Below are 138,651 nucleotides of genomic sequence, written 5' to 3' on the forward strand. Positions count from 1 at the left end.
TACATGATGCTGTCATGTTGCTGCAGTTTAGATTTTAGAATTTGGACTGCTCACAGTTTCTCCTATGAGAAAACAGGCTTTTGGTCAGAAGCAGTGTTTGAATCGTTAGTTAAGAATGTGACGTAAGAGTGCAGTGTCATAGCTGCACGGAGGTGGTGTGTGTGTGTGTGTGTGTGTGTGTGTGTGTGTGTGTGAGCATCCATACGTATTTGCATGTGTGAAACAAGCAGAGAGAGCATAAGCCTCTGGGTATTGGATTGGACTAAAGCCAAGCTTACAGGAAATGCCAGCAAAGCACCAAGAGACGTTCAAACAACATGCACACATACACACACACACACACACTCAGCAAAAGTAATGCACGGACACCCACACACGCACACACAAATCTACAGACTTCAGTAAACAAACAGCCACCTAATCTTTGCTCCAGTGTGATCAAAAGAAAATATTACAAATCAGCCACCAGCACTAGCTCAGAGTGTGTGTGTGTGTGTGTGTGTGTGTGTGTGTGTGTGTGTGTGTGTGTGTGTGTGTGTGTGTGTGTGCGTGCGTGCGTGCGTATTTTGTTATAAATTGTAATAGCAATACTGTTTTTTTTCTCATCATGTGTGTACAATGATGAATGGTGGAGAAAAACTGAAAACCACAAAGGAAAGATTAGATTTAAGGCTATAAAACTAATAAAAACCATCTAACAGCTGAATTGAACAGCAAGATAGAGTCAAATTCCCCCTAAGTTTCCAAAAGTAGAGAGATCATAACATTTTTTTTCCCACTGATGTGACGAGATTTGTGTGCGGACATGATTTATCTGAGGACAAGGTCAAGAGACTTTATATTTGCAGAGCAGATGAAAACATCTGTGTCAGAGTTTTTGCACATCTGAGATGTTGTCAGTCTGTGAAAAACATGTACCTCATTAGGCTGTCTAGTCCATGTCACGTCAAACTCTTCAACAGTTGTCCAGACGGGTAACTTTATGGCTGCTCGGCGTTCCAAAGAAAGAATAAACTCATTTTAATCTGCATGCATTTTATTTTAATCAGTCTTTTGAGCACATACATACATCATTTTGTAAACTGGCCACGTTGGCTCAAGCGCCCTGCGACCCCGCACAGGATGAAGCCGTACGGAAGATGGATGGAAATCGCCACATTGCTTCACTCCCACTCTTGACTCGGTTGTGAATTTTCTCCAGGAAGTCTCTCTCAGTCAGATTGCAAACTAACTCATTAAAAATGTACCAAAATAAATGAACAGATAAATGCTACTGGAGAGTTTGTTTTTTTCACAAGGGAAAAATATCCCACGACGTGTCAAAAAAAGAGAGAATCCAGAATTAAACTGGTTTGTTGTCCAGAAGAGCTCAGTTATAAAAGACGAGTTTGTGTCAGAGTGAATAATTGTCTGGCGAACTGTTGATGGAGTTAATATCGCGTAAAAACCAAACACACGGCAGAAAGGGGCTGTTGACCCTCTGAGACTTCCTCCCAAACTGTTAAAGGTAATGGAGCCATTTATTTACAGCTCATAAAGAGAATGAAATATCCATTAGATTTATGGTTGTTCATAGGAATTTAAAAGATAATGCGCAAAAAGGAAAGGTGAATCGATACCAAATTCAAATCATTTATTTCTCCTAAACTTCAAGTTTTGGAGAAATAAATAAATGAAATGAAAAAAAATTGTTGGATGAAAGTTCTGTCATTTTCTTTCACTGACTGACTTCCATATATCATGGAAAAATTTCAGAAATTATGTCAATTTCCTCTTCTGATAAAAACTGAACAATAAGACTGATACTGATTAACATGATTCTTTTCTCTATGGTGCTTAAAGGCCTATTCTATGTGGTCATTGTTGCCAAAGGATAATATAGAGGAGTTTTATATTTCAAATGAGTCTGTGAATCTAGAAAATGGCTGAATGCATGAACACTGTCGGACTGAGTGGATCCTCATCGGACAAAAAAAAAATCCCATTGAGGGCAAACTTGAAGTCCCCTCCTCACCGAGCTTCGGGACTCTGAAGGACATCTGGAGGGCTGTGAGTGCTTAAAAGCTTCGCGGACTTCTGTCGCAACCGAGCTGCGTTTCGATGAACATCAATAAGACAAATGGCGCACAAGAGACACTTTTCCGACACAGATCAGAATTTATAAGAGGAGATTCGCTGTCAAAGGGCTGATATCGTCACTGGCAGCTGTGGTTGAAGGAAGATTAAGGAGTATCGATGTGCCGTATAAGTGCAGCAATGTAACGATTCTCCTTTATAAATCAATGAGCAGTATATAAAACCCTGCTGGAAGACAAAGTACGGGAATGTCCATTCATCCGTCTTCTCCACCGCTTCATCCAACTCAGGATTGCAGAGCAATGTCAGACGATGTGAGCAGGGTTCCCAACCCGTGTTTTCACTGTGAGTACCTGGTTTGGAACACACTGGAGACAAAAAAATGTTGCTCATAGGTGGCCCCTGAGGGAGGCAGAGGGCTCACACTGTGTTTATTCAGATCAGATAGCGCTCTGCCCTTTCCGGTCTCTACTTTGTCATAGAAGTTCCCAGCTCTCGGACCACCTCTTATCACAGGCGAACAGAAAACACTCGCCAGACAGCTCCTCTCACACAGCAACTGTTTCCCCCCCCCTCAGGAAGCCGGCCCGGGCTGGCCCATTATTTAAGCTTGCCCTAATGTCACCCGCTGATAAAGTATTCCTCACACAGGTACAGACCGTGCACTCATCCCGCGCCGCTCGGTGCCAGGAGTGTGTGTGTGTGTCTGTGCTTCTGGCCACCAAATCGGTTGGTCACACCCGCACGTGCTTCCACCGTGAAGCTGCGTTCGCACTCACTTTAGCAGAAGTTGTGCCCGGGATGTTGTTCAGTGATTCAGTTTTAACCTGTGTGTGTGTGTGTGTGTGTGTGTCTGTGTGTGTGTGTGTGTAGGAGTTTGCCACGCTGACGAAGGAGCTGAACATATGCCGGGAGCAGCTGCTGGAGAAAGAGGAAGAAATATCTGAGCTGAAAGCTGAAAGGAACAACACCCGGGTATGTGTGTGTGTGTGCATGACTCTGTGTGTGTGTGTGTGTGTGTGTGTGTGTGTGTGTGTGTGTGGAGGTCCCCATTAAGGAAATCAATACACTTTGATGTTAAGACCTGTTTTAGGCTAAAGATCCAACTATGGCTTATTTTGATTAATCTTAAGAATTTACATCATCTTAATGTCACCCCCTCATGCGCGTGTGTGTGTATGTGTGTGTGCTGTGCACTGTAGTTGCTGCTGGAGCACCTGGAGTGCCTGGTGTCTCGTCACGAACGCAGTCTGAGGATGACAGTTGTGAAGAGACAGGCGCCGCCGCCATCTGGAGTCTCCAGCGAGGTGGAGGTCCTCAAAGCTCTGAAGTCGCTGTTTGAACACCACAAAGCTCTGGATGAAAAGGTGGACTCACACACACACACACACGCAGAGAAACACACACACACACCCACACTTGCATTAGCTGATTTTCTAACTCCGTGGAATTTTGAATTTAATATTTGCAGAATGTTTCTATAACCAGGCAAATCTCACATTAGTTAGACGGATCTAAAGCGATGTGCTGGGTACAGAACAGCTGACAGGCCACCGCGGTTGACCCTGAGTGGCGGCCGCGCACCGCGGCAGCTCACCTGTGTGTCCGGTGGCTCATTTTGACGCCTGAAGGCCTCGTGCCACTGCAAACAAGTACTTACCGCTTGCTGTGTTTATCAGGTGCGTGAGAGGCTCCGAGTGGCTCTGGAGAGAGTGGCCACCCTGGAGGGACAACTATCCTCCACCACACAAGAGGTGAGGTGTGTGTGAGTGTGTATGCATGCGCCGTTAAGCGAAATGTCTGGCTGTGTCTCCAGCAGACATCAGCGGAGGCCGACAGGTTTGATCTGATATTCATTACGTGCGTCACGCTGGGTGGGAGGCTCCGGCTCCTCACGTCGCTCCTCAAAATGTCATCAAAGACTCGGGTCTAAAGTTATTTTTGTGTGAAATATTTGAAGCAGGTTGAGTCAAAGCGGCAGGTGATATAATCTGTGAATCAAAGTTTAAGAAGCAGCGATCAGAGAGGAGTTTTGACTTCCGCTGGAGCGCACCGCCGCTGCTCTCTCCATCCTGACGAGAACTCGTATTCGCAGATATGTAAAATATGACAGACTTGTTGTGTGAAGCGTGCTGGCAGCCTCAGAGCCCTGCTTCCCTTTAGGAGGCGGCATTTTGTTCTCGTATTGACTGAAGGAGGCGAAACAGAAGCAGACGTGTGAGATGTTGTTTTCTTTTTTAATCTGCATTGCAGTTGAACATGGTGAGACAGAGGAAGGACGGTGACTCACTGGAGCGAACAGATGGATCCAAGCCTACATGGAAGGTCTTCCTGACTGTGTGATTGTTTTTCTGCTCTGTGTTTTGTTTTATGTCGCCATCGTATTGTCTCTGTTTGGCTTCTGGCTTACTTCCGTATCTTTCCTCCATCTTTATCCTGAACATCATCGACTCACCTCCCCCCAAAACATACACAGATAACATGAATGGAGCATGAATCCTCCGATAGTGGAAAAGCATTAGTGCCGCTCTGTTGGACGGCTGTTCTGTGTGGTTTGAGGCCAGCCGTGAAACAAACACACGTGGAGCGTGTGACCGCTTCCAGAATACCAAAACCTCCGAGCCCGGGCCCGGGGCCGGGATTCAGCAGCGTGCGACACACGGGAGCGTCTCAACGCCGTCAGGAACACGCGGCATTACTGAAGAGATGCCCGATTTTGGAGGCTGAAGCTATTTTGGAAAAAAGGGGAGCAGAAGCACTCACTGTGCATTTTTTTGACAACTACAGCTATAAAATCAAAAATAAATCCGATCAGCCTCGTCACATATAACAGCGGAGTCTGCCGAGGAGAGCTGCCAAGAAACAGAGCAAAATCCTTTTGTTGTTGCACCTATTTCTGTGGCGGTAGAGGTGGCGAAACAAAACAATGTTATTGTTTCTCTCTATGAAAGCGACACCTTAACTTTAAAAATCAATAACTCACTTTGAAAAGGCGATGAAAGGGGAATTGAACTTCGGAGGGAGCTGCTGCAAGTCACTGCTTCCAAATCAGATAACTCCATTCCCAGGTTACTTTAAAACAATACAGTATGATGAACAGAAGCATGGTGTTCGTCAGAGCCTCCTCACAATAATAATAATAATAATTCCCAACATTTAACCTTAACATTTAACCTTGAGTCTCCGCGTTTCGCCAACTTATTCATTTGCTCAGGTCCTCCCTCAAGGCTTCCTGCGAGGTTTTGCTGTCCAGTGTGTTGCCTGTCTGTATACGCGTCCCTGCAGGTTTGCTTAATTAAGGCCTTGAATTTAGCTGCACTTTGAGCTGCGAAGAGAAACAACATCAAAACAAAAACATGGCAGCCTGACCTCCCACGAACCCATCCCCCACATGCATAAAAATCAACACTTTTACAACTAGGTCACCCAACAACTTCCTCTGTTTCACAACTTCCCATACCCTCCACCAAAAGGCTCTGCATTTACGACTCCTCCAAAGACACATTTCATGTGAGATTATCTACATGTGAATATATATCTGTTAATTCTGTATTTCCATTATACAGAGATTACCGAACGGCTCAATAGACGCCCATGACGACAGTGGCCGGGTGTCTGAGCTTCAGGAGCTGCTGGATCGGACCAATAAGGAGCTGGCTCAGAATCGCGAGCACTCCGCCACTCTTAACGCCCGCGTGGCAGAGCTCGAGGCCGAGCTGGCGAACGCACGCCGAGAACTGAGCCGCAGCGAGGAGCTGTCAATCAAACAACAGAGGGAGCAGAGAGAGGTGACAGCAAAAAAAAAAAAAAAAAAAAAAAGATGAGGCCCAAATAGATGTGCTCTGCTTCTGGGAGCAAGCATAGAGAGCTGCTGTCAGCAGCCTTTCCAAAAATGAAAACAGTAAAATCTGACGGACGTATAGGTGATTTTAACCTGTAGACACACAAAACAATCGAAAAAGCATTTGACTTTTCAAAACACTGTTTGGAAATTTTTTGAATTTATTGCATAAAAACTGCATAAAAACTGTTTGGATTATTGTCATTTTATAATAAGATCCAGAGTTGTTTTTCATCATGCTGCATTCAAATACAGTAGATGTGAAAACAGCCGGTGACACGATGTGTTTGTGCGCCCGCAGAGGGAGGATATGGAGGAGAGGATAACAACATTAGAGAAGCGCTACCTGGCGGCTCAGCGGGAGACCACTCACATCCACGACCTCAATGATAAACTGGAGAACGAGCTGGCCACCAAGGACTCCTTGCACCGACAGGTAAAACAAATCAGCGCCTCAGCCCCGCGCAGCTACAGCGATAACACTGCGCGAGAGTAAAATTATCATTCAAAGTGATGAAGTCCATCACAGGTCTGTCAGAGTCACTGGTGATGGTTGAAGTATGGTGAATATGGTTTTGTTAATGATACCCAAGATTACATTAAACTCCTCTGCATTTGTCTGCAGAGTCTAGAAAACAACACATTAACAACTTAATGAACATCTGTGTCTTTACTCAAGCACTAAACCAATATTACTTATTTGTGCTTTCACTACTCGCCAATGTTCAGGCCTTCCTCAATGTGTTAAAGCACTAATGTGTAATTTGTGTCAGTGCAGTGAGACTTACATGTTGTTGCAGATTCATGATTATGTGCGCTCCTGTATCGGTTTCCCCTCCTGGAACATTTTAATATTTGATGCCTCAGCCATGTGCAACATGTATTTAAGGTATGAAAGACGTTTCGCGCTGAGCGACGGGGTGAGTGAGCGATGTAGGCCTCTTGTTCAGGAGGTTCATGTGCAGTTCAGGGTGAGTCTGAGTTCAGCTCCACCAGGGAAACACCAGAGACATTCTCCATGCAGACCCACGTGTCGCGTCCGCGCCGCTCGCCGGCTGCACTACGCCGATTACACCTCTCCTGTGATTGCAGTGATGTCCCTCCTCTTCATTTGAATGCGTGTGTGCGTGCGTGTGTGACAGAGCGAGGAGAAGGTGCGCCAGCTGCAGGAGATGCTGGAGATGGCAGAGCAGAGGCTGGCTCAGACCATGAGGAAGGCCGAGACGCTGCCGGAGGTGGAGGCCGAGCTGGCGCAGAGAGTGGCGGCGCTCTCCAAGGTAGCGCTCCGAGCGGCGCTGCACACGCGTCACATCCACAAACATTAATATAAAGCTCTCAGTTTCACATGTATGAATAAAGAGAGAAATAAAGATGAGACTTCAGCCTTTATTAAAGTTGTACTTATATGTGTGTGTCGCCCCCTGCAGGCCGAGGAGCGTCACGGCAACGTGGAGGAAAGACTCAGACAGCTGGAGTCACAACTGGAGGAGAAGAACCAAGAACTAGGAAGGGTGTGTGTGTGTGTATGCATGTGTGTGTGCGTGCGTGCACACACCACCCCTGCAGGGTTCCTCTGACCTCTCACTGTGCTGTGTGTGTGCGGAGGCTGATGCTCCGCATTAGCCAGACGCCTCGGCTCCTGGTTCTGTGCTCGCTCATGCATACGCGCGCATACACAAACACACATTCACGAGGAGTTCTTCATTTTCCAAGTGCATTGTTGCATGAATTCAAGCCAAATCCACATGTCTTGCTGCAACACATCTCCCCCCCCCTCCCCCTGTACGACTGATTGGCTGCTATCTTTAGACTCTGAATAATTCACGCAAGACTAATTTCTCCCTCTGTCTGTGCAATCGCATGACTATATTTAGTAGAAAGAGTCTGAGGATGCGGATGTGTGTTTGTGTGTGTCTGTGTTAATTTACTTTAATGAAATTACCGCAGAACACATATTAAGCACATTGATTCCCTTTTAAGAAAATCCATTTAACCCTTTTCGATCATCATGTCAATGACTGTAATTAAGCCGTTCTAACTGCGAGTTCCATTGTTGGACCAAAAAAAAAAAAGAAAAAAGAGACACATCTTGCAGCTGGTGACGGAGGGCTAAATGCACACTTCAGGCTTTAATCCATGTAGAGATGCTTGATTAGCAGCATCAATACACCCGCGTGGCGTCGCGATCAAAGGCAGAACTGGAGGATGTCATTCGGCTCTTGTCTCCTCATCAGGCTCGTCAAAGGGAGAAGATGAACGAGGAACACAACAAGCGTTTATCCGACACGGTGGATCGTCTGCTCACCGAGTCCAACGAAAGACTGCAGCTCCATCTGAAAGAGCGCATGGCTGCCCTGGAGGACAAGGCGAGGCCCGGACACACACTCCAGCTCAAAACACTCTTCACACCAGACAGATATACACAGAAAGGTGTTTCAGCTGGAGCTCAAACTTGTTTTAACACGAATTCATCATTTTATTTTCTGTAGAACTCCCTCATTCAGGACCTTGAGAACTGCCAGAAACAGCTTGAAGAATTCCACCACACCAGGGTCAGTGTGACTGGTTACACCGATTCAGTTCTACTCAATTACAAGCAAAAGTGCTTTTCTTTACAAAATATATAGGATTGAAATATGAAGATTAAAGTGTATAAATTGCACTCTGGGGATTTCATTTGTAAATAAATGTCTGTATAAGTCAGGGACTTTCTCTGTCAGGAGACCAAACTTCCCCAAAAAGAAAAGGATCTCAAGGTTTTAATGATTGAAGTTGTGGGTGTCATGTCTTCAGTGGCCACTCGTGATTTAAGTGGTTGTAATGAAGTAAATGATATGGTGTGAATTGTACTTGAATGATACCCCAACAACGAATACACTACAGTGAGTCCCAAAAATACAACTTGATTCTAAATTTCTATTGTTGGAAGCAATGACATTTTAACTTCTAATCTATTTAATCTTTGTTTGTCTCTGTTTGGAGCTGTTACATGAACTTCCCCCTGGGACCGATGGAGTATTTCTGTTCTGTTCTATTCTATTGACCCCTGGTTACAGTATTTAAATAACATGCTACTTAAAGCTACTTTTTAATGCATTAAACTTAAAAATATGTACATCGATCAGCTCAAATTAGAAACCACTTACACAGCTAAAGCTGCCAGTCATGGTTTTAATATTTTGTTCTACTTTTACTTACTATTTGTTGTAAAGTTATGCGTCAAGCATCGTTCCTCCATTGTTGCTCATGCTGCTCTGTTCTCCCAGGAACGACTCATTGGCGAGATTGATAAATTGAGAAATGAGATTGATCACCTGAAGCGCCGCAGCGGGGCCTTCGGCGATGGAACTCACCCTCGGTACACACACACGTCCACACACCGTCTCACACTGACGTTCGGCATCACTTCTGAGGGTAACCTGCTCTCTCTCCGTGACCCCAGGTCTCACCTGGGCAGTGCCAGCGACCTCCGCTTCTCGGTGGTGGAGGGCCAAGATGGCCACTACAGCACGACTGTGATCAGGCGGGCGCAGAAGGGCCGGATGTCGGCGCTACGGGACGACCCCAACAAGGTGCCGACGGAGTTCAAGATCCACTCCACAGTTCCCGCCTTGTAAACACACACAGAGTTAAATACGCAAACGTACAGAATCATTTATAAGATCCCACTTCGACTACTCCTCTAACCTAACATGCAGCTTCTTCTCAATGCTGGATCCAGGGTCATGTTTGCTTTGCTGTGACAGCCTTCACGCCTAACTTCCCATTCTCTACTAACTTCTCTGTCTCTCTCACCTGCTGCCATGGACATGCTGTGTGATGTAAGTTTCCTGTTCATCCATTTCTTTTCATTGCTGCTCCAATGCGTCCACAAGTGTCTTGTTTTTTTTCCGTGTGCATTCAGCCGGGACTCATCCGAGCGCGGCGTTCTTTAGGTGTATGATTTAGGCATGAAGAAAGTGTGAAATGTATATAAACTGTTGTGTGTGTGTGTAGGTGTGTGCGGTGTTTGAGCAGGACTACCCGTCACTGCGCGGGAGCGTCAGCCACCTCCTCGGCAGCGACATCGAGGCGGAGTCGGACCTGGACGACGACGTCAGCTCGGCCCTGCTCTCCCCCAGCGGCCAGTCGGACGCTCAGACTCTCGCGCTCATGCTGCAAGAGCAGCTTGACGCGATCAACGAAGAGATAAGGTGGCGTATCAGACTCACATTACGTTATGATCGCTGGAGAGTTTCATAAGATGAGGAGGACATGAAGACATCTTTGAGCTTTTACACCACTGCACCAACAAACAGCGTTCAGCATTCTGCAGACTTGTAAAGATCTATTTTTTAGTCTTTTTCAATGTCAAGAAGCTGAAAAATATTTCCCTTCCTTCCTTTTTAGTAATCTAATATAATTCACTGCATTTTTCAATATTTAAAATGAGGCACAGCACCAGAGCCATTTTTCTGTCTAAAGTATTCAAACCAAAGAAGCTCATTATTTACGCCTTCATTCAAACTCGTGGTTCTTAAATTTGTCAAAGACGTTGAATACCACAATTTGATCTTGATGACTTGATTCAGTGGTAAAGATCTGAATAACGATCAAATATGTAAGAAATGTTTATATCTAAATATCAGCCTGATATTATCATATATCAGAATGTTCACCAATAAGAAAAATGAAATAAGCCAAATTGAAATAATCCGGCGTTATATGCTATGGGAGACACAGCAGGTGGACAGATGTAATATATACTATATTTAAAGGCTGGTATTTTAAGAGATGAAATTAAATCCAGGGTTTTTTTCTTTTTTTTACTGAGTTCATAATATATATAAGGCCATTCGCTCCTCAGTTCAGTTTCCTGCTGGAAGAGGACGCTGTTTATTGCAGTTTACAGTAAACAAGGTCTTCTTGTGACACCTCAGAATATGGTTCTGGAAGAGATATGCATAACAGCTGATCATACTGCAGAGGAGCCAGACTCCCTCATAGCAATGCTTTATCTGTAATACAAATTATTCTTTCCTGTCCAGTTTTCAAGGGCTCTTATTTGATTTGTTTGTGAAATTGGAATTTTATGACGGTGTGTGCAGGATGATCCAGGTAGAGCGAGAGTCCGCAGACCTGCGCTCGGACGAGATCGAGTCCCGCGTGAACAGCGGCAGCATGGACGGTCTCAACGTGACGCTCCGACCGCGCGCGCTCCCCACGTCCGCCACCGCACAGTCCCTGGCGTCCTCCTCCTCCCCGCCCACCAGCGGCCACTCCACACCCAAACATCACGGACGCAACGCCAGCCACCATCTGGGCATCATGACTCTGGTCAGAGAGTTTGTCCAAACGCACCCACCGGCCGCCGCGTGTTGATCCTCCCCTGATGTGTGTGTCTCATTTAACACGTGGCGGCTTGTTTTGTTTTGGCAGCCAAGCGACCTGAGAAAGCACAGAAGAAAAGTAGCAGTAAGTTTGAGACATATGTAAACTTGTGCTGATGTTTTAATTTCACATTTGTTTTGTCAGTGAGCTAAATGTCACTGTTGTGTTTTTGTTTTGTTTTTTTCAGTCTCCGGTGGAAGTGGACAAAGCCACCATCAAGTGTGAAACGTCTCCCCCCTCCTCCCCCCGCAGTTTACGGCTGGAAACCAACTTCGCCCAGTTCACAGGCAGTCTGGAGGACGGGCGAGGGTACACACATGCACATACACACACACACACACAGTGCAACACAGTCTGATTGCCATAGTGCAATTTGTATCAAAGTCATCACTCCAGGCTCAGTGTTCAGCTTTGTTTTCTTTGATCGTGACATTTTTCACACTGATATGGAACAGACTGACATTTTAGCAAGAGAACTAGATGCCATATTTGTGTAACGATAATAGAGACCAGTGAGCCTCAGTGTAAGACTGCGTTACTGCATCTGATTACAGGAAGCAAAAGAAAGGCATCAAGTCCTCCATCGGCCGACTGTTTGGGAAGAAGGAGAAGGGCCGGATGGAGCAGACTGTCGGCAGGGACGGCCAGTCTCTACCTGCCTTAACAGGTGCTCTGTAGCCCGCTCTTTACATCCTGCTCTGGGGGGTTTGCAGTGTTTTTGTCTCTTGCTAAGACACATCTGTTGTGTTTCAGACTTTGAGATGGGCATCGGTGACACTATGACTCTGGGAAAACTGGGCACACAGGCTGAAAGGGACCGCAGGATGAAGAAAAAGTAAACAAAACAAATCCACTTTTGAAATGTTTTCTTGATTCCTGGTATTATTTTAATCTCAGACTCTTTTCTTTAATTGTTCCCTTTTTCACTTCCTTTTCAGACACGAGCTTCTGGAAGATGCCAGGAAAAGAGGCCTGCCGTTTGCTCAGTGGGACGGCCCCACGGTGGTCTCCTGGCTGGAGGTATTCCTCTTATCTAACAGGCAGAAACTCAATGAAATCCACAGTCATGACCGACAGGAGGCTGACCGTGCAGTCTGGTCGTCTCCTTCTATCTTACCATTTATGGCGACGTTGGCGGTGACGTTGAATGTTGTGATGGCTCTCGCCAGCTGTGGGTGGGCATGCCGGCCTGGTATGTGGCGGCCTGTCGCGCCAACGTGAAGAGTGGAGCCATCATGTCGGCTCTGTCGGACACGGAGATCCAGAGGGAGATTGGCATCAGCAACCCTCTGCACCGCCTCAAACTGCGCCTGGCCATCCAGGAGATGGTCTCCCTCACCAGCCCGTCGGCGCCGCTCACCTCCAGAACGGTAAATGAATACAACCGAGAGGCCTCCGTGCACACATGTATGTGTATGCTTTATTTTTTAGCCTTTTTTTTTGTTGTTGTTTTGCAAAGACAGGTGTTTAAAAAATATGCACATGAACCCAGTGAAAGAAGTTGACATGAACACATTACCCCACACTTTCAAAACAATGGTTCGGTTGCGTTGAGACGCCTCCTACTCGGACGAATGAGAAAATGCAGACGTGACCCGACACTGTAAAACCTGCTCCACCACCTGACTTAACCTTCACTCTGCACCCGTAGGTGTTGCCTACTCACAGTTTATGGCCTTGTTTCATTCTCCTGTTCAGACAGCGGCAGAGGCCGAGTTCACGCCTTCCACCAGGCGAACTCGTCCCTTTCAGCTGCCAGAAATGCATGACTTACCGCGGGAAAACAACACAGCGCCACATTTAGCTACAAGCTACCTGCCTGAAATACACTCCCTCCCTTGGCATCACTCAACACAATGTTTGTGTGTGCGTGTGTGTGTGTGCGTGTGCGTGTGTGTCCGTCCGAATGGGGGGTCGGTACGTTTGGAAAATCTACACGAGCGCATCCTCGGGTGTGTTTCTGTGCGTCCGTGTGTGCATGCTTTGTTTATGTTTGTGTGTGTGTGTGTGTGTGTGTGTGTGTGTGTGTGTGTGTGTTTGGTTGTGTTCTCGTCCTCTGAGCAGTCCTCCGGAAATGTGTGGGTGACTCATGAAGAGATGGAGAACCTGGCTTCCTCCACTAAAGCGGTCAGTACCATCTGGGTGCTCCCCTCCCCGTTACTCCCGCCCGACACTCTCTCTCACGCTCTCACTGTCCCCACCGCGACACACATATGTCCTCCCCCGGGAGACCCCTCTAAATACCCACGACTAACGCACCTCGTTCCACCGCCGACGCATTCTGTGTGCCTCTCCTAGCATTTTGTGTGTGCTGGCGGGATGCAACTGATGTCACCTGTGGTCATGTCATCTAACTCTCCATGCAAAGTTGAGCTGACTAAATGAGTGTAGAAGGTTCACAGCGGGGCAAAGAAAAGCGAAACGTGTGTGTGTGTGTGTCATGTTTGCACTGGGTGAGCCCTGTTTTCCCTAACGGTGTGTGTTATCTCTAACATGCTGCCACTCAGGAGAATGAGGAGGGCAGCTGGGCTCAGGTGAGGCTGCCGAACTGACAACACCTGTCTGACCACAGAGAAAACTCGATTTCCTGTTGATCAGTGACGGTTGTTTCAAGATTAAACTAATTATTACTGCTTGATTAATCAAAGCTTTGTTTGACGAGTCGTTGCAGGAGAGGTACAGGTGTTGCTAATTCCATTAAAATCAGCTTTTTTTTTCCTATTCGAATGTCCCAGAGTGCCGGTGAGCCAGGAAAGTGATACAAAGTGAAAATTAGCCAGTGTGCCTCAGGATCTTGAATCTGTTATATCGACATGGAATCAAGCCACTGCTGTTGTTCTTCCAAGCTTTAATTTTCCTGCTATAGCGTGATACCATGCTTACTGTGACAAAAATATAGAATTCAACACATTTATTTAAACCCGGCAGCATATTGACGGCCAAGCACTCAAATCTATTATCATTAATGACCATGTAATCCTTAAACAGGAAGTCCTTTGTGTTCTTCTGCCAGTGAAACCGTCCTTTTCTCCCTGTAGACTTTGGCATATGGAGACATGAATCATGAGTGGATCGGAAACGAGTGGCTGCCCAGCCTCGGCCTGCCTCAGTACCGCTCCTACTTCATGGAGTGTCTGGTCGACGCTCGCATGCTGGACCATCTGACCAAGAAGGACCTGAGGAGCCACCTGAAAATGGTGGACAGCTTCCACAGGTCCGCCGCCGTGTCCAACAGCTCAGCCGCTTTTTGATCTGCCTGCTCTTTCATCTGCTAACTGGAAGCATTAGCATTGGAGATGAGAAAGCTAAGGATGCAAATGTGTGTGTGTATGTGTGTGTGTGTGTGTGTGTGTGTGTGTGTGTGTGTGTGTGTGTGTGTGTGTGTGTGTGTGTGTGTGTGTGTGTGTGTGTGTGTGTGTGTGGGTGGGTTTGTAACCAGGGCTAGTCTGCAGTACGGGATTATGTGCTTGAAGAGACTTAATTACGACAGAAAAGACCTGGAGCGTCGGAGGGAGGACAGCCAACATGACATGAAAGGTACATTTTACCCATATATAGAGTCAAAAAAAAAAAAAAAGAGCAGCATCAACACACAGATACATACATTGTGGCCTCATCAGGCCAGGCTGCCCCCTAGTGGTTTCATTTATGTTGTCGGTTTGGAGTGAGCAGTGAAACAGCTGCTCCTTAAACTGTCAAAAAGTCAACCAATGCAGGCCTTCAATCCAATGATCTGAAGCTCCACTTGCCAAGAGCCCCTCACCACACACACACACACGCACACACACACTGACACACACACATAAACACACTTGGATCTGGCCAGCCTGCTCGCCCTTTTGACCTTGAGTTCAGCACATGAACTTGACTCAGCTGTCGTGTCAAATCAGATTCCTGCCCGTTTACACACACACACACACACACACACACACACACACACACACACACACACACACACACACACACACACATATACACACCCACACGCATACACACACACACACGCTCCGCCTGTTCCAAGTTGGAAAGCAGGCTGACAGCTGTGTTTTAAATGAACAAAGGGAGTGTATCAGCGGGTTGACACTATGTACATTACCTCTTTATCCCATTCCCTTTCTCTGTTTCTCTGCCTAAACGATGCTTCCTCTGGGTGGGACGTACGCTGACAGCCTGCGCACCTTGGAAACAGAAATCTAAGTTGCTCTCTCCTGTTTTCAGATGTTTTGGTGTGGACCAACGAGCAGGTGATCCACTGGGTGCAGTCCATCGGCCTGAGGGAGTATAGCGGGAACCTGCTGGAGAGCGGCGTTCACGGAGCGCTGGTCTCTCTGGACGAGACCTTTGACTACAGCAGCCTGGCGCTCATCCTGCAGATCCCCATGCAGAACACACAGGTGGAAACCGCCTTCTGAACTCGAGTGAACCGAGTGAATTCAAGTGGAGATGGGTCGATTTAGGTTTCCTGGCATTCTGGTGAATTCTGTGTAAAGTGAGCTTTTAGAGATCTGTGCTCACGTCTCAGATAATGGCCCCTGCCAAATATGAGCCTCCAATTAATGACACATTTGGCGCCCAGCAGTAGGACGGCGGGGGCGTTATGACTCACTGTCCCTTCTGATGAAAGTTAGTAAAACTACCCGCTGCTAAATGAGCACTGCAGAGGCGGGTACAGCTGGTCAACGTCAGCTCTCCATCAGCGCAGCTCTTCACTAAATTAATTAAGTGCAATAAATAACTCTGACGATATTAAAAACAAAGGAATCAAGCTGTTCTGCTGACCCTGACGTCAGGGGACGATCCATTTATGGACAGCCAGCTCCTAGTTAGTAAACTTTTGTCCACTGTAAGTGGAGCACCTCACTGGAAACCTAACGTGAACTATGAGTGCTTCCTGACTGCCCTCTGGTTCCCTGTTCAGCGACGTTAAGTTAGATCACAGAGCACAGCATAAATGACTGCACAGAAAGTAGACGAGTGAGAAGATCACCAGTCACCTGGACCTCACAGAGCAGGGAGGGGTCGACAGGAGACCTTTTTTTATCAGAGCTGATGTTCAACAGCGAAATCCTCCAAACAGCTGTTCCGAATGTATTAAATGACACCAATACCAGCGAACTTCCGCTCGCTAACACTAATGACGTGGGTGTTTTGGTTTTTTTTCTATTGTTGCACTTGCAAGACAAATATATAATGAATAAGTGTTAATTAAAACAGCAAAACCTGCATTAATGTAGAAACTCAGTAACCTATGAGTCGCAGGCATAATGATATTCAGTACAACAGCCGCCCCTCCTGTCTGAGGGGTCAGGGGAAATCCTCTTCTATGCAAGATTTTTTTTTTCTTATTTGTTTGACGAGAAATATTGGGAAAAATCTACTGGTGGACAAAGCTATAAATAGTTTGATAAACTGACATTTTTCCTCCTGGAATTGTTATAGATTATAAAATACGCCTCAAAACTCATTAGTGTAACAATAGTAACAAACTAGAATGACTAATATAATTCATAAATAACAATATTTGTCGTTAAAAGTGGCAGTTCATCTTCTCACCTTCACTGTAATATCATGGCAGTGATAAGCTGTTCTTGATTTGATTTGACTAATGCTAGCTTTTCTCTCAGTCGTTTTTTTTTTTTTAAATTTCATCAGTGATTTTTTTTTTTTTTTCGTTTTGTTTTGTTTTTTGGCAAGTACAAATAAAAAGATTTCCATTACCTGTTTCAAGAATGGCAGGAAAACAAATGTAAAAAAAAAATTTAGAAAAAAGATTGAGCTAAGCTAAGCTAGCTAAATGTACTACTATTAAACGGTTTCAGTACTAATTTGGAAATACCTAGAATGTGTTTTCCTTGCCATAGATTCACTAAATGTTACTTACTTTTGTAAGCTTTGAGAAATATAATGCTCATTAATTATGCAATGCAGTGCACATGCTGCATGGTTTTATGTTGTTACTATCTAGTGCAGTGAAGGTGTGGACTTTCTGGCATTTCCTTCGCAGTCCGTCCTCCAACAGTTTGTTGCTGTTATGTCTCTATTTGTTTTTATGAGCGCTGCTGATTTACTTTTTAGTGACGCGGTGTGTGAAGTCAGCATTTACCGCTGTCGCCTGCCAACATTTCATTCGGCCTCAGTTTCTGAAGCGGTTGCTCTCAGATCAAAAGTGCTCTGATTTCCTCATGCGGCCAGGACGCACTTTAAATAACTCCCTGATCACAGATTCCGTCCCTGCAGTTTCACATTTGCAGGTGATTGTTTCTGGAAGACGAACAACAAAAAACAGGTTTAAGAGAGGGTGTTTTTTTCTTTTGATTAACAGATATTAGGGTTAGCATCAGCTCTTGTTGATTTATTTCCACCACTTTCAGCTCACAGGCTGTTTGTTTTACAGGCCCGGCAGGTTCTGGAGAGGGAGTTCAACAATCTGCTGGCCTTGGGGACGGACCGCCGATTAGAGGAGGTAACTACTGAAGCTGCTACTTTGTGCCTTTCTCATTACCAGAAATTTGATCAAACAAACAAACCTGTGTGCCTTTGCACTTCTTTGTTTCCGCAGAGTGGAGATGATAAGTCGTTTCGACGCTCTCCGTCGTGGCGTAAGAGGTTTCGAGCTCGCGAAGGGGGGGCGGGCTTGGGCATGATGGCGGGCTCCATGGAAACGCTGCCCGCCGGCTTCCGCATGCCGTCCATGTCCATGCCGCCCTCTATGAATCTGGCATCCAGGAAACAGCTTCAGCCTGAAGGTGTGTTTCTGTCTGAGTCCAGCTACTTAAGCTTGTGTCATTTTCTGTGTGTTTCTCTGACTAACAGCATGTTGTGTTCTCTCCGTGCCTAAAAACCCACTGCGCCGCCTCCTCCTCAGTTCCTCCCCCAGCGCCTCCGAGACTTGACCCCTCGGCCGTGCGGACGTACTCATGCTAACTACACTCAGCTTACTAACAGGAGCGCTAATGCTAACAGGTGAGTTTTACTAGACGACCTGCAAGAGTACCACATCACACCATCAGGCCCAGGCGCCATTGTTTTACATGGGCCAGAGACTATTTACACCGGACAAGGGAGTAGTGGGCCTCAGTGCTGTTCTATCAGTTAAAGTTCACCATGAGCAAAAAAGATGGCCGCCAACCACGTTGGAGGTATCAAGCAGAGCACTCTGCACTGCTGTCACCAGATGAGCCATTTTTTTGTTTTGTTTCAATAAATTGAGATGAGAAAAACACACTTCCATGATATAATATCACTGAACTGTGAACTTTTTGCATTTCTAATGAAAATTCAGCTTTTTGTCAGAGTGTATTCCTTCGTGAAGCATCCCCAGTCTCACTGATTCAAACCTTCTGCCGAAGTGCTGCGAGGCGATGGTGCTAATCACTGCACCACTGTGACGCAGCACAGTTTTTACTAACAAAACACTGATTCAATAAATGATTATGAATGGGTGGATTGTTGCATTATTCTCAACTGAAGTTTCTAATAGCCATTCCCGGCCGGATCAGCCTGCACCTTGTCCAGGTTCTTCTGGTTGGTCTTTTCTCTCTTTACTGTACCCTAAACTTCAAACTTCAAACTTTATTTATTTGTATAGCACTTTTCATGATAATAAAAACAACGCAAAGTGCTTAACAGTAAAAAAAAAAAAAAAAAAAAAAAAAGAATAAAAGCCGCACCATCAATAAGTGTACACCACACGCACACGCACACACATACACAAAAACACACACACACATGCACGCACACACACACATACACCCAATTTATGCCCATAGCAAGGCAGAGGAGACATGGCATGGCACTAAGCATCATGGGAAAACACTACCAGTGGGGCCGTTCACACCAGGAGAAGGCGAAGGTCATTAGTACTGGGGCACCAGCGCTCAACCCCCGACCCCGTCAGACCAACGGGATCCCGCACACCAAGGTGTGGAGACCCCCAGGCCAGCCAGGACCAGAGGACTCGAGCGCAGCAACCCCAGCAGAGGACCGGGACCAACTCCCGGTGTGAAGGACCCCCCTGAGGAAACACTGGAGTTAAACAGATGTTAAAAAGACATGATACAAAGCTAATAATAAAAAAAAAAAATTAAAAAGTAAGATAAGATTATAAAATAGAAAATAAAATAAATTAAAAGTACATAGTAAAAATAGAATGAATAAATAGGATAAGTATATTAAAAATTAAAATGACCAAAAATAAAAATGATGGAGATAAGAAGTATAAAAGGTCAATTAAAAGCCAGATTAAAAAGGTGTGTTTTCACCACTAGTTTTCTAAACATGGAATGAATTTTGGGTGAAATCTTGAACTTCTTAATGGTTTTTTTACATTTTTTTTATCAGATATAGTAGGATTTTTTTTTATTATTATTATTTTGTTTGGGTTTTTGTTCTTTGGCACAGTCCTGACGTTTGTCTCTTCCTGTCTTTTTCAGTGCATTCTCATTACCTGTATGGACATATGCTTGCGGCCTTTTGAGAGTGATATGCCAAATCTGGAGAGGGGGACCTGGGTGCCTCGGGGGTGGGGGGCGCTTCACCCTCCCCCCCGCTGCCCGGCCTTTCCTCCCACTCTTCACCTCTCACACCTCTCCTACGGACACGTGCAATACAGAGGCCAACTCTGACCTTTGAACTCTCGAGGGTGCTCATTGTCTGCGCTCGCTGCTGTAAAGGAGGCTCTTCCTGGTCTCTCCCGGTTTACCCCAGTGCTCCCAGTAGCCTTGTTGTTGTGGTGTTGTGCTCCTGCTCCCCTGGTCTCAGCTGTGGGTTCTTGTACTGGTTCTAATGGTCTCGACATGGCCAAGTTCAAACCAATCTCCCTGTGTCATCACGTCCTCGGTGACGATGCAGCGGAGGATTGATGATGACGATGATGATGATGATGATGATGATGATGATGATGATGATGATGATGACCAGCCATTGGTTTTTACTTGGGAATGATGAATACTTGTATAAAAGGCAGATCCCTCCGCACATTACCCCTCTACCGGTTATGCAAGGTATTTATCGTCTCTGTACATAAAATGAATGACTTATGTTTTTTATAGAAATATTATATATATAAATATATATATATATATATATATTGGAAATATATATGGAAAACAATATAACATCATTACTGTATGAAACCCAATGCCCTGTATTCAATAGTGACTGTTCTTTCTCTCTCTCTTTCTCTTTCTTTCTCTTGCTCTCTGCGTCGGACCTTCGTGTGTCTTTTGCTGTATGCTGTCAGTGTGTGAACTGTTGGTGGGAGAGACCTGCTAGGGGAAGTGAGTGTTTCTACAAGGACTCTTTACAGGTTCATGGGTCCAATTTCAGACTTCTCTCTTTGCCTCTTCTCCCGTTCTTTCCTCCTCCTTCCTCCTTCCTCCTTCCTCCTCCTCCTCTTTTGACACGATGTAGCTGTTACCTCTCCTCTCTCCACCTCTCTCGCCTTCTGTATGACACTATGTAGCCTAGAATAGAGAGAATCCTTTGTTACGGCGTGTGCGCGCGTGCGTGCGTGTGAATGATCGGAGCGGTCTGAAGTGCTGGAGACTCGTGGAGAAGCTGTGTGTGAGTGCCAGAGGCCGACCCCAGCCATGTGACCATGACGTTTTCTCTGTGAATGATCGTGTGAACACCGTAGCTCCTTTCTGTTGACTCCTTAACTTCTCTCTCGAATCAAACTGTAAACTGCTGCTCAACATCAGCCGATGATACCCGCGACGGAACTGCTCTCGGTGACAGACTCGGCTGATCTCGTCCCGTCGCCTCCCGTTGAGTTGCCATGGAGACGTGCTATCGAGCAGTCAGTACTCTTGGCTGAGAAACTCCTCGTGTAAATGAGAACACAGCATATGAACCAGTGAAGTGCTGGAATGGGTGTACAATCTTTCTTTTTTTATTTGACAGTTTTTCCAAGGTGTCTAAAAGGTGTAACGTGCTATGTGGCAGCTATGAGTACTGTGTCTTTATTCCAGGTGTGAAACAATGCTGACAAATCAAGATTTTATTATTTGGCTATTTAAAAAAAAAAAAAAAGTGTACTGTATTTATGACACTATATAGACATGAGTAAAGCTGTTTTTTAAAGATTTCGACTGCTGTGTTTTTCTTATAATCTGAAGTTTAGTACGAACCCCGTGTGGATTTTCTGAGTCAATAATTATTCACTGTTGTTTCTGTCATGAATATTCACGCCGAATGCAAATAACATGAGTTCAGTGTGTTCAGCAAAGTGGAGATCACACTGTAGTAGTGCATGACAGACATGTTGATTGTGTTTCTACAGTCTGAAAAATATCTTAAACTGTCCCGTGGACACCATAAAATATGTCCAGATCATTGTCACGGTTTATATAACGCGGATAAACTGTCACCATCACCAGCATAATTAGGTTCACGGTCAAGCATCTTGCTTTTTCTGATTAATTCTAACATGCCCACAGTGTGAAAGTCTATATTGTTAATCGCAGAAAAGACAGTGTATTGAAAATCATCTTTAATTAAGGAAATTAAACAGAAAATATCACTTTTCTAAAAATACACAACAATCTTAGTTATAAAAGTCAAAAATAAATTAGCAAAAAAATAAAAAATAACAATGGCAAAACCACTCTGTAAAAAAAGGGAACGTATTTACATCACTAGCATTCAGTAACCAGTTTAAATTAAGCAGATCTTGGTCAAAACTGCCATGGTACATATTGGCCCCACAAATAAACTCGTTTTTTTTAAGCAATAAAAACTCACACGAAAAGAATGAAAGATCAGGGAAAGGTTTTCAAAAGAGGAAAACTTAACTTAAGAAAAAAACAGGTTTGATCATTCCTCTGTGGATCTGTGAGCGTGGAGTTGAGCCTAACGGAGATCCACTCTAATAACTAAGTGTTGGGATCATGCAGTAAATCTCTACTTTGACGGAGCTTCTACGGCTCTGAAACACACCTCTGGACCGCAGGATAAGGCAGGATGTGAAGGGAATAAGGCCTTATTGTGAACGTGAGGAATTTGATGTGGTATGCAGACCCTTAGATGAGCAGAGTTACAATAACGATCACCTTTACAAATTTCAAAATTTAGCATGAGACGAATAACATTCAGATCAGTAGATGCACAAAATTATGAATATTTTAGAAATGGTTCCCGGTCTCCAATGCAAATCGTCACTTCATTTTGTGTTTGTACGTGGCTCTCTGTGCACCTACGGGTCCGCCGGTTGGAGAGTCTATTTGGGAATGTCCACAGGAAAGGCCACGGGCCCGTCGGCTGCAGTGATGCCGTCCACGATGGAGGTCAGGGCGCGCATGTTCCCCTGGTCCGGAGAGTCAGCGGCACTCAGCAGATCTGCAAACAGACCCAGTCACACTCTTAGTATCTGTGTGTATGTGTGTGTGTGTGTGTGTGTGTGTGTGTGTGTGTGTGAGTGTGTGTGTGTGTGCTCACCCTCGCTGCTGTAGCTCTGCGTGCACTGCTCTGGGGTGCTGCTCCACTCCGGGCTGCTGCAGCAGGTGCTGCCCGAACTGGGCTCGCTTGATGACGACACCTGTTACCATAGAGATGCACACACAGAAGTCGCTGTCAGTCACCCTGGGGTGATACGGCACGCCACCCAGACCTCTCCCAGAAACACGGCACACACTGTGGCACCGTTTCACACCGCACACTCGCATACCAGCAGCGCATGCTGCGGCATCGGAGGACAACCTGACGAGATTTCCCTCAGAAAATACATGTGGAGAAACAAAGCTGTAGATTTCATGTAGAGTTTCATCTGACATGTTTTAGTTTTAGAGATACAAACAGATCAGTGTCTCAATAGTGAAAACTTCTGACAGAACAGCAATTGAACTTTTTTCATGTCAAACAGGACCACTGGTTTATTTCCCTAAAAAGACCTCAGCACTTATCCTCAATGATCAAATTTAAAGCAGGTTTAAGAGTTTATCAGTTCATCAAAGTTACACATTTCTTAAAAAAATGTCCTTACATCTTAATTTGAAGTTCGCACCTGTACTTTTCTACTCCTGTCAGCATTTCTACTCCTGTTTTCTTTGCCTTTTGGCTCTTCTCTTGCTGCCTTCACCTCTCCTCTACCCCCCCATCCTCGCTCTCTGTCTCACTCACTCTTGGCTGGCCGGTGCTGGGTCGGTAGTGCAGTCCCTGCTGTCCGGTCTCGCTGTCCTGCTGGTTGAGGGAAGACACCAGGGCCTGCAGTCTCTCGATGTACTGGATGGCACTCCGCAAGATCTCCACCTTGGGCAGCCTTTGATTGGGGTTCATCAGGGTGCTCCTCTTCAGCGCGTCGAAGGCCTCGTTCACCTTCTTCAGACGCCTCTTCTCCCTCAGCGTGGCCGCTCGCCGGCGGTCCATGGTCACCGTCTTCCTCTTGCACAGCTTGCAGGCCCAGGGCAGGCACTGGCCCGGGCAGTGGGGCTCGGCGTGAGGCGACAGGCTGGACGGAGAGGCTTTGTCCTCCGCGCCCGTCACTCCGACCCCGACGGCCCCCGACAGATTCCCGCACAAGCCCATCATGGAGTTCCTGTCCTGGTAGCCGGGTTGGTCGTACGCCCCGGGCAGACGAGAGGGGAAGTAGGTGTCTCCTCCTTCGTAGAAGCGCTGGTCGGGGAAGAAGTACGGGTTGGTCTCGAAAAGCTCCATGCTGGACGATGCCGCGGTCTGAATGTCAAAAGGGGGCCAAAGATTCCCGTTTCCTCCGGAGCTGCTCGCCGGTGAGCGTGTCTTCGGTCCTTGCGTCTGGAGCGTGTGCTGGAGTGTTACGTGTGTGAGCTTGTCTTCTAACCCGGCCTGAGTTTGTGATGAGTGGAAGACGTGTGGAGAACAACTGGTGTGGAGCAACTGTAGGCTGGCATTTAAACCCCTCTGCCTGCTGCAGGATCACAGGGTTAAAATTAGCACGAGCCCCCAGAAACCTGACACGACGTTTAGCTGTTGCTGCACATCTACACTTCACATCTCTGTTGGGCTCTGCTCTCTAGGGCTTTAAGGCCCATTTGTGTGTGCGCGTGTGTGCCCTTCTGCGGGCTTTGGAGCTCATGTGCATCTTAAGAGGCCAGGATATGATCGAGTTGCTGTGGAAATGGGAGAGATAACCTCACATCAAAGATGTTCATCTTAATGAACTAATCCCCGACTCGCGTCCCCCTCCGTGACACCGAGCATGAGGGGCGGAGGGGACGGTTTGGAGGCAGCTGTCACTTCCACCGGGAGCCGGAGACAGAAACTCGCTCCGCTTTAAGTTCCGACGGGACCGGAGATTGATGTTTACTCACTTTAGATTAGGACGAAGTTAAATCAGTGTATGCTGATGCGATATCATACATCAATACACTGCATGTAGAAAAAATGAAGAGACATGAAACCCTGTGGCACTGACCACATTCACAGCTCCTGACTTCACCCATAAGACGATTGCACAGCATGACGCAAGTGACGCTCTGAGCTATAACGTGCTCAGAAGCAGGCAAGTCCGTACAGCATCCCCGGGCTGACACTGGCTCGCGTTACTCTTCCAAGTTGAGGGACAACAACGCATCCCGACCTCTTCCGGCCGGTCGCGGTGTTAGGGCTCGCCGCCGGGTGCAAATCCTTCCAGGACATGTCTCACCTCATAGCTCACCGGCTAATTCAAAGCGGCTTCCGCCAGCGTGGACGGAGAGCCAAAACACACACCCAACAACACACCGTCAGAGGAGAGCCGGCCTGGAATGGTCAGCATGGCGTGAGATGTGTTACATTTCTGTGTATCCTGTGTCGCTAACATGGGTTCATCGCAGACTGATTCACGGGAGAAATTACAGCTGAAGAAAGGAGAAATGGTTGGTTTTGTGACCACAGTTGATAAAACGCTGCCATTTTTGCCATCATTTGTTCTCAAGCAAGTTCCTGGTAAAATAAAGGTCAAATGAAACATTAAAATCGGAGTGGGACGGAGTGGCTGATGGCACCAATAACACTAACATCCAGTCTAGCACATACCGCAATCTGACCTTTTTTGAATGTGTTTCTATTCTTTTTGCACTTTCCATCAAGACACAGTGAAATGATATCAATAATATGACCATTTTTCACACATTATGACACGGCGGGTACACATTCATCTAATTTTCTGTTACGATAGCAGATATTCTGCACTGGTTGGTAAGTGAGAAATTTCAGACATCCAAGTGAGCTCAACACATCATGTATACATGATCTCTGATCAATACACAGAAGTTCCCACTGAGCAGAAGGGTTCAGGGTGTGTCCTGCTGTCACCCTCGGTAGGCTGGGATCGGCTCCCGCTCAGCAATGAGCAGAACTTCTAAAATTTGTGTTTATCATACCGAGTTTCTATACTTCAGTTTAATCTGAGGTCATCTACTGTTAAAATACGCTGTTTCAAAGTGGAAATAGAATATTTTTGCTCCATTGTTATCGTGCTAATGGAAAAAGCTGGATTCTTCATTGAATCAATGTTCCTTTTCCAGGTATTTCATGTGTTTTAAGACACCAGCCACAAGGCTACAGTTACACTGCAGTTTTAAAAAGTGAAGTTTTAAAATATTTCAAATAATTGACCTTGTTGAACAATGAAGTGACGATGGAGCTTGAGATTCGGCGCTAAATGCTTGACGGTGGCGCGGCAGGCCTGGCTGCAGGGCTGCGGCCCTCTCCTGGGCTTTGGGCTTAGGTCTGGGGTTGAGACGGGGTGCGCAGTGGTCGCTTGGCACGGGGCTTCGGTGGGCTGTCAGGTTAGTCTGTGATGGATAGTCACTGATGGCCGAGTGAGGACAAAGACGCCTGTGTTGGACCGAGGGGCGCAGCGGGGAGGGGGGCCTGCAGTGTGTCAGAGTCACTCATAGCCTTCTGTCATCTTAACCTATTGTCAGCAGAAGCAGAGAGCAGTGCGTGCGTGCGTGTGTGCATTTCTGAAGTGAAAGTTTCGAATGAAATACACAGGAAGTGACAGTGTTTACTTGCAGACAAACTGCACAAAACATTATCTTTCATCCTGAATTCAGTCGAGTCATTTAATGTAAACAAGAGCGGTGAGTTGAGTCCTGCAGAAGCGACAGTCAGTGTTTGTGTTTTTGATGTTCCATCATCCAGTAGTTCATACATTTTCTTGATTATGTGTTTAATTAGACCTCTGCAGTTTGTATGAGAGAGAGACTGAATGTGTTTTTACACTCCACTCCCAGAAAGAAGACAATGTTTAGGCGTTTGTTAACATTGTGGTTGATGAGAATACAGAGACCCCCGGGAATGGGAAGGGATTAATCCTGGTGTCGATAAAGTCACTGAACATTTTTAAGACAAACTTTTTAATTCAATGATTAATCAGTTTCTAATATATTTGATGCCATAATGACAGTAAGACCTCTTTACTGTATTTCCATATTTACTGTTTATACACAAAGTTAACAATTTTGTTGTGATTTATTGAAATAAGAAATCACATTTAGATGTTTAGGGAAAAAAAACAAAAGAAAATGATGTTTTCTTATAAAATGATGTGTCAACTTGAAAGTATGCATGGTTCCCCACGTGTGCATGTTTGTGTGCGTGCGTTGCAGGGATCGTCCCATCACTGGCAGCACTGTTCCACTTCTCCTCAGTGACAAGCAGCAGCACATTGCGGGACAGCTGAGCGCGGGGGGAGGAGGGGCGGGATCAGTCCTCCTCACCCCAGGTTAGCCTCAAGATCATCGCTGACCTGGAGAACTGTCATCTGAGAGCAGCCGGGAAATCTCTGATATGTAAGAGGAGTAAAAGATAAACAACAATGAAGGAACGCCGATTAAAGGCGGATAAACTTCCTTCCAGTCAGATATATTGTAACATATATAATACAGCAACAGATCGTTCAAGCGAATGTCTTCTGAGGACATGATTTTGTTAATGTTTGATTCAGGTGTAGGGGTTAAAACTCATACGTGTGTGTGTGTGTGTGTGTGTGTGTGTGTGTGTGTGTGTGTGTGTGTGTGCGCGCATGTATTTTCCAAGGATTCTGTTTTCCTCCCACAGTTCAAAACATATGTTGGAGGTGAACTGGTGACTCTAAATTGCCTGTAGGTGTTAACATGAGTGTGTGTGTGTGTGTGTGTGTGTGTGTGTGTGTGTGTGTGTGTGTGTGTGTGTGTGTGTGTGGCCTGTCCTGGGTGGACCTCGCCTTCGGCCTGAGTCAGCTGGGATGCGTTCCAGCTCCCCACGGCCCAGAATGGGATTGAGTGTGACAAAGGTATGAAACATGGAAGATTTTGAGGAAAATCAAAGATTTACAGGCGGAGGTGGAGTCATTTCTGCTCACTATCTACGAGGTGGAGTTTGCATTTTCTTGCTTGAGCATCATGCACTGTTTTTCTCTTCATAGTTCAATAACATGGTTGTTAAATGGTCACTGGTTGTAGAAGTGTTGGCGTGTCCCTCTGTGTCAGCTTTGCGTTAAGCTGCCGACCTGTCCGGTGTGTAACCTGGAGCTGTCAGTCAGCTCTAATCCTAATCTGCGTGAAGCAGGGATGAAAGATTAATTGATGAATATTTTATTGAAGATGTGAATTTGATTTGCTCAGCACATATATAACCAGGGTGTGATGGAATAATAATTCATCAGGATTAATAATTCTGATGAATTATTAATCATTTCTCCGACAGGGGGGCCAAAAAAATTAATTTGCTTCTTCAGTGATGAACATTTCAGATAAAATAAATGAGACTGGTCACTTAAACATCTTTTCAAACCTAGACAGGAACACCACTTGCCTCACACAGAGAATAATTTGATTGAAGGCCTTTTTCCTGTTTTCAAAATAGAATATATCGATGTCAAGACCGAATCCATAAATCTTTTACACCACTGTGTCACACAGCCAGTCCCAGAGGACCATGGGTAAAGGCTGGAGACACTCTGGACAGGTCCAGAGTGAATCATAGGGTAAAGCACAAAACCACATCAACATTCATTCACACCAACACCCACTGAGCTGTGGGTGGAGACCTAGGTATCCAGACAGGGAGAACATGCAAACACTGGAGGAACGCCGTCAGAAGAGTCGGGACGTCAACCACAGGAGAGAAAACCACTGTTGACAAAAACAAGAAAAAACATTCACCCATCCACCTTCATCCTGTTCAGGGCTGCAGGAGATCTGGAGCCAATCCCAGCCAGCAGCGGCTGAAGGCAGAGATACACACCAGAAAGGTCAGCGGTCCATCACAGGCGGAGCGACTCAACCTCACACAAACACATTCACACCTACCGACCATTTAAGGTCATCAGTTCACCTGACATGCATGTTTTAGGGCTGTGGGAAGAAACCAGAAGATACTTGGTGAGAAGGGCTAAGTATAGAATACCGTATGTTTGAAAGTGAAGGCAAGAGTACCTCTCTGCGACTGGTGCACAAATAGTTTTTAATGTATTATTACTTTTCTTCAAAACAGTGCACATTTCACACATCTAAAGATACTCTGTTGTCAATGCAATGCAGAGAAGAAATTCTTCACTTTAGTTTTGTGTGCAGACTGAATGCCATAGTTTGGGTGCTGCCGCTTGGGCGGGTGTGTAATGCAATGAATGTACATCTCAGATTCTTGTCGCATTTCAAAATAACATTCATAAAACAACACAAAGGAAAAAGATAAATGAAATGAAAATGTATGAGGCCTCATGAGTTGGCCTCAGTTGTTTGCTTCTGTGGTTGATGTGGAAAGAAATGTAGGATCTCTGGTCATATTGCGATATTGTGTACGAATTAAGTGCTTTTAGTGGAGAGCATGGTTACCATAGCGATAGCAACAGATGCCCAGGTCCGCTGTCTTGGAGGCCGCTTCCTTTCTGTCGCCATGATAACGGCATGTCCATTACTGACTCCTTTGACAGCAGATCGTGATCTTGCTCTCCGAATTACACCGATTGTTTACGGACCGTACAACATGAACAGTGAAACGTGATCATCTATATTTCCCTGTCTCATCTGGCACATGCAAAGCAATCGAGCTTTCTAAAGTAAAAGTGGCTCCTGAGCACTGTCCTGCTGTGGCTCGCCCTTCCTGTTGAGTAACGGACCTTACATAAGCCGCAGAGCTGCGCCATTTGACTGATTTCTGAAGGTGATGCGACGCTACTACAGCCCGGCTAATCGCCAGGAGAATACTCCCATTCATTCCTGCTCAGAATGAAGTGCCCCACCTGTGTTTTCACAGGGCTCCAGAGGCCTGGAGAAAGCTTTCCAAGTCCGAGGGGGGAAACAGTAGTTGTGTAGCCGGGCCGTGCCGCTGCTCACTGGGGCTTTTATCACAGAGTAATCCCCTACAACAAACAGAATGGCCGGCATGTGCATATGCAGCTGTCGCAGTCTTAGTGCAAGTGGTGTCATGTTAAATCACAGGAATGGACTGAGCCCCTGAGCCATCCGCTGCCCTTCCCTTCCCTGGCATCCCACTCACTGCAAGGCTCCAGCGCACGCAGACAAACACACACATACATACATACCCACATACATAACCCACTTCCCACTAAGCATGCTGCGCAGCACATGGTATCCCCAAAGTTATTCACTGCAAATAACCTGTGTTCCACTGATACAAACAGCCAGATTACTTACCCGATATTTATCCCAGCTAATGCCAGAGGCTGCATCTAAACTCAAATTAGACATCTTGAGGGGGATGGTTTACTTTTGTTTACCAGAGAGGTATTCACCAGCGCAGCGCTAAAATATCTGCACTTTAATTGGAAAGCAATTTACACCTTGACCGTTAAGAAGTGCAAACCACAACCAGCATAGCATGTCTATTAAAACAAATCTTAATACCCTCTGATGGCTATACTGTGAGCGGTTTGCCGGATGCTCTTTGGAGTCTTCTGAATAAAGGCCGAATGGAAACTGTGTCCTGATCGCTGTCAGTCCCACTTTCCTGTATCCTCTCTTCTAAATCTGGTTTTCTGTTGGAGGCATAATAAAAGATGAGCTCTGGAGAGTTTCAACAATAACTTAAATCTGTCGGTCTCAATTTCCTTTTCAGATTTACATTTATTTCAAACTCTCTGCCTCCGTGCCTCCTTCCATCTTCTTGTCATTGTTTTTCCTCTGGCTCCAATGACCTTCTCCCATGTCAGCGCTGGGACAAATTTAGCGACCTGGTTTCTGCAGCGACCAAATAGTCAGACACAACAGAGGGAATGTGTGTGTGTGTGTGTGTGTGTGTGTGTGTGTGTGTGTGTGTGTGTGTGTGTGTGTGTGTGTGTGTGTGTGTGTCAGCTCGGAGGTGAGGTGAGAAAGGAAAGGTCCTGGCCACACAGATACAGTTTCAGATATTTAGACTCGCAACCAAAAGAAAGCCACTGAGGGTAAACAGGCTGAGGCTTGCAGAGATACGAAGATGAAGGACACACAAAAAAGAAGAGCAGGACGAAAATATATTCTACATATCAATAACTCATCGTCACATTTACAAGATCCAAAAAAGAAATTAAGTTTAGCAGCAGTGGGAGCTGTAAGCTAATAAAACGCTCACTGGAATGGGGGCAATAACTATTTTCCCTCTAGGAAGTATTGCATACGCCATCCAGGATAAAGAGAGAATGTGTTATGTTATTCTGGGATGTTGGGATGGAGGTTCGGTCGCCATGGAAACATGCAGATCCCCCACCACTCCCTGGACCGTGCCGATCTGGAGCTGCCAGGCTGTGGGTGCCATGTCACTGGAGGTGTGGTGGCGTTCTCCGTCTCCACGCTCCTGTGACGCACCCGACGCCGCGGGCAAAGCAATATGCTGCTCTGGGATCAGTTTCAGAGCCAGAGGAGGCTTTTCACCGTGGTGCCACAAGCATGTAACGCTGTGATTCACAAACACAGGCAGGACGGCAACACCTCCAGTCCCCTGCAGCGTGTCTCTCTCTGGACCACATGGGGGGGTGAAGCGGTGAAGAAGATGAACAGAATTTCTGATGAGCAACATGTGGATCATGTGATTTATTGAACAGACCTGCTTCTGAAATCGCATGAAATCATTTATCAGATCTCAAGTTGACACTTTTTTTTTCATGTAAACAAACCTGTGATGCTAAGCTGGAAACTTAACACCATCATCTTCACACTGCAGACACCTCATGGCAGTTTATCCAGTATTGACTGATGCTTGTGTCCTTCATCGTACATTATTGAAATATTTCATAGAGCAGCGAGTATTTGCTTCCATTTTATTTTAGTTTTGGATTTTTCAAACAAAATCATTACAAAAAAATAAATAAGTGGAGAGCAAATCTATCATTCACACAGAAATGGTGAACTACCATGCAACATGCTCCATTTGGGAACAATGCTCTCCTGCTCAAGGACACTTTGTCAGAGGGACAGATGGGGGCTCAAACCAGCAGCCTTCTGACTGAGAGATGACCCGCTCTACCAACTGAGCCATAGTTAGTAATTATACCGTAATATAGCTGAGAAGAACTCAAATTAAACTAAATATATTTAAAATAATTTAGATTTGCATGAGAAGAAACACTCTTTCATCTTCTGGATCCCAGCTCAGCATGAGAGGAAATCCGCCTATTTATTTGTTTGAATAAGTCTGGGAAAGGGCTGCAGGGTTGTTTTTGTCAGAACTCATCAGCTCTTAACCCAATTTGAACACTAAAAAAATGACATTGGTAAATGATTAATAGTTTTATATGTGAACTCTACTGTTTAATTGCCATTTTTAAACGTGAATTGCTCCTGCCTCACTGAAGCCGTATGCCATTTCACATGGACCCCAGCCAAGCGGGACTTTCCACACGGGGAATATACACTACCGAGCAATCAGGATGCGAATAGCTCCCTGGTGGTAAAGTGGCTGCAGTATCAATGAGATAGCAGCAGCGCGGAGTGTGGAGGGGCGGCGGGCCTGTCCCACTTCTGGGGAGTGAGCGGGACAAAAATAAGGCGGACGCAAGTCAGCAGTGAGTAAGCAGAGCGGAGTCGCAGGTGCTGGAGCCCAGTCAAGAAGGAGAGGACACACGACAGCTGGCCTGTCGCACAATGACTTATTCTTCAGCCAGACACACACACACACATACACACACACGACAGTATTTCAACTTTTTCTGCTGGTTAATAAATGAATGAAAGCAAACAGTTAACTCCAAACTCTTTATTGCATAACAAAAAAACAAAAGAAAAAAACTTTATATACTTCATGAGTTTAAGAAACAAAATAAGTACAATAGCTGTACCACGTACGAGCTCATAGAAACCCTAATCTCAATTAATCTGTTAATTTGGACCAGCGTCTCTGGTGTCATGTGGACTAATTCAATTGTTTCCCTTGACTCTCAACGAAGTAAATAAATACAACAGGTTACATTAATCTTGGATAGCTTCTAGAATATAGCTCGCACAGCAGCTCGGGGATGGCTCTAGTCACGACGAGAGGCATGCTTCATAGATAGTATACAGACATTACATGTTACTGCTACTGTACAATTACTCTGTGGGCAACTTACAAGGCTGCAGCTGCTCTCCACCTGCTGGCAGGAAAATTAAGCGCAAGTCAAAGGCAACTTTCAAACTAAGCCGAGAATCAAAAGCCTCCATTCATTACATACATTGAGAATTACATAGATAGAGCATATTGTGTTTATTTCTGGAGAGCTTATATACTCACTGAAATTAGTAATACAATCAGACAATGCAGAACCATCAAAATAAAATCTGAAATATACAAATTTAGGTTCAAAGTCATCACATGGCAGTGTAACGCTCAACTCAAACCGCTGCACTCCTCGTAAGTACTGCAGTCATTTTTCACGCCCGGTCGGCTTTTAGTGAATCACACAACGTTGTAACTAGTGCAGCTTTTTTTCTTTTTCCTGCTACGTTGGCCACAATTAGAATTATAAATAAATTAAACACAGAATATATAATATATAACTGAGTTATAAGTGTAGGCAGGGCTGCTTAGTACCCTTTTCTGAATGACTTCTCCAAACGTCACCCGACAAATACGTGACATTACTCACTGCAGGAAAGACTGTCGTCAGCATTTTGGCAATTCCGAGTACTGAATACGATTTACATCAAATTACCAAGAAGAGAAAACCTGCCATTAATGCTTCAGCTGTGTATTCTCAAAGCCTGCTAAATTCTACACATTGAAGGGAAATTAAACTGTCCGTATTTAACCGGACACCTTTTGCAGTTTACAGTACATTCACATATGCCGAGGAAACTCGCTTTTAAAGAGAATGTTAGGGTTTCGCCTGAAAACTAAACTAGTTTTAAGACGTGCTCATCCTTCAAACTTGTCTTCATACCTCAAATCTCAACCGATACACAGAAGGTGTCGTTAAAAAAAAGAAAAAAAAAAAAGGTATGATTAAAAACAAATGGCATGAAAGTTCCTTAAAGAAAAGATTCTTCTGTTTAAAAACCTGAAAATCCCGAGTTGAAATGAGGAGGTTCAGCGGGAACAGAAAACCCAAACGCTCCCACGGCGAGACGGGAGGCGGCGCGACACCGACAACAACCTGCAACCTGAAAACCAAACCCTACACAGGTCGAAGGTCACACGGACTGTCCACTGCTGGGTGACCTCCTAATAAATAAATAAATACTTCTGCTTTTGAATTGTGGCACCAAAACAAACGTCTGGTTGGATGAACCGGTGAGCTCCGGCTCTCACCGAGAAATACTTCAGAGGCAGAGAAACCCATGCAACCAACAGCAATCTCCAGCAAGTGCTACGTTTTCTATTCATGACGGTAGATTAGGTGTTAAGGGTGGGGTAAGGTGCATGTTCCGTGGGTGTGCGTGTGTGTTTATATCCATGCAGCTGAATGGTTGAATGAGTTGGAAAGTGTGTTGAATGTTTCGGTCCCCGCAGAAGGAGGAATGGGTTCCAATGCTTTTCAAACGATAAAAATCTTTATTACTTTCTGAATGATCTTCCCGCATCCTGGACAAGGAGCCTGGAACTTATGCAGCCTCCTCGCGCACGGGAAGCAGGTGAGCAGGTGGGCCGTGCGTCCGTGTATTATGTTCCCGTTGCGCGGCCGCACTCGGCAGAGCTTGCAGGGCTCCAGCAGCTCCTCGGGCCGGGCGTCCTCCACCTCCATGCCCAGGCTTTCCTGACTCTCCCCCAGGGACAGGCCCCCGTGGCCGCGGCTGTAGCCGGGCGGCTGAGGCCCCTTCCCTTTCCCCATCGCCACGCCCATGGTGGGAAGCGGCCGGTCGGCCGTGGAGTGGGACGGCAGGATGACGGGGTCGGACACCGTCCGGCTGCAGTCCGGGACGTCAATGCCGGCGTCGCTGTCGTCGTCCTCGTCGTGGGCCGCCAGAGAGCTGCACGCCGGGATGTCGGGAACGGAGAGGGAGTGGGCGAGCCGGGGGACGTCTTTGTACCAGTTCTTGCGCAAAGCCCAGCAGCGGACGCAGTACCTTTGGAGGGGCGTGTTGTACTTCCTGCACTCTGTGCACTGCCAGGCATCCTGAAGCACAACAGACAGTCAGAGGTCTGGAGTCTTTTTAGGTTAAATAAAAAGAAGATATAGCGATGTACCTGTGTAGAGATCTCTGTGTCAGTATCGTCACTCAGACACTGGGAATCTTCATCTGGCTCCTCCTGCATCTAAAGAAGAAGAAAAAAAAATCCCACGTTATTATTGGTTTTACATAAGCGTTCATAATAAATACCCAGTTTTTTTCCCCCAGGACTTTAAAAGCTACTGATAAAAATCCCGGTACCTCTCTATCTGACTTCTCCTCCTTCCCGCCTCCGTCGTCGTCCTCCAGCTGAGCCTCCGCCTCTCCTCCGCTGCCTTCTTCCAGAGCCGCCTCCTTCATCTCGACGCTGACCTGCTCGCTCTCGCCCTCGGTCAGGAACCAGAGGTCGTCTGTGGTGTCCGAGACGATGGCCGTGTCCTCCTCCTGTGCAGGAGACAGCTGACACATCAGTCAGACCACCACTGCTTCGCTCCACATCGCGCTGTTATATCGTTTCAGTAGCTTCAAGTTTCAGCATCTTCATTCAACTAGACAGACGTTGATCAACACGCGAGGATTTCTTACTTGGTTCGTGTGGATGTCGGTGGATCCGTTGCTCCTGCGGCTGTAGTTGTTACGGAGATTACCCAGAAACCACCACGGGAGGCCGGAGAGGTCCCACTCGTCTAGAGATACCTCCAGCTTGGGCCGTTTGTGAGCGGAGCGGGGAAGGCCTTCGAGAGAGTCTGGTAGGTTTTCGAGGGATAAATAGATCATTTTCAGCTTACTCCCAAAAAAAGTCTGATGTTGGGAGTGTTGAGCTGGGAGGAGATCGTTTACCGTCGTCTGGTTCCCGAGGTCGTCTCTGGGAGGGGGTCTGCAGGAGGGGCGCGTCACTTCGAGCCTCCATGCCTGCTTTGACCAAACCTCCACACATCTACAGAGAAAAGAGAACAGGGATCAGAACACAGAGCCTGGACTGGGCACTTGGATGACTCGCAGCTCCGATTCAGAGAGGCCTCTGGGTTTGTGGTGACGGTGGAGGGGGGGGCACAGGGCGGGGCAACTGGGGTCTGGAAAACGGGGGAGGGGAACGATTTATAACAGGACTACAAACTAAAATGTTTTTTTTTTTTTTGTTAATCAAAACACCTAAATTGCAAATTGGAAAGTTAATGTATAAAGTTGGACATAAAAATCACTATTCTTAGAACTGCCAGTGTAAATCTACATCAAATCCAGTCAGAATCATGAGACAAGCTGACGTTCATAAGATCCGACGCCTTGTCTAAATGCTTCTTTTTTAAGTGTTTTCTTCTTCATTGGCCGTCACACACTGCTCGAACAAACTAAGATCTAAAAAGACATCGCTGTCAGTCTTCTTGGGCCCAATAGGACACTCTCTTGAGAATGCAATGCGTTAGAGAAGAAATAGATTTGAAAAGAGGATATGTATGCATTTCGTGCCATTCAAATAGTATTTGGAGGATCTCCGATTCTATAAAGAGTCTGAAGAAAATGCTGATTTATGGAAAACACTTTTTCACTTCCTCAGATTAGAGAGGCCCAGGAAAGACACAAATTAATGCTCTGTTTTAAACTTATTTTGGAGAGACACTGAACGCAATTAGATGGAAAATTTAATCATGCTTTGGATTAGAGTCAGGATCTGCAGCCACCACACACACAATTTATTCATTTTTTGATTCATAAAAGTTGATCAGACGCATCTAAATACTTATTAGGAAATCGTGTAAATGTAAAGATACTGATTGCAGGTGGAAACGGAAAGAGGGGTGCAGGAACTGGGGAAGAGGTGAGGAGGTTCGGGGGTTTTCCTGGAGCCTGTGGCTGATCAGGAACTGCGACCATCCAGTTCGGTGCAGAGAAGAGAACTCTGAGACAGACAGAGACAGAGACTCTGCCCCCCATCCACTGGGTGGAGCTGGTGGCTAAAATAAGGAGTGCTGGAAACACCGCCAGACCAGACCCGGGATGGGGTTGTACAGAGACGGTGCCACTCTGTACAAATGCACACCAACGAAGACAGCAGACCTTCCCTCCTCATCCTCAGTACACCATGTCTCCAGGATTTTCACCTAATAGTTCATAAATGAACTTTATCAGTGATTTTTTTTTTTTTTTTTTAACATTGTTTGAACAGCTGAGCACTTGGGATGCCAGTCCTCTCCCTAAGTGTTGAGTGTACTGGGGAGAGAAAGGATGAGGGTCTCTGTTTCTTCTGAGCACCATGCTTCAGCTTTACCTGACCGCGATCCTCCACTCCGCCCTCTACACACTCACGGCCCACAGAAAGATTCTCTGCAGCGTCTGCATTTCAGATAAGACACAGCAACAGAAAAAAAAAGGACACCCCCCCTTATTTATTATCGCATTACACACTCTCTCAGGCCTCGTCCAGCGGATCTGAAGAACAATCCGGTCAACGATCTTCTGCTATCTGAAACCCCCCATTCACACAAGTGATGCATCACAAGCGCTCACAATGTTTGTAACAAGAGAAGACACGATGGAGGACAGTCAGCGCACTGACAATATACTTCCCTTTGAACGGTGGAAAATAAACAGAAACGTAAGACAAAAGGCACAGGATTACAAACGAGTTCAAAATGACTTCAAACTTTCAAAGATCTTTCCAAATGTGATTCGAACCACTTACCAGCACAACCCAGCACAACCAGGTATTTCTTCAGCATTTCATACACGGGGCTGTAAAATGTCAGAACAAAAGGTTAGGATCCTTGTCAGAATTGTAAACGCTGGATGTAAAGCCCAGCACGGCAATCCTCGGGGTGAATACCTTGGGTTTTTGACCGAGAAGCTCTCGACTTCCAGCAGCTCCCCCAGAGGATCATCCTGGCAGTGGACGATGTGCTGCCGCTGTTTGTCGTACAGCTGCTTGCCCATGATGTACTGACCCAGGTAGTGCATCACCTGGACAAGCCGACGAATGTGAGGCTTCGACAGAGTACCATCTCACCAACACGAATCACACAAAGATTTGTCTAATAATTGTGCACACAGTTTGATAGTAAAGCCTCAGCTAGTCCCTTGTTAAAATCCAGTAAAACAGGTTTAGCCTGGACAAACACACCTGAATCGTCAAGTCTGCTCACCTCTTTGAGTGTGAAGACATCTTCCTGGGCTCCTGCTACACGCAAAATCTGCAGGAGAGGGGCTTTTGGCTGCACCTGAGTCCAAAGACATCAGAATGACATTAATGCAATTAGTGTGAAAACTCATGAATTATGGAAAAGCGATGTATGCTTGGCCACACAATTCAACACCTGCACTGACAAATACAGTATATTAGATGATTTTGTAGGCCATTTCCCTTCTGGCCTGCCAAAATTAGGCGTTACAAACAGAACAACAGAGTATATCTGTACCTGGTTTCCTTCTCCAGGAAGCGTCCTGCATGCTGAGCTGGCAGCCAGAGGCTGGGGTGGTAGGGAGCTCATAATAGACGATCAAAGTCTGAAACCAAGCATTAGAACATCAATAATAACACATAAATGGTCAAAAATCCACAGTCAATATCTCCTCTTAACTGATGAGTCACATTAAACGCTTGACCTAAATCGGTGGGCGCAGTGATGACACAGCTTTAAGCCCATTTCCACACATTCTAACAGCTGGAGAATCGAACCAAAATGACCGATAGCATATTATTACATTATCTGTATTAGATTAAACAGGTAGATGAAGTCAGTGTGGTTGTTTGATCGTGCACAGGGACGTCGTTCCAGCACACAGCTGCGTGCACGGAGAGGTTCCATCCAACCAGCTCCAGCACTTTCTCTTTTAACACGCCTGCATTGATCAGGGCGGCCGCGGCCGAGCTGGAGATCGATCAGCTCCAGAAGAGCCGCAACACGGGCCAGAAACCGCAGGGTTTTTTTCCCAAGTATCTGCGGGGTAGGCGAAGAGGAGCACCGCGGATAAACCGGAGCAGGTGGAGAATCTTTGCGCCTGTTAGCTAAATCCACGGAGCTAACGGAGCTAGCTACAACAACACGGCCGCGGCAAAGTGTCTCACCGTGCGGGGCGCGCATCACTTCACAGCCGCCGCATGGCTCCAGGCGCTCCGCTGCTCGAGTAGCCGGGCCACATCTCGCAACAGTAGAGCTGGGCGAACGTTTTCAGGACTAGTTAACTCTAATGAGCAGGAGGTAGTTAACTGAACTACAGACACATTCAAAATGGCCAATATGGCGGCGCAGCTTCCGGATGCAGAGGCGACACGTGGCGCCGCCTGGCGTTCCTCAGAGAGCAGCGCTTACTCATGTTTAGCTAAACTCTGCAGTTTCCCAAACGACCGCATGGAAAATTAGCACTTCATTGAAGGCCCAGTCTTTTAAATTCCAAGTTCAGTAAATAAGTAAATTAAAAACTACCGGTATATATTTTTTCACGAACATTTTGTTCCCCCCTGTAGTACACCAGATCCTTGTGGTAGTAATTGCTTAATCTGCTAAGAGAGGCGCTAAACACCCAATTTGCCAATGTTCTCCACATTATATTAATTAATTTTGATTTGATTCATGGGCTGGCCCTTGAAGGCCTTATGATCAGGTCTGGTCTACACCATGTAATCTATTTTTTTTCTTTTAAAACTAACTTGGTGTCGATTCTGCCCACTCCTTAATGTTTCACTTGTGTATTTGTGGCCAACATGATTATTCTTTGATAAGGCAAGACAACTTTATGTCTATAGCACTATTCAGACACAAGGAAGTTGACTGATTTACATGAGTGAGGGTGTCAGCAGTAAAAAGTTTATTTCACAGGTGAGGAGAGTAGAAACTGAAAGCTGCTTCAACTTGTTTGTGACTGTGGCACATTTCTGTAAACCGCTTTCTGAGAACCTCAGAGGTCTGGATGTTTCTGATTTTACAAGTAAATCTGAGATATATTTGGCAAAAACCTGAAGAGGAAATTCCTTCTTTATATCTACATTTGTTTACAATTGTGAAAATAATGTAAACTTTGTTCATTTGAGAATGAGGGCAAAAGACATTATTGCAAGCCTGTTTAGAAGGCACATTCATACTTTTCAGCAGCATAAATTTTACTTTTTTCAACCTTCTTTTATTTTGTTTTGAAAGCAGGATATTCTCCATCAGCCAGAAAAATTAAAGAAAACTGAAACCTTTTAGAAACCAAGTTATATTTTCATGAATGTAAGTCTAAATAGCTGACTGAAAAGTCACCATTATGTCATTATAGCAAAATTGGCTTCAACCAAAGACACACATGTGAACAGATATAAAAGGTGGTGGTATTTAATTTCATAAACGTCAACACTGTTATAAAACATCTTTGCTGGAGACCACTTCAATTCAGAGACTCAACTCTGGTGTCTGATCGCAAACAGTCAAGGAGATGGAATGGAAAGAACGTCACAACTTGAGACCCTAATATTTCCCAAAACACAGGTGTACAAGGAGCACAACAAAATGCAAAACTTTCACAGATCTGTAGATACAGTGCAAAAAAAGAAATAATTGAATCCAGTAAATAGCTGATTTCTGATTTTTTTCTTACTGGCTGTCGAGTAAATCAAGAAGCATCAAGCACATGAATTTGCGTTCATATCCGACAAAGTCCGTCCAACAGTCCTTGAGAAAACGCCTCAATATTCGGCCAGCTTATCACGATAGCTTATTCGCTGGGATATTACTGCCTCTGCTGGTGAGTACAAGCATCAGCCATAAGCCCTGTGTCCAATGTGACCATCTTATACTGCACAAAGTTGAAATAGTAGCAGTGCATGCCACACAGAAAAGTGTATATTTGCAAAACAAACCATACTCACTTTATGTAATAAAGAAAAATATTTTTTTTTACATTGAACACATTAATTTGACAAATGTGAAGTTTTTGAAAATGGCAACAACAACAACAGCATCAGCGTGTCTGTAGAAAAGTTTGCACAGCTCTCTTAATACAAACATTTATTTAGTGCTAATGGGTGCACCTGCATTAAGACTATAAGACAAATGCATATTAGCTTTGGCTGGTATGGAAAATAACAGTCAAAAACAGAACAGAGCAGAAGTAGAAACATACTGGTGCAACCTGTTAAGCAAATATACGAGCGAGTTCAAGTAGGGCCTGGGTTAGCATCAGCTACAATTAGAACACTAAACAGTAAAAAGTGCTTTGGCAATAGTTCAAGTCTTTCATTTTCACCACACAAAACAGGAGAGAGGAAGACAGCGGCCGTGTTAAACTGCACTCTGTTTTATTTCCATGCATTCATAAAGATGACAGGGCCTTTAGACATTTGTGTGCAACGTTTCACCAGGAACTACAACAATAAACATTTGATTGTTGCTCTGAGCAGCTGACGTACTTCACAATCAATTAGCTGAATGTTGATTTCCTGACTCACCTTCGGTTTAAAAGTCGAAGCTTCAAAGAAAAAGCTGTCTGTTTCATACATTGTCTCTTCAAGCATTTTTACATACTGTTTGCGCATATCTATAAAAAAACATGTAGGATCTCAACTGTATAGTATAGTGAAACCTTTATTCATCTTGTAACAATATGCAAGACTATTAAAAAAATGCTAAAATGAACTTATTTAGCTTGAGAAGTATCAATTCCCACTTTGTTTGGCACCTACCTTGGAAATATTTGTACCTTTTTTAAAAGTCTGGTCCATGAGAGATTTCACAGTCATTTATGTGTTTGAAGTTAGTAATTGTGTAATGAACACAACTAATAATATGAAACACTTGATTAACTATTTTTAAACAAATGTGGAAATCAATTCTCAGTCATTGCTATATTATTTGGTTTACAGAAACTTTCTCCACGATTCTCACCTGTCAAGATAACAAATACAGAGACTTGTTGAGAAACGAGCAGGATCGTGACGGCTGTTCCAGGTAGCTGCTGATAAAACTGGAAAACTGTCGTTACGGTCAAACCCGAGGAAAGTGGGAAGTCTTGTGCCAAAATGGTAGTGACTGATAAGGCTGAGTCCACGTTAAAATGGCCCATCATACAAAACCGCACCGTATCCTGCAAATGTTGAAGTTGACAAAAAACAAGCACTACTTACTTGACAATTGTGAACTACAAATTCTCATTTTCTTTTACTTGACTGAGCCCAAAGCTTTCAAGAAAAAAAAACAAAAACAATTCTGTGACCCTCAAATACCCAAGCTGTGGCGTTGGTACTGCGTTTCTGCGAGTGCATGGCCGTCTCTTCCCAGGTCAGCATGAAAGGAAACATCCAGAGCACAACGGGGCACGTATTCATCATCAACAGTCTTTACAGAACTTTCTGTGACAGAGATAACAAAAGCTCTCCAGGGACCCCGGAGGCTCTCGTCTGTTGTGCGCTGGGGTTGCCCTCCCCTCCCCAAACCACCAGTACGTCTATTTTGCAGGAGCCTCAACTGGCACAAGGAAGCAATATAAGCGGTCGCCCCGCTGCTCTGCCGAGTCCTCCAGCCACCAGGGGATAGCGAGAAGTGAGAAGCAGATGTTAATCAGCATGTGGGAGCAACAGGAATGCCCAGGCATCATGGAAGACTGCATTAAATTTAGTCTTTGAGTAAAGCTGAGTCCTAATCTAAGAGATCCTGTGAGGAGACACCATATTATTGAGTCAATAGATCATCACAAACTGCAACAAAAATATGATTTTCCACGAACTCATACCTGATCCGAGTCTTCATTGTACTGTGCTTTTCCTGTCTCCATGTAGTTGGGGTCAACATCGTCTACTCCTTCTATTTTGTTCGCTTCAACGTGCTCCCTCATGACGGAGTATCGGTGCACGAGGAACCTGGCGACACGGAAGGCAGGCCGGGAATCAGACGGGGAACGTGTGCTACGTTTGATACTGTGGGAAGTTTAAAAAAAAAAAAAGCTCACCGTCCTCCGCAGACATACTTCTTAACCAGCCAGACACCAGCGACTGCACTCATCAGGAGGATCGCTATGACGACCAGCACAATGATGACGGCGTTCGGTGAGCTGCTTTCAATCTGAAAGGCAAACGGACGAACGTGTGAAGAAACAGCGTCTCTAATCGCAAAAGAAATTTCATTTATGTCGGCAGCAAACTGGAAATGGTGGGGATCGCTACATAAAAATATACAGCAACACCTGTTGAGTAAAATAAGCACTATGCAGGCGGAGCTGCCAGCAGGATCCACCGCATCCAATAATTCAATAACCCGCAGCGCTACAGCTAGCTAGCTGGCTCATGTTCATGTTACAACATCAGCTACTTCATGCATTCTGTGCTGATAACACTGAACACTGACTGTCTTTGGAGATGAAACAGGCAGACAGAAGTTTACTGTACATGGGTTCAGAGAACAAATGGGACTGACCAGAGAATTGGGAAAAAGAGCATTGCTGGTACACAGTTTCCCCAGGTCGGTCTCCTTCCTTTCTGGCTGAAAGCCCCCCTCACACTGGTCTCCAGGGATCTTCCGGTAGCTTTAAAATGTGAAAACAATGCGTATGGATTTCTGACACATCAGGATTTCAGTATTAAATTTTGTTTGAAAAGAAATCCTGAGCATAAGTGGTCAAACATCCTCACCCGCTGGTCTGAAGCTGCTCAGCGGTTCCATTCAAACAGAACTCCAAAGGTTTGTCCTTCAGCTCCTGCTGCCTCACACACTCCGAGCCGTTCTCCTGTCGGTAATACCCAAAGTCACTGCAACACAAAGGCACGTGCCAAGATCAGGACAATGTGAGACTTGAATAAACGGAATATCTCGTCTTGGTGATATTTGGTGAGAGGAAAATGAAACATACCAGTGGTAATCTTGCACCGTACAGGGACAGGGAGACAGCTTCTTGGTGAGAGCGAAGTCCCTGCCCTTCCAGCAGACCGAGTCTTTTCTCAGACGTAAGAAGGTCTCTTTGAAGCCCAGGACGCAGCCGTCGCTTGTTCCGCTGGGGTCTGTGGAGTGAGCCAGCCACTGTACGTAGTCCCCTTCGCTGCCTGTGCACGCACACACACACACACGCTGCACTGAGTACAAGCACCGCACTGACCCGAGCGGCAGCGCTCTTCTCCGCCACACTCACAGTCTCTGGTGAGGAGCTTCCTGAAGTCGATGGTGATCACCACCCATTTGCTGAAGTCGTTCCTGTATCCCCACAGGCTGACGTTCATGCAACGGGAGCCCGGCTCGCTGTCCATGCCGCTGAAGTGGAGCGGATCGCTGGTGAAGTTATACGTGTGCCAGCACTGCCCTTCGTCTGTGGAAAACCTGATGGTGCGGAGGATGGGGGGGAACACATTCATGACAAATTGTACAACAAAAATATATGAACAAAAAAAGAAAAAAAAATCTTGAGTCATTCTGACTTGATCTGGTTGACAGGGGAGTTGGTGTGTTCTACCGCCACCAGCAGGCCTCCGGAGTCCAGGATAGCGTAGTGATGGGGTCCCTTCAGGGCCAGCAGCCAGGTGTAGCCCCCGTCGTCAGACACGTACACATCAGGGGAGAGAGCCGACTCGGCATCACCGATACTGCCTGCAGAGAGAGAGAGAGAGAGAGAGAGAAAGAGATGGTGTGAAGAAACACTCGGGAAAATGAGGGCGCTTAGAAGAGTCTGTGTGTGTGTGTGAGAGAGAGTGTGTTTTACCATGGGCCAAAATAACTCCCACTGCATTGGGCTGTGAGAGCGGCAGCATGGGGACGTTCATCTTCATGGTGGTGCTGTAGGAGGCGTGGATGTGAAGTCTGCACTGTAATAACACAGTGATAATAAGTCACATGTTGAAAATAACAACGGTTCCGGTAGTCATCAGAGGCTCGGGAGGAGGAAATATGATTGAGCATTTTATTATGTCACAATAAAAGAAAATATATATATTTGTACGCTTTGGATTGGAACTGGTCTTGTAAATATTTATGCGTCTGGGTCTCACTTTGTTGGGTCTGTTGGTGGAGCTGTCGCTGTTGCAGTGACTGTTCTGTGGTCTGCGCAGCGTCTGCCACTTGGCTCCCTGGTCAAAGGTGATCACAGTCTCCACCGCTCCATCTGCAAGATCCCCACGCCGAGTCAGCAACGTGCACCTCAGGAAACGCTCTGGCTGCGTTTGTTGAGCCGTGCTTCGGACCCACCCTCAGTGAGAACGCTGGTCATGTAGACGCCCCGGAGTGAAGTAATGACGGTGAAGTCAGTGTCACTTCCTGTGGTGGTGTAAAGGTGGCGCTCCAGAGACTTGGAGAACACGGTTCCCCGGTCGTCCGACACGTAGATAGTTCCTACTCCGGAATCTGCTCCACATTGTACACACACACACACACACACACACACACACACACACACACACACACACACACACACACACATACTGCATCATTAACTGATGAAAAACACTTGAGAGCACTGTCAATAACGTGTTTACATTTACATTAGCTACCACTAGGAGCACCACTGCATCTGTTCTGACCTCCAGGGTCGTCCACGTGCATGAAGATCATGTCCTGATTGGCCGACAGGATGGAGTAAAACTGCTCGTGGTTGACGACTGGAAGCTGAGCCATGTTCCACACCTCACCTCCGTCCACAGAGACGTGGATCATACGCTCCGTGCCCTAGCACGCAAACACACACACACACACATAAACACAGGAGCTGGAACATGATGTGCCGCACACTGGCTGCTCGCTTTAATAGGAACGAGGCTTATGAAGTGTTCTACGTGACACACAAGGGGCCGTGCTGGGTTTGTGAGTTACGACACGCAAATTCCACCCAAAACACCTGTAAATCCTGTTTCCTTTAGGTGATCGTAACAGATGTTTTATATGCTTGAGTCAGATTAAATAAGCATACAAAAAGTCTTTATTCAATCTACATTTGGCTGAGAGAGCAAATTAGTCAGAAAACAAACTCAAAGTTATCAGAATATTTGATGCATCACATGGAAAGGATAAAGGTCAAATCAACTCTGGATGTTGGTCATATGATTTCTATTGAGTTCCTGTTATATTGCAAGGATTTACACCTCGTACTAACGTGTGTTTCCACTTAAGACTGCAGGCTGCACATTTACACCAGATGTCGGAAGATTATTCCTCACAGTTTTGATGAGAAAGCACATTTTTCACATTCTTCCTTCCCAGACTCCACAGAGGTAACAAGTGCACATAAGTAAATATCAGAAAAAAAAAAAAAGAACAAAAAGCCGATAAAGCAGGCTTCCAGACACACACATTTACCTTGCCAGTCATGATCGAAGCAAAAACAAATTTTCCTCCCAGTACAAAGGAGTAAACTCTGGTGGCAATGGTCTGGAAACTTCTTCCATAGTCAAGAGTCTTCCTTAACTCCAGCATTCCTCTCTCACCTGACAGGAGAACAACGTATGAGTAAACATGAAACACTTGGTCCTGGTTGATGGCGTTATCTTTACTTACTGCATGAGCCGTTGGTGTTTGTGGTAAAGTAGATGCTGTTCTTTGAACCCCTGCATGTGAGAGACAGAAGGCGTGCAGTGAGTGATCAGAGCGGGGGACGATCTAAACATCTGAAAGTGGTCCGAGCGCAGCTGTAAATCTACTTCTGGAATTTGTAGAAATCACAGATTACGGTAATGGGGTTTTTTTTTTTTTCAAAGTGCTGTGTGAGCAAGACACCCCCGGGCTGCACTCCAAGACCTCTCTGGTTTTCATGGCTGCCAAGGGAGGGGGGGGGGGGGGGCGCGAAGGTTTTTAACACACTGCACAGACTCCGCCGGTTCGAGGACTGCGGGCTGAATGAGAACGCCATCAGTGACTCATGATTCGCTCCGACAGCGGCCTCGGCCCCCTCCGCTCTGCAGCCGATTTAGGCTGAGGCCTAAATGGCAGCTGTGGTCACGCAGGGCCATCGCAGCGTTCCCACAATGCAGCGCTGACAGCCACAGGCTGACGCCGCAGCCTCGTGTGAACTCTGGTGTTCGGATGGAAACACAAAGCCAGCTGAGGTGCGGTGAGAAACACAGCTGAAAAAATAACAACACACACACACACACACGCTTTTCTTTGACCAAAACACACATGTATACGACTGGTAGTGACAGTTTATATCCCACCGACCCGTTCCATTCAAGCTGCTACAGGGCTTTGTTTCATGAGTCTGTAACACTGTTAATAATCATTTATTTAAGAGGTCTTTGTTTAGAAACGCAGAGCAAGAATCCTGGTTGAATAAATTTTAAACATGTGGTCCAGCTTACCTTCACACACAAACATTGTTCATAATATTTTTTTGATGCAATCTGCTGTATATTTAAAACCAATCCAGGACAAAGTGTTGAATTATGCTGTAATAAATATCTGACTGATGATGATGATGATGATGATGATCATGTGTGTGTGCGCTTGCTTCTGCGTGTGTGTGTTGGGGGGAATCTCACCATCTGACCAGACAAACGCTGTCATGTATTTTCCTCCAGGTGGCGCCAAAGTCCTCAGACAGCCACAGGTCCAACTGAAGAGAAAAAAAAAAATTCTAATGATATTTTATTGATTTCTCAGTATTCGGTGTTGCCTCATCACCACTGTTGCAGGCCGAATGGAGCACACAAGGTGCTCTGCAGTTCCTTTTTTTCTTTTCTTTTCTTTTTTTTTTAACTGGAAAATTCCTGAGGCAGTAAATGCAGCTACCGAGATACTGAGCGTCACGAGTGTGTTGCAGTCCGCAGGGTTGTACAGCATCTGAATGAGCGGCTCAAACGGCAGGTCGGTCGAAACAAAGTTCCGGCCAAAGTCCTGAGAGCGAAACAGACGGAATCCCCCGATCTCCGACACGTCGCCAGTCAGGATCACCTGAAGATAAACACAGATCAATAAAGGTTTTAGAGCTCTAGTTCAAGTCAGGGATGGAGGAGGCTTTCTCTATGTGTGTGTGTGTGTGTGTGATTGTCAGTCTCTGTGTTTGGCCATGAAAAATAATGAGCAAACACATCCGAAACAGTTTAAGATGCTGTGTTTTTGACTTTCATTGATTTCGTGTGATGGTTGTACTTTAATGTGACTTTTTATCTAAAGATCTTTGCTAAAGTCTTGATCTTTTTAAGATGTTTCATTCCAGTTGGAAATAATTGAGAAGTCCTTTAAAAAAACAGCTTATTAAAAAAGTCCCATAATAGAGACAAACTGAAAAATCATCTCTGTTGACCTGCAGCAGAGTTCCCTCCTACATTCTTCACAAATGCACACAGAACATACAGGAGAGTTTACTTTAAGTGGCTCACCTTCCCTGAGTGATCTGGACTGACAGCGATGCCAAACTCCGTCTGGATGAAGGTGTGATTGATCAGCTGAGTCACGTCCTTGAACGTCTTCCCATAGTCTTCACTGGCACACAGACAAAGTGACCGTCAGAAGTAAAACACTCCCCTCGTTCATTTCCACAGCCGGGAGCAAGGCAGCTCTCACCTCCTGTATAGGTTCGACTGGCCGAACCGCATCATGAAGAGCGGCACCTGAAACGTGGTCAACACCAGCAGCACCTGTGGAGAGACGGAGCTGGAGTCACGAAGCCACCTGCACATCACATCTGTGACAATAATTTAATAAAAAAAAACTCACCCCTGTTCCGTCTCCCACCCAGGCCAGAGACAGTGAACCCATGGTCCGCACTTTGAACGAGAACTGAAGCGAAACAAGAAGAAAAGAGGTAAAAAGAAACCTCAGAAAAAAGATCAACTCAAATTCAACCCTGGTAAGCAGAAACATGATTATTTGAAGTTTATTTATGTTTGATACTGTGTCTGATCATAAAACTAACGAGAGAGAAGAGTCTAAACTGAAACATATGGCAGGTTTTGAGGGCTTTCTTTCATTTGGTGCAGACTAAACGGGTCAGCTGATCGCACAGGACTAACTGGCCGTACGGTCAAAAGTAGCTGGGCCATTTGGAGGCACTCAGCGTGTGACTGTGACCTACATTCCTGTCTAAAATGACAAAGTTGAGGCTGGAGAACAAGATAATTGCCGATGTTCTGAGAACAGGAACGACACACTCACACATTAATGCGGTCCACATTTTTTGTTTTTTTAAAGGAAGGCATTTCCCCCTTGGTTCATTTATTTAATGAAACAGCCTGCAGGCGGACTGAGAACTTCATGTAAAGACACAAACTAATGAAAGCAAAGAGCAGTGTGATGTAACACCGGAGGAAAGGAGGAGAAAGGGTTAAAGCCAGAACCTTTATTTCACAAAGAGTGTAAATATTTATCCAGACTGATGTTTTCAAGTGTTTTTGACCAACTTATTGAGCCACAGCCCATATTATTTGTAATCTGGCGAATAGTTTTCTCCCCTCGCCTGCCTCGCCAGTGGGGGCGAGATGTTTACAAGGTGAGGGCAGCCCGCGAGAGTCTGCACACGGCTTTATGAAGCCACAAGAGATGGCCAGGTCTGCCATCTGCCTGCTGGAAACTCCTTGTAAACAAGTCCAGTGGAAACCGGCCTGCCTCTGGCCATCCAAGTATGTGAACACGACTTTCCGTCTCCGCTGCATTAATCATTTCTTCATCCTCGCGCTGGATCCATCTGTTCCTTCTAATTTCGACCCTCATGTTCTTCACAGCCTCTCCTCCCTTCCTCTGCAGTCATCTGTTCAATCAGTTGATCTCCGGTCCTCCCAGAAGTTGTCAAACCTCTGGGATGGCAGTTTCGGCCGTCCCAGGAATCAACGCTGTTTATCATTTCTTTCTCTCCTCATTACAAAAAAGAAGAAATTTGATTTGTGCCCAGAGGAAAATGTCAATATATCACAGGCTGAACTCTTTTTATTATCACTGACTGAAATAGTGAAAACTGGTTCACACATATGTACTATTTTTTCTATTTTTTTTTTTTTTTTTTTTTCTTGGCACAAACATTTCAAAATAAATGTCATGAAGTTTTGTGCTTTACACTTTCACAGCATATTTGTAAATGTGGAATTTCAGTGTGCATGAGAGTATATTGGCCGCACAGTGTTCTGGCCTTACAGGGAGAAAGTCCTGCGTGGAGTTTGCATGTTCTTGCTTTACATGCTGAGGTTTTTTTCTTTGTGATAGTCTGGCAAACGTCATCCAGAGTCAGCAGGGACCAGATCCAGCCCCTCATGTTGGATAAAGTGGTGGAGAAGATGGAAGGAGAATTCCTAATTTTAGATTCAGTAAAGTTACAACTTAGTTACACTTTAGCGGGACGGCAGCAGGTCGGCAGGTTTGCTGCGTCTATTCTGACCATCAGCTTGCCTCCATATCACTCGTGCATGTGTGTCAGATTCAACCAGTGGCATGTTCTCCGCATCTGCTCCCGTGAACCCTGACGGCCCACGGTAAATGCTGACTGCACTTCACTGAGAATGAAAGCCAAACAATCAACAACAGCTTCATGCAAGCAGGGCGGCTACGAACCCTGTTTAGCTTGAAACTGAGGAGAGTGCAGAAAAACTGAGATATATGAAGGTTTGGATGAAGGTAAGAAAGTAGATTTATTAGTTAACATAAAGAGATAATAAGTGAATGGACCTGGTGGATTTGCAGACATGACCTCATGCTGCATCACGTGTTGGATTTCGGGGCCCAGACCTGCTTCAAAGACGCTCCTCTCACCTCTCCGTGCTCAGCTGGACTCACTCGGGCATTCGCCCTGCATCAGCACATCCCACTTTTAATAATGAACGAGAACGTTGCATGATTAAACATCACACATGCAGCTGCACGCACGCGCACACACACACACACACACACACACACACACACACACACACACACACACAATCGCTAAGTGACGTACGGTCAGTGGGAGGGAGTGGACTCAGGTCCTCCCTCAGAGGTCAGACGCCAACACAATGAGCTCCTTATTCCCCGCTTCAGCCATGTTTACACACATAAAACTTCAGAGGAGGAGGTCAAACACTGAGGCTCTGATCTAACAGATGAAGCTGTGTGGACCAAACCTCGGCTGCAGGGCAGAGCTGAGTTTTCAGCCCGCTTCTGCAAGAATCCACTCCACTTCTATTGTGTCAGAAAAACCAGAACACAAGAAGTGCAGAGCACTTCAAAAAAAAGAAGCAGCGTGCAAAGTTTCTGAAAATGCAAGTGTTCATTTCAGTTTAAAACTACATTTTGATTTAATCCCAACCAACTTCCACAGCTCGGAAACTTGCAGCAGCTCATATAGACGCACCAGGTCAGCGCTCACAGTGACAGGGAAAAGCTCTTCTGAGGCTACAGCGTTCGTATCGCGGCCCTCGCAACAGGTTTGATCCAACGGCCTTTGTTGTGCATAGTTTTCATGTTCTCCCTGTGCTTTTTCCAGCTTTGCCGTAGCTGTGAGGGTATTTGTGGAGGCTAATCTGATCACCCTGACCTGTCCACAGTGTGCCCTGGCTTAAGCCCAGAGTCAGCCGGGATCCGCTCCAGCTCTGCATGACGGCGGTCTGGATCAAAGCCGTCACAGAGGAGGGACTGATTATGACTCAGCAACAAAACTAATTCAACGTGTCTTCAAATTTAGTGCGGTCGGTCTGTCACCGCTGATTTGACAGAACGGCAACAAACTTCAGCCTGCGATTAGTTGGAATATAGATAAGTGTGATTCACACTATATTAGGTCCTTTTGTCTTCCTGTCATGGCGACAGTGTGATACAACGTCATCGCAGCCATTGAATCATTTACTGGCTCTAAAAATCAAGGGGAATTATAAATGAGTTCAATCGTACAATTAACTCAAAGCAGAAAGGATTGTGGTGAATATGGAGGCGGAAAATACAATGAGAATTGGCAATGTGCAGCAAAAGTAAAGTTACATTCTTTACAGTATATTCTATTCAATAGTAAAAGTACTACTGTAAAAATTTGTACAAAGAAACGCATACTATTGCTTCATTCTGAAATGCAGTGAGTTGCCCTACGTCAAGCGACTGATTTATACATTTAAGTTAAAATAATAAATTTACTGCCCACAAAAAGTTTGCATGTTAATTCAAATTGTGTTCATACTCAATAGCAAGTCATAAGTTTCCACATTAAATTACTTGATTTTAAATTACAGTATGACTAAAACTGCATCCCTGAAAAAAATACACCAGTATCCAAAACTATTACCTAATAACAGAAACATGGGTATTAATACAGTGTTACTGTTTTTCACAGTTAAGTCACTCTATGATAAAACCTCAAACGTGGAAAATAACATGGGAATAATGAAAGAAACATGGAAGTTGTTTTTTTAAAAAACAGATGAGCGGAATTATTTTCACTATTTTCTGGTAAATCAGCTCACTGGGTATCGAACAGAACACAACAGACTAGAATAGAACAGAAACACTTTATCAGTCCAGGAGGGAAGTTCTTTAAATAGGCTGCTTGTCATTATTTTCAGCTGTTCTACAATGACGAACAGACAGAGAAGAAGAAAGAAAAAAACACAAGAAGACTGAGTTTTTTCTATTTTTCTAACTTCACCAAATAACAAGAAAATAATCGCCTGTATTTTGTTTTCTTATCCGATATCTGTGACTGAAATCCTTGTATAAATGAGTGTGTGACTCCACAAGTGTCTTTTATTTTTGCCAGTTTGTTGATCTCTCGGCACGTCTCCTCCCGTGTATCAACAAACCCATACTTTCCCTTCTCTCCCTCTTTCTCCTCTCACACCATGTGGTGCATCAACTCTGCTGCTTTTTCTCGGTGCTCCAGCAGCTGGCTGCGACCCAGCTACGCTTCACCCTGAAAGCAGAACATGTTTTTTTTTTTTTTTCCCTCTCTGCGTTGTTTTTGGCCAGAGGGGGACAGAGGACGGGATGGGGTCTGAAGGAAGAAGGGGGGGGAAAAAAAAGAAGAGAAATACCAAGCTAGTTTGTAAACTTGACAGAGTCTCCTAAATGAATCCCACACAAACATGCAGAAGAGGGAAAAATAAAGCGACGCCCGGGCCATGGCTGACAGAGCGCATCCTGTGTCGTCTGACAGGACTTGAAACAAGCGGCGCTCCCGAGGAGGCTCGGCTCGGTCTGATATGCTAATTCACACGGTCGCACGGGAAAAAGAGGAGCTTGGACCCGAATGTTTTCTCCGCCTTGTCTGATCCTGCTCCGCGGGGCTGATAACAGAGGGCTGAGACATGAGCGAACTCCTCCAGCGATCAGATCAAGGTCAGCGGGGGGGAAAAAAAAGGGAGAGAGAAAAAAAAAAACGTGGGGAATGTTTGTGAGGGAGAAAGGCCCGGAGGAGTCTGCTCTCTGAGGGCACGCCAAATCGCTCTCACACACAAAAGCTGGCCCAGGTGTTTGAGCCACGGAGGTGACGTAACGTCCGCCTTACCCACCTCACAAGCGCACACTTGCGCACGTAAGAAGGCTGTCCCGCGGAGCGACGCAGCTTTGGACCAGGCTGTTGTTCTTGAACATTCCCGTGGAGATCAGGGTTGTTCTTGTTGTGCTTCCTATTACAACATGTTCAGCACAGGAGGAGCAGAACGTGTTTGGTCTATTTCGGGACCGACTTTTCGGTGTTTGAAGGTTTCAGAGGACAGAAAAGGGAGCAACAGAGTAAAAAAGCAGACACAAAGGGAATTTCAAGCCACACGGGCCGTCGCTGCGCTGCTGAATTATCCTGATCAGCCGCCATAAAAAACACGAGAGAAGCTCTGATACTGCTTCTAAAAATACGACCACGTAAAAGCTGTGTGTTTGCAGACTGGAAGCACACAGTTTAATGCCTGTGGTTACATTCTGTGTTCATCGTGCATCATTACTGCACCGGGAGTCAGCAGGCAGCCTGATCCTGACCTGGACCAATGACCTACATTAATCCACATCAATGAAACAAAAAAGAAGAAAAAAAAAAACAGCAGAACAGAGCTGAGGAATACAGCGACTGGCAGAAAATCTGTTATCAGGCAAGAAGATTTAAATTTCAACTCTGAGAGTGGTCTACTGAGAAACACACATTTGTCAGAGAAGCTGGCATAACACAACGCTGACATCCAGAGCTGAGCAGGAGACGGCAGCAGCAGCTGGTCAAAGGACATCAGGATGACATCCAGACTTTGAGGAAGAGTTTCTATCCTGCAGCCAATGAAGAGGCTGAGATTTCCTGTATTTCTCACAAAATACTAAATGTGGGAAAACTCTGTCTCCTCCCATATCGTAAATGTAAAAAGACATTTTCCCACATTCAGTATTTAGATAAACACTCTGGCAGGAATTTTGAGTTGTTCATGTTAGATTTTGTAAATAGACGTTCAATAAATGAGCATTTTTAGATTGTTAGTCATACTTATTTGCACGAAAACAGATGATCAAAACAGAGATTGCACTATCAACAGGGTCTTCACACAGAGAGACAGACGAAGAAGAATCTCCACACGCGCTGAGAAGAATAACTAAACCCTACACATAAAGGCCATCAACCAGACTGCTCTGTGAGGCTAGAGTGCTAACCACTACACCACTGTGCTCAGCACTGTTAAGATCACAGAAATCCATCACACTATTTATTACATGAAAAAAAATTATTGTGTAACTGTTCAGTTATTCTGTTCCAATACATTCCAGAACACGTCACTGTACTGCGCTGCTACAAAAATGTGCTGAATCTTTCTGTGCTTCTCTGTTTTTCTGAACTATGAAGCAGTTGAATACAGTGTGAAACAGTTCCTGGCAGTGAGACAAACGCCTCTGTTCAAGGACCACGCGATAAGAAGAAACTCAAACACCTCAACATCCACGCTGTGGCAACACTGCAGTGTACAGGATGTCTGCTGGTGCTTTAACAGTTTTTGGTGGCATGTATGTGACATTACATAAGACTTGCACTATCACATACAACACAAATACTGATTTTTATTTGTTCTATTTTTTTTTTTTTTAAAGGAAATGTATCCATCTACAACACTGACACCCCGAACAAGCTGTCACTCCATCAAAATGTAAAGTGAAAGAAAGACACATTCACTTCAGAAAACATGCAAACTCCCAAGCTGGACTCAAACCAAGGACCTATTTACAATGAGGCAAACTTTTTAACCAATAAACCATCATGTGGCCTTGACTATGTTGTGTCACTTTTAGCAAAATCAAAACTATTTCTTCTTAAAGTAACATCTGGAACAGCGGTATTCAGTGAGGCTGATCCCCCCCCAAGACCATCAACTAGCACAAGAATATCTTTTATATAGTCCCTATGGATCCATACAGCAGTCCACAATACTATCTTTAAATGTGAAAAACATCAGAAATCCACCATTCAACTAAACGACTGAAATGTGTTGGATAAAACATGTAAGGCATGAAAATTGGGATGGCTAGAAGGATGCAACACGGTTCATGCTGAGTGAGGTGGTCTTATCATCCCATATTATAAAAACCCTGATCAGTAAATTAACAATATTACAATACAGTAACAGACTAATAAATAAAGTGGCCACAAATTTCAGAACAGAGGATGGAAATGGTTGCTGGTGTAAGCAATAAAACTTGACAACATAATGACAAAAAAAAATTAATAAACAGGAACAAAAGGAGTCACAACAACTTGTTGACTATAACTTGTTTAGGTAAGTGGCATCATGAAGCAAGTATGGACTGGAGTATTTTATCTGCTCTTATATGTTTATTATCTAATCCATCAGTCCATGTCTCTTACCTTTTCTCTTGAAAAGATCTTTGTTTTTTGGTGACTTTTCAGACTGGATGAATGAATCATGAAATACATGAATCACATTATTGCAGAGTTTACTTTACATTTCATTTTATACTTCCTAAAACTGTGCAGATCTTAACTGTACAATTATGCAAAATGACCCTGATAGGCTATTCCTATCTGGGAAGTACCAATCATCAGAGGCTTGGCACTTTGACATCTTTGACTGGACTGAGGATGAAAACACTTGGAAGATCATTTCCTGTGGACCAAATTATCACCACAGTTCCCTTTACTTTATTAAATGTAGTTTTATCAGCAGTGTTAGCATCTATAATTAAAACACATCATTCATGAGTGGAAGATTGTGTTAGGTGGAAGAGAAATTAGTAAGTAAGAGAAATTTGTTTTGAAACAGGCATTTAACACATTGTTTCAGTTATTTTATCTTTGAACTGTGTTTTAATTGCTTTGATTAACTTTTGCATGCACTTGGAAATTAAAAATGTGTTCCAAACGTAGGTTATTAATATTCAGGTATAGTTTTGAAGTAGGTAATTTCACTCAAGAACACTTTACACGATGAAATCTACTTTGTTGGAAATATTCTTTGATATTCAAGAATCTAATAAATGTATTCCCTTAATAGAAAACGTTCCTGTTTTATACCTACATTTTCTTTGCAAATGTATCTGTTCCATATACGTCCTAATAATCGGCATCCACTAACAATCCACTTAAATGTTGTGAATAACGTTGAGACATTTTAGAAAATCACTTGTTGTTTGTACTTGAGTAGTTTAATTGATGGTAAAATCTCAGTGATTTAACGGTATTTATACTCCAACACAAAGGTTCAGTCCCACCTCTGCATGTCTCAAGATGCAGTCTCTACTTTCTGCATCATGAGTTTACAACTAACGAACTAACTGCGCCCTAATCGGATTAAACGGGGAGTTTACAGTGAGTTCATCCCGCTCTCTGCGGGGCTGCAGCCACTCACAGTGTTGGTGCTGTTCAGCAGGGTGGACTCCACTCCAGAGACGTCTGTACATGTCTGTTCATTCAGTCCGGCGCTGCGTGTCCACCGCTCCGTCCCCTCCGAGACACGTCGCTCCTCATCACCCGCGAGCCGCTTCTCCCCCCGCGGCTCGGGGCTCGTGCGGCCCAGCGCGCACGCAAACAGCCCGAGAAGCACGACGCAACTCACGGAGAGCATGGTTACATGGAGTCCGACCAACTTGGGGCTCGCAGAGAAACTTCGCTGTCCCGCAGGCCAGCTCCACATGCCCTCCTCATCACAGAAAGCATCTTCAACAACGGCCCATCCACCGCGGCCGCTGATTGGTCAGGACCAGATTGAACCGCGCTCTGATTGGACGGAGAGAGCCCTCGTCCGCTGGTGCGAAGCCGATCATCTGGTGTTAAAGCGCCCCCTGGTGGAAAGAGCGCGCACTGCGCGACAGACGCCAGATAATGTGGGATTTATTCTGTGAATGGGTTCAGGGATTCCCAGAAACTCCAGAAAACTAGAACAAACCCTCTGCAGGACCGACCTCACTTTCTTTCTTTGCCTGGACGACATGATGAGTTAGGACAGAAGAGAATAAGATTCTTAACTCGAAGGATATAAACAATGCTGCCAGTCAGATTTAAGAGATTTTTTTCACAACTTCAGACTCTAAAAAACATTCTTCTTTCAAAATCCCGAAACAGAAAGATAAAGTATCAAATTAAAGCTTCAATGACGAAGTAGTGATGCAAACTGTGTACCTTCCATCTTCTTCATCTACTTTCTCCTGACCAGACAGATGATCACTTGGTTCCTCAAGGCTCCGTCATTGTGCTTCTTTTAGTTTAATACCTACATGGTGCCTCTGGCTTAGATCCTGACTTAGATCATGGAACTTTACAATATCTCTCATTGTAATCATGCAGATAACACGCAGCTCTATACATCAATGTCAGTGAATGACCGCAGTCCCTCATACCTGCTGAGTAAGTGCATAAATGAAATGAACGAGTGGATGTGTCAAAACGTTTTAAAACTTAATATAGAAAAAACAATTGAGGTAATTGTTTTCAGCCCATGTCAGTCATAATCAGTCAGACATTTAGGTGTAATAAGGACTCAGACCTGACAGTCAACAGTCACATTAAGTCAGTAAACACAAGAACTAAAGGATTTCTGACTGAACAAGATTCAGAAAAACTTGTTCATGCATGTATTTTCAGTAGGCTGGATTACTGTGATAGTGTGTTTACAGGTCAAAGGATTGATTTCAGAATCTCACTTCTGGTCATTAAAGCTTAAACGATGTTGGATCTTTCTGAATACATGGTTCCTTATGCTTGTCACCTGAAGGATAAACTTCCCGAACACTTGAGAAGGGCTGACACACTCACTTCTTTTGAATAGGAACTTAGAATTAACAGCTGACTTAGTTTATTACCTTAATCTTAATAAAATGCTTACCTTGATTATTCTCTCCTTCATGTTGTTATTCCCTTAAACTCACACTTTAACCCAAATCTATTGTTGAATGATATTTCTGCACAACAAAAATAAAAATTTTTCTCCAAAGCCTGATTTAATTCATCCATCTGAAGGGGGCCTGCATTACTGAGGACTACTGTTCTCCAATATCATGTGTTATTCACATAAAAAGTACATCCAAAGAATATGATTCACCTGATTACATCAGTGAGGATCATTTACTGGAAATAGGAGTTGTTTTTCAAATTCAAATCATGCTTTTAAAATAAGCACCCCAGAATTATCAGTGCCACTAATAACCACCATGATCATGCCTCTTGCCTTATAAGTGTCAGAGTTTCTGGTTGGTGTGAATAACTAAAGTAAAAGTTTATTCATTCAGTTTCATAAGGGTCACTTCTTTTTACTAACAGGTATTGCACAATCAGACTAATATACATAACCTGATTTATTAGCAACACTATACACTGCATAAAAGATAAGAAACACACAAGTCAATATTTTTTAGATTTACTTGTCAAATTGATCCTGAAATGGTGATCATTGACAGATAGAATATCTGTGATGGAGATCACGGGCGACCCCCAGTGGTCAGCAGTCTGACATAACACCCATCTCTTGATCAAAGCACAGTCCTCGAACCAATGGCGTATAGAATTACAGTATAGAATTCTATACGTCATTGCCTCGAACAGTCTTCTTGAGCAGTCATTCCCACACCAGAGTCGAACCTGGGGACTTGCAAGAAAGCCAAGAATCCTAACCACAAGACCATATGGGACTGACGTCATTACAAAAAATATAGACTAATAACTTATAACATTTTATAATTAATACGACCACTTCCTGTCTGTTTAGAATTCCAAAAGGTGGAATAAATGAACTTTCAACAATGCTGCATAATATTTTCACATTTGAGCAAAAACCAATATATATCCATCCCCATGGAGGAATGATGAACTGGCAAAAAAACCCAAAAGAGTGCAGACAGCAGAATGCAGGTGGTGAAAATCTGAACTCCACATTCATTATGTAAGAGTCACTTTGAATGTATGACCAGTCCCTCATGAACTATTTATTATCATTTGATGCAGCATGCAAATGATTTTGCGTCTCATTTCACCTACAATATTACCCGATTAATTTAATTGAATATGATACTCTTTGTTTGGTTAAAAAAAAAATTGTTGCTTTAAACCCGACCAACTCCTTGCGAACTCCTTAAAAAGTTCTAAATGACGTCATCATCTAACTTGCATAGCTGCTCATATGAATATGTAGGTCTAATTAGATGATGATGTCACTAAAAACAGTTACACAGCTGCCCCAGTCAGGAAAGTTCTAAATGACGTCATCATACAGAAAGAAGGAACTGCATTGGTGCAAAGTGCATCATGTGACATGACAGAGATATAGCCATAGAGAGCCCTGATGATTCAAAGACAGCTTTTAAATTGAAGTACAGACATCTATTGACATATTTCTATAGTGTTTTAGCTGTAGAAATGCTATCTGCAACCAAAAATTAAAACAATCAGATTTGATTGTTGTCTTATATTATGACACAGTAACAGTCCAAAAAGGTTCATTGGTCTTCCAAGTTATAATCCAAAACAAAGGTTCATTTCAAAACATAACAAAATACCTCCCTGGTCTTTTGAAATGAACCTTTGTTTTGGATGACACAGTAACATTTGAATAATTTAGATGAATGTGTTTCCTGTTTGTAATTATTCTGTCAAGTGTCCATTTATTTCATTAATCATAAATATTTTTTAAATAAATAACTAAACAAGCATTAAGAAGTTCGATTAAGAGGTGATTCACATTCTTTGACATATTTAAACACGATTTTGAAGTAATGAAATAGTTACTTTGTCTAGTAATTAATTACTTCTGAAATATTATAACTCACTTACTAAATCAGTTACTTTTTTGAAGGAGTCACCAGTAACTTGCTCAACACTGGTGACCCGTTTAGTACTCTGGCTGAGGACGTATTATTACTGGGTGATATGGGACGCCAAATATATGATGTCTGTGACGCCAAATAAAAAAAGAGTAAAGTAAAGTTTATCCATTGAAAATTATCATAGAGATAATGTGAGGGATTTTAAAGCATTCTATATGCTCAATCTCTTAAGATTAGCAGTCTTGTTTTTTTTTTTTTTTTTTTTTTTTTGCTTTAATGTATTACTTTTGTTTCTTAAAGTGCTGTAATAAACGTGTCTTGCCCTGCAACGCGGATGCGGAACCTTACTTACGGATTTGTTGCTAGCCGACGCACTCGGATGTTACACCCTGTGGCTTCCCCTGAAACAAGCGAACTCATTCAAGGCTTTTGGTTGCAGGTATTGGACTTCGATAAGTGTAGTTATGCGGGGAAACACTGTGATTTCGTGTGTATCGACTCTTTAAGACCTTGCTTAGTTGCCATCGTGTGGGTATTGTTTGCATATGACTGTTTTACGCGCAGTTTTTTTTAATCAGAATTGAGCTGTACCTGTTAGCTAACCCGCTCACTCGCTGTCGACGCTAACTAGTTAGCTAATCGGTCGGCGCAACAAACTTTAGCTTATTTATTCAACTTTACTTTTTAGCTGTGTTTAGTTGCTTAATTTTACTATGATCTAACACTAACAACACGTGTTTTCCTGCAGGTTCCTCGCCAAACATTGAAAGATGTTTTTGACCAGATCGGAGTATGACAGGTCGGTACAAACTGCTTTGTCATTTATTGAGCTTTTATTACAGCGATTTAACAAACCACACAAAGTTCACTGCAGTGGAGTTTCCTGCACACACACCTGCTGTTCTCGTCATGACGCTCGGAATAGAGGCAAAAAATACGAAACTACTATTTTTATTCAACTATTTGTTTCACGTTGTTGTGCTGGTTAGCCTTCTGCTAAGTCAAAGGTGAAATGCTAGTATGGTTTCACTTTCGGTGTCGCTGGTTTGATCCCGAATTTAAGAAACGAGTGTCAGTATTTTAGAATCACTTTTTCTGGGTTATTGCTGCCGTTTTAATTGAGAAATTTATCCACTATAATTTCTTTGGTGACGTCTGGTTTTCAGGGGTGTGAACACATTCTCTCCTGAAGGAAGATTGTTCCAGGTTGAATATGCCATTGAGGCAATCAAAGTAAGCCCTTCACGCTGAATCCGATTTTTATGAGACATAGCATATTAAGTTTGATTTACTGATATATATATTCTTAAGCCTAACCATATGTTTTTACTTTGGCGTTTTTTTTTAGTTGGGCTCCACTGCTATTGGTATCCAGACATCAGAGGGGGTGTGTCTGGCTGTGGAGAAGAGGATCACCTCTCCACTGATGGAGCCCAACAGCATTGAGAAAATTGTGGAAATTGACAGTCACATCGGTGAGTGTAAATATGAGAAGAAAAAAACACTTCCTTTTTTTTTTTTAATAAGCTTGAATACATTTTAATTGTTACCTTATCTTTTTTGGCATTCATGCCAGTCCAGATTTCCACAAGGATACACAGTGTACCTAGTGTTTAGTAAAAGTTGTAATTACATGCTGTGGTAATCCTCATAAGAAGGAGTGGCAGAATACAAACCATGACCATTGACTTGTATTTTACTTGTGAAACCTAGTCGACAGGCGAAATAAACTTATGTCAAAATGTATTTGTATTTTTTTCAATTGAATCAAATCTAAAATGTAAATGAAAATGTGAAATTGTAGTCAGTGTAAAACATTTTTGGGGGCAATAATCTTGCTCTGCAATCAGCTCTTGTCTAAGTCAACAAACAGTTCAGTGTAAATTCCTGCTGCATATTATATCCATGTAATGTTCTCATAAGATGATTTGATTTAGAATTATTTTTTCAGCCATGGTACAATCATCACCATTGTGGTATCATGACAAAGAGGTTCAATTTTGAGTCATTGGCCAGGGCCTACCACTGAAGTTTCCCTGTCTTCCTCCCTTTGACTTTTTTTTTTTTTTTTTTTTTTGTGTGTCCCTCTTTTCCTCTTTTTTCCCCATCATTACTGTGTGAGAGCAAGCCTTACCCCCAGCATGTCTCTGGGCACTGTCACAGTGACACCTGAAATTTCCTTCTGTCACTGTGACTCTGGATTGGATAAAGCGAGTCTAGAAGATGATTTAGCAGCAAACAGCTTTTTGTTTTTCCCCGTACTGTTAGAATCAGATGTGGTATAAAAGAACACTAACAGGTGTCTGCCAAGCACCTGTTAGTGTGTTAGTGTGTTGATTTCCACACTTGTTGGAGAAATCAAATCAAGCTGTTGAGCAAAGCTCAGCTTTTATCGCTGCGTTGGAGTAATACACGCTCCTGAGTTTTTATTTTTTCTTTTCACCTCAGGTTGCGCCATGAGTGGCTTGATAGCTGATGCTAAGACTCTCATTGACAAAGCAAGAGTGGAGACGCAGGTTCGTAATCTGAGCCGCTGAATATGCTGTGAATATTCTGAAGATGTTCACTTGTGTCCTAAACACTTGGAATGTACTCTTCAGAACCACTGGTTCACGTACAACGAGACGATGACAGTGGAGAGTGTGACTCAGGCGGTGTCTAACCTGGCGCTGCAGTTTGGGGAGGAGGATGCAGACCCTGGCGCCATGGTCAGTAAAGTCACTCAGCTGTATTCTGTGATTTAGCTGCGCATTGCTAATGTCGACGTCTGACCTTTCTGCACTGTTTCTTCATCCAGAGTCGACCCTTCGGTGTAGCGCTGCTGTTTGGAGGAGTTGATGAGAAAGGGCCACAGCTGTGCGTAAACATGAGCATGTGACATTTAAAAATTTGCGTGGATTTTCTTGGTAGTTTTGCTCACTCTGACGCTTTGTTTTCGTTTGATACAGCTACCACATGGACCCATCAGGGACATTTGTGCAGTGTGACGCTCGGGCCATCGGCTCTGCGTCCGAGGGAGCTCAGAGCTCTCTGCAGGAGGTCTACCACAAGGTACTGTTTCCAAACATCAATGGTTGTTTTACTGCAAATGTCAATCCATTTATCTTATTTGAGAGACAGACAGAACAATCTGTCATCAGCAGCATAAATCAGGTCACTAACCGCAAAAAAAAAATAGTAAAAAAATTGAACTCAATAACCTCGGCTACAAGAATATATATTCTATTTTTTTCACGCACCAAGTTAATTACTAACTCCACATAGAAAATTAGCATCGTTTTTGTTTCTCTCTTAACAAGAGAAACAAAAATAGCCAGTTAAGGGATATGTAGAAGTTACTTCAGGTCTTACTCGCATCCAAAAATTAAATGATGCAGAGCGTCGTGTGTATTGCTTTGAATAAAAATGTATTTTTGATTTAATAAAAAAAAGTCAAGATTTTACACGGTCTAGTTTGATATTAGAGGGTTTTTATAACTGCTCTGTGCATAAACCTGTCTTTTCTTATCGTCCTAATTCCTTTTGGTGTCGCTCTCGATCACATCTTTAAGCACAACCAAAGCATGAAAACCTGACAGGGTGCCAGGTTGGTCCACAGCCCGGGTCAGCAGGGAAACTGGCTGACTCAGCTGCTCTCTGAGCAGTGAGGACAGATGAAGGGAGTCTCCTCAGGTTAATTCAGCTCTGATGCCACAAAGGCTCTGGTAGTTTTCCACACTGGCAGCTCTACTTTGACCAGAACTGAAGTAGCCGCAGTTTTCAACCCTCAAGAAATGCTCAAGTATGCCTGACATATTTGGCTTTTGTCGTGTGTTACGCCATAAGGATGCTGTGTGTCAGATGACATTGTAAAAACCAAATAAATTGATCTAGAGAGAGATAATTATGGATTTAGAAAAAATGTTTATTGCTTTTCTTGTAAAATGTGAATGCAGAACATGTGTTTAAGTGTGTTTGTCCCTTAAAAGCTTACAAAGACTGTAAATATTGACTCAGTTAAGTGAATCATTATAACAACAACTCATGATTTAAAATAAAGTGAAACAAAGACAGAAGAACATGAGATGTAGCAGGATTAACGAATTGTCTTCCTCTTTGTCTTTCTCTCTCCGTTCGGTCACTGACAGTCGATGACATTAAAAGACGCCATCAAGTCGTCTTTGACCATCTTGAAGCAGGTGATGGAGGAGAAGCTCAATGCCACCAACATCGAGGTTTGTTCCTCGGCTTTTCACTGGCTTCAATCTGAGTTTGACATGGCCCAGAATCCCTTTCTAACCATATCAGTCCCTCATCAGAGAAGCATTTATTTCACACAGGTGTGCAGACCTTAAATGCTTGGTTCTCTCACAGATTTTGTCCTTTTGTGTGTCTCTTGTCCAGCTGGCGACAGTAGAGCCGGGGAAGACCTTCCACATGTATTCCAAAGAGGAGCTGGAGGACGTCATCAAGGACATCTAGAGCAGGAGAGACTTGGTCTTGGTTTGAGTTCTGGCCAGAAGATGTGGAGGTGTACCTAGTCCGAATGTCACAACTTTCCAACAGCACATTTTCTTTGCTGCATTCAGGATCGTTTGGATTTCGTAGGAGGTTTCTGTTTGCAGTGTGCTAATTCACTTCCTGTCTCTCGGTGTCTGTACGTCGCTGTACAGGAGTCTGACCAGAACTTAGAACTGAGTGACAAGAAGAAACAAAATAGGGTTGGGGGTGGGGGGGTATTTTTTTGTTACGGATCAGTAATACAATTAAAACTGTTGTATTCACAAAGTCTCTGAGTTCTTGATATTTTTGTGTGACATTCTTTATGGATGGGATTCTAAAGGAGAGAGTTACTGGTGATTTCAAGGTCGTGAACCGGACATCACAGATAAACAGGGAAACCTTTACGGTGAGTTGAGTATTGATGATCAAAGAACATAACTATCAATAAAGTGACTGTATTTAAGAAAGAAACCAAAACAGGCATTACATACATAATCATCAATCTGAAAAAAGTGTGACGGTTTTCATGATATTGAAATAATGCACTTTGACACCAGGTTTTATAACGGCGCTGTTTCAACATTTTATATTTTTGAGTTGTCAATACAAGCAAGTCAATATAAAATGATCACAAACCAGACATAAAAAAACATACACAAAACCCATGGGTGCTGAACTGCCAGGTACAGACTGAAAGCCTGTTCACAAAGAAGTTTGCATTAAAAAAAAAACGCAAAAGAATAGCAAATTAATTCAGTCTCATTAAGAGCAGTTAGAAATTGTTTCCACACTTTCAAAAAGAGTCTGCATGGCTTCCCTTTGTTGAGGTGAATCTGTTCCATCTTCACAATAAGAAGCATCTGATTGAGCCATCGGCTGAAACACGGGGACATCTGAGACTTCCACTTCAGTAAAATCACTTTTTTAGCTCCAGCCATGTCTGCCTCAGATCTTACCTGTGGTGGAGGACAGTGGCGGGTTGGAGCTGCCAGGTGTTGCCAAGTTACTGCATGGATGTTTAAACCATAGTGTGAGGGAAACTACTGGAATGTGTAACTGGGTTATTCTCTGTTTTCCCTGTGAATCAATTACATTTAAATTAATGGAACAAGAGGCCATCCATGTCAGAGATTCCTTAGTTTGTGCAGTTTTCACGACTTCTATTCAATTATCATTATTATTATTATTATTATTATGCAGTTTTCTTTGTAGGAGTTCCTCTTTGGTCCGACAGAGGGCGCCGCAGAATCCTCAACCCCTCTTCCCACGTGCTCGTCGGCCCCTCGGTAAGATGAACTACCAACCCTTCTGTAGACCTTCAACCTGCTTTTATTTTAGCTCAATAAAAGGCAGCATTTACTAAACCATTGAGGTGTAAAATCAGTGTACTGACGCAACCATCAACCCTCCTCTGTAAAACCGACCATTTCTAAAAAAAAAAAAAAAAAAAGCTCTCATTTCTTATAATTTGTAAAGTTTAAAATATTAATTTTGTAAATATTTATTTTGGATAAATCATATTAACTCATAGACAATGGGAAGAAGATAAAGAAAGTCTGAAGAAATAAAACAGCATTATTATGAAGTGAGTTGTTTAACAGGATTTGCTTCACTCCCGGTTGAAAGAGAGGAGGGATTATTATTCTGGGGTTCAGGTTTCATCTCCCGGCTGCTTCAGTTCCGTTTGCTCCTGTTTGGGTCCTGTGGAGATCTCCAAAATGTGGCTGCTGTCTCTTACATCCATCTGATCGATGGAATCTTTTCCTGCTGCTGCTGTTTTGTGAAGTTAAACAAGCCTTTTTTTTTAAGTCTGTTTTTGTTTGTTCGTATTTCATATTTTCGTCCCTGACGTTCTTCAGATTGTCAGCATGAGGATCCAGAAGCAGCAGGTCATTGTCCAGACTCTCTCCTTCATCCACAGTAAGTAGTCTGGAGTTATAGTTTGACTTTGTTATATAAGTTTCTATCACTGAAAATGATAACTATGAATCTGCATATGCAAAACAAACAAAATAAATGCTTTTTTTTTTTTTTTAAGATTACCTCCTCCATTATTTCTTGCACAGCATGCTTATTTAAAACCTATGATATATCCATGGGAAAAGTCTTGGGAAAGTTTCTGTTGATTTTCTGTCTGTGAGATTCAGTTGATGTTATTTTTTCCAAACATCAAAGCCAGACCCAGTAATCTCTTCTTCCTGCACAGACATATTTGTGAGATGAGTATTACAGAGTCCTGACCCGAGATCACCAGAAGTCATTCGATAAACACACATTAGGAGTTGTTTTCTTTTTTACTTGAACAGGCTGACTGCAGAAAACATTGTACATCACCACCGCAGCACGCAGACAGTGTCTGTAGACGTGATTATCTCATTCCCTCATTCTCCTGTTTCTATTTCAGTCCCTGTGGCCTTCTTCTTCTTCTTCTTCTTCTCAGCAGGTATTTTCCTCTCTGCGTCCTTTCGGGAGTAATTCATGTTGTGTGTCTTTGCCTTGACTGAGAGCGGTGTTGATCCCTGCAGCGTCCGCTCAGGCAGACAGCAGCAGCAGCGTGGTGGTGGCGGGCTATAACGTCAGCGCCCCGGCCGGCTCCAGCACGGTGCTGCAGTGTGTGAGCGGCCGCATGGTGTGGACCAGGGACGCGGTGAGGGACAGGCAGAGGGTGGTCCACTGGGACATGTACCGGCCCGAGCCGGACTACGCCATGGAGAGGGTGGTGGACATGTTCTCCTCGGGGGACCAGAGGATCTACAACTCTTACAACCCGGGCCGGGTCGGCCTCAACCCGACGGCCTTCAAGGACGGAAACTTCTCTCTGGTCATCAAAGGTCATCAAAGATCATTTCTCACAGATTTAAAGTCACACAGTGTCAAGAGAGTGTCATCTCGTCCGACATGCTAACCCAGTTCAATGTGTCGTGTTTCTGCTTGCGGCAACAGATGTGACCATGAACGACAGAGGTCTGTACTCGTGTAACCTCCACCATCTCTACTGCCACCTCCACGAGACCATCAGGGTCCAGCTCAACGTCACCAAGTCACGTATGTGTCGCTCCCGACCCGCTCGAGCAGACGACTCCACAGACTCCTCCGGCCGAATCCGACTCTCTGCTTTCACCTTGAAGGGCGGAAGGAGCAGCGCTTCTGGGACGGGCACAAAGCCGTGTACGTGGTGCTGCTCGGGAGCACGGCGGTGCTGCCGTGCGTCAACCGGCGGACCGTCTGGACGGACTGGAGCAATGAGGAGGAGGACCAGCAGGTGTGCGTCCGTGGGCTTGGTCAACCTGCGCTCAGATCTGTGGTTTAAAGGTTAAGAGAGTGGCTTATTCCGGCTGAGCGGTGTGTTCCAGGTGGTGCACTGGGAGCGTCAGTCCCCTGGGATCCGCCATGACAGCGCTGACCGCCTGGTGGACCTGTACGCCTCCGGGGAGCAGCGCAGATATGGCGCCCCGCTCCTCCAGAGGAAGATGAACATCAGCGATCGAGCTTTTGCAGAGGGGGACTTCTCACTCACCATATTTGACCTGCAGGTGTGTTTGTAGGAGCAACAAAAGCCTCCGGTTGCTACTGTGGGGAAACACTCCTGTAGTAAAAACGGCTTCCCGTGTGGCTGCAGCTCCGCTGAGTTCATCTTCCAATCCAGTGACTGGTAGTTCGATTTCCCTCTGATTCAAACCGTATGAAACTTCAGGGAATCCCAAAGGACAAAGGGATTTTTGTTGAAGCTTCAAAATCCCCAAATGAGGTTAAGAGCAGGATCCGCTGGCTCATCAGAAAACAACCAGCTGTAGTGGGTTGTGGTTTGGATCGTTCTAAAGCTGTAAATAATGAATTTAAGAAGATACATTTTAGCAGACTTTGGGTGACATTTTATTTTTTTAACTTCAACTTTGTTGAGTAAAATTGTTGATGACCAAATTTGTGCAAAGCTAATGATATTTCCTCCCATCATTCAATCATCCATCCTTCCACTGTTTTCACTTCACTCAAGTCTGAGTTTTTTGTGACACCAGTCCATAGCAGGACTAATACAGAGAGATTAACTTTTCCTCATCAATTCATGTCTTCAGTCCATAAAACTTTAACAGTTTTCAAGAAACATTTATCAACTCAAACCAAAGAAAAAAACAGTATAAAAATTGATTAAATAACCCAGAGCACTGTGAAACATTAATGATTCGGTCAGTCATTTGCTGACTGTGGATCTAGTTTCACTGAGCTTTTTACATCAGTTTCATTAAACAAATGATCTGATTTAAAAATCAGAAGAGTGAGCGAGCAAATGACCAAAGAGTCACTCTCCAACTCTGACGATTTCCACAAAAAATACATATTTGTTTACCCAACATCATTTGGTGAAATACGAACTCTGTTATTTGACTTGTGTCAGTGAGGATGTGTGTGTTGTTGACAGCCCACAGACCAGGGTGTGTATTCCTGCCACCTCCACCATCACTACTGTGGTCTGCATGAGAGGAGAGTGTTTCAGCTCACAGTGGAGCCGCCGCTCGTCCAGACGACTGCTGCAGCCAAGGCCCTGCCCAGCGGAGACAAAGGTAACACACACACACACACACACACATCTGTTTTGCTTCTCTCTCCCTGTGCAGCCTTGTTTTGTCATCAGTTTCTTGAACATTGCAACAAGCTGAACAACTGGACTCAAACACTGGGAAATCCTTCATTTCACCAGAGATTGTGTGTCAGCGTTTCTGAGGCCTGCCTCCCCAAAGCACACACAGACACACACTCACAACCCTCTTTAATTCAGCGCCTTTCTGAAATGTTTTAAGCGTGTGGGCTTTGTTTTGATCCGCGTCCATCTTCCTGTCTGTCTGCTCCCTCTTCCATCCCCCTCTTGTTTTTTTTTTTTCCACATTTCTCAAGGCGTCGCTCTGCCTCTTTCACTCAGTGAACATCAAAAAAATTGGAAAGAAAAAAAAAACAGAACCATCAGAGAGGAGAGGAGGGGTGGGATGGGGTGGGATGGCTTGAGGAGGCTGGCATGGTGCCCTGCCAGCTGCCTGCCTCGAATTCTTTGAAAATGAGGCAGTTTCTGGTGCGTGTGTCTTACTTTACCAGAAGGTAACTCAAGCAAAGCTGATAATGGCAGATGCATCAATGTGGAAAAATCATTGAGGAGAAAAGAATTTGAGAAGAGGAATGCCTGTGGCTGAGAGAATCAGTGTGTGTGTGTGTGTGTGTGTGTGTGTGTGTTAAAACGGCTGATCTCATTTCAGCTCTTGCAGTCTTTGGCCTGAACTTCAGCTCTGCCTACACAATTAATCCTGCACGCATGGAGCAGTAATAACACATCCAGCTGGTTAGGACTGTGCCCTCTCCAGCGCGGCGGGGAGTTGTTGCCCCAAACCTTCCATTAGCCCCGGCTTTATGATGTCTTGTTATCGGCTTTGCCCTCCCCGGCTGTCTGCTGCCCTGTTGACTTTGGCTCGCTGCTGACATTCTGCAGGAGTTTCAGTGTCTCTCCAGGCCCACCTCCGTCTTCCGTCTGCCCTCTTTTTCTAGCCTTTGATGGTCCCACACGCTCAGGTTTGTTTATCTTCGTCACGTTTCTCCCTCTTTACCTTTGCTTTTCTCCGTTCTGGATAAAGAGGCGCTGCAGTTTACCGACGAGGACAGGAAGTGATCTTCACCCACGCAATGTCTAGCATCAAACATGAAGTTTGTGCTTAAAACTGGTGAAAGTTAATGTTGAGACTCAAGTAACGTTGAAATGTTAAAAGTGGGTTTGTTTCCACCATTTCTGTTCACCGGTTGTTGCTCTGAATCTGCTCCACTGTACATCCAGCAGAGCCGCTTTCATTCTCCCCGGTGGAAAAACAATCACAAAGCCAACTGTTGTTTGTTGCAAGTTCCATGTTTTGCAAGTTTTTCACCAATGTTGTCGTCACAAAGAGAGTGTGTGCTCCATATGCTGCTGCCTCTTGTATTGGTTTTGATCTTTTTGTTGTTTTCAGAAACTTGCAAAGGATGATAATTTCTTTCAGATTGAAGTGAAAAATGTAGAAACAAGAATGTTATTCCTGAAGAGCATTTGTTTCGGAGTAAAGTTGATGCACTTTATATCAAAATGCAACATCTTTAATCCATCAGCATGTTCATGTCAGGATTTTGGCTGCTGTGCTTAGAACGAGCTGCAGGTGCTGAAGATGTCAATCTATTAATTAAATGCTCGAAGTTTAGATACATTTTGGATGAATTTCAAAAGGCTGTTCTGTGTCGAGTATCTCAGTTCTGTCTCTGTTTAGCTGTGAAAGGTTACAGAGGTCACAGTGTATGGTTGCTTGTTGTTTTCATGCTATAGTCTGCATTATGATTTGTCAAACCGCAGAGGAGATGTTGGTCCGTGTAGCAACAGCAACATGAAATGTTGAGGAACTCTCCAGTAGAAACACATGAACAAAGTACTGAAAGGTTTGTTGTTTCCCACATCTGGTGACCCCAGAAAACATTAATCTAAAGGCTGTTTTCTTCTTAGAAAGAGATTTAAGAAAAAATAGAAAAGGGAGAAAAGAAGAAGAGGGCAGGGAGTTTGTTGACGGAGCAGGGAGGAGGATATGTAGGTCAGCCCTTCCCTCCCTCTCTGGGAGTTTTTTTCTCTCTGTACAGTTTGGGCTGAGGGAGGATGGTTTCAACACAAACACACATGTTCACATGCCTTGAAACCTAATTAAGACAAACCACAGGAAATGTATTCATGTTTTTGTTTTGTTTTTGTTTTGTTTTTTTTTTTCATGGCCAAGATGCCTCAAATTGGAGTTTGTGTTTGGGATGACTGGCTGCGTTTCCCTGCAGGCCTCTGGAGAAGCATCTCGCTGTCGTCTTCCTCTCCCCCGGCTCTCCTCCTCCGTTCCAGCCCCGCTCCGTCCTTCCTTCTCTCCTCTTGCTTTTCTGTCTTTTACTGCCAGGAAAAGTAAATCACAGCGTGACACTCAGTCTGGATCTCGTTTTGGCTCCAATATGTTGAGTCTGAGGTCCACAGCTGCTACTTGCCTTGCATTTTTTTTCTTTCTTTCTTTTTTACATGAAGCTAAAGGAAACCAGGCTTTGGTCTGTCGCCTGCTTCCCCCTCTCAGCAGAACAGCACGCCACCTCATGTCAACCCACTAATTATTTCCCATTTCCATATTTTAATTCACATTTTGTAGTCAGAAAAGGCTGCTGCATGTGGCGTGACGTGTTTACATAGACATACAAAGTAAAGAATTAAAGGCAAACTTCAATTTTTGATAAATGCCTGAAATTTGCCTGCATTTTGAGTGAAAAACATTGTTAGAATATGAAAGATAAACAGGAGAACGCAGTTTAATTTTACCAGCAGAAAAGTCTAATGTCACTTTATTTTCCCTCACTTTTAAGCTCTTCAAAGAGATGAGTAATGCCTGTCCTCTGCTCGGCCCAGTCCTCTGAGACATCTGCAGACCTGAGTGGACGCTGTTTTTGTTTTATGAGAGGGAAAGTGAGAGAAAAAAAAAAACAAACTGCTGACCGCTGCGGCTTTTTCCCGCCACTCAGACGCGACGAAGGCCGAGTCACCGCGAGTCATCACCGTCATCCTGCCCGAGCAGAGGCACCACTTCCTGCTGCCGCTGGGCTACGTCCTCACCTCCTTCCTGCTGCTGGCTTTCATTATCCTCATCGTCATCCTCGTCACGCGACGGCGTCGAACCAAAGGTCTGACCCGTCCTGGAACAATGTTGTTAATATTCTTCACATTGGAGTGAGCAGCTCTGCTTCACCTGTCATTTTTTTGAAATCTTCTCATATATTTTTCTTTCTCTTTTCAGAATTCTACCCTCAATCCTCCATGAGGTCCAGCCGGAGCCACAGCAGCTCGGACCAGTTCGAGATGGACGTCGCCGAGGTGAACGCGTGCAGCCGGGAGGAGGGAAGATTCGGTGAGTCAGAGGGAAAAAAAACAAACAAACAAATGATGGTCACAGATGGGTGTTCGCGCTGATCTCGTCCTGTGTTTAGACTACAAGAACAACCTGCTGAAGGAAAAGGTCCGCGTGAACACGCAGCCAAAGGTCATCGACCTGGATAGAGGTACGCTCCACACGCAAACCCAGCTGCTGTGAATTAAACGTCGTTCTCAGCCTGGTTTTCTCTTCGTGTTCTTTTTTTCTCTCTCACAGAGATGCAGAAGTTTTCAAAGTGAGAAAGCAGTGAAATCGGAGAGACTGGCTGGTCCAGAGGCTGCTCCAAACCAAACACCGATACGTGGCCTTCTGCGCTGCTGGAAGGATCAAAAGCCACATGGACAGAAAAAAAAGAAAAAAAGATCAGTATTAGTCATTGATGTGACATGAAAAAGGGAAAACGGTTCACATCAAGTCTTATGTTTTGAGATTGCCAGTGGATAAATATAAATATTATAGTGATCTTTCGCCTGGCTGGAGGACCATTCTGCATGGTGCTATGGCGCCCCCCGGAGGAGGGCCCCACCTCAACACCTACAGAGGATCAACTGAACTGACTCAGTGGATTTAAATAACGTGTTGCTTCCGCTTGAATACTGCAAATCAAGTTACAGGAGAATGTTCTTCTTTTCACTTTGTCTTTGTTTTTTTGTCTTTGTTTTTTTTTTCCTTTTGAGGGGTGGGGGTGAAACGACTGTGCTGATGAATGTTTAATGCTTCCAAGACTTAACTTGTACAATATACTTCATGTGTCACATCCTTCTCTGTGCTGATGCTGCTTTTTGAATAAAACACTTGTTACAGAAAGACATCTTTCCTTATGTCAGTTGACACAATACTTTGGGATTTGAATGTGTTTGAAAGAAATACTTTCCTTTTTTCCCACATCTCACTTGAATGAGTCATGAAGTAATGATTCGTTTGTCTTCAACTAAATCACCAAAGTAGTGACTCCAACTGTATTTTGGTTGGCGTACTCTCACCTCCCGGATTGATAACTCTGATTTGCTACATTTGCACTCCAGTTTTTTTTTTTTTTATGTTCTGCATCAGTGGTTTAGCAGCGACGACGACTGGAGTAAATATAGGACTGACCTGTATAAACTTACCATGTGCTTTGGAAGAAAAGGAGTTCCTCTTCAGTTTCCAGTGCTTTAAAATGCAGAGGGGGTTTCCTCTTGTTGAGCTGTATGCATTTTGTGGACATCTTGTACCTTTGTCTAAATCTGCACCAACTTTTCACAACGATGTTGTAGAGAACTTCGATTGTCTGTGAAGCTGTGTGTGTGTGTGTGTTGTGTATCACAGATGCTCACACCACGTTACCTGTTAGATCATAGCTCATTTAATCATTCCTTTGTGTCACAAACTGTCCCTGAATTCAAAACAAATGGCTTTTTTTTTAATAACTTTTGAAGGTCGTTTCGTGTACATTTTCTATAAAATACATGGTACTGTAATATACTTTGAGTCTAAAAACGATAGAAAATCCTGCTCCGTCTTGCAGTGATGAACAACGGTGGAACCAGAAAAGTAAGCGGTTTGCGACTGGGCCAGCACGTGTGCGTTCTCACATTCACACAAGCTCCCCTGTAATCTGAATAAAGTACAAGAACAACAGTGACAACATGAACACGAAGCGCGCGCACAAACACACACACACACACCCTCACACACACACACGCAGCTGAAAAGGATATTCATTTGTTAAGTAAACACAAGATCACAGGAAGTGCCGCGGCCTCGCTGTGTCTGCTTACATCAGGAGGAAAGCTACAGGTGTTGGAGGTCGACGCCCGTCTGGTCGTCCCAGGCAGGTGGGGGGAGGGGTGGGGGCTGTCATTCGAGTGTCAAAGTTACTAAAACGATGCTCTGGACAAACAGGAAACCAACCTACGGAATTAACAGCGACCTCGGATAAACAAATCGACGAGATGTGGATCTGAACGTTGCAAACGGAGCAGCAGCTGAGCGTGTCCATCGGAAACGTCCGTCGGGGTGAGAGACCGTCCCACTGGAGGAGGACGTGGTGCTCGGCCCGTCCAGTCCGCCCAGCGTCACTGGAGAAGTGTTCGTGAATCAAGCCGCGTCGGCGCCGTCTTGGTCTCCTGGACACGTCACACCCGCTCTCTGCAGTCCGGGTGTGTAGAGAAAGTGCTCATGTTTGGGGACCGCTGCCAGCAGATCGTTACATACTGAGCGTCTGTCGGCCCGCAGCGTCTTAGGATCCGGATAGTCCCGAGTTCAGCCTGAACCCCTCCGGGGTTTCGAATGACACAGAGAGAAGCGAGGTATAGTATTCATGGTCATCGTGACACTGACTGAGGAAAATGTGCCAGTAGAAATGCCCGTCCGTCCTTTCCTCTGCTCCTCGGGGCCTGGTCCAGCCTCGGTTACCTTTACAAAGCACAACTTAGACTAAAGCACAGGGATTCCCTCCTCCGGACTGGTCGGAGGAGGTCGAGGGTGTTGCTGAGGTTTTCCAACAGGGCTGGTTCACTGTGAGGTGGATGAAGGTTGTTTTACATTGCAGGTCTCTTTAGGTGTCGGTGGAAGGTCCATTGGGGTCCTGTAGGGAGCCCTCAGTCGGCGAAGAGCTGTCAGGGACAGGTGGGTGGGGGGAGTGGGCCCCTCCTGCACCCGCGCTGCAGCTCACACAACCCTGACAGAAATACGAATAGAGGTCACTCTCAAATAAATTCAAACATTCAATGTAAACAATTTAACAGTTTTTTTTTAAACATATTTGTTCGTTTGAAAAGAAAACCAGTGTGAGCATGATCTACAAAATCCAAACTCTAAAGACCAAGAGGACATTTTCAGTGTCTTTCTGATACCTGTGTGTCGATTTCTTGAGGGATGGTGTGCTGCTGGATCCAGGGATGGACCTCAGCCAGCTCCTCCCTCTGCTCCTGGGTGAACCACGGCTGGAGGGGCTGAAGGGCGCGAAGCTTCTCCCTGTCTTCTGCCAGCACCTCATTCTGGTCCCTGTAGAGACACGAACACGAGACAGAAGATGCGAGCACAAATGAAGCTGAACGGTTAAAAAATGCTCTTGTTCAAAGACGACATGCTACGATATCCTAGTGCAAAACAACCAAATCAGAAGATTGGACAGTTTCTGATCTGCGAGGTAAAGCACCGTCGGAATTAACTTCTGATAAATAGTCTGAACTGAATGTGTGTGTACCTGGTGCGGATCTGGTACGTCATCATGACGTGCTCGGGCGTGTGCTGGATCATGCTCCACAGCGAGTTCTCCACCCCCTCAAAGTTTCGCTTGTGCTCGGCCGGCGGCTCCTGGCTCTTGCGTGCTTTGCGCGACGTGTCCGACGAATCGTTGCTGGCAAAGTATTTGCTGCTGTTACTGCTGCCTGTAACCCGGAGAGCTTCGCGTTAGACACTTCTGGTCATTTCAGGTTTACATTTTGTTAAAGCCCTGCAGAGACCTGAAGAACTGAACTGACACCCACATGGTTTATATGTGGATTAAAAGAATGGTACTTGTCTACATCTTTACCAGTGTGTGAGGTGGACGTTCCATTGGATCCTGATCCGGATCCAGACCTCAGTGAGCCTCCGGACTCCCCTGATCCAGACCCTGAGGCGTTGGAGCCAGTTCCAGACCTGGCGTCCTCCTGCAGCAGCAGGTCCAGCAGCTCGCTGGATGTCGACTGAGCGTCGTGGTTTCCAGAGTCACTCGGGGCGTCGCCCTGGTAAAAGTAAACGTTTACAGGTCAGGTGTGAACGGCACGCGAGACGACGGTGAACGGGCGACAGGGGACTGACCTCATTGGCATGTTGTTCGTGGAGGCTCTCGGCGCGATTGTGCGCGGCGCTGCCCTGCCCTTCACTCGGTTTGGGCAGTTCCTCCTGCAGCAGGTTGAGCTGCAGGGGGGAACTGGAGCGAGAACTGGAGAATAAAGCCCGGGGTCCGGCCGCTTCCTCTTCTTCACCGACCGAGGAGCTGGCTCTCGGTGAGCAGAGCAAAAGGCCTGGGGAAGTGTGAGTGTGGGGGCCGGGCTGGGCCTGGAACTGGGGCTGAAGGTAGGGGACGCTGGTCTGGGAGAAGCCCGTCATGGCGATGGGCGCCTGGGGCAGCAGCTGAGGAGCTGAGGGCGGGTAGATGGATGGGTAGCCTGTGGTGAAGGTGGGATAGTTGGGCAGGATGACCGCCATGACTGGAGTCATGTAGGGGTTGTAGGCCTGCGTCGACGCCATCGGCTGAAGGGTGGGAAAGTTCTGGATGTTCTGCAGGTTCTGGATGGGCTCCATCTGGACGGGCTGCATTCCCAGCAGGGTCTGAGGAGACTGCATGATGTTGAAGTTGTAGCTGAGCTGATCGGGAGGTTGAAGCATCACAGGCGCTGGCCCGGGCGGCGGCTGCGTTTTGGGCGGTTGCTCCTGGCCAGGCTTCCCCATGACCGGGAAGAACGGCACCTGCAGCGGGGAAGCCTGGCTGTACGGGGCCCCCATCTGAGGGTGGGAGGACTCTGAGGAGGGCCAGGAGGAGTCGGGGACGCGGTGAGGGAGACCGGGCGGGGATGCATAGCTGTCTGACGAATCCGGGGCTTTGGCTCGCTTGTGTCTGGGCTTCCCTTTCCGAGAACGATTCCAACCTCCGGCGCTGATCGGACGCAGGTACTCTCCTGTGGCGAGACAGTTGCGGCTCGCAGCATCAGCGTCCTTCTGAGAACCAGACTCAATACTTTCTAACGTCACTCGTCTGTCATCGTCGGCAAATGAGCACAAACCTGGCTGGTGGGAGTGCGCCATGGAGCTGTTGTCCAGCTGCAGGTAGGAGCTGTACGGGCTCTGGAGGATGCGGTTGCGGAAGCGGTCGACGTACTCCTGCTCCTCCTTCTGGGTGTGGGCTGACAGCACCTCCTTGGTGAGACCTATGAAGCGCCGTTCCTCCGCCGCAGGGCTCGGGGCCGGACGAACCGAGGCGGGAGCAGCATCAGCGGGCTCACTGCCCATTGGGGCGTCTTCCAATGCAGTGGCCTCTACACAAGAAAAGAAGAGACAGAAATACAAGTTTTACCACCGGATCACAATGGAACGTTTCCTCTTCTGGAATTACGCAACACTTCTTCAATTATCGCAAAATTTTAAGTTTGATATGTGCTCTAAAAGAAGAAAACATTTTGCTGCACTTGCTTTAATTTGACTTGCTAAAAGCTTGGCAATCATTGTAAATGAGGAATGTCTACATTTTTTTTTTTACTGTCTTCCTATTTGGGAAGTGAGAAAATAAAGACATGTAGATGACAAAGCTGCAAACATGCTGTTGCACCCGCTCACATTCCTAAAATAACACTTGACTTTCAGCAGATACTGTGAGGTTTTATGATGATAAAAACTTCCTATTATGGAGGGGAAACCTTCATAATAGTTCAACAGAACTGAATTTAGGAAAAATGGGAGTCAATTTTACATTTGTTACATTTTCATCCAGACATCACATTCTCTTCTACATAGCATAATTCATGAATGTACCATTGCAGGAGAAAGTATATAACTGACTTGCTTTTTTCTTGATGAGAACTGATGCCATCTTGGTGGCATTGCCAGTAGGTAGTCGTTCTGCAGTACAAACATTTTATTGTTTAAGCTACATTCATAATACACCAATTCTGATCCTGATGGAGAAACACATTTAGATTAGAAACCAGGACCATCTACGGAGTCAGTCACGTTGCAATAAAATTAAGGAAACCTTGTTAATTACAGTTTTAGTGTGATTCATCAAGCCAACTTTGTCCAATTACAACTGTTCAGTATTTCTTGACACACTCGGATAAAAACACATAAATATCGTTGTAATTGCAAAATAAATCTGGGCTGAGTTTTTCAGTATTAAACAGAGCTAGCATACGCAATCAGGGAGAGCAAGCTTTAAGAGAACTGTGAGATCTTCAACGTCGATGGTCAGACAGCCTGACTTGCAGGTGTTCACACCTACCTGACTCAGGCTGTGGCACGTGGACAATGGTGCTGCTGTACGAACACTGGCTAGTAACTGAGACAACACTCATGGCCTTAGTGGACATGGTGATGTCGGTGAGCGGTGCCCCAACTACTGCTGCAGCTGAAGGTCCAACTGACACCTCACTGTTTAAAACCACCACTGGAATGAAAAGCCAATATAGAATAAGACACAACGGCACTGATTACAGGAAAATGATGAGACACAGTGTGTCTGGATTTTCCTACCGTCTGAAGTGGCCTGAGTTGCATCAGTGGCTCCTGCTGGCTTGTCTTCTTCTGAGGTAGAGGACGAAGAGGAAGTCAAAGAGGCACACTCACTCTTGCGCTTTAGGGCTGGACCTGTACAACTCTCCAAATATCTGGAGAACACACAGAGAGATTGACGAAGACATGAATGGCAGGAGTGAGGTTCGGTGCTGCAGCAGGAGAAAGCAACTTGTCGGGTCCAGTGTCCAGTGTCGGGTCAGTTCTGCATCCACACACCTGATGATGTTGTCCACGCAGTTGATTTGCTGATAGGAGGGAATGTGTGTCTGCTTCCTGGTTTCTTCATGACCTCTGACCTCACGGTTGGGGGTTGCTTGGGGGCGAGGGGCTGGGAAAAAAAAAAGAAATGTATTTTAACCGATATTTAAGTCCCTTAAAGAAAATCATGAAATTTGCGTGGGTCATGTATGGCACACTGCATTACCAGCGGCAGGTTTGCCAAAAAGAGCGGCTTTGTGGCTGGAATCCACGTACGCCTGCTGGCCCCAACTCTTTACTCTGTTCACATCAGCACAGATCTGCTGCAAAGTCATCTGCAAACACACACACACACACCGAAATTAGTCGAGCGCTTCTCAAGCTCTGCGTGCAAGACTGGTGCACCGATCTCTCACCGGCTCCCGGTGCGAGTCCTCCCACATGTTGCCATTGCTGTCGCTTGACGAAGCGACACTGATGTAGTGCTCGTGAGAGCCGTTGCTTCCCAAACTGCCATAACCACTGGAACCATTGTTGTGGACCGGCTGTGGAGAGAAAACATAACGGAGAGCTCTGAAACGCAGGAAGAAAACGATTCTTCTTCTTTCTTCTTCTTCTACTTATAAATGAACTATGAGGTCATTTTGTTCAGCAAACTCAATAACCACCTGAAGGAAGAGCTTATAGATCTTTGCTTGGAGATCTTTGATTTCCTCATGAGTAACAGGAACATCCTCTTTTGTTTGTGCAGCAAACACATCCTCATTCAGAGGACTCCTGCGGACAAACACAAACAACGCGGTTACGTCAGCTTCATCGCCACGCAATTTGATTTGAACTTTCCTTAGAAGTTACACAAGTACACAAGTTTCCCAGAAAAGAGTTATTGATTGAAAGAGAGACAACCGACCCGCTACGTTTCTGTCCTAACATGGCCCCGATTATAAAAGCAGGCTTCGTCACTTACGTTCTGACTTTGTGGCGTCCGATGATGAACGCCACCTTGCGGCTCCAGGGGTTAATGAAGCTGGACCAGCTGGTGTCCAGGGTGATGTAGTCTCCGTTCTGACAGCGCAGACGCACCGGAGAGTGCTCGAATGGAGACTGGCCCGCATACTTCAGCACTGAGCCAAGCACGAGGAGACAGGCGGTCATGAACACACACAAGGACCAAATCTGTCTCCACAGTTTGTTTAATGCATGAAGCACTGAGTAATAAAATAGTATTTTAAAATTCTATAGAACAAGCAGATTTATTTATGGTTTTAACTTAAAAACTCAGTAAGTATTTGGATGAACACTCTGTTGCATAAAAGTGTAAAGTCAAAAAGGATTAAATGTCTCACTTTGACACCAACACTTCACTCCATTTGGAATCTATTTTCTTAACCAACAAATGCATTTCGACTGAACCCTCCTTGAATGCTCACCTTTCCGATGCATGGACAGCAAGAGAGGACGGTCCTCGGGATGAATGCACGTGAGCAACGACGTGCCAATCAGATCCTGGGGCAGGTATCCCAACAAAGGCACGGCCCTGGATAGAGACATGATCACATTAGCCCTGCCAACATTCATGTGCCTTTCTTCTTTAAGCTCTGATTTCTCCCGTGTGTGTGTGTGTGTGTGTGTGTGTGTGTGTGTGTGCTGACCTGTCATCAACTTCCAGAAACACACAGCCAGGGGAGTGTGTTGTGGTGAAGATGCGTTTGTCCATGGGTATCCGAGGAGCTGCAGAAAATCAGTCACAACATTAGAACTGTGAGATACACAAGTATGAAAATGATGAACTTACATAATCTCAGTCATCATATAAAGATTAATCTTGTCAAGAATCCTTCTCTTGCTTTGCGCCGTGTGCTGTGATGAGGAGCATACCCTCGTATCCAGAGATGATACGTTCAGCCAGAGCCAAGCAGCACGGCTCCTCCTCCTCCTCTCCACTGCTCCCCTTCTTCCCCGTCCCCTGCACCTTCAGCAAGTACGGTGTTATCCGAAAGGGGTTGTAGCGCATCTCCCCCTCACGATCCTTCCCACCCCTGAAAGAGATTATTTGAAAACACTGTTCTCGCAAATTTCAAACATTCACTTAAATGTGTGTTATTTCCACATTCTATTGATATTTTATTCAATGCAAAGATAAAAAAAATAGATCTGTTTGTGGAATTGACAGGGTGAGTAGCATTCAGTTGTGCTTTACTGACACCCTCTGGTAGGAGCCAGGAACTGCAGGTTATTTTTGACAGCATTTCTGAAACCACACGTCAAGTTTGCAATGACCTTAAAATTCAGAAACAACACTGACCTGATTCTGCAGAAAAAAGATTTGACCTGGGCGCAGTCGAACAGGACCCCAGCTGTGGAGGCAAATGAAGGAGACTGATTACTTTTGCTTAGATGCTTTAGCATAAATTCTTTTTCCATCACTAAAGTACATATTAAGCTTTTTAGAAGGGTTTTAATTTGTTGTTTTGAAGGGAGGAACAAGAATCTAAAATTGATGAATAAAGCTTCATTTTGTTTTGACTCTACAACCCTCCCTCGTCCATGTTACATATAAATATTACACGCTAATTACTGTACATAAGACAATATCTTGTCCAACCGACAACAAGATCGACAGTGATTCAAAACGAGTCACTGAAAGTGATCAAATTAAAAAGAAATTCATCAAAAGCATACCTGTGTGGGAGTTGCTCCACGGTGGTAAATGCGGCTGTGCCGTATGTGAATAGAAGACATTAACATCTTGGTGGAAGAGCAGCTCCACGAATTTGGCGGACTCCAGAAACTTCCTCTTGCAGCACAGGATGCTGGGAGCCTGCTCCGAGGCGTGAAGCACGCGGCCGCTCGACAGAGAGAAGACGACCACGAAGGAGTCCTACACACAGACACAGAGAGGCGTACGCACATCCACAAAGAAACGCACACAAAGCGAGCCGAGTCACAGACACACGAAGGCAGTGAACACACATACACTCACACACCCGCGTGAGGCAAAAAAAAAAAAAGCAAATATATTTGCCACTGAGAGCCTGTCAGCAGCTAACCTGAATCAGCTCACAACAAATCCTGTGGAATGTTGTGTAACATGCTGTGTCTGCATTAAATACATTACAGCATTACTTTAAATGAGTTGTGCTTCTCAGTGGGAGTGTGTGCATGAGTCTGTGTGTACCGTGTTTTTAAGGCTGTGCTCAGAGGTGACTCTCTCCAGCTCCTCCAGGGTGCAAACGGTGGCATCTCTCCTCTCGTCCTGCCCGTTCCGCATCAGCAGCTTGTAGTATTCACTGTTGGCTACGCAAAACACAGCAAACGAGCAAAGTTTAACCACAGCAGGTCCCAAAGAGGAAGGCTCTTTTAAGGAAACGACACGGCCTCGTTCTCCATGTCACCTTGCACTTGTTTCACACAGTTGAGGGCGTAATGCAAGGCGTCCACCGTGCTGGCTTTGCTGCTGCTGCGCTTGTCCGATGGAAGCCTCTTCTTCATCTCAGCCACGGTGACCATGGCTTCTCGGTGGGCCTGCCCTTTGCTCCCCGCTGCATGCTCACTGCTGCACAGACAGTTTAAGACCACACAGATATTAAGATTTCTGTGAGACACGTGGCAAAGACTGAAGGACTATGGGGTAAAAGACTTAGGTCAAAGCTCATGTCAATCTCAAAATAAAAAATTGTACCAAAGTCATGTCCTATGGTGCTGTACTTTATGGAAATTATTTTGTAATGGTAAAGTCAACACTGGGATTTTTTGCGAGTGTCCACACTTTAAAGACCAGTTTGTAAAATACCAGCAAAGACGAATTATGAAGTTACAACACAAACTGTTTGTGAAACCTCTAAATATAAAAAATGCATTGCCGTTTACAGATCGACTGCCTGCTTCACCTCGCATGGCAACGCATGCTCCATTTGGCGTTGCCATGTGAAAAAAACCGCAGTACTACAAGAAGACTGATCTCCGCTGTGATATTCTAAATATACAATACAATGACTAAACTGACGTTCTGAAGGCTACAGTATTAAAAATAATAAAAACAGATACTACCGGTAAACAAAGAGTGATGTTTAAGTGTTTAAGTGTCTTCTTCACACATTCAGACACTCGACATGCTGGGATGATTTTTGACGTGACCACATCTCCAGCTGTGTGAAATGCATAAATGCCACAGAATCAGGAATCAAACGATAAAGCACACACCTCTTGGTTGAAGTCGAGGTGGAGCCCAAGGCGCTGCCAGGGCTGTGATTGGTTGAGGAGGAGAGGTCATGTGAGCCACTAGTCATCTCCTCGTCGTCCTGTCCCACTTCTCCGCTGGAAGCGCCGCTCTCCTCCCCCCTGAGGTGCTGGGACTGGCCCTGTCCACCCTGTTGCCCCGAAGACACCCTATCCTCCTCTCCCACTCCTGCCGTGGCCGACAGCAACGCGGGCTCCTCCCCATCTGGACCGACGTCGCCTCCCGGCATCACTAAACTTTGGTCACACATCAGTAGTAGTTTGTCCAGTTGATTTGATGGCTAAAGGTCTTCATATGTTGAGCGGGGAGAAAAGGTTCCATGTGGCGACTATGGATGAATGTCTGGTGTCGTGTTCCGTTGCCACCACTGCAAGAGAGAAACAAACAGAAGCTGATGAGAAAGAGGATCACAACAGTGCAAAGTTCATTACTTGGCACTCTATTTGATGCAGATTTCATAACCTTAGATATAAAAAGATGTTTCACTGCATGTTGTAAGACTCAAGTAAATCAGGATTATAAGATTTCCATCATATACTTCCATTGTAGCATTTTATAACCCTTTCTTAAAAATCTAAATTAAATACCTGCTTCACAAACCAAAAATGAATGTTCATTTATAATCTAAAGAAGTAGATGAGATTTTTTAATGAGCAGGAAATCTGCATGAAAGCACAGGTTTAATTAACAACCATGATGCCTGCCATGCCAGTTTCTGCATGACTTCATGACAGCCCCCTCCACATCAAACAGAGCCACCTTATTGAGCTACAGCCACATGTGTCCTCTATGTGAGTGGCTGTGCAAAAGGAAAACCTAGTGAGTCATCAAGATCCATCCCATGCGCCATGTCTGAAGTGGCAAATGTTACGAGAACATTACAATCGGCGAAAAGCAACCGATGCGGCTCTGTGCGACGTGACAATGTATTTAATTCTACCACCGTGAACAAACACAATCTGCCTGATTATCTAACTCTTTTGGACTGTCTGATCATTAAACTGACTCACCGATTTCTGACTCACTCCCATCATCACACACGTTTTACACATGAGCACATTTCATCCGTCAGCACTGCCAAGACCAGGTAGTCTGCCAGTCATTACACATCACCGGTCCCACAATGTGATACTCGCTTACATAACAGATGCAAGTTATGCACACCGACAAGTCACTCATAGGATTGTATTGTTGTCATCCCTGTTTGATGAGGCTTCATGTCATATCCCAATATTTTGATTCAAATGCTGCACATTTTTAAGAAACCAATCTTCAGGCAGCAGCAAAGGGAAACTAAGCAATTTGTTTGCTTCTCGCTTGCTTTCCAAGGATCAAAATATGAGCAACAATAAAAAACACAAGCTGCAGCTGCCAGTGTGCATGGCAGGGAGACAAGATTCAGGAGCCAGTGAAAATACCCTGTAATGTTCATCAGGTCGCCACAGCGGGGTTATATAAGCAGATTGCTCAATTCAGAGCACTGATACTTGAGACAGAGTGAGCCAACCTGCACAAACCTGTACAACACACAGACACCACTGCTGCTCAGGACACGTTAGGTCACATGAGGAGATGCCACTTCCTGTCTCTCCTTCCCAAAATGCAAACAAATACCACACAGCTCAACTGTTTGTTTTTAATGGGTGTACGGAGACACGGCAGCCTGTAGTTTGTGCTGCATTATAGAGATAGTTTGTTTCTGAAAGCTGGCCTGCCCTCTCTGGTATAAATAGGTTGGGCAAAAAAAAAAAATCACACTTGATAGTATAAGGTAGCAAGTCCAACAAAACACAAACACATCTCCGCCACAATCAGTCATTCTTTCTCTGAAGCTGTGTGGAAAAAAAAAAAAAGTTGCCACATAACTTTAGTCAAGAGAGGGTTTCTTGAGGACAACTGTTTGTTGGACTACATTAGTTCCAGACCAGTGTCCTGAGAAACCCTCCCACTCCCAAATGGACAGACAGGTTTTTGGAGTTGAGGCTCGTAGTCAGCAGAAATGTTTACAGATAAGACAACGGCAACAGTCCCATGTGAACTGTACTAAAACACAAAAGATGAAGATGTTTACAGCAAAATCTCAGCTGTATCACAGCATTATGGTGAATATTTATATAGTTAACAGCAAAGAGAAAACCTGGTTTCATAAATAATAATAAACTTTATACAAGAAACCTTTGAAAATAATCATATTAGCTTTGTTTTTAAAGTCATATGAACATATCAACACATGCAAGATTAAGTCCAGCATTGCTGCAGTGACCAACATTTCAGTGTTAAACAAGAGACAAAATGCATATTATATACCAAGTTCTAAATAATGGCAATATTGCTACATTGTAAAAAAAGTACACTTCATTCTGCAAAAAACTTATCTTCAGGCACTGTAAAGTGTTTTGGTCTATCTGGCACTCAGGACTCTGAAGGAGGCCTCCCTTGACCTTTGTGATATGGGTCCGGGTACTCTGCCTCCTGCGCTTTGTTTCTTTGTGGACATTTATGATTTTACAAAAAGTACACGTCTTAGTGAATTGCATTTTTCCAATTTGCATTTTGTCTTTTTCTGTTGTTGATCATCTGCTATTGTCCTTTCTGTTGTTCAGGAAGGGACAATCTCTAAGAAATAAAACCCAAAAAAACATAAGGATTTGATTAGATTTGAACCACAACTTTCTTCAGAGTACAATTTGAAAAAAATAAATATGCAAAGCAGCAGCACAGTAAAAAGCCAACTTCATTTGAATGCAAAGTTAAAACGTTGCATTATCAAACAGCCCTTCTTGGCTTGCTCAATGAAACGACTAATCAACTGCAACAATTGCGCCAAAGTATCTGCTCATTCAGTACAGTCATAATAACACCAACAAAGTAATTATTAATACAAAACCAAGTGGTAACACCTTCAAATTAGAGAAGAAAATATTTGTTTTGGTAATAATACTGAGTGGTTGCAACAGATGCAGATATATGGGTGTGCGTGTGTGTGCGTGTGGTAATTGCACTGCATGCTTAAAACTTCCTCTTAAATTTCAAAGAAAGGTGAGAAATTGTCTTTTTAAACAAGTTCTATTCCAATAACCTCAACCTGATCTGTTCCACCGCTAGGGGATGGATTTTTGTCACACACATGAAATATGAGCATAACATTCTTGCACACACTTGTAGAAAACCTTGGCAGAATATACATCCACAGACCCACAGTGTTTGTTATGAATTCACATCATTACATAATGTGTAATTATGGACGAGCAAGCTGTGATTTACATACATATTGAATGCACTTAATAGTTACTTCATGGACAGAAATACTTGAGAAGGTTTAAGTTAAAGAGGGTTGACTGAATTCTAACCAATAGTTAAACCTTTATGAGTCTGAGGCACTAACAGTGAGAAAGACTTAATAATGAAGTCAGAAAATAACCCACTTGTGACAAGAACGAACAAAATGCATCCACCTATTAACATGCAACCCTCCTTTCTATCCTTCAGCTCTGCCGGAGTTGAAGGCTTGTTCAGTTGAATCTATGCTCAGCCTGAATGATCGATCCTTTATCTGACTGGAGTTTGTAGCTCTGGAATATCAACTGTTGATTGATAAATCTCACTGTATCGATAGGTTCTCTTACTGGGTCATCTCCACAGTTGAAAAATAGCAACTCGCCAACGTGAACATATAGGTCAGCCTAAAAATAAAGGTTACACTGGTACCAAGTAAGTGTAGGCGCGAAATGGGTGTAATTGTATAGTAATTACTAATATTCGACCTACATGCGTTTATCAACAAGGGGAAACAAAGTAAATCCAGACTCCAACAAGCTTACAACCACAGCTACTTCCTCTCATAACAAACCTGACACTGTTGACGACTCTGGGCCCCCTCCCCACATGAACCTAGTAACCTGTTGAAGGAGAGACTGCTCCACTAATCCACAGTGCAGCCGCCATTTATGACTCGAAAAAATGCATGTCTGCGGCATCCACACCAAAATCTGTGCTACAGAGTTTATTTTATTGTAGATGCATCTAGTAGAATCATATACGATTCCATAATATACACAGTAACGCAATTAGTGTACACTGGAGGCGTGACAAATACAGGCGTTAACGGATTACAGGAGGTTTCAAAAAGAACACACAACTTCTTGCAGAAGCAGATTTCATGCCACTAAATCAGTGAGTAAAAATAAGTGTGATTGTTGTTGATGTGATGATATCGTGTTAGCAACAGTTTGCCAAGGAATGGCGAGCTACTCGTAGCTGCTACTGACTTAGGGCAGACATATTATATAGCTAACGTATTAGCGTTTCACAATTCTGAGCAATATCCGAAGCAAAGTTAAACCCCAGCGCTTGGGGAAGCACATAACTAATAGATCTGAACATTGACAAAGTGCCAGTAAATTGAATTTGTTTACATCCACCGCTGTCTCTGGTTTGTGCCGTGTGTGCCAGGGTTAGCTAGCTTAGCTAATTCGGTAACTACATCACAAAGCTTCGATTATATGAGAATATTTTTACCTCTTCGAAAGCTCCTCCGTCCGTCTTTCAATTTCCAAACGTTACGAGTCTTCTGTATTGATTTGCAGCATGTAATTAAAAGTATTTTCTTGCTGTTATGTCCCAGTCACGTAGCTAAGTCGTCATCCACTCCGGAGCGGCTGACACATTTCAGCAACGTGAGCCCGGTGCGGGAGAACCCCGCCCACTCGCAAATGATTGGACAGATTAATTTACATGGGCGTGGTGATTGGTCAGATATGCTAATAGTGGGCGGAGCCAGGACCGCGGTCTGTCATGAGCTCGCTGTCGGCTCACGTGGATCTCCATGTTACACAACGGAGAAACAACAAGCCCGGAGCAGACTGCGCAGGCACCGCACTACTAGCCCGCTGCATCGAGCTCCACCCTCCCCCTCCTCCTCCCCCCCCCTCCTCCCCCTCGGCTGGATGAATGAACAGAGCCGCTGCATGGTCCCGCTGAGGCAGTGCACCCACCTCTGATGTCTCCAACAGGGAACCTTTGCCTCACCTCTTCAGTTGGCATTATAGTAATATCGTCACAGATTCACAACTTCCGTTTTCACTGATAAACATGAAGAATTCCATTATTATCCAAGGAATTAAAAAAAAAAAGATAATCAAAATGACATGTGCAATTTGTTGATTAAAGTAACAAGTAAAAAGATGTACTGTATTTTATTAAGCATTGATAAGCCTTTACAAAATCATTTCAGTGTTTGGAAAATGCTCATGCAAATGTATATTTTGTCTCTTCACTTAACCCTTAGCATACTCAAACTTGAAAATATCCTCAAGGTTGTCCCAGAAATAGATTGTTTTGTGTTTTGTTAGTTTCACACAGTGGAGTCATAATAAACAAATCCCTACCTCCACCCTTCTCCTTTAAGGCTTCCTCTAGCTTCAGAATCACAGGAGCTAGACTCCTGAAAAAGCTCACATAAATACACCTATAACTGGTTTTGGGCCATGTCGATAAAGTGTTTAGACAATGAAAAGAAAATACAGTACAAAACATTACTCAGAGGGGTCTACAAGCTATGAATTGAACCAGTTATACATTTGACTTGAGTGCAAATTGCTACATCACCTTGTGATTTGTTAAATCACAAGAATCATACACGCCCCCCCCACCCCCCACCCCCATTACATTTTAACACCCAGAGGTTCATAGAGTTCAACAAGGGATTAAGACAAAAAGTTGCATTACACAGACAGATATTTATTAAGTTCCAGAACTATCTATTTTGTTATAGCTACCAATCATAGTGACAATAGCTGAATAGAGTATGAATCCCTGCTGGATTACATGGCAGGAGTGCTGCTTGTTGTGGAGGGTCTACAGGGGTCTCATGGTCTCATGGGGCCAGCTGGAGAGACAGTACTTATGAAAGAGCGGCACTGAGGAAAGCAGCTTTTACAGTAAACCACAACCTTTGAGTCCATAAATGATTTTAAGTATGTAAGTTAAGTGACGAGGAAGAACATTTTGTTCTTGTTAACATTTTTTACGGTGACCTGTATGATCTACTTTACAATGGCTAACTGAAGAGGCACAGCTTCATCACAGTCCTGCGGGAGAGTGAAATCTGATTTTATACCTCTGGTTGGATCAAAGGGAGCGAAGAGATACCAAGAATACCAATGTAATCATGTGCTATTTATGAACTTCCTCCCTGAGGGTCGCTGCAAAAAACACTCAACTTAGTGTCATAAGCTCTTCAGAATAATACCAAGGTATACAAAAAAAATATGCAAAATCTTTCTGCAGCTGTCGTATGTTTATCTCTTTTCCAAATAAGCTCCATGATGAATGTCAGAAACCAAGGATTCAATTCATACTGACCACCCACTTACAAGTTATCAGGTTTGCATTGTTTATCTAACATTGCTGCATTACACACACGCTATATCAAACAAAGAGAAAAAAAAACCAAACAACAGCAGCTTCAAATATTTCTTTTATTCAAGCAAAAGGTATGTATGGCCACCAAGTGAATTGCACTCACTTTCATATACATTCCTAGTTGTTAAGAACATGCAAGGGTTAAAAGATGACTGGGGTCAAGTTAGTGAGTAAACAGAAGAGATTACCGATAAATACATTTGTGTATTACAAGGATAGGCTGCTGAAGCATTTTGGTTGTCTGCAATTCCCAATTAATACATCGCTAAAGTCTCGCTAAATCTAAAAAGCTGAATTGAATTAGTGTTCACCTCCATATCAGTCTCATGCACGCACTATGAAAGCCAGATAGCTCCTAACTGCAGCTGGCAACTTGACAATACCAAACAGAGAAATTACTAAGGTAACCTCAAATCCAGTGTCTGTATAGCATATATTATGTCACAACCCAAAAAAAGCTTTCTCCACGCTCAATCTACAATTCAATGCAGTCGTGATCAAAGCACAACAAAAACATTTGTCTCACTATGATCAGCTATACATTTATCAGTTTGGAAAAATAAAGCTATTCTACAACAAGACTGAAACATCACACGAGAAAAGGTACTGTGCATGGAAAAGATGGAATAGATGCCAGTGTGACTGAGAGGACTTTATTAAAGGTTAAATTAAGCTGACAGAGGCAAGCAGTACAGTATTTGTTTGGGCAGAGCATTCAGAAGGCACTCCACTTTCACTGGTTGGTACATGTGCTCAGTAAGATATGGCTCCACATTTTAGCTGCTCTCCATTGGAGAAACTTACAAAGACTATTGTCTGATGCTACACCGTCTGACATGGCTGTGCTTGAACATTTCATAAAGGCAATATTTCTGGCACTTTGGAGAGAAAGCACCTGGTCGAGACAGCTCAGCTCCGTTAATGCTGGCACTTTAAAACAAATTGTGGCAGTGTCGGACTGTGAGGTTGTTGGTGTACCGGCGCTCCAAGTAACCACAAGCTCACTCAAGGCTCTATTATGAAGCACTGCACGAAAAGAAGACGGATGTCACTGACTGACTTTGTATTTTGAATCAAATTTTAATATTCCGTGCAAGGAACTAATTTGCACTTTAATATGTGCATAAATAAAATAAGGCATTGGACTCCTCTAGTTATTGACTGTAACCATGACCATTAAAAAAGGAAAACAAGGAGAAAAGTCTACATACTGGTTTAACTCTCTGCAATGAAGAAATGAGATGAATAAGAGCATCTCTTCATCGATATATAGGATTAGAGAACAGTCTCAAGATGGACTGAATATCCTAAAAAGCCACTTTTCTTAGCCTGGCACACAAGTTCAGCAGCTATTAATAAAACATAAAAAAGTAAATATATGTTGAGAACAGCCCAAACCGCAACCATTCTTCATTTCTTGAGGGTGGAATGTGTGTATGTGTGTTTTGTCACAATTACAGATGTTTCACTTCAACTTTTTACAAGGTTTCGGGCTGACTTTGCTTCGGTTTAGCAAATGTTTGAGTATGTTTGTTTTCTTTGGTGCATTGCATCACATTCTGATGATGCTTGGCTGGAGTTTAGTCATATCCAAGATAGTGTATTAATTCAATGTTAAACTAATGTAATGCAATTATCCTTTACTCACACACACACATATGCAAAACACACACACTCACATATACACAAGGCAATCCAGGACAAGGAATGAAGACCCTTGTTGGGGGGGAGGAGTAGAGCCGAGTAGCCAGTAATCATGTGATTTCTTCGTTTGAGACATTTATTTTGCACATAGCTCCTTTTTTTTCTTCTTCGCCATTTTCTTCACTCCTCCTCCTGCTGCTCTTCCTGTTGCCGTTTTTATGAGGAAGCCCAAACTATGAAGAAAGTGACATTTAAATGAAATTACTGTTATTGTGGAAACCATATGACCGTAAGGAACAACAAAAGTTACATAAATGAAGAACAAATGTTAAATAGCTTCAAAATAACTTCTAAGAAAAAAGAAAATATCTGAACAAAATGGGTTTTAATGGTAAAAATGTTTTAACTCTGGATTTTTAGAGATTTGGGAACAAGAGCGCTTTTCTTTTCTTTGACCCAAAGTTCAATGAAGTCATTCGCACATCCAGTTTTTATACACCAACACACCATATTTACAAAAAAGACAGAATTGTTGAAATTCTTGCAGATTTATTGAAAAAGAGAAAGTTAATGCTCAATATTGAGCAAAAGGTGTGAAAACTTGTGACCATGTGATATTTCAGTTTTGTTGTTACAAATCTGCAAAAATGCTTATAATTCTATGCTTCTCTGTTAATAGAGGGTGCTGTGTGTACATTAATAAGGGAAAAATGAACTTAACTGATTTTAGAAAATGGCTGAAATATAAAAAAAAGACTGAAAAAATGTAAAGAGGTCTGGCTATTCTCCGTACCCACTGTAAACCACAGTGTTGGTTTGTGGCTTTTGAAAGACGACAGTGAATTCAAAACAATCTAACTGTACCAAGCAATAAATCAGCATCACAAAATCTAAACCAACAGATGTGCTTTCAAGCTGAGTTGCATCAGCCCCACAGATCAAGGTGAAGTCTCAATTTGTTCACTGGTTCATTAACTGCATATAAATCCATATTATCATAGAAATCCATTATGACCAAAGTTAAGCACTGGCTTGATACTCACTGATGATGATGACGATGATGATGGCTATGACGGCTATCAGGATGGCCCACATCTGAAACAGTTATTAGTAGAGGAATATTCAGTAATGTCTTGATTTACCGGTATTTTTGCATGTTAATATTGTCATTGCACTTGAAAAATTCATCTTTTCATTTAATGAAAAAAGGAAGCAATGTTTCAGAGGAGACATATTTTACGCACTTTTTTCGTGACCAAATCCAAGGTACAGGCTCTTTGACTGGAGTTTATTTAGTGTGAGTTATTATCATTCACAATGGATAAAAATGTGGTTATTATGTCAAACCGGGTTTAAGCACCTTGCAGTTCTTCCACCAGTACTTTCTTTTCAGCTTAGCTGCACTGGTCTCAAACTGGGAGGCTCCAGCCTGCAGCGCGTCTGCTCTGTCATCCAGCTCAGACAGCTTCTGATCCCGCTCCAGCACTTTGTCCACGTTGACACGCATAATATCCACCACCTTGTCACAAAACACACACAAAAAGCAGCATTTGTTTAATGGCAGTGTCATTCACTGGTGGTGGTGGTAGTGGTTGGGGGGGGGGGGGGGGGGGGGGGGGGGGGGGGGGGGGTGACTACCTCTCACTCAATGCTTTTTAGAGATTTAACCAATAACTGAAAACTGGAAATATTCCAGCACACTGCTAGTAAAAAAAAAAAAAAAAGGGATGACATCATTGTTTTAAGAGCCTGAAGCTATGCTAAACAAAACCACTGATCAAGACAGACTGTAAGTCCCTGGTTGAAAAAAGTTACATTCATATCTGAGCTCAACAACAAAAAAAACAAACAAACAAAAAAAAGCAACATGATTTTGTGTACACACATGGTATCAGAGAATACACATAACCCATATGTTACACTGATCTACAAACCCAACAACTGCCCCTCCTCCCAGACAGAGAGCAGGGCTGAGAGGAGTGTCTCGGCTCATGCAGGCCTTACATAACCACGGAGACAGTGATTATATAAACTTGAGGCAGCCAATTGGATACTTTGTATGACATACCAAGGTTAAAGTTCTGTGTGGGCGGGGCTTACAGCAAGGGGGCCTAACTGAGACAAAGAGAGGGAGAGCAGCAAAGAGGATTAAGAGTAAGATTTGGCAGCTGTTTTTCCTGGTGGCCTTACTGACATGGTTTTGACTATGATCTAAAAAAAAAAACAAAACAAAAAAAAAAGACCTGCTGAAAAAGAACAGCCTCCGCTGAATCTCATTTGTTGTGTGAAAAGACACGTGGAGGTAGACACACACTGAAGCGAGCAGCTCATTCCACATTGTGGTGAATCTTATTATGACACTGCTGCCAAGGGTTATGCAAGTTTCCGCGAGACTGACATCAAGGAAACCAGCGAGTCACACAGAGCAGCTAAACACAGACGGAGAGAGGGGAAGTGGGGTTACAAGGGAACATGGGGATACTTACAATTTCTTCTGAAATTAAATATGTGAATAAACATACCTGACCAAGACTGCACAATTAAAAAACAACACAAAAAACATAAACATTATGCTATTAATATCTCTGAAAAAAATCCAAGACATTAATTGATTGCATGTATCTTACCTCATCGACCTGGGCTTGGGTCTGCTGCAAGCGCTTGTTGGAAGACGCTCCTCCAGCACCCTCTGGACCGACAGCTGACCTGAAGAAATTAGGAAAATTATGGAAAAGATCATCCTTCTGTTACGCAGTGGTCACACATGCAGAGTCAGTAAAATATGTGTAATAGTGGCTTATATTCAAGGAAGCATAACAAGACAGCAGATGACTGGATGCCCTCCGCTTCTATATACTGCATTTAATTTAGCCAATTCTGTCAACAGGGCTGCAACAATTAGAATATCAGCAAATTATTGGACATGTCTGCTGGTGTAATCAAACAAATCACAATCTCAGCTGGAAACTAATATTTTATTTTTCTTGTCACAATCAACGGAAGATTGGATTGCTAGTCAGGAACGACAAATTTTAAGCTGTATCTAAAGTTCTGGAAAACACATGTAGAAATCATCCCTGACATTCTACGTAACTCATCAGCAATATAATGATAGACGATTCGTCACGGAATTTATCATTACTTCAAATTCTATCAATTACCAATAAAATATTATCTACTATATTGTGTTATATTATTTTAGTTTATTGATTTTTATTTTATTGTGTTATATATGTTACACATCTACACAAAAACTGCTGATAATGAAGTTTTCCAGGCACTGTTACGTAGCAGCTCTGCATATAGCTACATGATTTTGAGCCACACACAAATGTAGCATAACAAAAACAAAAAACCTGCATAAAGATGAAGTAGTAATGAGTTCAACGTATTCCTGCAAACCACAACTACCTCTTTTGTTTACAGAGAACAGGGGAACTATATTAACTGCACAGTCACTGAAAGTTGTTATTGCACTGATGCTTCATGTTGTTCCAAAGCCAAGAACTCATGTAGCACATGGCCTGTTACTGGTTTCCCTCCTGCATGTTATGCTGAGGTCTGACTGCACACTTACATGTGCTTCCAAACAACAATCACATAAGAAATACAAAATATATATAACCGAGAGATTGATTCAGCAAGACAGAATAGATTCAGCATTGGCATGGCTTATGGGTGAAGAGGATGCCAAACATTTTCTGCTGGATAAATTTATTACGTAAACTCATTTCCACAGCTGTCAAGATATAAACCACAGAGCTGGAGGGAACAAACGGAAAAATAAAAAGCTGTGCAGATGAAATGTGACATGCCTGGTCCGAATATGAGTCCAAGTACCTCAACTCATTTTCTGGTGTTGATAAAAAAAAAAGAGTAAACTTGTGGGGGTTTTTTGGGGGGTGGGGGGTCCTTCTGTAGATTTGTTGCACTGGATACAGCTGGTTTCAAGAACAGGTGACTTAATCCCTTTATAAATTGGTGATCTGCCGCCACCATCTGTCTTGAGACAGCATTACAACATTTCTCTCAGACAAAAGATCTCTGAAATAAGAAGATGGGTTTAAAGGAGTTCAACGTTACACTGTGACATCTATGACTAAGTATGGAAGTATGGAGAGGTGTGGTATATTCCATCTTGCATACAGACTCAGCCAACATCAGCGCTCGATAATCCAATATTTCATTTGAAAAAAGCGTAGGCACGCCCTTGCAAGCTAAAAATACAAAACATGGATCTCTTAAAAAAAAGTTGCTCAAATAGATAAATTCATTTGAAACAAAGTGTGGGGAAAAAAAACCAATGTTTTCAACATTAAAATAAAGATGCATGGACCTCGGAGAAAGATTTAAATAAGGCAAAAGCACACAGTAATAATAACCTGGGAAAATCAATTATCTGGAAAATCTTAGATTCTTGATGTTCTTCCTCAAAGCCGTGCTGTCATACATTACTGAAACACACCTGATTGAAATGAAAGGGTCATGGGGTTTGAGCAGAGCTCTATGATGAGCAGTTCATTTGAATAATGTGAGCTGAAAGGTTAAACTCCTAAAAATGACAAGCAAGTAAAATCTCCACAACCACAGATGCTGACATTTACTTAGTAATAGGGGCACCAATTCAAAATGTCACAATCTCAACTGTCTTTACAGCAAGTTCGGAGAGAAAGCTGCTTCAGCTTTAACCAAGAAAAGTATAGTGGCATACATGTTGTAGTTTCATAATCACAAATATAAGGAAATAAGAGCTTCCATTTCAACAAACTAAATTCAAAAATCTGTTCTTGAAATAAAAGTTTCAAGACACAGAAGAAAGAAAGAATACAACAAAAGAACTATGCTATGCTGCTGTGGCTTATTGACAATTCTAATGCAACACATTAAATCAGAAGAATAACTGCATTAACAGCTGATTGATGCTTACACAGAGCATTTAGCTTCCATCAACTACACTCAAAAAAAATGATTCATTGGATTAACACAACTAAAATGTGTGCAGGATTTCCACACAAAAAATATAAGTAGTCCCAACTCAAATCAAATACATCTACACAGGACAATATATTTGAGATTGCCCAACTTGTTTTATTCCTTTAGATCCAACCGAAACTGAATTCTTCTGTGTAAACCAATATAATTGAGTTCGTTCAACTCATTTTTTGTCAAATAAGTCAAATAAAATGGCTACCCGCTACTGAGTTGTTAGAACGATAAGTTTTATTTAACCAATTATGATTATTTGGAAATCCAATGCTGACATCGCTCATGTGGGCTGATGCTGTACAGGCTGCCTCTGGCCTTTTCCACTCCCAGAAGCAATCGGGAACTTTTCTATGTAGCAGTACCTGATTAAATGCACAACACTTCTCATTCCAGGTTTGACATGAAAAGTAACTGAAATATTTAGTTTAACTGAAGAAAAAGGACACAACAAAACACAACTACCAATAACAGAATTAACATCAGAACATCTAAATAAACCACAAAAACAATGTTTAAATCTTGAGTATTTCATCCCAAACTCCCATGATGCATTGCAGCACTACCACCACTACAAAACTACTGTTCAAACACATTTATCTTGAGTTGAAGAGTTGTACAGGAGGCCTAATGAATTACAATTAGGTCACATTTATGAAACATATTTAGGTTTTGCTGGACATAATATGCTTTAATTAGGAAAACTTGAGTCAGTTTTTTGAGAGTATGGCGGAGTTAAAGTAGAGTTACAGTACATGCTTCACAGTGAACTCATATTCTACTTGTTTATTTTAAATACCAGCATGCAACAGGACTGCTTGTTAGAAAGCCAAGGTACTTAATTTCCTGAAAACAAAACAAAGATCCGTGACGCAAATCCTTCCAAGAGGAAGTCCTCCATCAGTGCCAACAAAGGAGTAAAGGTAAGCTAATTCTGAACGAGTCCACTCCCTATTTCATGCCCGATATACACAAAAGACAAGAAGAAAATGGATGACATCATATTTGTTTGTACTTTGTTTTGAATATTCTTGAAAATTACTGTAGTGCAGTCATTTTTTTTATATTAAAACAGGACAAACTTTTATGAACTTCAGAATCAAAATGTTGTTGATGAAATATATCCAGAAACTATCACAAATTTCAAACAAATTTCAAAATTTGTCTCAACTGCTTAATACATTAAATGGGGAAGGGAGTTGGTGTGCACACACACTTATTTCTTACTCATTTTATATTGTGTCAGCTAATTGTTTCCACAAATATAATTTGTGGTGTAGATAGCTGGGATGGTTAACAAAAAAGCATTAAAAGAGATCAGAGCGACATTAGCAACTGAATAACCAGGCCCTTAGAAAAAAAAGGAAATACAGTAGGATGAGAATTAGTACCTGAGCACTGCACTTTGTGGAAAACTTCCTATTCCCATGCTGTATTCTCCTCTAGACCAAAATGCGTTGAGTTTCTTATATCTGAAGACTATATCGAATGAACGTGATAAGCAGCTTAATTTTGACACTCGGGCTGAACAATAAGAGCCCTAAGCACAAAATAAGGTAGCAAATATTTTCTCATCTTCTATCAATACAAAAAAAATAACAGTAAATCGATTGTTTGAATAAGAACATAGTGTGTCTCCATTTCCACCTGCAAGACGAACTTCCCCAATAGCTTTTCATGTCCTACTTTTCACGTTGCAAAACAGTGAATGCCTATTACACTATGACACCATCAGTTTAATTAAAGAATCACGTGAAACTGTTGGACTAGGTTGTCCTTCGACTCACATTGCAATATGCAAATGAACTGAAAACAGAAAATATCGAACAGAATGGAAACCATAAGTGCAGTTGGGATTTGGCTCTTTTGGGATCGTAAACAAAGTTTCTGAATGAAACCCGTCAATTTACTCTTATATTAATTTAAAACACTTAACTACTTTATTCTCTGACAGAAAACAGACATATACACATTTCTTGGTTTATTTCAAACACACACACCTGTGGCTTGATTTACCTTGACGGCTCAAATTTCCCATACCGATATACATAAAAACTGAAAATGCTAAAGTGTCTTTGGACGTTGCTAGCAGCGAAGGCTAAACAAACACAAAACTCGGACACGAAGGAAATGGGAGCTTCAAACGGCTTGGTAAGTACTCTGATCAGTGACTTATGTTCCTGGATACGCAACTCTAAACGTATGTGTTGTCTAAACTATCTATCCGTAATTGCAAAGGCGAGTTGGTATAACTGGTGTTGGGCAAAGTTAGACTTGTCAAAATTAAAGTTGCTAATGTTAGCCGAGTTAGCTTGTAGGCTAGTAGAACTTGTTGCAGTAAAGTTTTGGGCGTTGTTATGTAGTAGCCGCGTATGAGCGCAGAACCAGGAAATCCCATATTTCTGACGTGTGGAGCATCAGGTTTGAAAACAAGTTACGTTATGAGTAAAAACAGACTTACATTGTGAAGTTGGTTTTGTTAAAACGACGCTGCTGTTTGATGCTTATATGCTAGTGTCAGCCGTATCAGTGAGAGCTGTCGGTTGCTGTGATGCCTTCAATATATTCGGAAACTAGAGCTTCGGCCAGAAATTATAGGTAATCACTTGACTTTAGAAGAGTAATAAAATCACAAGTAAGTTCCTGTTGTCTTTATGTGTAGTTATTTCTATATGTACTATGTCAAAACTTGAGAAAGTCTGTGTTATAGACAAAAAAAGTGTAAAAATTTAATTTCCGATAACATTGAAGGCACCATTAAAGAGGCATTCCCACAATTAGTAACGCGTAACACTGATAAGAGTCTAAAAGCAGCATAGCATGCAGTTGGATAGAAAGAACACCAGGAAATAAAATGGACGCGTGACGCCCCAAATGTATATAATCCCACTATTTTTCATTTTATTATACACATGCAAGTAAGTCCTGGAAGCTGTTTCGAGACAGAAACCATCAAAGCCCGTGATCAGCATGTGACAAGCCAGGCGAAAAGTCACTTTTCAAGCATGCATTTACATTTCTTGCTGCATAATCTGACGATTTCATGTGAATGCTGTGACACAAATACCTTTGGCCTCTGAAGTTAACTTTAAACATATTTATTCACAAAATCAAAGTCCGGGATAAAACTTCACAGGATGGTTTTACAAAGCGGAAATACACCAAGGATATGAAAAAAAAAGTTTTTGTAAACTCAGTCAAACGGGGAGTGTAAGAATAAACGTAAGGTCCCGAGAAAGTAAATATTCGATCATTTTGGCTTCAACTCTCCATTTTTATGCACAACTAATTTCCAGTGGGTTAACAAACCGCAGATTTCACCCTGTCGTTCGCTTCATGTTGTTTTTAAAGTGACGCCAAAGTGTGAAGTAAACGTCACGGTCAGCCCGGGTCAGCCCCTCCCCCTGACAGAGGCGTATTTCTGGATCAGGCTGGATTTCCTCGAGTGGTTTTCGAATCACACGGAGGTAAATTTTCTTTGCACTTTCCGCTTTAAATATCTACAGACATCAAACACAGCAACACAACAAACACAGACACGTGTTTCACTCGAAGTTTCATATCAATTTCCAGATCGTTTGTTCACTCAACCAAACGTTGTGAAAGCATAAATATTTACTCAACTTTTCATTTACTTGAAGTCTGTGCCTGTGGTCGCGAGATGCGTGTTTTTAACTGTGTTTTATTTCTCCTGAATACACCTTACTGCAGTTTCAATGAGAAACAGTTTAGGTTCAACCAAGGTCACAAGTATGTCATGATATTGTTTTGTTTTGCTGTTTGTGTGAGTTCTACATGTCCAATAGATTTGCATGGGCTCATTCACTCAGTCTGAAAGTAGAGACGTGCCAAAATAAATAAATTAATACTCTCAATGAGTGAAATGAAGCCAGTATGGTGAAGCACAACTCCACCTGAATTCTCAGTAGGACAAAGGTCCAAACCTGGTGACTTGCAAAAAATAAAGTCTCCACACAGGTGGTTTGTAAAGATGGTGCTCGTCTTGAGTTTTTGTGCCACCTCTACAACTGTGCTTATGGAATATACATGGATAAGTGTGCTTGGTTTTAAAAATGTTGGTCTCCATTCAGAATATTTACAGGGGAGTGCAGAGATATGAGGATGATATCACGTCTCCTTGTACGAGGAAACCTGGTGAGATTCCAGCATGCTGTGGGTAAGAATATGCTCAGTTCTTTTTTTGTTTTTGCCATATGTGGAGTTTGTGTCTGTCATATGACTGGAAATCAATAATATCTCTGCAAATACACTCTGAAGATAACTAACAAAACGGTCACTTTACCTTTGAAGCCTCTCTGTGGAGTGTGTCATAATGAGAAAGGGTCGTGTGTCTTTTTTGTCGCCGCTGTTGTCTCATGTCTTGCAAATTAACTGTGAAGACAAAATTAATGCTTATGGAATAGGAATAATAAATGTTAGTGACCATGCGCCTGTGTACTTAACTGTTGATTTGAACATATGTCCAAAGAAAAACACATGGAACCTAAACTCAAACCTCCTCCATGATCTTAATTTTAAGGCACAAATTAAAAGGGAGATTAGTCTTTACGTGGAACTTGATAATGAAGAGCAGAAGGGATTTATCCGACATCGCCAAACACAAGACAACATATGACAGACATAACACATGATAGACCGTATTCAAAAGAATAAAGTTGAAGCCATAGTGAGAGCTGTGGATGCTGAAAAGGCATTTGACACTTTGAATTGGGATTTTCTCTATGGAGTCCAACATCAGTTTGGTTTCCACAACAATACCAAAAGATCTTGCAAAATGATCAGATTGTAACTATTCTCCCATAAATACAACACTTAAAGAAGATATCTTGAGATTAAGGATCGATCAATTATCGGCCTGGTCGATAATATCGGCCAATATTGGGAATTTTCTAATAATCGGCATCGGCCTTTTTTTCCACCAATAGCCGATAAAATAAATTCATTTAAAAACGTGCTCTTTGGATCATATATACAGCCGTCTCTCTCTCTGCCTTAAGTCACTACTCAAAACTGTGTAACAATGTCCCACCCACAGCTAAATTTTGACGCCAAAATGTTCATTTTTATTCCAAATGAATATCAGTTCGACATATCGGTTATCGGTTTCCATAAGTACCAATAATCGGCATCGGCATCAGCCCTAAAAAAGCCATATCGGTCGATCCTTACTTGAGATGGAACTTGATTTCTTGTTTAGCTTTAGCTCAAGGATTGCATTTATTAAGATGAGCATGCTGCCAAGATTATTATATCTTTTCCAGATCCTAACAATAGATATCGACCAGAAACAGTTCAATGAATGGGAAAGAATATTATCAAGCCATTATAGTTGATAATAATTTACAAAGCTTCCTAAACTTTATTGAAAACCCGTGGATGAAACTGACTGTTAAGATATGGAAAACTATTACAGCATAATTTAGAAGAAGGTGTCACAGTCTTTATCGCAAAGCGGTGTGCATATGACGAAGATTTTATCCCTAACGATTCAGACAATGGATTTAAGGTTTGGGCAGCGAAAGGCGTAACTGTACCAGCTAACAAAATTGGAGAGAGTTTAGATGGAAACTGCTAATAAGATATTTTATTACGCCCTCTCAGAAATCCCATTATGGCGGAAACCCCTCTGATTTCTGGAGAAACTGGAAAAATAAATGCACTTCATTACCATGTTTTCTGGGCAGTGTCCTGTTATTCAGCACTTCTGGAGAGAGCGACATCGTGACTTTCAAGATATTTTCAGATGTCATGTTCCTTTGGAGAGTAAAACTTTATTTTTTGGACTTCTGCCTCAAGAATGGCTGAAAAGAGACACGTTTGTTGAATATAATGCTGGTGGCTGGGGAAAAGGCGATCACGAGGAAATGGCCATCACCTGAGGGACCAGCTCTAAGTATGTCGATGAACATATGGCCATTTATAAGATGGCGAAGATAACAGGTCATGTCAAACATAATCCGGAGGTATTTATATCATGATGGAAGAAATGGGTTAATTATGTAAGGCCACAAAGAGCAGACTTTAATTTAAAAAATGAATGAAGATATAAATAACGAGATGGATCACTCCCTTATGATCACATTGTGTTCTGTTTTCTCTTTTTATGTCAAAAACTAATAAAAATAAAATTAGAAGAAAAAAATTGTGGTGAATTGTCTTGAAATGTGCTATTTCACCATTAATTTGTTTAATATGTTTAATATCTTGTATTTTACTCTGTACTTTGTGGAGGATCTTCTCTCCCAACACAAGTTTGTGATTCCTGAATCACAGAAGTCTCGGCTTCAGTCTGGAGTCAATGTGATTGCCAGAGGTTTTCATATTTGCCTCAGTTGTTGGAAAACTTACACTTGGTATTGTTCATCACTCTGCTGAACACTGCAGTAACTAATGTTAATCAAGACATATTAGCGGAACATGATCTGTAGAGCAGTGACGATTGCATTGCAGAATATGAAACACACTCCCTGTATGCTTTACTTTGAAGTCAGGTTTGTGATATTTCGTGTTTTGTTCTCTCCTGTCTGAAGGTGCAGTTCGTTGGCAGAGCAGCAGGAAACAAGCTCCCGTGTTGACAGCAGCTCCTGTTCGTGCTCTCGTTGATGAGCAGATCAGCATAAAGGGCCGTTTTCTGCCTCCACACAGTCCTGTCACAGTGTGTGCACGGATGCACTGTGAAGATGGTGACCTGTGGGAGGCGTTTGCACATTACAACACGAATGCAGGAGGCGCTGTCAACTGTGAGTATAAAACACTAATTTACTCTACAAGTTAAATCACAACTCAAATTCTAATAAGAGCTCATGTCAAAATGTGCTTATATTGAAAATGAAAGCTCAAAATGTCTAATTTAATGTGTTTCTACAATATATATAGAGAATAAATCTGGATATATGAAACTTGAAAGTCTTTACATCTTCTTTGTATTTACATTTATGATGTAATATGTTAATTAAAAACAATGCAATCATTCGCAAAGTTAAAAAGCCCGTGTTTGTTGCACCCATTAAGCTTTAAACAACAGACCAACTTATTTGTGGTAAATATCAGTAATGTTGCGTTAAAAATTAACGTGCTTCTGGTAAAGACAAAAACTCTGAAAATCAAATGACCCTGCGTCATGATATGTTGTGGACAGAGGGGTTTGTGAAATGTGTAGTTCACTGTGTTCTGTTCTTGTTTAACTCCCAACTTCTTTGCCATTTCTGCTGCAAACAGTCTCAAAACAAAAAAATGCTTTAATTAACATCATCAATGAATATTTGATTCTCATTTCTGAGTTTCTTTGTGGTAAATATTATTATAAGTCACATTAATAATAGAAGTGTTTATGATAGAGTTAAACAACTTTTTGCAATCATTTCATGTTACGCCCACGATTCATTTCCTCTTGTGGTGTCTTCTCGTCCCCTCCACAGTGACTACTGATCATTCATTGGGGGGTTCCTACCTTGGCTGTGAGCCGATGGGACTCTTCTGGGGACTGCAGCCAGCTCCTGGAGGAAGACAAGGTATAAGGTGAGATCATGAAAACAATTTGCTGAGCACTGTAGAACAAAGAGTTTGTAGCATCAAATCCAGTGTGTCTTGACCCACTCTCTGAAAGCCTAATATGTCTCCTCACAGCAGATCGTGTTACTAATGGACTGTTGTGGTCGTTCATGAACACAGTGGTCAATATATTGCCATATTCTCCATTACCTTTCCTGTGGTTTTCAGTAGTCAAACCATTGGCTTTTAGAACTAGATGCGACTTTCATTTCTTCTACATTTCTGACTACTGAGAGCTGAATTTATCTGTTGATTTAAAAAAAAAAAGAAAAACCTTAAAATGTGCTTACTTTTTTAATAGACTGAAGAAAAACGATGTGGAGACTCCATACCAGGTCCACATCTCCCTCATGGAAGGCCACGTTTCTCCCAGTGACGGAAAGAGCTCTGAACTGGCAGTTGTTACTACTGAGCGCTGGTACATGGCGCCAGGAGTCAAGAGAACAGAGATCCGTCAGAACGGGGTCGTTGGCACTTTATTTTTACCCCCTGGTGAGCATTTAATACATTCTTATAAAGGTTGTGTTGTTGTGTTTGTTGTTGTTGTTGTGATGTGATGGAGGATTGCACTGTGATGATTTCCTGTAGGCCCAGGTCCATTTCCAGGCTTGTTGGATATGTGGGGAATGGGAGGAGGACTCCTGGAGTATCGTGCCGCCCTGTTGGCATCTCGGGGATATGCTTGTCTTACTCTTTCCTACAAAGGACACAAAGACTTGCCTGGACCTCCAAACCAATTCAACGTTGGTAATTCCTATTTCAGGGTAAGATGAGATGCTGCATGATGCAAGACCTGCTTTATTCATTATTAGCCTAAAATATAATTTGAGATATTTCATATTTGATTAATAATTTTGTCATTTCCTTCAAATCAACACATTTATTCTGGACAGTCAGCGTTCCAGCTGCTTCAAGATCGTGACGAGGTCAATGCAGACAGAATCGGGATCATTGGTATCTCATATGGAGGATATCTCTCTCTCCGTATTGCCACTCAGTGTGGTGTGAACGTAAGTCACAAAATTCAGTGGCAACTGTTTGAAAAATGTAATAATGTTGACACATTATTAAGATAAACTTTTGATACATTTTAGATTAACTTAATTTAAAAAAATGTATGTAAGGTTAAGATTTGCAGTTTGTTCTTCTGTCCAGCCATCATGTGTTGTTTTCATCAACGGAACAGTCGCAAGCACATTCCCGTTTCCTGAGGAGGACGGCTTCAGTAAACTCGGATACAGGTAAAAAGCTAGAGAGCAAAATATATTTTTTTTTGACCGAGAGGTGTGGGATGTTAAAGGTGCAATAAGAACAAAATTTACTGTAAAAATATAGTTAAACATTTAGTCTTCTCCATCAACAATGTCTTGGTCAGGTTATTTTCTTTCTAACTGAGCGGTACGGGCTGGAACAGCTTTGGTGGGCGGAGCTAGCACATCACTACTTCCTGGTGCACGCTGAGGATCCAGGTATCAAATTACTAACCAGGGCATCAGGAGAGACCTAATACAGATAGCCATCTAACCCACCACAAGACAACAAGGTGACTGAGTCCACATGCAGAATATGAAGAGTAATTAGAGATCAGTGTGATCAAGCAAATGTGACAGTGATCATGCATATATGACCTCTGCGAAGACCAGAAGCACGCCAGAGAGGCCCTCAGGGCCCAGACAACCTGCAGCTATCCCAGAGCCCAGATCCAAGCCACCCCCCCCTCCCAGGCAGACGTCCATGCACCGGTCCAGAAGGGGGCAGAGGAAGGCCTCGGCCTGTACTCCCGGCAGCCACTGGACCCGGGCCCCAGGGAGCCAAGACCTGCAGGCGCTAGTCTGGCTGGAGCACCAGACGCCCAGGGCGGGCAGAGCCGCGAGCCCAGGGCCCAAGAGCCGACCCCACCCACTCAAGCAGAGGGCCATAAGCATACCCGGCTCCACAGACGGCTACCTGCCCCAGGGCAGCACCCCACCCCCATTGTTCCAGCTGCGTACTCTGAGATTCGGGGTATCGCATCCCCTCCAAACCCTCCCGTCCTCCTCCTGCATCCCTCCTTCCCCTCATTCCTGCCCCCTCCACCCAGCCCACTTCCACCTGTATAATGAATTCTATGAAGAATTTTGAATTGTATTAGTTATATATTTGAGTTCTTTGTCATTTTAAAGGTATTTAAACATATCTGTGACCATGCATTTTGATCAAAGTTATTGGACAGGTCAGCTTCCCATTTTAAAGTCGGAAGGAAGATTGTATCTTCTGGCTTTCACAAAATTTGATATATCTTTGAGAACAACTTTGGAGAACTAAGGTTTAAGAATTCTTCAACCCTGAGAAGTTGCTGCCAATGCAATTGGTGGAGGGTATATTTTTTACCTATAATACATTTAAATGGGTGATATTCTAAAAATGTTGTGCTGGTGATTCCATATTGTGAAGTGACAGTATTAAATGATAGAAAGTTGCCAAATATATGTTCTAATTGTCTAATTCCTTTATTTTTCCACTGAGTGAAGTTAATCATCTTTTTGTTTTGCAGGATGTCTTTACAGTTTACATGGGATCAGTGAAAATTTAGTTAATTTTAGAAATTCCCACCAAGGGAGCTGATGTTAATGCTTTTAAAACACCGATGGGATTTGATGTCGAGCTGATGAATGGCAAGTCAGAGATGACTAGATCCTCACATAATGCTTGCTCTACAGCCAGCCATGGTTCATCTAAATTGCTAGGTTTAAGCCATTTGGAGATGTATTGCAGCTTGCTGGCTATTAAGTAATGAAGGTCGGCATGTATCGTCCACCTCTGTCTTTAGTCTGTTGTAAAGTCTTTAAACTGAGATGTGACCATTTATTTTTCCAGAGAAATTTGGATATAAATGAGTGAATTGTATGGGAGATAGAGGTTTGAGAATTCTGCAAGAAAAGTAATGCATCATTGGCATAAAGAATTATCTTATGTTCTATATTGGTGGCCTGGATTCCTCTGATGTCTTTATATTGTCTTATAGCAGCTGCCAGAGCTTCAATAAAGATGGCAAACAGTGAGGGAGAGAGTGGACAGCCCTGTCTGGTTCCTCTCTGCAGACAGAAGCATGACTGAAACATGTGACGTCATGTTACCTATTGCACCATGGCATTACGTTACATACCGTACGCCTCCCCTCCCCTCTCCCCTTCAGAGAGTGTCGCACAGGTTGCCAGTTTGGGAGATTTTAGACAGGGGCGTTGGGCTGGTGGCGCACACGGATGGTGCACATGGCTGGCGTCACATATGCAGCACACGGCAAACAGCTGGTGCAGACGTAAAATACAAAATGCTGTGCTGCCTGTTTGACAACCTCGGGAATTCACATGTGACTATCTCTGGAACCAAGTAACGATGTGCTAGCCCCACCCACCGAAGTTGCTCCAGCCCGTACCTCTCATTTTGAAAGAAAAAAAAAAACAAGGACATTGATGATGGAGAAGTCCAAATGTTTTAAGGGAATGTTTCTTCAATAACGGGAACAATTTCAAATATTTTTCAAGTAAATTTCTTACTTATTGCACCTTTAAAGACTCGGAAAATACAGTATGTGTTGCTGAAGTTGTTTTCAACTAATTAACAAATGTTGTATTTCTTGTTTTGTCTTTTTAGTGGTGAACAAACTTATCAATTTAATGATCAGGGCCATGTTGTATTCAGAGAGAATACCTTTCCTGCTCGTGTTGTACCTGAACACAGAGCGAAGGTGATATTTTTCATCAGTCTCTCAGACATCAGCACAGATGCACCAACCCACTCAATCTTTTAACCATCAAAAACAATCTCGTGTTTGCAGTTAGAAAACCTCGCCTGTCCACTGATGGTCATAGTGGGAGAAGATGATCTGGGCACCGCAAGCTGTGAGAACGCAGACATGGTACATTTGAATTTATTAGTCTGTGTATCAAAGTACATTTGTCGAGCAACAGGTAAAATTATATATAAAAAACACATTAAGCACTCATATTCACGATTGAAGACATCCATCCATCTTGTGGCGAGAGCTCTCACTAATTCCACCATGCAGCCCTGCTTGACGACTTTCCACACAGAAATATTAACATGAATTTATTTCTCATTAGATCGAGGAAATCCTGAAGTCTGCAGGAAAATCTCACCTGCTTTCCCGGTTCTCTTACCCTGATGCTGGTCACTTGATCGAGCCTCCTTATGCACCACATACAAGAACATCCTATTTTGTCGTCAAACCACAGAAAGGTGAGTTTTATTGTGCACTAACTTTTCACATTTACTTCCATGCTCTTCATGTTTTATTTGTTATATTTTGATCAATTTAAAGCTTCCAGATTTCCTAAAATGCAGTGAAGTTTAGAAGTTTCAATATTTGAAAGGCTCTATATTACTATTGGGTGAAAATGGTCAGCGAGTCATTGCATTCTGTTCTTTAAATTTTAAAGACCTTTTTGAACTTGGAACATAGTAAATATGAGGAACTGAAAATGACATAATTACAAATAAATGCAGAAATATAGGACAGGCCTTGAACAACCGCCCCCCTCATTTACATAATGAGACACAAATGCATACAGAAATGTGAAAAGGAGACACATAAATAAATATGTGGAGAGGAAGAAAATCCAAGATTGGAAATAAAGAAGACATAGATGTGACAGTGAATAAAAAAAAAAAAAAAAATGTCAAGAAATAAATGTTCGATGAAAATAAAATACAGAATTGAATGAGTTGGTGGAAAGAAAATGTGAAAGTAAAATAATAGAGAATACAGGCGTCAAAATTAATGAGGAAAAATTTGAAAATCACCCAATAAATACATAAATTGAACTGAAAATGCCATGGAAAAGCAAAATAATTGGGGTATTGAAGTAAAGTCACATGAAAACAGTTGAAAATGACAAAAGGAATATACTTTTTTTTTTTTAGTCCCATTTTATAGATTTTTCATGGAAAAAAATTTCTTTACAAATTTCTTTTGTATGATTTATTGGCATGTAAACTCGCTTATTGAGCCCATTTTTACATTTCTGAATTTTTTTGTTATGTCAGTTTAGGTCCTCGATCAGGAAGAACCTGTCCATGATATTATGTGTTTGTTTTTCTGGCAGTGATGTCTCTGTGGGGAGGTCAACCAGCAGGTCACGCTGCTGCTCAGGAAGATTCATGGAGAAAGATTTTGGATTTTTTGGAAACCAATCTGAGAAGGTGATTGTGAATCTGTTTAAATGTCATCAAGAAAGCAAGCATCTCATACTCTGAGGAATGTAACTCTTCGAGTTAATTTGAAATATATTTTTTTTAATAAAACAATCTTCTTTTGTAATAAAATTGTACAGACTGGTTGACAAAGTGAAAATACATAAAGAATTATATGCTGTTATTTTCTGTGAAGTTCATCAGATAACGAGTGACAGGATAAATATAAGCAAATGTTATTGAATTACATTTGATTTTTAATTCAATATATCAGATGACACTGGACATAATGCTGCTGCTGCAATGAGAGCAAGCTGTCCGGCCCCAAGGCAGTAAAGCAGCATCATCCCATGATGCTACCTCCACTGTACTTAACCCTGCATGAAATGGTTAAATCTATTTTTTTTTTTTTTTTGCACAAACAGATTTTTGGAATTGTTTCAGTGATTTGGTCAAGTGTTTTAATTGGGATTCTTTTCTGCTGCACTGAGCTGAGAAGCAACTTCTAGTGAGAGGAGCCACAGTACTAAACCCGTTATAGATTGTTGTTTTCCACTGAGTGAATATCTGAAGCCTTTGAGATGGCTTTTTAACTACCTTGAAACAACAATCTCAGATCTTGTTCTTTCAAGGCATGGAATAAGGATAAGTTTTGTTAATAGCACAATTTTAGCATTTTGTTCAGGTCAGAGTCATTATATAAGTTGGGATTTCATCTTAGTTATAATTGATGATTATCAGAGATAATTATTAATTAAAAGAGCTTGGGATCTGATGGACTGTACATGAGATAATCTTGGGGACCACCAATATGAATACAGGATTGATCGCCAATTTGTTGTAATCACTCTCATAAACTAGGTTAAACTATTGATTTGCAATTTTGATTAAATAATAAAATTATTAACAATTACCAAATTTTAACAGTCAGACATGAAGGATTCTGGAGTTCTTGATCAGAAGAGGTCGACATTTCATTCATAATTATGAAACATGAAATGAAACAAATGATTCCAAAAATTGTATTTGTTAGCAATAAAGCAAAATCAAACACACAATTCTATCTAGTGATATATACAAGTCGTTATGTGTATATGTGTGGGTGTGTGTGCATGTGTGAGGGAGATAGAGGGCTTGTGAGATGGAAGCTCAAGGAGTGAAACTGAAGCCAAGCTAATGGTTCACCGACTCTAACAAATCCTCAGATCATCAATTAGGAAGCTATCATATATTTAAATCAACACATCATGAAAATCAAACAGTTCTACGCTATTCTCATACCCAGATAGTTACCACGTCCTATTTTCTTTGAAGGAGAGTCACTCTGGTGCGGCTCACGACTTGGAGCTAGCTGTGGTTTCTGGGATGGCAGCTGTCTGCTGCAGAAGAAGTTGAAGAAGGACTGAACAACCATCGTTGCGTGGTTCTGATGATCCAGCTTGTGTTGTCAGGCTGAAGGAAACTGGTCACTTGGCCTGTGGGCAAGTCTTAGAGAGGAGAGGTCATGAGAGTTTGCTGTGTTGAACACACTTTCAGTACATTAATTTAATGTACTGAAAGTCTGCAATAAAGTGGTTTATTAAGTCCAGCATGTACTTGACATTGAGCAAACATTAAACCCCACCGCCCGACCCGGGCTACGGCCGGGTTGTGAGCCCGGCGGGCAGGCAGAGTGACGGCAGGACGGGACGCAGCGCGGATCGGTCCGGTTCCGAGCTCATGTTCCGGGGTCAGGCCGAGCCGAGGAACCCCGCGCCGCTCCCCCTCCCTGCCTGCTGCCCCGGTGACGGCCGTGAGAGAGTCTCCAGCAGACGAGGTGAGTAAACGGAGGCCTTAGCCGGAGATGGAGCGCTGTGAACTCTGTTCCTCGTTCTTCAAGCGGAGGAGCTCAGAACAGTGGCGGTCCTAGCTGGTTTTAGCGCCCCGGGCTGGAGCAGCCCAAGCTGTTTTGCGGGGTGGGGAGGGTGGGGTGGCTATGACTATGGGACTTTTAATTCTAAGAAGAAAAAAAAAGTGAATTATGCTTTAAAACAACCATGAAAGTACCTGAAATCTTTATTTGGAAAAAAAACCTGCCAGTTTATTCTAATTAATGAGCGACTTTAATATGTCTAATATGTAATTTAGACATGACTTTACTCTGCTCATTCTGCACAGGCTTGTTCCCTCCAGACGATTTATTTAACGAGAGCCTCAGTAGAAATATATCATGAAAAGAGTGGATAGATTGAAGCATATCTATGCAGATGCTACAGCTGCTATGCAGCTATGCAGCTGTAGCATCAAAGTTAACGGAGAAAGAGAGAAAGCTCCAGCACCAGGATCTGTTTACTTCCTATTCTGTGGCTCCTCTCTATTTTTTTTTTTTTTTATTCTTTTATTCAAATGCAACCATTTAGAGCAACAGGAACAATTCTGATTACATTTCTGTGTACATATTGGGTGATGCAGGTTGAACCGACGGCACGGATGAGTCATTGTGTTTCATGTATCTCCACACACACAAACACACACACACACACTCCACATCGCTGTCCATCACCACACAGTGTCCACACCTGCACCAATTTGTGTTACTGTCAGTCTATTGATAACCTCTCGTCCTCCGAATCACTACCAGTATTTGTTTTTTGTTTTGTTTTTTGTTTTTTTGGTCTTGTAGATCAGGAGTATTCTGTGTGTTTCTCTTCCCCTTTAACGTCTACTTCTAATAACAATATGTAGTTTCTTGAGAAAGTTAACACTTATGTATTTCATCAAACATATATGTCAGAGTAAGTTGCAACTTTGGTTGGCAAAAAGAAATAACCACGATCCAATAATCAACACAGGGCAGTATGAAGATTCTCATCCATATCTGTATGCATTTGTCCAGGTAAAGCTCTTGAAATGCCTCTGCTGTGTGAAAAGGAGTCATTGGCAGATACCATTCAACCTGACTGCAGCCCTTCAAACTGATGCTGACATGAAATTCTGAAAACTGAAATTCTGAAATTCTGTAGTTTTCACATCAGGCCACAAGTCAGCGCTGTTTCTTTTAGTAATGACACCTCACACACTCATATGCATGCAGAAAACAATACACATCAATGACAAGTAGCCGACATAGATGTTTAGCCACCACTGTTCATATAGTCCATCTCCTTGCGCATGTGCAATAGATCTATTAATTACGGCAGCAATTCACAACCTTGGGGTCCCGACCCGACCAGAAGGGATTTCTTAGGGGCGCCAATTTTGGAAAAAACATAAATGCACATAATTCATTTTGAATTACATTATTTTGGATAGGGAGCATTTTTTAAAGTGTAAGATAGCTGTCAATTACAATTTGTATGCAGAAACGCATCTGTGCAAAGCCTGAAAGGCATTCCACTGCTTTCCTCCAATAAAGCCAATAATGAGGCCAATCAGTGAATGTGTGAACGCTGCCATTGTCAAACTGATAGCTTAAAGGCACCATAACTAAGAAATTTACTCTTCCCATTTTTCATATGTCATTGAAGAAACATTCCCCTTCAATAATCTGTTGTCTCCATCAACAAATGTCTTCATCAAGTTTTTTTCTTTCAAAAGTTTCAGTTTCAGGACAGAATAACTCCGATGGGCAGGGCTGGACTGTCACACGTCCGAGTTCCAGAGCCAATCATACCGGTATGTGAGTTCCTGAGGTTGCCAAATAAGCAGTGCAGCAGTCCATATTTCTGACTGTGTGCGCGCTGCAATGGCGAAGCACCTGAACTCTCTAAACTCACTTAAGCTCAAACTGTCAACCTGCCCGACACCCTCCAGAGAGGAGGAGGGGGAGGAGTTATATGTAGTATGTAGGAGTACATTATATGACATAATATTACTTATTAGTGTACTTGCAAATCTACTGAGCCACAATCAAATTGATTAACACATCAACATTTGGGGTAACAACATTTGTGAATGTTTTTAGAATGGACAAATAGAACTGTTGTATTGTCCAACAAATGAAACATTTGTTGGTCAAATGACAATGAAACTCTTGAATCTTGAATGTGGAAGTGGAAACCTTGACTAAACCTTTGACTCAAAAGAGGTTTGAAAACACATCGTTGGGCAGATTTGTGAAAAGGAGAGTTTGTGTTTGACAGATGAAGGCCAAACGCTGCTTGCTCAAAGCAAATCTGAAAACGTGAAAAAGAGTTCCACTAAAAACAATGTAAACAAGAGGTTAAAAAAAGGGGGAGTGAAGCCTTTGAATATTGCTTAAAGATTTATTTCCTTAGCTATTTTGTGAGAGGAAGCATAGCTCTGTATGATTGTTCAAAGATTCTCCTCTTCACACTCTCTGACCTCGGCATCTCAAGTTCTGTCCTATTGTAGTTCAAGTCCTACCACACAGGCAGATCTTTCAGAGTGTCATGGCGAGGGGAGGTGTCAAGGTCACATGGCCTATCAACAGGGGTCCCTCAGGGGTCAGTGCTTGGTCCCTACTCTTCTCTCTGTACACCACCTCACTTGGTGCAGTGATCTGCTCCCATGGCTTCTGCTACCACTGTTATGCTGACGACACTCAGCTTTTCCTCTGTTTTCCACCTGACGACACGACAGTCTCAGCTTGGATATCAGCATGTCTGGCTGATATCTCCACATGGATGAAGGAACGCCACCTTCAGCTAAATCTGTCTAAGATTGAACTCATGGTCTTTCCAGCTTGTCCATCTGTCCAGCCTCAGATCAGTGTCCAACTTCACTCAAGCCTGCTTGTGCCGGAAAACTCAGCCAGAAACCTGGGTGTCATGATTGATGACCAGCTAACCTTTAAGGTTCACGTGGCCTCAGTTTCTCGATCTTGTTGGTATGCCCTCTACAACATCAGGAAGATCAGACCCTTCCTGACCCAACAGGCCACACAACTTCTGGTTCAGGCTCTCGTGATGTGACGCATTGATTACTGCAACTCTCTTCTGGCAGGTCTCCCTGCATGTACAGTCAAACCTCTACAGATGATCCAGAATTCAGCAGCACGTCTGGTCTTCAACCAGCGCAAAAGAGCTCATGTCACTCCCCTGTTCATCTCCCTTCACTGGCTTCCAGTTGCAGCCAGAATCAAATTCAAACTCTCCTCCTGGCTTATAAAACATTTACAAGAACGGCTCCAGCCTACCTGGATTCCCTGATCCAGGTCTACTCTCCTTCTCGATCATTTCGCTCTGCATGTGAAAGACGCCTGGTGCTTCCAGCCCAGCACAGCTCTAAACCTCCAGCCAGACTCTTCTCCTCTGTTGTTCCCAAATGGTGGAACAAACTACCAAAATGTGCGTCCTGCTAATTCCCTTTCTACTTTTAAGAGACAAGTGAAGACTCAATTGTTCAGAGAGAACACCTAGGCACTTAATCCGACACTCACCTTATGAGTAGAATAAGTCAGGTGGTCCAAAACCCAGCACTTATTTAGCACTGACTAAGTTAAGAAAAAAAAAATGTGTGCGGGGGGAGTGTTGGCATTTCTTCTGCAACTTGATAACAACTCCTTTGACCAATTGCACTTGAGCACTTTTTGCACTTACTAAAAGTTTTTCCTTATGTCTGAATTCTTGCTTTTGTTGTACATCGCTTTGGACAAAAGCGTCTGCTAAGTGAAATTGTAGAATTGTAGAATGTAAGAACCATTGTAAAAGTAAGTGGGAGTATTGTAGTATTGTGGTGTCTGTATACCCCATTCCGCATATTCAGGATTTCTCGGTCCACCTGGAGGGGAAAGCTATTTTTTCCAAGGTGGATTTAGTGAGGGGCTACCCACCAGGTCCCGGTCCACCCCCAGGACATGGGTAAGACTGCATTAATCATACCGTTTGGTCTATTCGAGTTCCTGCGGATGCCATTTGGACTTAAAGGTGCTGTAGGCAGGATTTTGCTAGTCCATGCTAATTTTTCTGTGTTTTCTTTGTATTAAATCTAAGAGTATCCATTGATAATCGTTTAGGAGTGTAGCAAAATTGCACTACAGCGAGGGCGCAGCGTTTCCATCTGTCTCTGTTCTGAGCTGAAAAGGAATCTCAACAGCTCCAGGTATCTTTGACCAATCAGAAGAGCCTCTGAGGCTCTAACCATGATTGGTCGAGGGGCGTTCGTTCGCACGTTCTTGTGGGAGGGGCATAACTTGCGTAAGGGCGTGATGTCAGAGAAAACAGGACAGAATTGGCTGTGCTGGGTTTCAAATCACCATCTTAGGTGGGTCAAATTGCCATCTTGCTTAGGTAACCCTAAGCAAGATGGCGGAGATGCGGAATCCTGCCTACAGCACCTTTAAGGGCGCGGCACAGACGTTCCAGCGGTTAATGGACTCAGTGTTGAAGGATCTGCCTTTCCTGTTTGTGTACCTGGATGACATCCTGTGGCCAGCGCCTTGGCTGAGGAGCACCTGTTACACCTGCGACAGCTCTTCGAGTGGCAAGCATGGGTTGATCATTAACCCAGCTAAGTGTCAGTTCGGGCTCTCAGAGATGGAGTTTCTGGGCCACCGCGTCTCCTCTCGCGGGGTGGTTCCTTTGCCTGCTAAAGTGGAGGCGATCTCCACTTTTCCTTGTCCTCGCACCATCAAATCGCTGCAGGAATTTCTCGGGATGGTGAACTTTTACAACTGTTTCATCAAGAACGCAGCTCATCTGATGCGCCCCCTATATGAAATTTTAAAGGGAGGCAAGGCTGGGCAGGATGTGGTCTGGTCCCCTGAGAGGATCCAGGCTTTTGAGGATGCCAAGGCTGTGCTGTCCAACATCGCCATGTTGGCACATGCGTCGCCTGTGGCGCCGGGCGCGCGCTCCACCACGGACGCCTCGGACTACGCGGTGGGCGCGGTGTGCAAGCAGTGGGTTAATGCAGCCATTGGCGTTTTTCAGTAAGCAGCTATGTGACAGCGAGAAGAGGTACAGCTTGTTTGACTGAGAACTTTTGGCCCTTTTCCTCGCTGTACGCCATTTTCGGTTCCTGCTGGAGGGGCGGCGGTTCACAGCATTTGTGGACCACAAACCCCTCACCTTCCAAGACCAGTGAGCCGTGGTCTGCCAGACAACAGCGCCACCTCTCTGCCATCTCGGAGTTTACAACGGACATTCAACATGTAGCTGGCAAAAGCAATGTGGTGGCTGACTGCCTCTCCAGAGCGCACTTGGGCTCTGTGCAGCTGGGCTGGATTACGCTGCTATGGCCACCGACCAGCAGGCTGATGGCGAGATCCAGGCATACAGGACGGCCGCCAGAGGGTTGCAGTTGGAGGATGTTTCGTTCCAAGGGGATGGGGCTACGATCCTGTGTGACGACTCCACAGGACAGCCCCACCCTACGATACCCGCAGGCTGGCGCCGGCGGGTGTTCAACGCCATCCATTCGTTGCTGCACCCTGGACTGAGGGCGTCAGTGAAGCTTGTTGAGTCGAGGTTCATCTGGCCGGGTCTCAGGAAGGACGTCAGGAGTTGGGCGGCCTCCTGCATGTCGTGTCAGAGGGCCAAGATTCACCGCCATACTCAGGCCCCGCTGGAACCGTTTTTTGTGCCTGAGCGGAGGTTTGACTATGTTCATCTGGATTTGGTTGGTCCGCTGCCCCCCTCCCGAGGCTTTACGCACCTCCTCACCATGGTGGACCAGACCACCAGATGGCCGGAGGTGGTCCCGCTGGCGTCGACAACGTCAGCAGAGGTGGCTCAGGTTTTCATATCCACCTGGGTGGCCCGGTTTGGCACGCCCCTGGAAGTGGCATCGGACAGAGGCCCCCAGTTCACCTCCGAGCTCTGGATAACAGTGGCGGCGAGCCTCGGTGTGAAGCGCCACCGCACCACGGCATTGAACCCTCAGGCTAACGGGCTGTGCGAGCGCTTCCATCGCTCCATGAAGGCGGCCCTCCGGGCCAGCCTTATGGAGTGCAACTGGGTTGACCGACTGTCGTGGGTCATGCTGGGCCTGCGTTCGGCCCCTAAAGAGGATCTGCAGGCGTCTTCTGCGGAGCTGGTCCTGGGTCAGCCGCTGCGGGTTCCCGGGGAATTCCTCCCTGATCCGTCGGAACCCTGGTCAATGGCGGTTGGGCGGCCTGTTTCCATGGAGGCCAGTCGGCATTTTGTCCCAGTTCCGGCTCATCACTGCCTCCCCCGCTCCTATGTACCGAGGACGCTGATGGCAGTGAAGTTTGTGTTCATTCACCATGATGCCCACCAGGCCCCACTGCAGCCTCCTTATGATGGGCAGTTCCGCATCCTGGAAGCGGAGCCCAAGAACTTTATTTTGGACATTGGCGGGAGGCAGGTCAGGGTTTCGGTGGATCGTTTGAAGCCTGCGCACGTTCTACCGGAGGAGTCAGTGGAGGTGGCGCAGGACGTGGTGATATGTTCAATGATGCGATGCAGCGTTTTTTCAGTAAAAAAGAAGAACTGAATGATCTTTCCGCACATTTTATTTACTTAGTAGCAGTTAAGCTGTATCACAAGTAGTTCCTGTACTCAAGAGACCAAGATTCTCACTGGCAGACACTGGCTCAGCCTCATGCCGCCTGGACCTTGATAGACGAATTTGCAGAGAGAAAAGCCAGGAAGGCGCAACTGTAAGGTAAGCAGAGACAAGCAGAGCTGTTGTGTGTTTAATGATCAAGAGCTTTTAATCTGTTGTTCTGGTGCGCCGTCACCACATTGTGTTAGGAAGCTGAGCTGTAATGCTCATCCTCTTTTCTTCTTTCTTCTCTTTTTTTTCCACACAAGACCATTTCTAATGACTGACAGATATTTGACTTTTATGGGCATTTTTTTTAACCTTCATCTGAGAGTGTTTTTTTTTTTTGTCTGAAAAATGTATGATTTCTGGCATTGGGAGCACATATAAGAATTCTGCATGAGGGCTCAGTGCTAGGTAAATACGCCACTGCCATGATGTTGTTTAGTTTAACTGTTTTTGTGAGTTTTCCAGGTCAAATTAAGATTTATATGTACTTATTCATCATGCATGCATGTGTTTTTATAGCAATTGTATTTCTCCTTCTCACCATTTACCATTACGTGAGCAACAGGATGGCAGAGGAAACATCCAAAAGGAAAAAAAAAACACTCTGAACGGAAGTCTCTGCAGGACAAAGGTCTAAATCTGGTGACTTGCACAAAAAAAGAGTTCATCTCTGAACGTGTCTGAGTTTTGGTGTCCACCTCTACAACTGTTCTTAAGGAATTTACGTAGCTAAGTGTGCTTAGTTGTTAATAATATTTGGCTTCTGTTCAGAATATTTACAGGTGGACAAATAAAACTACCTAAGAGCCACATCTGAGTGCAGAGATATGAGGATGATATCTCTTCTCATGGTACGAGGAAACCTGGGGAGATTCCAGCATGCTGTGGGTAAGAATAAGCTCAGTTCTTTATGTTGTTGCTGCATGTACAGTTTGTGTCTGTAATGGGAATGGAAACTGATTATAACTCTGCAAATATACTGTGATGATTAAAAAAAAAAAAAAAAATCAGCAACTTCACCTTTAACTTTGAAGTCTGACTGTGAAGTGTGTAGGTGATTAGAAATGGTCATGTGTCTTTTTTGTTGCCACTGTTGCCTCATGAAACATGACCTGGCTATCAAATGTCTTGTGCTTTGTCGCCATGAATTTGTTTGATACACAGTAATTTTGTCTGTACTTCTTTGTGGAGGCTATTATCTCTCAAAAACAAGTTTGTGATTTCTGAATGTCAGAAGTCTCAGCTTCAGCCCGGAGTCAGTCTGACTGCACTCCCTATTACATGTTTTGTTCTCTCCTGTCTGAAGGTGCAGTTCGTTGGCAGAGCAGCAGGAAACAAGCTCCCGTGTTGACAGCAGCTCCTGTTCGTGCTCTCATTGATGAGCAGATCAGCATAAAGGGCCGTTTTCTGCCTCCACACAGTCCTGTCACAGTGTGTGCACGGATGCACTGTGAAGATGGTGACCTGTGGGAGGCGTTTGCACATTACAACACGAATGCAGGAGGCGCTGTCAACTGTGAGTAAAACACATTAATTTACTTTAACGGTTAAATTGCACTTGATTTTGGCTCATGTCGAAATGTGTTCATTTTGAATATGAAAGAACAAAATGTCTAATTTAATGTGTATCTATAATATATTGAGAATAAATCTGGATATATGAAACTTGAAAATCTTATCATCTTCTTTTTATTTGCATTTACATTTCTTCACATTTAGTGCACTGTCCAACCTGATTGTTTCTTTGTTTTTGTATCCTGCCTACATAGTAAATTTTTATGTGAAAAATTGACGTACATATGATAGAGAGAAAAACTCTGAAAATCAAATGACCCTGCGTCATGTTGTGTTGTGGACAGAGGGGTTTGTGAAATCTGCAGAACACTGTGTTCTGTTCTTGTTCAATCCCAACTATTTTTAGATTTGGACTGCAAACAGTCTCAAAACAACAAATATGCTTCAATTAACATCAGCAATGAATATTTGATTCTCATTTTCAAGTTTCTTTGTGGTAAATATTAGAAGTAGTCACATTAATAATAGAAGTGTTTATGACAGAGTGAAACAACTCTTTGCAATCATTTCATGTTACACACGTTTCAGTTCCTCTCTTGGTGTCTTCTTGTCTCCTCCACAGTGACTACTGATCATTCATTGGGGGGTTCCTACCTTGGCTGTGAGCCGATGGGACTCTTCTGGGGACTGCAGCCAGCTCCTGGAGGAAGACAAGGTTCAAGGTGAGATCATGAAAACAATTTTTCTGAGCGCTGTAGAAGGAAGAGTTTGTAGCAGCAAAGCCAACTGTGTGTCTTCACACACTTTCTAAAAGCCTGATCTGTCTCCTCACAGCAGATCGTGTTTCTAATGGACTGTTGTGGTCGTTCATGAACACAGTGGTCAATATATTGCTATATTCTCCATTACCCTTCCTGTGATTTTCAGTAGTCAAACCATTGGCTTGTTGAACTAGATGTGACTTTCATTTCTTCTCCATTTTTGACTATTCAGAGCCGAATTTGTCTGCTGATAGAAAAGATAACGCTAAAATGTACTTATTTTCCAAACAGACTGAGGAAAAAAGATGTGGAGACTCCATACCAGGTCCACATCTCCCTCATGGAAGGCCATGTTTCTCCCAGTGACGGAAAGAGCTCTGAACTGGCAGTTGTTACTACTGAGCGCTGGTACATGGCGCCAGGAGTCAGGAGAATAGAGATCCGTCAGAACGGGGTCATTGGCACTTTATTTTTACCCCCTGGTGAGCATTTAATACATTCTTATAAAGGTTGTTGCGTTTGTTGTTGTTGTGATGTGATGGAGGATTGCACTGTGGTGATTTCCTGCAGGCCCAGGTCCATTTCCAGGCTTGTTGGATATGTGGGGAATGGGAGGAGGACTTCTGGAGTATCGTGCCGCCCTGTTTGCATCTCGGGGATATGCTTGTCTTACTCTTTCCTACAAAGGACACAAAGACTTGCCTGGACCTCCAGACCAATTCAACGTTGGTGATTCCTATTTCAGGGTAAGATGAGATGCTGCATGATGCAAGACCTGCTTTATTCATTATTAGCCTAAGATATAATTTGAGATATTTCATATTTGAGTTAATAACTTTGTCATTTCCTTCAAATCAACACATTTATTCTGGACAGTCAGCGTTCCAGCTGCTTCAAGATCGTGACGAGGTCGATGCAGACAGAATCGGGATCATTGGTATCTCATATGGAGGATATCTCTCTCTCCGTATTGCCACTCAATGTGGTGTGAACGTAAGTCACAAAATTCAGTGGCAACTGTTTGAAAAATAGAATAATGTTGACGCAATATAAAAGGTAACACTTTTGATAACTTTTGGATTAACTTAATTTAAAAAAAAAAAGTTATATGAGGTTAAGATTTGCAGTTTGTTCGTCTCTCCAGCCATCATGTGTTGTTTTCATCAACGGAACAGTCGCAAGTCCATTCCCGTTTCCTGAGGAGGACGGCTTCAGTAAACTCGGATACAGGTAAAAAGCTAGAGAGCAAAATATATTTTTTTTGATCGAGAGGTGTGGGATGTTAAAGGTGCAATAAGAACAAAATTTACTGTAAAAATATATTTAAACATTTAGTCTTCTCCATCAACAATGTCTTGGTCAAGTTATTTTCTTTCAAACTGAATGGTACGGGCTGGAACAACTTTGGTGGGCGGGGCTAGCACATCACTACTTCCTGGTTCCAGAGCCAATCATATGAGTTTCCGAGGTTACCAAACAAGCAGGGGAAAGAGGGGGAGGAGGAAGTACGCCATGTGACATTATACACATAAATATATATGTATGTATGCTGGACCTGACAGGCAGACAGAAAGACAGGAAGAGAATCAGAGAATGAAGGAAACAAACAAGTGAACAAGCACGCCAACAAAAGAACAGTGGAGAGAAGATTGATTAAAGATCAAAGTGATCATGCAAATGTGTCAGTGATCATGCATATATGACCTTTCCGTCAGAGGTACTGGCTACAACAACTTTGGTGGCCAGTCCTAGCACATCACTACTTCCTGGTTCCAGACCCAGTCATATGAGAGTTACCGAGGTTGAGGGGGGAAAGTACATTATGTGACATGTTACTTATTGCACCTCGACATTACACCACATAATGTAACACCCAGCCCACTACGGACTGAAATGTAATAGAGTTGTGCGGGTACCAGGGAGGAACTGTGCAGAGTGGGGACACGAGAGGACTTGTGGAAAAGCGCCATAAGACATTGCTGATGGAGAAGACCGAATGTTTAAAGGGGATGTTTTTTTTCAATAACAGACAAAAAATGGGAGCAATTCCCAATATTTTTCAAGTAAATTTCTTACTTATTGCACCTTTAATGACTAAGGAAATATGAGCTGCTGAAGTGATTTTCAACTGATTAACAAATGTTGTTATATTTCTTGTTTTGTGTTTTTAGTGGTGACCAAACTTGTCACTTTAATGATCAGGGTCAAGTCGTATTCAGAGAGTCTACCTTTCCTGCTCATGTTGTACCTGAACACAGAGTGAAGGTGATATTTTTCATCAGTCTCTCAGACATCAGCACAGATGCACCAACCCACTCAATTTTTTAACCATCAAAAACAATCTCGTGTTTGCAGTTAGAAAACCTCGCCTGTCCACTGATGGTCATAGTGGGAGAAGATGATCTGGGCACCGCAAGCTGTGAGAACGCAGACATGGTACATTTGAATTTATTAGTCTGTGTATCAAAGTACATTTGTCGAGCAACGGGTGAAAATTATATATAAAAAACACATTAACCACTCGTATTCATGATTGAAGACATCCATCCATCTTGTGGTGAGAGCTCTCACTAATTCCACCATGCAGCCCTGCTTGAAGACTTTCCACACAGAAATATCAACATGAATTTATCACTCATTAGATCGAGGAAATCCTGAAGTCTGCAGGAAAATCTCACCTGCTTTCCCGGTTCTCTTACCCTGATGCTGGTCACTTGATCGAGCCTCCTTATGCACCACATACAAGAGCATCCTATTTTAGCATCAAACCACAGAAAGGTGAGTTGAATTGTGCAGCAACATTTTCCATTTTCTTACATTCTCTTTATGTTTTATATGTTATATTTTGATCATTTTCAAGCTGCTAGATTTCATAAAATACAATAAAGTTTAGCAGTTTCAATATTTTAAAGGTTTTCTTTTTGTGGCTCTGTATCACTTATATATGGGGTGAAAAGGGTCAGCAAGTCATTGCATTCTGTTCTTTAAATTTCACATATCTTTTTTTCAGCTTGGAAGATAGTCAGAGCCTGTACATATGTGTTGTGTTTGTTTTCCTGGCAGTGATGATTCTGTGGGGAGGTCAACCAGCAGGTCACGCTGCTGCTCAGGAAGATTCATGGAAAAAGATGTTGGATTTTTTGGAAACCAATCTGAGAAGGTGATTGTTTAAATGTCATCAAGAAAGCAAGCATCACACTGTGATGAAAGTCACGTTCCAAGTATTTTTGAAATAAATATAAACATTTCAAAAATTCACATTTTTTATAAAATTGTACAGATGGGTTTAAAAAGTGAAAATACAGAAAGGATAATGTTTGTCAAAAATCAAAATGATACGCTGTTACTGTATGTAATTTTTATCAAATAATGAGTGACAGCATAAATGTAAACAAATGTTATCAAATTATATTTGATTTTGAATTCAGTGTAATATATCAGGTGGGACTGAACAGAGCTTAGAATGAGGAGGGACTGAGGTGGTTTGGTCAGCTGAGGAGGAGAAATTATAGTTTTTTTGGGAAAAGCATGCTGAGGATGGGGCTGTTTCGGGGTTTGAGGAGTATGGTGTTGATTATTGTGGCAATGGATCATTTATCTTAGTTTTTATTACTTTAACTAGTACAATGTATTAATGCAGAAAAGTGTTAAAAGTGACAAAAGGGACACAGTGTTTAATCTAAAAACAAATTAATTTATCAAGCTTTGTCTATGCAGGAGCAATTCTAAAATGTTTTGGAGCTCCAGACATTGAGCCAGAGGGATCTTCTGAACTTCCTGACCAGGAAACTGAAGGACCATCGCTTTCCTCGGGACCTCAGGAAGCATCATCCTTAGAGTATAGGTTTGAAACATGAGGTGAAGTGAGAGCCAGATTTGGAGTGCTGCTCGATTTCCGAAACCTGGATGATGAGGAATTGTGCAGCCAGTGACACCCTCTGTAGCCTTTGGAATAATACTGTGGCCTCAGCAGAGAGGAGCTCTTTAAAGCTGAAGCTCATTAGGGCCTTCCTCAGGTCTTCCTTGGGACAGGATCACCTCACTGGTCTTACAATGATCAGCATCAACCATGAGATGGACAAGCAGCTGTCATATGAGGACATCATTGATGACTTTGTGTATAAAAATCCAGGAAGCAGGCATTTTGAGGACAATACACTGTGACTGCTGCTGTGAATAATATATATTATTAGTTGTGATTCTAATAAGTGTGTGACTGTGGTGTTAATTAAGCTTTGTTCGAAGTGTTGGTTTGTTTCCATTGTTGTATTTTAGCATAGATTTTGGTTTGTTGTGTTTTCTTCTTAAAGTATAGATGTAGACATTTATTGACATGTGGAGGATTGTTTTCCTTGTATTATAGTTTTGTTTTTATCAGTTTAATTTGCCTGAGTGGCTCAACATAAGATGTTTAATTTTAACTGCACCCTGTTTTTCTCATGAAGTGTAATAGTTTGTTGTATCTTAGTAGACCATCTCTCCTCATACCAGTCTGATCAGCCCCTAGGATCAATAAAGTATCTACCTATCTATTTATCAAGGGGCCCCAAACAGCTTCCTGGGCGGTATGTCCTTCAAGCTCGGGTCCTCTACCAGAGGCCTGGGAGCTTGAGGGTTCTGCAGGATCTTAGCTGTTCCGAGCACTGCACTCCTCTGAACAGAGATCTCAGATGTTGTTCCTGGTATTTCCTGGAGCCATGCCTCCAGCTTGGGGGTTACTGCTCTTTCAGCCCTTGTATTTCTCCAGGTTTTCATGTTCCTGCTTTCTGATGTTGCTGTCACTGGGGATTGCTACTCGGCACAGATATTTCTGTACACTATGCCCGCAACCTGGTTACGGGGTTCCATGTATGCCTTTCCTGCCAGCATCTTGCCCCCTGCTGTGATGTGCTGCACTGTTGCAGGGGCTTCTTTGCACAGTCTGCCTGGGGTCTTGTCTGGTGTGATCCACCCTGGCCTCTATTGATCTTGTGTTTAGCGCCTGTTGTTGTGCAGCCATGATCAGAGCCTCTGTGCTCTTTCAGTCCTGCCTCTTCCAGCCACTGATATGTTCTCTCTATGTCAGCCACTACTTCCATTTGTTGGTAGTACATGCCGTGTAGGGGTTTGTCTTTCCATGATCCCACCTCTGGCTCCTCTTTCTCATGGGTTTCACTTGTCTGAAGCATTCACTGAGCAGGTAGCCATTGGGGGCCACTTTCTGGATGTATTCTTGGAGGGATGATGTTTCCTCCTGGATGCTGGCTTTAACACTCAACAGTCCTCGGCCTCCCACACTTCACTTTGTGCACAGCCTCAGGACGCTGGATTTCAGGTGGAACTCTCCGTGCATTGTGAGGAGTTTCCTTGTCTTGATATCGGTAACTTGCATCTCTTCCAGTAGCCAGGATATTATTCCAGCTGGGTATCTGATCACTGGTAGGGCACACATGTTAATGGCCTGGATTTTATTCCTGCCATTCAGCTGACTGTTCAGGACCTGTCTCACCCTCTGGAGGTGTTACGCTGTGGCTGACCTCTGGGCTGCTTCATCGTGGTTGCCATTTGCCTGTGGTATACCCAGATATTTGTAGCTGTCTTCCACATCTCTTATGTTGCCTTCAGGTAGTTCAACCCCTTCAGTAGTGATAATCCTCCCTCTCCTTGACACATCCACCCACACTTATCGAGTCTGAAATACATCCCGATGTCATTGCTGTATATCCTGGTAAAGTGAATCAGGGAGTCGATGTCCCGCTCACTCTCAGTATACAGCTTGAAGTTATCCATGTAGAGGAGGTGACTGACGATTGTTCCATTGCGGAATCGGTACCCCATCGACTTTAATCTCCACATTGATGACCCATCTTCCACTGTGGCAGCTGAACTGATAACTCTTATGGACTCCTTTGGCTTTATTCAGCATGTTTCTGTCCCAACTCATGTTCAAGGCCACACCCTGGACTTGGTCTTCTCCCATGGTGTAAATATTAATCAAATAAGTGATCACTGTTATATTTTATTGAATTTGTCTTTGATGCTGGCACCTTCTACGTATATGCACCTTCTACATATAGAAACGCTGGCCAGAAGCCGTTTATACTCAGCAGTGTTGAGTCCTGAATCATAGCAGCAGTGTTTTATGGAATGGGATTGTTTGTCCTGTGTCCAACCCCCAACCTGGAGGACCAGTGGTTCGCACTTCATCAGGCCTCTAACCTCTGACCTCTATGGCTTGGATAATCCTACTCGGAGACAAACCTCCTGCCAGCATAATTCTACAGGTTACTGAGATGCCCCCCGTGCTATGACCCTGATTCAAAGGGAGGCAACAGAATGAATCACACAACGTCAAGGTGGAGTTTCTAGGAGTTTATTGCTGACAAAATAGCCAAACTGAAAAGTGAGCAAAAGGAGTTTTCAGTCGCAGCATGTCAGGTTCTCACTTGAACCTGTGGGAGAATGGAGCACACCTGTCGACACACACCTGTAGATCATCACAAGCGATCAACAGTGCAAGGACTGAAAACTGAGACACAAAACACAGGCCTTGATTCTCAGCCAGTATGGTATGACAGCCTTGTGATATTTATTATCATTGAATGTGTGGAAGTGCTCTGTGATCTTCTGAAGTGATCTTCTTTGTAATTATTGGTTGTTTGTGCTTTCCTGCAACAATACTTCTTTCTTGAACTTCATGAACCTAAACACAGTGCTGCTGTAGCAGCAGTAGTAATAGTATTCGTAGAAACTGAAATCAGCAGAGCTTGAATTCTGCTGTCCCATTGAGAGAATTTCACTGTCGGGATGCTCCTATAAGGAAATGTTACGCTCCAAATCCAGGTAAGGAAAAGTCATTTACTAATCATGCTCTAGTGAAGGCCCTCTCTCAGGTGTCATTCAGACTTGAATACAACTCTGTAACGACTTGTCCTTTCTGTGCAGAATACAAAACACAGAGCTGACTCTGAACCAGTGCATTTTTTTTTTATTAGTCACTCATCAAACAGAGACAGTTTCCATCACACGGAGTAGAAGTAGCAGTAATAACTACTATTAGTAGTAAGAGTAGTATTAGTTTTACAGAAGGTAAATTTGATCATTTTGGATTAAACTCTCCCTTTTGATGTACAACTGATTTCCACTGGGTTAAGACATGTTTTTCAAGTTACGTCACTGTGTGAAGTAAACGTCACAGACAAACCGGGTCAGCTGACAGAGGTGTTTTTTTTTTTTTTTCAGGATCAGACTGGCTCTCCTTGAATGGTTTTCAGCTCCCACAGAGGTAAGATCACTTTACACTTTCAACCTTAGAGATATTGCTGCAAGAAACAAACACAAAGTTTCAGATTGGTTTTCAGATTGTTTGTTCACTCAGTCAAACACTGAAATCACACACATTTCAGTCAACTTTTCATTTACTTGAAGTCTGTGCTTTTCTTTTTTCTTTGATGGCGTTTTTATTTTCTATTATCACATTTTACTGTCACTGCTGTCATTTGCTTTGCTGTTTGTGCGAGTTTTACATGCCAAATTAAGATTTATATGCACTCATTCATCATGCATGCATGAATTTATATAGCTTTAAAAACTGAAGAAATGATCAAAATTGACAAGTATGAGAAGCAGTCAGCTACAGGGACACATATTATTCAGTGCTTGCCAGTACTTGCACAAGTACAAGAAGTACGTGCAACCCCCCCCCCCCCCCCCCCCCCCCCCCGCCAAAAAAAAAAAAAAAAAAACCGCTTTGAACCAGTCCAGTAAAGCATTACATCAGATTTGGTAATGCGCAACTCAACTCAAGTCTCAACAGGACAAAGGTCCAAAGCTGATAACTTGCAGAAAGGAAACTCTCTGTAGTGAAACTGGCTGGTGAAAATCTAGATTACTTTGAACCTAACTTAAGTTTTGATATCTACTTCTGCAGCTGTACTGATGGAATAAACACAGCAAAGTGTGCTTAGTTTTTGTTAACATTTGGCTTCTGTTCAGAATATTAACAGGTGGACAAATAAAAGCCACCTTGGAGCCACATCTGAGTGCAGAGATATGAGGATGATATCGCGTCTCATTGTACGAGGAAACCTGGTGAGAGTTCAGCATGCTGTGGGTAAGAATATGCGCAGTTCTTTTTGTTGTTGCCACATGTACAGGTTTTGTCTGTCATGGAACTGGAAACTGATAACTATCCAAATATACTCTTAAGATTAAAAAAAAATCTGCCACTTTGACTTTAAAGTCTTACTGTGAAGTGTGTAGCAATGACAAATGGTCTCTGTTGACACTCTTGTCTCATGTGAATTAACTATAAAATGTCTTGTGCTTTATCACAATGGATTTGTTTGATGTCCAATATTTTAATCTGTCCATCTTTGTGGAGGATATTCTCTCTCAAAAACGAGTTTGTGATTTCTGAATCACCCAAGTCTCAGCTTCAGGCTGGAGTCAATGTGATTGCAAGAGGTTTTAAAATTTTCCTCACATGTTGGAAAACACTTGATATTGTTTATCACACTGCTGAACAGTTGTTGCAGTTCATAATGTTAACCAAGACAGACAGTAGCAGGACATGATTTGCAGAGCAGTTGAGATTACATTGCAAAATATGAAACACCCCCCCTGTACACTTTGCTTTTGAAGTCAGCTTTGCGATATTTCATGTTTTGTTCTCTCCTGTCTGAAGGTGCAGTTCGTTGGCAGAGCAGCAGGAAACAAGCTCCTGTGTTGACAGCAGCTCCTGTTCGTGCTCTCATTGATGAGCAGATCAGCATAAAGGGCCGTTTTCTGCCTCCACACAGTCCTGTCACAGTGTGTGCACGGATGCACTGTGAAGATGGTGACCTGTGGGAGGCATTTGCACATTACAACACAAATGCAAGTGGCGCTGTCAACTGTGAGTAAAACACATTAATTTACAATGAAATGATAACTCAAGTTCTAATTTTGTAATGACTCATGTCAAAATGTGTTCATGTCTAATATGACACATCAGTATGTATTATTTAACATGTTGTTTGTCTATAATGTTTTGTGAATAAATCTGGGTATCAGTATCAGTGATTTGGAAATCATTACATTGTGGTCATATTTCCATTTCATGCATTTGTCCAAACCTTTTTGAAGTTGGACCTGTACATACAATTTTTTTCATAATGCCATTCAAATAATTCATGTCGTGCTGTATGTTAGTGAGAAGCTTGTGGGTCCAAATCAAATCTGGGACTTTCTCTGTGGAGTCTGCATATTCTCCCAGTGCATGCTGGTGATTTCTCTGGGTCTTCTGGTTTCCAGACACAACCCACATCCATGTGAGAATAATGGATGACCCTAAAAATTTTCGCAGGTATGGATGTGAGTGTGAGTGATTGTCTTTCTGTGTTTTTATGCTGCTTCCACCCTGAGTTTCTTTTCTCTTCTGACTCTCGTCACAGACCGACTCTTTTTCCCTCTTTTCCCTCCTCTCCTGTTCTGCTCTGATCTGCTCGCTGCAGCTGTCCTGTCTGACGTCCTCTATTGTGTTAACTTTTTGGAAACTTCTGTCCATCAGTGTGAATCCTCGAACATGGAATTGATTAGGTAGTGCCTCAATCCAATTGACAAGATTTTTTCACGAAGAAATGTTGGTTTTGGAGATCTAACATGTCTGAAGGGGACGTTTCCTGTGGGCTACATGGCAGACGCTTGGAATAAGTGGAAGGTCTTGTGGCTAACGGTTCTTTCTTTGGCGGATGCTGAAGACGTGTATATCTTCATATTCATGAAAGCAGGACATCTCCTAATTGGATTAAGATTGCTCTGGTCTGTCAAAAAGTGATCAAGACGCCAGCCAGTAAGGAGGGCTGCTGGCTGTCGGCTTTGATAAAGGATAAAGCCCATCGGAGGCTGGAACACCAAATGGATTACATCTTGGGCCAGCTCACAAAACTGTTCAAGGCCACATCTGCTCTGTCTGGGAGCATGTGCGCTCGGCTGGGTGAGGTGACAAGGAGTGTCGACACACTCAAAAGTGAATTTAAGATGAGGACCACAATGTTTTTTTTTATACCCAGTAAACTTGAATCAAAAGACTCTGGTAGACACTTGACCATTTCACAGAATTTACAGAATTTGTCAATATAAGCAGAAAACTGATGAGTAGGCAGATTCCTGAGTCACACCAGAAAAGGTCAACACCTTCTCTCCAGTGTCCCCAACAACCGGTTTCCTAACTCCACAGACATTTATTAGGAGAAGAAGGGATTCTACATTAGAATCAAAATGCCCATGTGCCAACTTTTACTGTCTTGCAGCCATATCCATGCAATGATAAAATGTCTAAGTTTAAACATTTTGTATGTTGTTTAACTTATGTTGTGAACACAGGGGATTGTGAGATCTGCAGAACAAAAATGCTTCAGTTAGCATCAGCACTGAATATTTCATTCTCATTTTCTAGTTTCAAGTTTCTTTGTAGTAAATATTAGTAAAAGTCACATTAATAATAGAAGTGTTTATGATAGAGCAAAAAAAGCCCAGCAATCATTTCATGTCATACGCAAGATTTAGTTCCTCTCTTGGTGTCTTCTTGTCTCCTCCACAGTGACTAGTGATCATTCATTGGGGGGTTCCTACCTTGGCTGTGAGCCGATGGGACTCTTCTGGGGACTGCAGCCAGCTCCTGGAGGAAGACAAGGTTTAAGGTGAGATCATGAAAACAATTTGCTGAGCGCTGTAGAAGGAAGAGTTTGGAGCATCAAACCCAACTGTGTGTGTCTTCACACACTTGCTGTAAGCCTGATCTGTCTCCTCGCAGCAGATCGTGTTACTAATGGACTGTTGTAAATGGTTTATAGACGACAATTATACAGCATATCCCCATTCACCCATTCACACAGATATTCACACACCAGTGGAGGCATCTGCAATGCAAGGCACTCAACTTAAAGGTATAATGGACGATTTTCTCGAAAAAGTCGAAGCCAAACGTCTGTTACTCGCTTTTTGAGAACGCGCATGCGCCAGACCAAGCTACCTGCTCTGCTGCTCCTACGAGGGCGCTTGACAGCGTGACACAAGCATTTCTTCAGCGTGACTGACATGTCGGAGGACCAATAGTTAACGCTCGCATCACGCCATTCATTGGCTAAAACATCGTCCATTATACCTTTAACTACAGACAGCTTTCTGTATTGATGCTCTTTAATAACCAGCACAGCCAGGACCATGATGCACCACAGACCACCAGAGAACAACAAACAGACACAATAAACAATGAACTTATGTACATACTGTCATTAAAGTAATATAAAATGAAGTTATCAAATTAAATTATACTGACCACTTTGACCATTTATCTTGAAACATCTTATTTAACTTATTAATGATCTAAAATAAACATGTCTGCCATCCATCATCTTCTGTACAGATGAAAAGTGAAGGGAACAGGAAGTCACTGTGAACTAATGCAATGGAATTCTCAAAATAAAAGTACGACCTCTGCTGGTCAAACCAGGAACAATAGCATATTCTCCATTACCCTTTCTGTGGTTTTCAGTAGTCAAACCATTGGCTTGTTGAACTAGATGTGACTTTCATTTCCGACTATTCAGAGCTGAATTTGTCGGCCGATAGAAAAGATAACGCTAAAATGTGCTTATTTTTCAAACAGATTGAGGAAAAAAAATGTGGAGACTCCATACCAGGTCCACATCTCCCTCATGGAAGGCCACGTTTCTCCCAGTGACGGAAAGAGCTCTGAACTGGCAGTTGTTACTACTGAGCGCTGGTACATGGCGCCAGGAGTCAGGAGAACAGAGATCCGTCAGAACGGGGTCGTTGGCACTTTATTTTTACCCCCTGGTGAGCATTTAATACATTCTTATAAAGGTTGTTGTTACTGTGATGTGATGGAGGATTGCACTGTTGTGATTTCCTGTAGGCCCAGGTCCATTTCCAGGCGTGTTGGATATGTGGGGAATGGGAGGAGGACTCCCGGAGTATCGTTCTTCCCTGTTAGCATCCAAGGGATATGCTAGTCTTACTCTTTCCTACATAGAACACAAAGACTTACCTGGACCTCCAGACCAATTAAATGTTGGTGATTCCTATTTCAGGGTAAGATGAGATGCTGCACGGTCCAAGACCTGCTTTATTCATTATTAACCCAAAATATGATTTGAGATATTCTGTATTTGTGTTAATTTCCTTCAAATCAACACATATATTCTGCACAGTCAGCATACCAGCTGCTTCAAGATCTTGACGAGGTCGACGCAGACAGAATCGGGCTAATTGGTCTCTCGTATGGAGTTTATGTCTCTCTTCGCATTGCGACTCAGTGTGGCGTTAAAGTAGGTCACAAAATTCACTGACGACCGTTTTTTTCATCTCGAGTTTTCAGTTTTGTCACAGTATGGATCTAAAGTTTCTGAAAGTATTTGGATTAACTTAAAAAAAATAATTTCTAAGTTTATAAATTTATTAATATGCAGTTTGTTCTTCTCTCCAGCCATCATGTGTGATCTGCATCAATGGGCCATTCGCAAGCACAATCCCATATCCTGAGGACGGCTTCAGTAAACATAATGACAGGTAAAAAGTTAGAACTGAGAGGCACGGGGGGTTAAAGACTCAGAAAATATGTGCTACTGAAGTCATTTTCAACTGATTAACAAATGCAGTGTTTCTTTTTTCAGTACTGAAAAATATTATGTGTGCAATGATCAGGGCTATGTTCAGTTCAAAGACGCCATGTTACCTACTCATCTTGCACTTGAACACAGAGTCAAGGTGATATGTTATGTCATTTTCTCAGACTTCAGCACAGATGCACAAATCCACTCAGTTTTTTAACCATCAAAAATAATCTCATGTTTGCAGCTAGAAAACCTCGCCTGTCCACTGATGGTCATAGTGGCGGAAGATGATGGGATGGCTGCAAGCAGTAAATATGCAGATATGGTACATTTTACTTTTTTCATTCCACACAACAATTTATCTGTCTGTGTGTCAAAGTATATTTGTCAATCAACAGTTGAAAAACGCATTTAAAATGAACACATTGACAACTCATGTTTATGGTTGTTTGAAGACATCCATCCATCCATCCATCTATCATGCCACTGGTTACCAATCCATCACAAGGCAAACACACCAGCATGCATGGACACACACACACACACACACACACACACACACACACACACACACACACACACACACACACACACACACACACACACACACACACACACACACACACAGTCTTGTATTTCTATCCTTGTGGGGACCGTCCATTGACTCCCATTCATGTCTAGCCCCTAACCCTGACCCTTACCCTAACCCTAACCCACACCACAACAAAGCCTAACCCTAAAGAAATGTTTTTGCACTTTTACTTTTTTCAGTAACAACAACATGGTCAAGAAAACACTGTTTCTCCTACTTAGGACCGGAAAAAGGTCCCCACAAGGCACGCCGTTCCACGTTTTGCTATCCTTGTGGGGACATTTGGCCCCAACAAGGATAGAAATACGAGAACACACACACACACACACACACACACACACACACACACACACACGCACAAACTGTTGGTGGAAACCACTGATCCTGGAGGAAACCCGTGCACACACAGGGAGAACATGCAGATTCCAATGAAAGATTCAGCTTGTTTTTGACCTTGATCTTTTTGCTGTGAAGTGAGAGCTCTCACCACTGTGCCACCATGCAGCGCTGCTTGAGGACTTCCCTCACAGAAACATTAACATGAATTTATTGCTCATTAGATGGAGGAAATCCTGAAGTCTGCTGGGAAATCGCAGCTGTTTACCCGGTTGTCTTACCCCGATGCTGGTCACTTGATCGAGCCTCCTTACTCACCACATGCAAGAGAATCCTTTTATCGCGTCAAACCACAGAAATGTGAGTTTTATTGCACATATTTCCCTTTAACCCCATGCTTGCTCTCCCTCTCTCTCTCTCTCCCTGTATATCTATCTATCTATCTGTACAGACAGATAGACACTAAAGCGCAAAATTATTCATACTTTTGGTAAATCTTGACTTATGGTTAATTTATTCAAACAGAAAGGTTTTCTTTTTACCAGAAGGCATCCCCCCAAAAATAATACTATGATATGCAAGAAGCATCATTGTGGAACAAACAAAATAAAATTAATTGAATTAAATTTGAATTAAATTTCAACAAAAATTGGTATGTGCAAAATGATTTCTACCCTCTGACAGCTGTCGGAATTTCTGAGGACTCTCATTTGGACCAGCTGTTTTAAACACATGAAAAGCAGCAGCTCTCTGCATTTGGCTTGTGGACAGTCATCACCAAGTCACAGGACGACACACAACAGCCCACTTGGCCTTTGGAAATGCTCATCTGGACAAAGAAGAAGGCTTCTGGTCTTCTGTTTAATGGTCAGATGAAACAAAAATAAAATTATTTGGCCACAATGATTTATCCTTAATTTGACAAAAAAATGAATAAATAAATAAAAAACAACAAAACAAAACAAAAAAAAAAGACAACCTAAAGAACACCATCCTCCCCAAACATGGTGGAGGCAACTCAATGCTTTGAGGGTGTTTTTCAGCCAATGGACCAGGGAACCTGAATTTTTTTCAGGTTCCCTGGTCCATTGTCTTGTCTTTTATAAGAGAATTATGACAAAAAAAAAACAAAAACTTGCTGGTTAAATAAAAGTAACTTTAAGCCAAAATTTGCCTCGTGTAAATTTTGGCAGGTGCTATTTGCTCTGTATCACTTACATATTGGTTCTAAATGGTCAGTGAGTCATTGCATTGTGTTCTTCAGATTCCACCAACCTTTTTGAACTTACAGTAAAAGCCTGTACATGATCATATATGTTGTATTTGTTTTTTCTGGCAGTGATGATTGTGTTTGGAGGTCATCCTGCAAGTCACGCAGCTGCTCAGGAAGATTCTTGGAGAAAGATGTTGGATTTTTTGGAAACCAATCTCAGAAGGTGATCGTGAAATCTGTTGCGTCTCATCAAGAAAGCAAGCATCATACTCTGATGAAAAAGAGAGAAGACCATTGTGTTGTTTTAAGAGGTTTTCACCCTTCTCGCAGTGGTATATATCTCAATCAGTTAGTAATACATTCAGATTTCTTTATAACAGGTGAAGGAAAGTCAAGGAGGCAAAGTAGTTTAATTCACTTGATGTCACAAGGTGAAGCTGCAAATGGTACACTCAGAAATGATCTTAAATGCTTTGATAAGTTCATACACTTCTTACACCACTGAAAATGTTTCAGCTACTTTTCTGTTTGAATCTGTTTAAATGTCATCAAGAAGGCAAGCATCAGTTATAAATTAGGAAGTAGGAGAGTGTGTCCAGTGGTGCATGGTGTCGGGAAATGTTTCTCATGTCTGTTGTTTGTAGTTTAAAGAATAAAGAAAGGTTGATTCAACTCACCTGTTCATCTCATCTTTCCTGACTTCCACAATGCAATATAATGTTTAACGCTCTAAGCTTTTATTTTGTTGAGTGAGAGAGCGACTGACATCTCTCCCACCACCGAACTGAACTGAACAACCTTGATGCGCGCGTCGAGGCTCCCGGCTGAGTGTCATGCATCCTGGAGACGCAAACTGTGATGGATCATAAAGTCAGGTTGACATTTCAGCATGTGAATAAAATAAAAGCTGCAGGACCTGACAGTATAACAGGCTGTGTCCTGAGAACCTGTGCCAACCAGGTTGCGATGAGTGTTCAAGGAAATATTTGTGTTCTCGTTCTTCCAGTGCTCCCATCCCCAGACGCTTTAAGTAGTTTGTAATTGTTCCTGTCCTCAAGAAAGCCAAGCCCAGCTGTCACCTCCTTCCCACCTGCCTCCCGGGACCCCTTGGAGTTAGCACGCCAGCTAACCAGATGTCATCAACCACCTGCTGCACACAGCCCTGGACTTCCTGGACAGAGAGAATCATGTGCAAATGTACGCTGTTTGAAGGAACCCCGATGATGTGAAATATTTTGATGTTATAAGTTCCCTGGGACACTATGTGAAGGACATACTGTACTCTTCCTCTCAAAAGCTGCTGCCAAACTCTTAGCTAGGTCAAGAAAGATGACATGGAGGTCTCTTTTGTCCTTCTTTGCTATGTAGATTTGATGCACATATACAGTCACGAGACATTTATTGTCAATAACGTGTCAAAGTGCCCTGAATTTAGACCTCACTTGTAATTACAGGTTGTTTACATTTTCCTGTAACAATACTTCTTTGTAATATTAGCAGTCTTTTTGTACAGTGGTATTAGTAGAAGCAACAGTCGTTGTATCAGTATTAGTCGAAATTAACAGTGCATGAATTCTGCTTTCCATCTGAGAAAATGTGACTATGGCTATGCACCAATTTTGATGCAAATGTTACCTCCTGAATGCAGGTAAAATCGAAAACAGGCTAATCCTTGTGTTATTTAAAGTCTACTTAATCGTGAAAATTTTGTTCACTTCATGTTTTTTTTAAGTTACACCAGTGTATGAAATAAATGTCAAAGTCAAATCTGGTCAGCCACTCCCTCCGACAGACGTATTTCTGGATCAGACTCATCAGAAGGTTAACAGCTCCGATAAAGGTAAGATCACCTTGCACTCTCTGCTTTTGAGATAATGCTGCAGACATTAAACACAATAATGAAAAATAAAATATTCATCTACGAATCGTGAAACTTTCATATTTGTTTTCTGATTGCTCCTTTACTCAGTTAATATTATTATAATTATTATTATAAAGTATGCGTGATAATCTTTGATGAAATATTTGTTTTGCTATGCACTACAGTAGATTTTAACAGCATTAATATGTTTTTTTTTTTAATGATGAATTATGAACTACTTGCACTGGGCACAATGACTTACACCAGTTTTCTGTATTGAAGCTACATTTTTGCACATTTTACAAAAACGAGTACGAAGCCGTCAGTTACAGGGACGCATAGTTTTCAGTAATTAAGTTTATAAGTTGTTGTTCAACAGGATTGAAGTAAAGACATGCCCAAAACAAACAATGACAAAAACATTCCAACATATCTGAACCAGTTAAGTGAGCCGTGGAGAAGCTCCAATTGAAGTCTCAACAAGGCCCTTTGGACAAAGGTCCAAAGCTGATAGCGTGCACAAAATAAACTCTCCATAATCTAAAGATGGCTGGCGAAAATGTAGCTCACCTTGAACTTATATGAAATTTGGATGTATACTTCTGCAATTGTACTTACAGAATAGGTACAGCAAAGTGTGCTTAGTTTTATTAACATTTGGCTTCTGTTCCGAATATTTACAGGTGGACAAATAAAAGCCACTTTGGAGACACAGCTGAGTGCAGAGACATGAGGATGATATCGCGTCTCATTGTACGAGGAAACCTGGGGAGATTTCAGCATGCTGTGGGTAAGAATATGCTCATATATGTCTGTCATGGAACTGGAAACCAATAACATCTGTGTAGATATGCATCCATCAATCCATTATCTAACCCACTTGGTCCTTCTCTGGGCCATGGGGGGCTGGAGCCAATCAGCTGCTCTGGGCAAGGCCAGGGCTAACACAGCAAACAAACAGCAGTACACACGTATATTTACACCTACGGGCAATTTAGAGGTACCAATTAATCTGACATGCATGTTTTTGGACCATGGGAGGAAGCCGGAGTGCCCGGAGGGAACCCATGCAAACACAGGGAGAACATGCAAACTGCACACAGAAAAGCCCCAGGACCACGGGCCGTATTTGAACTCAAAAGCTTCTTGCTGTGAGGCAGAAGTGCTAATCACTGCGCCCTTTCTGTAAACATACTCTGAAGATTAAAAAAAAAAAAATCTGCTACTTTACCTTTAAAGTCTGACTGTGAAGTGTGTAGTGATGAGAAATTGTCTTTTTTTGTTACCAATGTCGTCTTATACAACGTGAATTAACTATAAAATGTCTTGTGCTATTTCACCATGAGTTTGTTTGATGTCTAATATTTTACTCGTTACTTCTTTGTGGAGGATATTCTTTCCCAAAATGAGTTTGTGATTTTTCATTCAGACTTCTCAGCTTCACACTGGAGTTAATGTGATTGCAATAGGTTTTAATATTTGCCTCAAATGTTGGAAAACACTTGATATTGTTTATCACACTGCTTAACAGTGGCTGCAGTTCATAATGTTAACCAAGACAGACAGTAGCAGGACATGAATTGCAGAGCAGCGACGATTGCATTGCAGAATATGAAACACACTCCCTGCACGCTTTACTTTGAAGTCAGTTTCGTAATATTTCATGTTTTGTTCTCTCCTGTCTGAAGGTGCAGTTCGTTGGCAGAGCAGCAGGAAACAAGCTCCCGTGTTGACAGCAGCTCCTGTTCGTGCTCTCATTGATGAGCAGATCAGCATAAAGGGCCGTTTTCTGCCTCCACACAGTCCTGTCACAGTGTGTGCACGGATGCACTGTGAAAATGGTGACCTGTGGGAGGCGTTTGCACATTACAACACAAATGCAGGCGGCACTGTCAACTGTGAGTAAAACAAACTCATGTACTAATTTACAGTTAAATTTAATATTGGTCATGCGAAAATTTATCCATATTTACTATGAAACATCAATATATACAAATCTGAGTATATGAATTTGCAAATCAATGAATTTTAATACCATGTGTTAGTGAGATGTATGTGGGTTCAAATCAAATCTGGGTCAAGAGTTTATATATTCTCCCAGCGCATGCATGTATTTTCTCTGGGTCTTTCATTCTCCAGCCACAACCCACATCCAAATGAGATTAATGGATGGGCCTGAAAATGTCTGTAGGTGTGAATGTGAGTTATTGTTTTTTCCTGCTTCCACCTTGAGTTTACTGGGTTCGGCTCTGGTGTGGGTGTGTGTGTGTGTGTGTGTGTTTGTGTGTGCGCGCTATGAATCCCAAAACGGTCAATCAAAATAAGTAACAGCTTTGTAAAATAAAGATTAGCATGGTAAAACCTTGTGTTGAATTGAGGCACAGCTAACATCAGTTTACAGGCTGCCTAACTAAACTCAACACATCATGAAAACCAAAAGCTTCCGTGCTTAGCATAACTTGTTCAAATGGCCAGGTGGTTACCACATTCATCAGTGTCTTTGAATAAATTTTTGGTTTATTTTCCAGTAAAAAGCTAGTGATGGTTCCTTTGTTGCAGTTAGCTTCTCCG

The 138,651-nt window shown here is 43.2% G+C and overlaps 11 protein-coding genes across 18 annotated transcripts in view; 6 read left to right on the forward strand and 5 right to left on the reverse strand.

Annotated features, from left to right (window-relative positions):
- ppfia4 (PTPRF interacting protein alpha 4) overlaps positions 1-26,204 on the forward strand; it is a 57,911-nt gene extending 31,707 nt beyond the window's left edge. The window contains exons 2-31 of one of the 3 annotated variants that reach the window (XR_003931547.1): positions 2,950-3,051; positions 3,279-3,443; positions 3,756-3,830; positions 4,330-4,401; positions 5,643-5,864; positions 6,219-6,353; positions 7,060-7,194; positions 7,345-7,428; positions 8,152-8,283; positions 8,407-8,469; positions 9,184-9,275; positions 9,360-9,489; positions 9,914-10,110; positions 11,005-11,233; positions 11,336-11,371; positions 11,475-11,596; positions 11,842-11,954; positions 12,041-12,122; positions 12,226-12,307; positions 12,457-12,657; positions 13,352-13,414; positions 13,795-13,821; positions 14,326-14,501; positions 14,727-14,824; positions 15,506-15,681; positions 17,682-17,750; positions 17,847-18,033; positions 18,153-18,250; positions 19,720-20,816; positions 26,186-26,204. Coding sequence is in view for 1 of the 3 variants with exons in the window: in XM_030092534.1 (XP_029948394.1) it covers positions 2,950-3,051; positions 3,279-3,443; positions 3,756-3,830; positions 4,330-4,401; positions 5,643-5,864; positions 6,219-6,353; positions 7,060-7,194; positions 7,345-7,428; positions 8,152-8,283; positions 8,407-8,469; positions 9,184-9,275; positions 9,360-9,489; positions 9,914-10,110; positions 11,005-11,233; positions 11,336-11,371; positions 11,475-11,596; positions 11,842-11,954; positions 12,041-12,122; positions 12,226-12,307; positions 12,457-12,657; positions 13,352-13,414; positions 13,795-13,821; positions 14,326-14,501; positions 14,727-14,824; positions 15,506-15,681; positions 17,682-17,750; positions 17,847-18,033; positions 18,153-18,211 (3,324 nt within the window). In the remaining 2 variants the exon portion in view is untranslated. Of the gene's footprint in view, positions 1-2,949; positions 3,052-3,278; positions 3,444-3,755; positions 3,831-4,329; positions 4,416-5,642; positions 5,865-6,218; positions 6,354-7,059; positions 7,195-7,344; positions 7,429-8,151; positions 8,284-8,406; positions 8,470-9,183; positions 9,276-9,359; positions 9,490-9,913; positions 10,111-11,004; positions 11,234-11,335; positions 11,372-11,474; positions 11,597-11,841; positions 11,955-12,040; positions 12,123-12,225; positions 12,308-12,456; positions 12,658-13,351; positions 13,415-13,794; positions 13,822-14,325; positions 14,502-14,726; positions 14,825-15,505; positions 15,682-17,681; positions 17,751-17,846; positions 18,034-18,152; positions 18,251-19,719; positions 21,373-26,185 lie in introns of those variants that run through there. The other 2 variants (XM_030092534.1, XR_003931548.1) reach the window with 2 other exon arrangements.
- On the reverse strand, positions 22,478-23,956 carry myog (myogenin). The gene is made up of 3 exons (XM_030092548.1): positions 23,405-23,956; positions 22,724-22,823; positions 22,478-22,624 (listed from the first exon to the last, which is right to left on the reverse strand). Exons 1-3 carry the CDS (start codon positions 23,936-23,938, stop codon positions 22,506-22,508), a joined length of 753 nt encoding a protein of 250 aa, XP_029948408.1. The 5' UTR covers positions 23,939-23,956; the 3' UTR covers positions 22,478-22,505.
- A 6,200-nt stretch (positions 26,205-32,404) lies between the features above and the next one.
- Positions 32,405-39,001, reverse strand: mdm4 (MDM4 regulator of p53). Of its 2 annotated transcripts, none has more exons than XM_030091973.1 (11): positions 38,810-39,001; positions 38,160-38,247; positions 37,887-37,961; positions 37,571-37,704; positions 37,430-37,479; positions 37,016-37,080; positions 35,590-35,686; positions 35,335-35,495; positions 35,011-35,193; positions 34,826-34,894; positions 32,405-34,754 (listed from the first exon to the last, which is right to left on the reverse strand). In XM_030091973.1, exons 2-11 carry the CDS (start codon positions 38,229-38,231, stop codon positions 34,176-34,178), a joined length of 1,485 nt encoding a protein of 494 aa, XP_029947833.1. In that variant the 5' UTR covers positions 38,232-38,247; positions 38,810-39,001; the 3' UTR covers positions 32,405-34,175. The 2 variants fall into 2 exon arrangements, with proteins under 2 accessions (XP_029947833.1, XP_029947832.1); XM_030091972.1 differs by having other exon boundaries at positions 35,011-35,208.
- Positions 39,002-40,039: 1,038 nt separating this feature from the next.
- LOC115387879 (sortilin-like) lies at positions 40,040-56,696 on the reverse strand. 2 transcript variants are annotated; one of them, XM_030090759.1, is made up of 20 exons: positions 56,405-56,696; positions 48,342-48,404; positions 48,189-48,262; positions 48,005-48,107; positions 47,415-47,576; positions 47,165-47,238; positions 46,185-46,234; positions 45,987-46,114; positions 45,215-45,359; positions 44,883-45,038; positions 44,687-44,799; positions 44,401-44,503; positions 44,120-44,288; positions 43,837-44,021; positions 43,561-43,750; positions 43,343-43,459; positions 43,128-43,236; positions 42,664-42,776; positions 42,448-42,574; positions 40,040-42,368 (listed from the first exon to the last, which is right to left on the reverse strand). In XM_030090759.1, exons 1-20 carry the CDS (start codon positions 56,687-56,689, stop codon positions 42,354-42,356), a joined length of 2,481 nt encoding a protein of 826 aa, XP_029946619.1. In that variant the 5' UTR covers positions 56,690-56,696; the 3' UTR covers positions 40,040-42,353. The 2 variants fall into 2 exon arrangements, with proteins under 2 accessions (XP_029946619.1, XP_029946618.1); XM_030090758.1 differs by having other exon boundaries at positions 45,203-45,359.
- Positions 56,697-60,184: 3,488 nt separating this feature from the next.
- Positions 60,185-64,528, forward strand: psma5 (proteasome 20S subunit alpha 5). 2 transcript variants are annotated; one of them, XM_030090762.1, is made up of 10 exons: positions 60,185-60,255; positions 60,565-60,609; positions 60,977-61,043; positions 61,159-61,285; positions 62,259-62,326; positions 62,411-62,518; positions 62,608-62,666; positions 62,759-62,861; positions 63,938-64,024; positions 64,194-64,528. In XM_030090762.1, exons 2-10 carry the CDS (start codon positions 60,581-60,583, stop codon positions 64,269-64,271), a joined length of 726 nt encoding a protein of 241 aa, XP_029946622.1. In that variant the 5' UTR covers positions 60,185-60,255; positions 60,565-60,580; the 3' UTR covers positions 64,272-64,528. The 2 variants fall into 2 exon arrangements, with proteins under 2 accessions (XP_029946622.1, XP_029946623.1); XM_030090763.1 differs by having other exon boundaries at positions 60,185-60,249; positions 60,559-60,609.
- Positions 64,529-66,160: 1,632 nt separating this feature from the next.
- mxra8a (matrix-remodelling associated 8a) lies at positions 66,161-72,934 on the forward strand. The gene is made up of 11 exons (XM_030090760.1): positions 66,161-66,212; positions 66,697-66,735; positions 66,818-67,123; positions 67,236-67,337; positions 67,421-67,554; positions 67,646-67,825; positions 68,710-68,851; positions 71,832-71,990; positions 72,104-72,214; positions 72,294-72,365; positions 72,455-72,934. Exons 1-11 carry the CDS (start codon positions 66,161-66,163, stop codon positions 72,475-72,477), a joined length of 1,320 nt encoding a protein of 439 aa, XP_029946620.1. The 3' UTR covers positions 72,478-72,934.
- A 626-nt stretch (positions 72,935-73,560) lies between these two features.
- On the reverse strand, positions 73,561-87,604 carry per3 (period circadian clock 3). Of its 2 annotated transcripts, none has more exons than XM_030090757.1 (22): positions 87,453-87,604; positions 82,898-83,301; positions 82,090-82,247; positions 81,873-81,991; positions 81,377-81,575; positions 81,000-81,051; positions 80,573-80,733; positions 80,347-80,425; positions 80,125-80,231; positions 79,662-79,818; positions 79,363-79,471; positions 79,111-79,239; positions 78,921-79,029; positions 78,713-78,824; positions 78,455-78,588; positions 78,204-78,368; positions 76,993-77,244; positions 76,028-76,887; positions 75,759-75,951; positions 75,429-75,612; positions 75,076-75,226; positions 73,561-74,900 (listed from the first exon to the last, which is right to left on the reverse strand). In XM_030090757.1, the coding sequence occupies exons 2-22, from the start codon at positions 83,182-83,184 to the stop codon at positions 74,778-74,780; spliced, it is 3,840 nt and encodes a 1,279-aa protein (XP_029946617.1). In that variant the 5' UTR covers positions 83,185-83,301; positions 87,453-87,604; the 3' UTR covers positions 73,561-74,777. The 2 variants fall into 2 exon arrangements, with proteins under 2 accessions (XP_029946617.1, XP_029946616.1); XM_030090756.1 differs by having other exon boundaries at positions 82,090-82,250.
- Positions 87,605-89,399: 1,795 nt separating this feature from the next.
- On the reverse strand, positions 89,400-98,538 carry vamp3 (vesicle-associated membrane protein 3 (cellubrevin)). Its single transcript, XM_030091145.1, has 5 exons — positions 98,446-98,538; positions 93,629-93,707; positions 92,362-92,520; positions 92,045-92,096; positions 89,400-91,234 (listed from the first exon to the last, which is right to left on the reverse strand). Coding segments are annotated over exons 1-5 (309 nt in total). The 5' UTR covers positions 98,448-98,538; the 3' UTR covers positions 89,400-91,217.
- LOC115388182 (bile acid-CoA:amino acid N-acyltransferase-like) lies at positions 97,956-109,785 on the forward strand. The gene is made up of 13 exons (XM_030091140.1): positions 97,956-98,135; positions 99,336-99,451; positions 100,076-100,161; positions 102,536-102,745; positions 103,424-103,523; positions 103,858-104,048; positions 104,145-104,320; positions 104,450-104,566; positions 104,712-104,797; positions 107,190-107,283; positions 107,374-107,454; positions 107,660-107,795; positions 108,662-109,785. The coding sequence occupies exons 3-13, from the start codon at positions 100,101-100,103 to the stop codon at positions 108,760-108,762; spliced, it is 1,353 nt and encodes a 450-aa protein (XP_029947000.1). The 5' UTR covers positions 97,956-98,135; positions 99,336-99,451; positions 100,076-100,100; the 3' UTR covers positions 108,763-109,785.
- An 8,254-nt stretch (positions 109,786-118,039) lies between these two features.
- On the forward strand, positions 118,040-122,672 carry LOC115387994 (bile acid-CoA:amino acid N-acyltransferase-like). Its single transcript, XM_030090906.1, has 11 exons — positions 118,040-118,094; positions 118,513-118,722; positions 119,344-119,443; positions 119,774-119,964; positions 120,053-120,228; positions 120,359-120,475; positions 120,627-120,712; positions 121,654-121,747; positions 121,838-121,918; positions 122,125-122,260; positions 122,546-122,672. The coding sequence occupies exons 1-11, from the start codon at positions 118,040-118,042 to the stop codon at positions 122,644-122,646; spliced, it is 1,347 nt and encodes a 448-aa protein (XP_029946766.1). The 3' UTR covers positions 122,647-122,672.
- Positions 122,673-127,315: 4,643 nt separating this feature from the next.
- Positions 127,316-134,885, forward strand: LOC115388183 (bile acid-CoA:amino acid N-acyltransferase-like). Of its 2 annotated transcripts, none has more exons than XM_030091141.1 (11): positions 127,316-127,574; positions 128,148-128,357; positions 130,044-130,143; positions 131,112-131,302; positions 131,382-131,557; positions 131,677-131,793; positions 131,952-132,034; positions 132,139-132,232; positions 132,323-132,403; positions 133,231-133,366; positions 134,346-134,885. In XM_030091141.1, the coding sequence occupies exons 1-11, from the start codon at positions 127,514-127,516 to the stop codon at positions 134,444-134,446; spliced, it is 1,350 nt and encodes a 449-aa protein (XP_029947001.1). In that variant the 5' UTR covers positions 127,316-127,513; the 3' UTR covers positions 134,447-134,885. The 2 variants fall into 2 exon arrangements, with proteins under 2 accessions (XP_029947001.1, XP_029947002.1); XM_030091142.1 differs by lacking the exon at positions 127,316-127,574 and adding an exon at positions 128,756-128,807 and having other exon boundaries at positions 128,260-128,357.
- The last annotated feature ends 3,766 nt before the right edge of the window (positions 134,886-138,651 follow it).

The sequence above is a fragment of the Salarias fasciatus genome, chromosome 5 (genome assembly GCF_902148845.1).
Source record: "Salarias fasciatus chromosome 5, fSalaFa1.1, whole genome shotgun sequence".
Lineage (NCBI taxonomy): Eukaryota > Metazoa > Chordata > Actinopteri > Blenniiformes > Blenniidae > Salarias > Salarias fasciatus.

Coding starts and splice junctions, on each gene's coding strand:
- vamp3 (XM_030091145.1), bottom strand. Junction 92,521..93,628: donor CCCAAGCCCAGGTCGATGAG/GTAAGATACATG, acceptor TTTTGTGACAAG/GTGGTGGATATTATGCGTGT. Junction 92,097..92,361: donor ACTGGTGGAAGAACTGCAAG/GTGCTTAAACCC, acceptor TAACTGTTTCAG/ATGTGGGCCATCCTGATAGC.
- mxra8a (XM_030090760.1), top strand. CDS start 66,161: ATGAGGATCCAGAAGCAGCAGGTCATTGTCCAGACTCTCTCCTTCATC. Junction 67,124..67,235: donor CTTCTCTCTGGTCATCAAAG/GTCATCAAAGAT, acceptor TTGCGGCAACAG/ATGTGACCATGAACGACAGA. Junction 67,826..68,709: donor TCACCATATTTGACCTGCAG/GTGTGTTTGTAG, acceptor TGTTGTTGACAG/CCCACAGACCAGGGTGTGTA.
- LOC115388183 (XM_030091141.1), top strand. CDS start 127,514: ATGAGGATGATATCGCGTCTCATTGTACGAGGAAACCTGGTGAGAGTT. Junction 128,358..130,043: donor TGCAAGTGGCGCTGTCAACT/GTGAGTAAAACA, acceptor TCTCCTCCACAG/TGACTAGTGATCATTCATTG. Junction 132,035..132,138: donor TTCAGTAAACATAATGACAG/GTAAAAAGTTAG, acceptor TTCTTTTTTCAG/TACTGAAAAATATTATGTGT.
- psma5 (XM_030090762.1), top strand. CDS start 60,581: ATGTTTTTGACCAGATCGGAGTATGACAG. Junction 60,610..60,976: donor ACCAGATCGGAGTATGACAG/GTCGGTACAAAC, acceptor TCTGGTTTTCAG/GGGTGTGAACACATTCTCTC. Junction 62,519..62,607: donor ATGCAGACCCTGGCGCCATG/GTCAGTAAAGTC, acceptor TTCTTCATCCAG/AGTCGACCCTTCGGTGTAGC.
- myog (XM_030092548.1), bottom strand. CDS start 23,938: ATGGAGCTTTTCGAGACCAACCCGTACTTCTTCCCCGACCAGCGCTTC. Junction 22,824..23,404: donor CCAGCACCGGCCAGCCAAGA/GTGAGTGAGACA, acceptor CTATGGTAACAG/GTGTCGTCATCAAGCGAGCC. Junction 22,625..22,723: donor GCAGAGCTACAGCAGCGAGG/GTGAGCACACAC, acceptor GTCTGTTTGCAG/ATCTGCTGAGTGCCGCTGAC.
- LOC115387879 (XM_030090758.1), bottom strand. CDS start 56,689: ATGTGGAGCTGGCCTGCGGGACAGCGAAGTTTCTCTGCGAGCCCCAAG. Junction 45,360..45,986: donor CTTCGATCATGACTGGCAAG/GTAAATGTGTGT, acceptor TTTGCGTGCTAG/GGCACGGAGCGTATGATCCA. Junction 45,039..45,202: donor CCCTGGAGGTCAGAACAGAT/GCAGTGGTGCTC, acceptor AATGTGGAGCAG/ATTCCGGAGTAGGAACTATC.
- per3 (XM_030090756.1), bottom strand. CDS start 83,184: ATGTGTGACCAAAGTTTAGTGATGCCGGGAGGCGACGTCGGTCCAGAT. Junction 81,576..81,872: donor AGCACAGCCTTAAAAACACG/GTACACACAGAC, acceptor GTCTGTGTGTAG/GACTCCTTCGTGGTCGTCTT. Junction 79,030..79,110: donor AGGACTCGCACCGGGAGCCG/GTGAGAGATCGG, acceptor GTGTGTTTGCAG/ATGACTTTGCAGCAGATCTG.
- mdm4 (XM_030091972.1), bottom strand. CDS start 38,231: ATGAGCTCCCTACCACCCCAGCCTCTGGCTGCCAGCTCAGCATGCAGG. Junction 35,496..35,589: donor ACCTCGGGAACCAGACGACG/GTAAACGATCTC, acceptor AAAACCTACCAG/ACTCTCTCGAAGGCCTTCCC. Junction 35,209..35,334: donor CCGACATCCACACGAACCAA/GTAAGAAATCCT, acceptor CTGATGTGTCAG/CTGTCTCCTGCACAGGAGGA.
- LOC115388182 (XM_030091140.1), top strand. CDS start 100,101: ATGAGGATGATATCACGTCTCCTTGTACGAGGAAACCTGGTGAGATTC. Junction 104,798..107,189: donor TTCAGTAAACTCGGATACAG/GTAAAAAGCTAG, acceptor TTGTCTTTTTAG/TGGTGAACAAACTTATCAAT. Junction 107,284..107,373: donor TACCTGAACACAGAGCGAAG/GTGATATTTTTC, acceptor TCGTGTTTGCAG/TTAGAAAACCTCGCCTGTCC.
- LOC115387994 (XM_030090906.1), top strand. CDS start 118,040: ATGATATCTCTTCTCATGGTACGAGGAAACCTGGGGAGATTCCAGCAT. Junction 118,723..119,343: donor TGCAGGAGGCGCTGTCAACT/GTGAGTAAAACA, acceptor TCTCCTCCACAG/TGACTACTGATCATTCATTG. Junction 120,476..120,626: donor CCACTCAATGTGGTGTGAAC/GTAAGTCACAAA, acceptor TCGTCTCTCCAG/CCATCATGTGTTGTTTTCAT.